General features: G+C 41.8%; 3 protein-coding genes across 16 annotated transcripts; all 3 read right to left on the reverse strand.

Annotated features, from left to right (window-relative positions):
- Window positions 1-440: 440 nt before the first annotated feature.
- Window positions 441-11,538, reverse strand: cd79a (CD79a molecule, immunoglobulin-associated alpha). Of its 2 annotated transcripts, none has more exons than XM_010894123.5 (5): window positions 11,359-11,538; window positions 6,436-6,774; window positions 5,266-5,381; window positions 1,252-1,308; window positions 441-1,109 (listed from the first exon to the last, which is right to left on the reverse strand). In XM_010894123.5, exons 1-5 carry the CDS (start codon window positions 11,396-11,398, stop codon window positions 975-977), a joined length of 687 nt encoding a protein of 228 aa, XP_010892425.1. In that variant the 5' UTR covers window positions 11,399-11,538; the 3' UTR covers window positions 441-974.
- Window positions 11,539-11,636: 98 nt separating this feature from the next.
- arhgef1b (Rho guanine nucleotide exchange factor (GEF) 1b) lies at window positions 11,637-55,017 on the reverse strand. 7 transcript variants are annotated; one of them, XM_029115703.2, is made up of 31 exons: window positions 54,727-55,017; window positions 33,182-33,268; window positions 32,975-33,088; window positions 32,371-32,469; window positions 28,877-28,919; window positions 28,649-28,754; window positions 28,330-28,470; window positions 26,897-26,926; window positions 24,743-24,851; window positions 24,416-24,509; window positions 24,113-24,145; window positions 23,424-23,615; window positions 23,176-23,317; window positions 22,161-22,172; window positions 20,993-21,148; window positions 20,319-20,515; window positions 20,009-20,155; window positions 19,800-19,879; window positions 19,416-19,656; window positions 19,174-19,274; window positions 18,987-19,061; window positions 18,815-18,890; window positions 18,544-18,711; window positions 18,219-18,306; window positions 17,997-18,098; window positions 17,831-17,889; window positions 17,555-17,701; window positions 17,071-17,190; window positions 16,049-16,218; window positions 15,646-15,752; window positions 11,637-15,399 (listed from the first exon to the last, which is right to left on the reverse strand). In XM_029115703.2, exons 2-30 carry the CDS (start codon window positions 33,230-33,232, stop codon window positions 15,678-15,680), a joined length of 3,168 nt encoding a protein of 1,055 aa, XP_028971536.2. In that variant the 5' UTR covers window positions 33,233-33,268; window positions 54,727-55,017; the 3' UTR covers window positions 11,637-15,399; window positions 15,646-15,677. The 7 variants fall into 7 exon arrangements, with proteins under 7 accessions (XP_028971536.2, XP_012994870.4, XP_028971534.2 ...); XM_013139416.4 differs by having other exon boundaries at window positions 17,982-18,098; XM_029115701.2 differs by lacking the exon at window positions 54,727-55,017 and adding an exon at window positions 54,494-54,594 and having other exon boundaries at window positions 17,982-18,098.
- Window positions 55,018-56,047: 1,030 nt separating this feature from the next.
- erfl1 (Ets2 repressor factor like 1) lies at window positions 56,048-120,640 on the reverse strand. 7 transcript variants are annotated; one of them, XM_029115905.1, is made up of 8 exons: window positions 110,801-111,092; window positions 106,922-107,067; window positions 95,598-95,661; window positions 76,762-76,880; window positions 75,776-76,010; window positions 71,595-71,778; window positions 68,719-68,848; window positions 56,048-58,427 (listed from the first exon to the last, which is right to left on the reverse strand). In XM_029115905.1, the coding sequence occupies exons 4-8, from the start codon at window positions 76,865-76,867 to the stop codon at window positions 57,607-57,609; spliced, it is 1,476 nt and encodes a 491-aa protein (XP_028971738.1). In that variant the 5' UTR covers window positions 76,868-76,880; window positions 95,598-95,661; window positions 106,922-107,067; window positions 110,801-111,092; the 3' UTR covers window positions 56,048-57,606. The 7 variants fall into 7 exon arrangements, with proteins under 7 accessions (XP_028971738.1, XP_019896576.1, XP_019896577.1 ...); XM_020041017.1 differs by lacking the exons at window positions 95,598-95,661; window positions 110,801-111,092 and adding an exon at window positions 120,424-120,640; XM_020041018.1 differs by lacking the exons at window positions 95,598-95,661; window positions 110,801-111,092 and adding an exon at window positions 111,245-111,282.
- Window positions 120,641-144,179: the final 23,539 nt, after the last annotated feature.

Below are 144,179 nucleotides of genomic sequence, written 5' to 3' on the forward strand. Positions count from 1 at the left end.
TTGTTTGTAGGTGTCCCTCTTCAGGATTTGACAGCTGAGCAACGTTCAACAACCGTCGGCTTCTGCAGGTCCGGACCCTGTGGTCCTCATGGTGGTGTTGTTTCAACTGATGTAGTAAAAGCTGCAGTCGCTTCACAGCTTGATGATTACATCCCTTAATGATGATGGATTTTAGGATGCACCAAAATGTATTGTGAATAAATGTTGAGAAACATGACCATTTCACTATTACAATAGATATGTTTTACTCCAGCTGGAATGGAACAGGATAGGTGGGTGGGAGGCTGGAAAATCAATGAATGAAGAAGAAAAGGAAGGGGGATGCAATGTCTGAATGCCCATTTAAGCATGTTGATTGATTGTTTGGTAGAAGAAGGGCTATGACAGATGATTAAGGTATGCTAAGCAGAAAATAAAGGAAATACTAAGGGAGAATGTTCGGTGAAGAGTGGAGCAGAACTGGCACCACACATTTAATACATTTTCAGAAATGGTAAAGCAACTTACAAGGCCATCAAAAGTGTCTCACTCATGCAGAGTAAAGGAACATGATGTAAAGGATTCACAACAAATCTGCAAGCGGAATTGCAGTTAAGCGATCATTAGGCACATTTTTTTTTTGCTTCATTAGGCAATTATTTTTGCAATTTGTTTTGCAAGTATGATTTACTGATTGATGGAGATTGGAGACAAAAAAAACCTCTATAAACATAAAAGCATAGATAATGCATTATTGCTGAAATAAACGTATGAATATAAATTGTTCAGGTATTGCCATAGGTAATGAAAGGTGAAGTTGAAAGCAAAAGGCCCTCTAATATTGAAAGTAACTTCCATTTTTGTCCAGAAATTAGATTATTTATGTAATATATCTAATACAGGCAATATTTGCAAGGAATATGCAGGTCACCTCTATGAATTCCAATGTGCACAATTCTTATCTTTCAAATAACTCTCCTTCCCTCCCTTCTCATTTAAGGATTCTCCAGTTGGATTTCCTCCTCCTCCTCCTCCTCCGGTATCATGTTTCCCACATCTTGATAGGGCTCATGCACCAGAGAACGCTGGACCTGATCATATGCAGAGCAGCATTCCTCCAGATTTAGACCCTGCATATGGATTCATTTTAGAAAGGTTATGATAGGTCAACTTCCTCTCCCTTTCTTTTGGGACTTTTGATTGTCTGACATTTAGAGGTGAAAAAAAGTGACAGAGATAGATCAAAGATCTTATCCCCTCACAGAGTCCTACCTCATAGATATTTTCCTCTTTGAGCTTTCTGTTCTTCTGTTCAATGGATTTATTTGACTATAAAAGGAGAGGATGCTGATGACATGTCATTATAAAACTCTTAGGAAATGGTGTGTAAACTCCTACTGTAATCAGCAAGATTAGTATGCAGTTAAGGCCAAAAGTATACCCATGCCAAAAGTCTGAGCCAAAGTGAATTATTATTTGACCAATAGGTTTCTTCTGGCTGGAAATTAAATAAACAAGTGACAAAACACGGTAAGACATTGTGCTGGGGATAAAAATGAATAACGTATTTATTTCGGTTTTTAGCCATGACTTGCAGTTGACTAGTAACTGACTAGAGAACTACTGCTGTTCAGCTGTTCGCAATTTATAGGTGATGAATAATGTTGGACATGGCATTTTTCTTGAAAATGTGAAAAAAAGTTACATTATTCATTTGTATCTCCGGCAATATTTGTCTTACCATGTTTTGTCACTTGTTTGTCATTTCCAGACAGAAGAAACCTATTGGTAAAAAAATATGCTTTTCAGAATTAGGCATGGGCATGAATACTTTTGGGTATAATGGTACATATACAGTGGGGAGAACAAGTATTTCATACACTGCCGATTTTGCAGGTTTTCCTACTTACAAAGCATGTAGAGGTCTGTAATTGTTATCATAGGTACACTTAAACTGTGAGAGATGGAATCTAAAACAAAAATCCAGAAAAATCACATTGTATGATTTTTAAATAATTAATTTGCATTTTATTGCATGACATAAGTATTTGATCATCTAACAACCAGTAAGAATTCAGGCTCTCGCAGACCTGTTAGTTTTTCTTTAAGAAGCCCTCCTGTTCTCCACTCATTACCTGTATTAACTGCACCTGTTTGAACTCGTTAACCTGTATAAAAGACACCTGTCCACACACTCAATCAAACAGACTCCAACCTCTCCACAATGGCCAAGACCGGACAGCTGTGTTAGGACATCAGGGATAGAATTGTAGACCTGCACAAGGCTGGAATGGGCTACAGGACAATAGGCAAGTAGCTTGGTGAGAAGGCAACAACTGTTGGCGCAATTATTAGAAAATAGAAGAAGTTCAAGATGACGGTCAATCTCCCTTGGTCTGGGGCTCCATGCAAGATCTCACCTCGTGGGGCATCAATGATCATGAGGAAGGTGAGGGATCAGCCCAGAACTACACGGCAGGACCTGGTCAATGACCTGAAGAGAGCTGGGACCACAGTCTCAAAGAAAACCATTAGTAACACACTACGCCGTCATGGATTCAAATCCTGCAGCGCACGCAAGATCCCCCTGCTCAAGCCAGCGCATGTCCAGGCCTCTCTGAAGTTTGCCAATGACCATCTAGATAATCCAGAGGAGGAATGGGAGATGGTAATGGGGTCTGATGAGACAAAAATAGAGCTTTTTGGTCTAAACTCCACTCGCCGTGTTTGGAGGAAGAAGAAGGATGAGTACAACCCCAAGAACACCATCCCAACCATGAAGCATGGAGGTGGAAACATCATTCTTTGGGGATGCTTTTCTGCAAAGGGGACAGGACGACTGCACCGTATTGAGGAGAGGATGGATGGGGCCATATATCGCAAGATCTTGGCCAACAACCTCCTTCCCTCAGTAAGAGCATTGAAAATGGGTCGTGGCTGGGTCTTCCAGCATGACAACGACCCGAAACACACAGCCAGGGCAACTAAGGAGTGGCTCCGTAAGAAGCATCTCAAGGTCCTGGAGTGGCCTAGCCAGTCTCCAGACCTGAACCCAATAGAAAATCTTTGGAGGGAGCTGAAAGTCTGTATTGCCCAGCGACAGCCCCGAAACCTGAAGAATCTGGAGGAGGTCTGTATGGAGGAGTGGGCCAGAATCCCTGCTGCAGAGAACTACAGGAAACATATGATCTCTGTAATTGCAAACAAAGGTTTCTGTACCAAATATTAAGTTCTGCTTTTCTGATGTATCAAATACTTATGTTGTGCAATAAAATGCTAATTAATTACTTGTGATTTTCTGGATTTTTGTTTTAGATTCCGTCACTCACAGTTGAAGAGTACATATGATACAATTCTTTTACATGCTTTGTAATAGGTAAAACTACCAAAATCAGCAGTGTATCAAATACTTGTTCTCCCCACTGTAAACTAGACTTTTTGGTTAAATATGTAGTCTAAGACATTTGCTATTAAAAAAAATATTTAATTAAAAACTATCCATTTTGGACTGGATGTATAATATGTTATTGTATTTGCATAATCTATAAGCAGAATCCCTATCAAACCTCAGTTAGCCATAATATTGTATAATATGTTGTTTGTATGTGCATAATTTATAAGCAGTTCTATCTTGTGAAGCTTTGCCCATAGGGGCTTTGCTCCTATTGGTTTACCCCTCTGCCAATAGGCAGTCACTGAAAATGTAATTATGTAAATCACACCTCTCATGGCTATAAAAGAGGTTGTCACACTCTGCTCAGTTTCCCTTTTTTGCAGTCTATGGTGATTTCTACTAAGCCAAGGATGGCTTCACCATCTTCGACCGCTGGAGTGGTCCCTGCTAGCCCGGCGCCCCGGCCACCGATTTCCCTGTTGGCATGCCGGTGTTGCGAGTTCAACATGGCAGGCGATGTGCGTGTTTGGGACCGCTGCGTGCTCGCAACGGTGCCAAAGAAGAGCCTGTGTGCACAGCCTGCGCTGTCCTCCCTTTACAGGTGCCTGCGCCGGAGGAGGGGGATGATTTCTTTGAGGCCGCCTGCTGGACACGGGTGCTCCGCTCGACGCCGACTGTGGCTGTCGGAGGTCTCTTCTATGCGCAAGTACGCCCTTCATGACCCAAGTCTCACCTCACCTTCACCAGGCTGGAGACGCTGGAAGGCTGGAGACACTGGAGGCCACCCTGGCTACTTCCCTGGTCCAGGGCCTGAGTACCTGGAGCGACAAGCACCTGGCCCTGCCATCCATGAAGGACCGCATCTCCGCCAGCCTGGTGGAAAAGCAGTACGTCCTATCGGTGCAGTCCCTGGCGGCCTGCAACAACGTGGGCTTCCTGGCGGCGGCCGTGGCCGGGATTACCAAGGGTTGCACCTCGTTATCCCCGGCTGAGGTGAGTGAGGTGGCTAGGGCTTCGGGGCCATCCTCAAGCTCACCCAGGCTTACTCCCTCTCGGCCGGCCGGGTGATGGCCACGTCAGTGGTTCAGGTGAGGCACCTGTTATGAGGTCAGCTGTACTTGGCTGCAACACCTGCTGCAGCGTCTATCTCCATGGTAACAGCTGTAACCAACAGGGAGATGGACAGCTCTGTGGATGCATCTTCCTTTCCCTTTTGGTTTGGCCCCGCCTTGGGCTGTTTGCAGACCCCCCCCCCCTCCCGAATGGGTTGGTGCCAAGTGCGCATTCGTTTGGGGCTGTTTATCAGTGCACAAACGTATGGGCCAATGGTTGAGCAGGATGGAAGCTGCTCGGTGGCGTGGTTTGTATTCCGTGCCTGAGCCGTCCTGTTGGGCACTTGTCTCGTTAGTGAGGTTGGTGACCGGCATGAAGTACATCTTGGGGTCACTCGCTTTGCCCTAAACCAATAGGAGCGAAGCCCCTATGGGCAAAGCTTCACGACATAGAGCGCTAGTTACTTTCATAACTCCAGTTTTATGAGTGGAGAGTCGCCCATTGGATTCATACCCTGACCGGTCTCTGACTCAGAGTGTGACAACCTCTTTTATAGCCATGGGACAGATGGCCATGAGAGGTGTGATTTGCATATTAAAATTGTTTGTGACTGCCTATTGGCAGAGGGGTAAACCAATAGGAGTGAAGCTTATAAAACAGGAGTTACGAAAATAACTATTGAATCACTATCAAACCTCAGTTAGCCATAAAATTCTAAATTTTTGTAAGTGGTAAGTGATATTGAGGACATGGGGAACACATTGACTCATACATGACATCACAAGTAGAAGATAAGAAGAAAAAGCAGGGGGAGAGGTACCGCTGCTTGTCTGTCTGACCTTACAGAGCATCATGCAACCAGGAAAAATCACCCCCAACATCAGGAACACACCCTCAGCGGTGAGGATGCTGTTCTTGGCACCCTCGCTGATGTCCAGAGTTTTTGCCACCTTCCCTGATCAGGTAGAGAACAGTCAAAGTTGAAACACAAGTCATGGACACAACCAACATCTGTCATGGGAGAGAAACAAAACAGATCACTAGAATTCCAGAGCAGTGTTTCCAGTGATTTGTTTGCAAAAACATTAAATACTTGTAAGCCACTTAATTTAAAGTATGTTTTAATTCAATCTAACAATGGCCTGTAGGTTTGGTTGAAGATAAAAAGTGTTTTACCTCTGCCTACTACATTTCTAAATACCCACTATAACTGCTCAGAAACATAAGAACGTTTGGAGATCTTACTTTGCATGAGGAAGGAAGAGGGGAACTGACCTCACGCAGGAACAAAGACTCACTTTTAGAAAGTATGTTTAAGGTACCATGCTCTATTAGATGTTTCTTTTACTCAAATGTACTTGCGCTGAAGGACTAACCCGACAGTCTTCAGTTGCTGTTGAATTGTATTCCGTTTTTGGCTTCCGGCAGACTATTTTGTTTTTGGTCAAGCTAATTAGTAAAAAACAATAGTGTTATACTAGCAGTGCTAAACGGAATTAGTTTAGATGCATTTGTAAATTAATTACAAGAGGAGGGGAGTAGAAAAATAATTTTGTCAAGTCATGAAGAGAGACTAGAATATGGTATTAAGCAGAATGGAGAAAGACGGAGGACAACAGTTATAGCTAAATTACACAGAGTATTATAGAACACAATGCCCCTGTTGTCACACAGTTTCCCTGAAAAACAATCAATAAAACAATTTTGTTAAACATTTGAACATTAGTACAGTAATTCAAAGTAAACTGTGGGATTACTGAACAACGTAACCATTCACTAACTCACTTGAATCTGGGGTGCTATAATAGGATTGCAATCTGCCCTGATCTGCTTGCATTACACAAACCCAACTTTCGGGTCAGCCGATTGTCACAAGACATTCGCATTACAAAAAACGACCTACTGTGAACCACAGGGAACTGACACTGTCAAACACATGCCCACGCACCCACCAGACCTAATGTAGAACCGTGTGCAGACTGAGGCATCTGAAGCAAGCGATCACTCACTGTAGACTTGCAGGTAGGTGCCGTGGGTCCACACAGCTTCCTTCAGGTAGCTGCCATTGAGGACACACTGGTAGAACCCAGTGTCAATCATATTGACATTCTGCAAAATTAATGAGTGACACATGACCCCATTGGCGGTGCTATTATTCACAGTCACATTCATTGTTTTGCTGTCCTTGCGGTTTTTATTTGGGGGTGTGACAACCCAGCTGACATCCAAGGAAACATCTGTTGCTTTGTAGCAGCATTTGAGGTAGGCATCAAGAGAGAGTGCCACCCTCAGAAACGGCCTGTCTCCCTCCAGTTCCACTTTGATTTTGCTGGACCCATTGGTGGCACCTACTAGAAGGCAGAGAAACAGTAGCATGAGGTTTACCCATCAACACCGATCGAAGGACAGCATTGAAAATATGGATATAAAGAAACTGTACAAAGGCAGCATATAAGTAGAAAGTGTTCACAATGAGAACCTTGGTTAAACCTTTGATAAAGTATAACATTGATTAATTATTTCAAGACATTATGAGGGTTAGGGTAGATTCCAGTGTGCTATAGATGATAACACAACCATCTGTTCTGAGAGGAAATGGGCTTCATTAGAGCAGAACCAACACATTAATGCACAGCATTCGTACATTGCATCTCAGAGTGGGTTCACTTCCAAAAATGCTTATTTGATCAATAAAACAAGGGGGTGTGGTAAATGACAAATACCACACACCCTTGTGTGGTGTGTGTGGTCCAGGACTAAACAGTATGTCCAGGCACTCTGTAATGTGTTGTGCCCAAGAATAGCTTGTAGCAGTATGCTGTCCATATACCACACCCTGTGGTGCCTTGCCACCAGAATTGGGGAGTAACTGATTACAAAAAACTGTAACTGTAATCTGTTACGTTACCAACAAAATTATTGTAATCGGTTTACAGATACTTTTGAAAAAATGTATTATTACTTCTTGGAATAATTCAAATGAAAAAGAACACCTGCGCAAAATAATTATGACACCTTGTATGTTTGATTTGTTTATTTAATGTTTAAAAAAACCCAAATAAAAATTATGCGCCTCAGTCATGTGTGATCATCCTGCGCGCTAAGGTGGGCGTGCCTAATCAGATTAATGAAAGCTAGTTTAATTTTCTCTGGGTTTTGGTTGGTTAAATAGAGTATATCTACGCCGATCAATATAACACTTGATTTAGTTATATACTCTCAATGCATCTTTCCCAGAACAATGATAGGCAATAGGCCTATGTTAAATCTTTTTCAGACAGCAACTATTTGTTAGATAGCTGTAACATGGTGATATTCATCACGATATTTGAGGAGAAAAGGTGTGTCGGGAAGCACTCTGCCTAAGCATGATGATTTGTATTTTATGCAGCCACCTCAACTTAATACAGGTAGGGCATGTGATTCTGCTTGCTTTGCATCTCAGAAAATTGCGTTCATTGGTTATGGCTACTGACAACATTGCATTTAAGCTAAGAGTGCAGGTGTATATAATCACAGTGTTTCTTTAATTAGCCTTTTGAAAATCCATCGCGGGTCGCCCTCATAATCGCAGGTTACGTTCGCACGGGTAAAACATATAGTGTGTGCGTGTTCATTCTTGATTGCGAACGTGCATTCGTGTGCCTGGGGTTTCGGCATCGTTTTGACAATGTTGGTGGTTGTGGAGCAAAACATCAGACTACTGTAATTTTGTGTATGCGCGAAAAAATATGAATAACTCGATTTTCTATTTAAAATATTGTCAATACCATTTGAGAATTTTTTTCAAAGATGTTTTGAAGCAATAAAAATCATGAATAAAACACAAATAACAGAACAGGTTAACACATCCTTAGAGTGTGGGTTAAATTCAGATAAAAAGTCAGATTATGGAAGGGTTATTGGAATAATTGGAATGACTGAATATCTGACAGACATTTAGCGTGTATTGTAGAGATGATCATATTGAAGGAAAAAGCAATGGTTTAGAAACCCTTTCCAACATAAACCATAAGGTAAAATGCTAATTCAGTTTTTTGCCAGCTATGTAAATGTAACAGAGTTAGAATTAAGTTCTATATATTACACAACATTTTTGTGAGGGTTACCCATGTTATAATATTTATTGCTTACTGTAATTGAATCGGTTAGTCAATATGCCCCGCCTCCTTGTCCTAACTGTATACATATATACAGTGGGGAGAACAAGTATTTGATACACTGCCAATTTTGCAGGTTTTCCCACTTAAAGCATGTAGAAGTCAAATTTTTAATCATAGGCACTCTTCAACTGAGTGACAGTATCTAAAACAAAAATCCAGAAAATCACATTGTATGATTTTTAAGTAATTAATTAGCATTTTATTGCACAACATAAGTATTTGATACATCAGAAAAGCAGAACTTAATATTTGGTACAGAAACCTTTGTTTGCAATTACAGAGATCATATGTTCCCTGTAGTTCTTGACCAGGTTTGCACACACTGCAACAGGGATTTTGGCCCACTCCTCAATACAGACCTTCTCCAGGTCCTTCAGGTTTCGGGGCTGTCGCTGGGCAATACGGACTTTCAGCTCCCTCCAAAGATTTTCTATTGGATTCAGGTCTGGAGACTGGCTAGGCCACTCCAGGACCTTGAGATGCTTCTTACGGAGCCACTCCTTAGTTGCCCTGGCTGTGTGTTTCGGGTTGTTGTCATGCTGGAAGACCCAGCCACGACCCATCTTCAATGCTCTTACTGAGGGAAGGAGGTTGTTGGCCAATCCATCCATCCTCCCCTCAATACGGTGCAGTCGTCCTGTCCCCTTTGCAGAAAAGCATCCCCAAAGAATGATGTTTCCACCTCCATGCTTCATGGTTGGGATGGTGTTCTTGGGGTTGTACTCATCCTTCTTCTTCCTCCAAACATGGCAAATGGAGTTTAGACCGAAAAGCTCTATTTTTGTCTCATCAGACCACATGACCTCCTCCTATTCCTCCTCTGGATCATCCAGATGGTCATTGGCAAACTTCAGAGAGGCCTGGACATGCGCTGGCTTGAGCAGGGGGATCTTGCGTGCGCTGCAGGATTTGAATCCATGACGGCGTAGTGTGTTACTAATGGTTTTCTTTGAGACTGTGGTCCCAGCTCTCTTCAGGTCATTGACCAGGTCCTGCCGTGTAGTTCCCTCACCTTCCTCATTATCATTGATGCCCCACAAGGTAAGATCTTGCATGGAGCCCCAGACCGAGGGAGATTGAACTTCTTCCATTTTCTAATAATTGCGTCAACAGTTGTTGCCTTCTCACCAAGCTGCTTTCCCATCCCAGCCTTGTGCTGGTCTACAATTTTATCCCTGATGTCTTTACACAGCTCTCTGGTCTTGGCCATTGTGGAGAGGTTGGAGTCTGTTTGATTTTGTGTGGGGACAGGTGTTTTTTATACAGGTAATGAGTTCAAACAGGTGCAGTTAATACAGGTAATGAGTGAAGAACAGGAGGGCTTCTTAAAGAAAAGCAGAAAAAAAAAGTGTGAGAGACGGAATTCTTACTGGTTGGTAGGTGATCAAATACTAATTATTTATTATTTTCTGGATTTTTTTAGATTCCGTCTCTCACAGTTGCAGAGTACCTATGATAAAAATTACAGACCTCTACATGCTTTGTAAGTAGGAAAACCTGCAAAATCGGCAGTGTATCAAATACATGTTCTCCCCACTGTATCTTCAGCTGTCATTTCCTCTTTCCTAGATCTGTGGAAGAGGTATGTCCTGTTCAGTGGTCTATATGAATATCCACATCCATCTAACATTGTAAACTACACATTTCTTTAATATGCATCATATTGTGATAAATGTATTGTACATATGTGCAGAGGTGTTTAAATTTCCTGATGACGATTACATTTGCAGACAATTGTTAGCATACAGTAGCTGGTTATGAGCGGGATCCGGTTAAACTAGCAAATTATGGCATATTACTCCCCAAGAAAAACGTGTTTGTTACTATCAGGTATGTAATATTTCTATTTTTCCTGTTTTTAATATCTGTGGAAGTGTGAGGTTGGGAGTGCAAATGTGGCATATAACTCAACATGAAAAACCTGTTTTCATTACCATTATAAATAAACCAACCGAGCCATCCTCTGAGTTATTTATGGATTTGGAAAGTAATCAGATTACGGAGTTTGAGTTATCAATACTGATTAATATTACTGATCAATCACTGATTACAGATGTGGACAGGTAACTTGTAACAGATTACATTTAAAAAGTAACCTACCCAGCCCTGAGTGTCACTTACTAATAAACCGTGACGCGTTGTGCCTAAGAACAGCTCTTAGGTGAGGTATATTTTGACCATTTGCAATGGCTTACATGTACCATGGCTATCAGCCAATTAGCATTCAGGATTCAAAACATTTGGTTCATAATGTCAGAATGTAATTTGAAGGCATACATGTTTACAACAGCCATACCTCTACAATTATAAATCTAATTAGATTATAGGCAGCCAAGTCATGGCAAAATGCATTGTTATAAGGGCTGAAATAAGCTGAAATTACAATACTCATACATTAAATTTAATGGTTATAAATTAAGAAAAGAAAAAGTAAATTAAGAAAATCAACTTCTAGCAGTGAGTGAACACATTTCCATACTAAATAAATAATATATATATATATATATATACACATACACACACACATATACACACACATACACATATATACATATACACACACATACATATACATATACATATACATATACATATACATATATATATATATATATATATATATATATATATATATATATATATATATATATATATATATTCATTCATCTTTATATTTTTTTAAATCCAGTCAACTAAACATGAATATACACTGAATGGCTGAACCACCCTGCAAGATCAATTTGTATAGTTTAGCAGCCCATTACTCACCAGCACAGAAACATAGAAACAAGATTGTTAATGCCTCCATCTTTACTGACAGAATATATTTTTCACCAATAGCAGAAAATGCGCTGATGTTTTGAGAGTTGTCTTTTGTCACAGCTTTAACTTCTACCCAGTTGTCTTGTGAACAATTGTACTTCCTCTTTTCTGTTTGTCTCCCTGAATCAGGATACACACTTGACTGAGTGCAGTTCTCGTATTCAAAATTTAAAACAAATCAACATGACGACGGTTTCAGTTTGTTGCCCATTTATTAAAAAAAGAAAAAATGAAGATAACATGATAGAAAAACGTACCTAATTTCTTTTGAAGTATACATAATTAAAAACCCTCTTAAACAATAAAACCAAAGCCAAAATACACAGTATAGATCTTGCATATAATTTTTATGTAGGTAGGAGCCAGATGCCTGTGTCACAGACCAGACCCTATTCTATACAAAGCCCTGGCTAACTGAAGCAAACATGGCCCTAGTAAAACCCCACAGTCCCTGATGTGAGCACATATCTTAAACCTGGGATTACCTAGAATTAAGGCCAGGGGGTTTTCTTGAACATACAACCTGACAAGGGAAAAACTCTTATCCCTACCAATAAAATATTGGATATTTGGCTAATTCTGTCAATTTCATTGTGTTACCTGAAAAGCTAAATGTCTAAAAAGCTAAGTGTTTACTTGAGAGCCTTTTGGGAAAGAAAAAGGCATGATTGTCAGAACAAGGCACTGTTCTATATAAATACATTTCAGACATAAACAAGACCTCTATTTCTATTGAGGATAAATGTGGGGAAACAATGGGGTGTGGTGGGGGAGTGACAGACACTGTATTATTTGTTCAGTAGTCTTGAGACTATGGTGGAGGTGGAGGTATTACGTTAAGCTGGTATAACAGGATTTAACCAGCTGATCACTGTGGTTCAATGGTGAAAAGCCCTAGTTACAGATAATCTCTTTAACCTAACCTGGTTGCCATGCAGTATTTGTACAAGTGATCTGCCTCACATATGGTATTTCTGCATGAATAAAAGTTATGCAAGTCTCTCCTCACTCTCCCTCCCACTACTGGCAAATGCATAGCACATCATTATATAAGTTTCTTTCAACAAAACAAGTTACAACAACAAAACATTCCAAACAGGTTTAAGCAAATAAAACAAAATACACAGCAACATACAGTAAATCGTGTGATAAGGTGAGGAGAGCAGTAAGAAAACCTACGTTTTAGAAGAGGCCTGGCACTAATAGAGACATCTATACTAATGACAAGTTTACTCAGAGTAACACCAACTTATTTATTGGGTCCCTGATATATACAGCGATTACCTTAGAGGAAAAGTAAAGGGGTGAAAAAAAAAAAAAGACTGATGTTTGTCCTCAGCATCTGAGTAACTATTAATAACATTTGCATAATTACATATTTTTGTGGAAGGTGTTAAGGTAGTAGTTGCTATGGCCACAAAGAAAATGCATAATTCAAAAGATCTTGAAAGTTATAACAGCACTGGGGAGGGACAACTAGCCTGCAAGTCCTGCATCACAACTCCACTGACCGGTTTTTCGTTCTCTAAATGAATAGAAATAGAAGGCTACATTGTAAGGATGTAGCTCATTACAATATCTCTAGGAATTTTTCACTATGGTCTTCCCATCCTCTCCCTAAACATGGTCCCCCCAGTCAGTTTATTTGCTAGGTGAGTCATGTCACCAGTCATGTATAAGTACAGCCTGCTGTTATGAATAGAGTATCTGAATGGCAGTGTGATAAGTGTTAAGCGTCCAGTTAATTCTTGTTTTTTCTGGGGCAGCAGAGATGGATGCATCACAGTACAGTCTTCCTAACAGATCCTCATCTCCCTCAGCAATGGATGCATCACAGTACAGTCTTCCTAACAGATCCTCACCTCCCTCAACAATGGATGCATCACAGTACAGTCTTCCTAACAGATCCTCATCTCCCTCAACAACGGTTCTCTACGCTCCCACCCAAAGTGTTCTCTCCCTCTTAAGGGACAATTGGCATGTTGCTGTATGGATTGATATGGACTGGATTGGTAGAGAAGCGGACACACAAGGCTACTTAGCGGAGGCATCACCCTTCAATCTGCATAAAGTGACAAGCTGTTATACACATAAGCAGAGTAATAATATAAACAACCAATCTGAAGATCAGGTGAATGGCAATATCTTTGGTCCTGTTTCTGAGTCCACAGTTCAATGCCACTACTCTTAAAACAAAACTGAAATAATTACAATCAACTCAAAACACAAAAACACAATCATACAAATATTCATACCAATCTAACTGCAACCTAAAAAAAACATGACTGGCAAAAACATCTAACAGCCTAATAGAATGTCGCCCTGCCAACCGCCCTCTTCCTGTTACTGTAAAGGCACTAGCCTTACTGATCAGAAACTCCAGTGACATCAAACCAACGGATCACCTCTGTGAACATGGTTAATGCACCGGGCTTCCAGGCAGTGACTGAGTACGTCTGAAATGAATTGTACAGTCAACTGAGGCGCACATACTCTCACCTCTGCATCTCCTTCCATTATTTAGCATTTTACTAATCAAGTAGGTATTCAAAGGCAAAGAACATTCCTGCCTCCCCATCTCCTTACTGTATTCCTCCAAATCTTTAAATAAAATAAACATATATCCCTAACATGATCAACTCTAGCACTACTAGAATAATTTTTTGGCCATACGTAAAAGTTCTAACAGAACTAAATTACAGTAAGATGACTCGCGAAGAAAGCCCTTTCACCTCTAACACACACACACACACACACACACACACACACACACACACACACACACACACACACACACACACCTCTTCTAAAAACAAATTGAGTTGGCTATGCCTGACAGGGTTGGCGAATTCAAAAGAAATTACATTACATTTAAAAAATAACAATAGTAATAAATATATGCAAAATCAAGCAATTATTTTGAGAATTCAGTGTGGGTGGTCACTCAAATTGTATTCTAATAACTGAAAAGTGCATCTCTGCTGTACTGTGGCATGAAGAGGCTTTAGGGGCCTACTAAACAAGCAATAGCATATCTACATGTGTAACAAGCACATACAAAGTTAATTGACTGTTAAAAAAAGGTTAGGTGAGACAGCAAATATTTGTGTTTTAAATAACTCCTAGCGCCTTTTATTTTGCAGGCTAATAAGTGCATATTGAGATGCAAAGTCACAAAATAACTTCAAATAAACTTGAATTAGCGCCATATTTTGTCAATCAAAGAAGGTGGCCATGGGGAACTGGTTTTAAACTGTTTCAGTTATAAAATATTTTGATTCACTTATTTTTTTTAAAGAATAATTACACAATATTCCACTGAATTTTTCCCCATTTTCTTTTTTTGAATTAAAGCCCAGTAAATCAACTTTGTATTGCCTAGCACCCAGACCTACCAGTACAAAGACTATTGATGTTTCTGCTTATACCTTCCAGATATTCATTGTCCATTTGTTTTCAAAAATGATTCATCTGGATTTTGGTTTTTAGACAGCATTAAATGCATAGAAATGGAATGACTAGAACAGCAGTGGCAATTCAAGTCAATGATAACTGTTTTAGCAATTCAATTTCTATAATCTACATACTGTATCCTATTTATTATATATTGAAAATGCATTAGTGGAAGTATCTGTGGTGTTTTTTTAAAGCAGCTCAAAATCAAGAAGCAGAGGCAACATTTCTCTCACAGCAAAAATCTGCTCCAGTCTTTAGAACCTGTTTGCAGAACCCCTCCCACTCAGTCACTCACTATCATACATTTGCACGTTCATACACGCACATACCTCCATATTGCATTACTGAACTACTATAGTTTGCGCAAAGCCCTCCACCGCTGCTTTTGCAAGGGCCTCACAGGTGGCTACAACCCTGTCGTTCTTCAATGAGGGCTCAGGCAAGGCAGATGAGTGTTTAGCAATCAGGAAATTCCAGACAGCATTCAACAACCCTCCAAAAGGAATTCTTGCACTCCAATCCAGCAGTGATCTGAGGAAGAGCGAGATCACGGGAAGAATATAAATTGGAAAGGTTTATGAGATCAAATACAACATAACCTTGAGTAAAACATTTAGAACTATCGCATTTCAAAGCGTGAGGTAGAAGTTGACCTTAACCAATGACCTAGGATCAAAGTAGTACTCAAGATGTTGAACTAGATAAAAGATGAGTCTGCATCACTGGTTAGGGGCAACTACTCCCAACAGATATAAAGGGTTTTAGATAAAGGTTTACCTGGCATCTAGAAATTGGTCGGTGTGTGGGTCTCATTGGAAGTGGCCTCCCTCCAGGGAGAACTTTGACAGGGCCACCTGCAGCCTGTGGTGGTTCTCCTCAACACTCTAATACAGCAAGAAAAACTGGTCATCAACTGTTATAGTTGAATCTCTCACAGAGCTAGATTGTCTCAAACTTCAATCTCACACAGCAATTTAAGTATCAGTAGCAGCAGAGCAGTACAAGCCATGGTTCAAGTGTTTTTACTCTATTCATTATCTGTACTGTTGTTGGTCCCTGCCTGCCCTCCCTGACTAGCACCTTTTATGTTGACCGTCATTCTTTGTGAAAGAACAACTCTCGTGCTCCAGCTCTCCTTTTTCCCCCCGTTTCTTCTCTTCCTTTAATTGCTGGTTCTTACCTGCAGTCTCTTCAGCTTCTCCTCCAGTCCGTGTAGTTTCACGCGCACCTCCTCCATCCTCTCCTGTGACAGAACCAGGGGAGCACTGATCCCTGCCTCCTCAATCTTCATCCCTCGGCCCTCTCCTCCCTCATGCCCTTCCACTACTCCATCCCTGCCGGCGCCTTGGTCTGTGGACAGACACAGGAGTCACGCCCACAGATGTAGAATTCAGGATGAAAAGAACGTTGGATCCTCAGTATCAAGCCAGACACCAAGCGTTCAGGACGGAGGGGCACCCGGGAAGGATGAAACCTGGGTTACGTAGATTCATTGTGCAATATGCACAGCCAAATGTCGCCCTGAGCCCAATAAATCACTTGGAACTTAAATACAGTGTGCGACTTCATTCTTATCCTACATCACATTCTGTTAGTTAGCACCTCTACCAGCCTTTAGGAAGAGCATACTTTTTAGAACATTGCTAAGATCCCCCTGGTACTGGCAAGCGGAGGACAAAATCGCCTCAGGCTCAAAATGTAAATGCTCTGGAAAATAAAAGTGTGTGTTTTCTATTGAATGTACCCTTCCAGCTGGCCCACTGCACATTTTATAGGATTTTATGAAAGTTCAATTATTGTTCTGAAAATGTCATATATGGAAATTGTTTTATACAATGTCCATTACAGAAACCTAATAAACACGTCAGGGAAGATAAAAAGGAAACAATGTAATTGAACATCGTTGTAAGGGCTCTGATGACTGGGGACGGTGGCCGATAATAGGGGGTTGGATTTTTAGCTACATCTCTAACAAACTTGCTGAAAATAATATTTACAAATGCAATTCGATAACACCCTAGTTAACCTTTTAAAGTCAACAATAATCACAGATATTGACACCTTGATCAAATGATTACAGTGTAAAAAGATAACAGGGGGCCCTGTGCTATGCAGATGGACCATGCTGGTCTGATACTTGAGCGTGGTTGCTAATCAGAAACAAAGCACTAATAGTTATGACTCAGAGTCTATTGCAGATACCGGTTGAGCCATCAGTGTCTTGGTCCCGCAAATCTGGCTCCCCCCCTCCATTCTCCTTATCATGGAGTGAGTCCTCCGATAGGCTGATGCTGCCAACCAATAGCCTCTTCAAGGACATGACTGTGGGTGGAGACAGGAAAAATTGGATTTAGGAATTTAGGTTTTGGAAGCGTGCCGGCTCCTAGCCACGGGCCCTGTTCAGACCCCAGGTATCCATGTATGTCAGTAGAACATTCAAGTAAGCATGTCAAGAAATAAGCAGGACTCTGTGTTCACATTACATTATTCACATTATTGTCTGTGCTTTAAGGAAAATGGTGCATTATCCTGTACAAGGCTGCTTAGTTGAAAACGTTTGACAACGCCAATGTCTCAATGGTTTTCACCCATTCACATTGGAAGACAGACTAGCACCCAGAAGCCTGGCATATTCCTCCCTGTTCGTGGAATAGGGAAAATGGACCAACTAAATAAACCAATTCACCTTCATCTAAAGCACAATTTGCCACCTTTTCCGCATCGCTGTTGCGGTGACCCCTCAGGTCAAAGCCTTTGTCCGAGAGATAATCTATTAAGGAATGACGAGAGTCTACAGACTTCATCTCATCGGTCAGGCTGTCCTTATCTGGATCTAAAAGGCAGAGGTACATGAACCGTCATTCCTGGTTGTAATGGTGACATCAGTGACACTTAACATTCTGAACACACGGTTAATACATTGTCACTGCCATATACAAATTGCTTTGTTGCTGGTTCTCACCAGTGCCATGTTTCAACGAATCTCCGCCGTTTTCAGTGGGGCTGAGAGGGGGTTGAAACCTGCAGGAGAGGCAGACCAAGAGAGACAGAAGTATAAAGGAGACATTAAGCTTGTGACAGAGCTCCAACAGCCCAGATCTGTGTTGACATACAGGGTGGGGCTGTACCCTCCTCCTCCAGGTATGATGCTGTTGCCTCTCTTCAGGTCCAGAGCAGGAGCGCCAGTCTTCTTCAGCTCATCCACCGCTGTCTTTATCACATCTGTCCAGCTACACACAACCAAGACACATCACAGCAACACTTACTGATAACCTTTACCTTCATAACTTCCGCCTCTCCTGAACTCACTTCTTCACGGCCAATGCCTCCCGCCTCTTCCCAAAACTCACGTCTTTCTCTCCCCGACAGACTGAGCCACCAGCTCATAGATCTGAGCCCCGCTGTCCCAGGTGAAGATCACGTAGAAGGCTTTACGGTCTGGCAGGCGGAACGAAAACAACCGGGGTTTAGGTGACATGCCCACGAGGTCAAACACGTAATGATGATTTCTGGTCATTTCGGCCTGGTACACATGCTGACAGCGGGTGTCCTAAGCAGCAAGGACCAGGCGGTCCAGGAAAAGCTGCTTTGTGTGCCTGTACGGTCGTATCTGTAGCCTTTGAATCCTTCTACACTGGACTGCAATGTAATTGGTAGATTCAAAATGTGCCTCACCTGTCGCTACCTCACGGAGGAAAGCAGAGTCCAGTTTGATGATGGGGCTAAGCATCTGCTTGCCTTCCTGCGCTGCGATGTTACTCTTACTTTGACACTTCAGCACCATCTTATCATCTTGCTTCTGTAAGAGCACCAACAGGTCCCTCAGCAACACACACTGGACGTCTGAGAGAGAAGAGACCAGTTGACATGGGAGAATAGAGGCCAGACCATTTTCCAGAAAATAGATATTGTACAAAATGTCAGACAGTGGTTGTTGATAATGTACCTAGAGTTTTCTCCTTGGTCACTCTCCAAGTCAGTGTCCCTTCATAGATCATCTTTTGCTGGGTCAGATCAAAGTTCTGACAGAAAAAAACAGACGGATGAAACACAGATGAAAACAAAATCAACGAGAGAACAATGTGCAAAGAAGACCAGAGAGAAACATAAGACAACACCTTATATTCCAAGTACAGCTCATTACTGGGCTTCAGGCCTGAGGTGTCCAGCTTGCGCTGATAGTCTTTCAAGGTCTGATAGAAGGGGGAGTGAAAGAGAACGAGGAGAACATTTTTAATGATTCTCCCTCTAGATCCAATGTGGATTTTTCTAAATGATTTCCACTACGGTGGTAGGCCGTCTCACCAGCAGGTTCTCCATCTGTTTGACCTCCTCGTTGACATGGTTGAGAATCTTCCTGCAGCACTCAGCACTCCGCTGGATTTTCTCCTTCTCCCAGCTGTCCTCTACAGGTACACACACACACACACACACACACACACACACACACACACACACACACACAATTCCCATTACAAAAGACACTCTCCTGCACACACACAGTTCTTCTCTCTAAATGAGAGCCGCGAAGGGGCAGGGAGACGGACCTGTGCACTTGGCGATGTTCTCCAGCAGGAGTGGGTATTTGGTAAGTCTCTGCATCTCAGTGGGGATGATGTCCTTTAACTGCAGCCTACGACACTGAGGCCTGCTCTCTGCCTCCTGTATGAAGGCGTGAAAGCGAGGATCCTTCTTTTGTCTACTCTTCAACAGTTCCAGGGCCCACGTTTGGTGACTACAGAACCTGGATGTCAGCTTCTGAAACCACTCACCCTCCGTTCCTTCAAACTAGAGACAGAAATCAAAAGCTTTTTTTCAGGGACCTGTCAAGCGGACCACTTCCCAGACCTCCTCAACTGGAGGAGCCCAGTGCATGGAGGTCAGAGGAGGTGTGGGGAGGTTCTCCAGAGGACGGTAGAGGCACTACTCACTCTGTTGAGTAGCGTGGTTCCAATGGTCTTGACGATGAAGGTGTCCTGCCGCAGCTTCTTCAGGTTCTCATAGAAGGCATCTGGTCGGACAAATACAAGGAGCTCAGCGGTTGGACTGGCAGGTTTTTGCGGCTCTGTAGTAATGGTCCATGTGTGGTTGTGGATGGTTGTGATGCACCGCGTGGTCACGTGACACTGAGCGTACTCACAGTGCAGTTCTATGATCTCATCCAGGCTGGGGAAGATTGTGGACAGCTCGGTGGTGTCCATGAGCTCTGCCTTCTCCAGAGGCTTCCAGAACACGGTCAGCAGAACACTCAGCATACGCACATGGGCATGCTCTGTCGCAAACAGCTCTGAGAAAGAGGAGACCAGGAGACAAGGAGGCAGGTGGGTACATGGAAGTGTTCTTCAATGTATTCCTAACACCTCTCCAGACTTGACTCACTAGTAGAACTGCCATTCCCGTGGTTTTTTTCTCCATAGTGTCATCATTTGTTCCCCAAACCCCTTCCTCACCATTGATGACCTCCTGTCTCTTCGTCTCCTTCTTGCTGAGGTCTTTGAGTGTCTCTGGGGGGGCGTGTTCTCTCCAGTTTGGGGGTTCCTGCTCCAGCTCCAGGAAACGAGGGTCCTGCTCCTCCTGCTGGATGGTAGGGCCAGAGGGGAAAGGGCCCAGGAGGGACGCCTCAGGGACCAACATCCCTCCGTCAACACTGAGGGAAGACCGGAGAGGAGAACAAGAGGAACGATGGAGGAACAGAGGAAGAAGACAGTTAAAAGAATGAAGAATAAAGGCTATGGGGAGACTATACGACACGTAATTAAAAATATATTTTACGGGAAGTTACCAAATCTGCTTGGGCGGGAGCTTTAGAATCATTTACCTTCTGGGACAGTAGGCTATCGGCTGGTTCAAAGCCTAAATACTGTACAGCATGGACATTAGTGACAGTGCTGCAGCAAGTATTCTAACAAACTACGTCTGTCTCTGACCCTCTTCCTCCAGCCGTCATTCTCCCCCTGTCTTATTGAGGCCGCTAAGGACAATGTGAGTACAGTCTGTTGTCAGGGTCCTTCGGTCAGTTGACGTGAGTCAGTCAGTAGGTCCGCCCGTCAGGGAGTCTGGTGGCCCCTGCAATGGCCCTCTCTCTGCCCCTGCAAAAGGGGAGGGTGGGGGGGGTCTGCCTTACGAGGGGTTAGGGGAGGTTGGGGAGGAGTCTGCTGCCGTGGCGGTGGCGGCTTGCAGGTCCACGTCGCTACGGGAACGTGACTGTTTGGCCCGGGAAGAGCCACGACGACGAGAAGAATGCCTGTCCACGCGAGCACTCTCACTGCGCCCCACACGCCTAGGGAGGGGAGGGAGGGAGGGAGGGGAGGCAGGAGCGGGGAGGAGAAGAGAGTGGGAGGAAGAAAAGACAAGGTAGTGTAGTGTAGCGATGAAGGAGAGGAGAATATTTAAGAAGAGACAGAAGGTTTGAGGAGGGGACAGGGAAGGGAGAAGGTTTGAGGAGGGGACAGGGAAGGGAGAAGGTTTGAGGAGGGGACAGGGAAGGGAGAAGGTTTGAGGAGGGGACAGGGAAGGGAGAAGGTTTGAGGAGGGGACAGGGAAGGGAGAAGGTTTGAGGAGGGGACAGGGAAGGGAGAAGGTTTGAGGAGGGGACAGGGAAGGGAGAAGGTTTGAGGAGGGGACAGGGAAGGGAGAAGGTTTGAGGAGGGGACAGGGAAGGGAGAAGGTTTGAGGAGGGGGCCGAGGGAGATTTGAAGGGAGGAAGGAGAGAAAATAGGGGGACAGAAGGATGAAGTACAAGGACCAAGAAAATAAAGGTCCAAAAGACCAAACCACAAAAAGAGGAGAAATGAGGAAACAGTCAATGAGTATGAAAGGAGTGTAAGAGATGTGACAGAGAATTGATGGTTAGACTCAGGAGCATCAAGAGAGACTCCAAAACAGAGCAGCCCCATTAGAAACACATTGGAAGCCAATCTACTTCAACACTACTGCCATGAGTTAAGAAATAAGTTATTATGCAATGTAGCGGTGCCAATTACTTGGGCTCATCAGCTCTCCAATCTCACACACAGTACACACACTCACAACAAGTATCTGTTCTCCAACATCACAACCCACTCACAGCAGTCAAGGTGCAAGGAGAAACAATACTTAGCCAATAACAGTGAGTGTATTGAGGAATGACAAATGACTGACACATTGTGTGTGTTGGTCTGACAGTGTGTGTGTGTGTGTGTGTGTGTGTGTGTGTCCATATAGGAGTGTGCACACACTAACGTAGAATGGAGTGTGTGTTATTAATGAGGCCCAGTGGGTGTCCGTATCACTGTCGTAGAGAAGAAACCCACCTTGGCTTGCGTCTGTAAAAACACGGGACAGCACAGTTACACAACCACCACAACCGTACCACTACACAACATTAACACCGCCTTTCCACATTGCTACACAACCTCCAGTAACCCCCCACCATCCACTGCTGAAGCACACAGACGGAGGCTTGCCACACACAGCGAAGCGCCGCCCTCGGAACGCGGGACTACGGCTGGCCCGCACAACGCTCCCACAGAGCCCTACCCACACTGGACAACAGAACACGGGGGTTCTTCATGCACCAGCACAACTCACCGCGGGACTCGGGAGTGGGACAAACGCCCCAAAACAGACACTCAGACCAGACAAGGTTGAAGCGGGACCAGACAACTGTAGCAACGTTAAAGCCAAGTTAGTGCACTTAAGACTGAGGAGACACAACGCTGGACAAAAAGACAGACAATACCACCAGAACACCAACGGCGCAACAGTAGACCTCATCCCCGTAGCTAGAGGAACACATACAGGAGGATATTTGCTCAGACACAATGGACAGCTTTATCGGAACAACAGACCCCAGAGGTCAGCATGGGCACAAACAGGAAGACCGCGGGGGGTTTGGAAGACTGGCAAACACACACAAAAAAATTAAAACATGATGGACACACACAGAAAGAGAGAGGAGAAATGGTAAGCAACAAAATGGGTTTGGGGTAGAGAGTAAAGGAGGAGGATGAGGAGAAGGAGGGTTGGGGGAGGAGGGCTGGAAGGGGAGACCAGGTCACTGTAGCAGCCCCGGTAGGGGGTCCATCTCCAAACGCCTGGTGGGTCTAAGCAAGGTTAGCCACATGTAGCTGGCGGCAGGGCGAAGGGACGGGGCAGTAGGTAGGTAGGCAGCACAATAATCAGCAAAAACAAAGGCTCCCTCAGTCTTAACATGAACGCCCGCCCCTAACCATGTCCCACTATCTCAGTGGTGAGTGTGGGTTGGTGCCTGTTCCCACCCCTGTCACTTCCCCTTCCTGGTTTCACTCCACTTTCTGGCGGACTCACCTGTCTTTCTCTACATTTTCCTCTAGAGGGGGCTCTGCGGGAGAGGAGGGCTCCCAGATGGATGGGCCCATAGCCTGTCCCACGGGGGAGACTTCGGCCCCCTCCGACACTGACTGAGGGTCTGAACGGCTGCTGAGCAAACCTGGGAAAGGAAAAAATTATACATTTCCATTTCAACCCCCTGAACGCAACCTGTAGTTGGGTAGTCGTTTACCACGCTACTATAGAGCCATCCAAAACAGCCTTACCTGTGTCACTGAGGGAGGAGTCTGGACTGGAGCTGATGTTGACTGAGGCATCACAGACCTCTGACCCCTGATGAGAGACAGAACCAGACTTCTTGTTTATTGCCGGAGGGGCGATGTCAGGGGCGATTGAGGATCGAGCGGGGGCGGGGATGCTGGAACCCTTCCGCTCCAGAGATAATTTCTCCTTCTCCACTGGTGGGGGGGGGGGGGGGGGGGGGGGGGTTGTGGAAACAAGATGAGAAAAAGGAATTAATATAAAGATGCAAGATCAAAGAAATGTTGACTGCAAGGAGCATGAGTGTGAGAGACAGAGTGATAAAGAACATAATGCAATCAGTGGATCTGGGGTAAGAGGAGGTTAGTCATTCTCAGGTTGGGGACAGTTTAGTGCCTTCATTCACAACATCATGACAGACCTACCGTGTGTGTGTGTGTGTGTGTCTGTTTGTCAGTACACTACCCAGGTCAACCTCAATCTCAATCATAACACCAGTGAAAAAAAGATCATGCCACAGACCGAATATACCCGCTAAAGGCAACCAACAAACCAACAACTTTGCATTTCCCACTGGAATCCCCTCCCAGGTTTGATTTGGTACATGCAAACATAAATTGGAGTTGATTAGTAAGGATTCTATTCTAGAGATAAAGGGTGGGCAAGAAGAGATGGAAGAGCCAGACGATGGTACCTTCAGCCTCCACTTTAGGCAGTTTGACCTCAGCTGAAAGAAGAACACAGGGCAACGGGTTCTTTAACATTCTACAGTTGGTAGAATTGGTTTACAGGTGCTACGGTCTGTCTGGCAGAGCCACTTGTGGTGATGGTTGATGATCACCATTCCATCCTGAAGAGGCTTACATCCTAACTGATAACCAATCCATGCTAACCACCGAGGCTAACGCAGCACAACATTCCAGACACTTAACAGTCAAATAGAGTTGAAAAACCAATAGGTTTTAAAGGCGTATTTGTAGAGAAGACCGGTACATACTGCTGCCAGCAATCCAGCCACCAGCGGCGGTGAGGATGTTGGGAAACCCCCCCCTCTGTTTGGGTGATTTAGTAGACTCCTCTGTCTTTCTATTCTGTTGGAGACATGGAGAGGGAGAAAGATGTTGAAGCACAGTTCGACACACCACAAACACTAGAGAGCTTTGACAGGCAAACAACCTTGATGGTTTGTTTGGCTTTAATATTAGAACTATTAACCTTACAAGCAGAAAAATGCAATAATGAAAAATTGGGTGATAAAGCAGACTTATATGGTAAGGACTGTGGACAGAAATGAACGGGCTGTAGGGAGCAGAAGGACAGTCACCTTCCCAAAGGGTCTCCTCAAGAATCCTCTGGACTTCTTGCTGTCAGCTACTCTGGACTTCACTCCCAGGTGCTTCATATAGAAGACCACTGCTGCAAAAATAGCCGAACTACAGGGAGTGCAGGAGAGAGAGAGAAAGACCTAAGACGTGATTTGTGACAATATATTGAGAGTAAGATGTGTGATTAAGAGGTTAAAGGGGTTTATAGAAGAGAAGGATGAGAGAAAAGATGAAACGGGCAAAACACAACAGAGTTGGAAGTAGGAGAAAGAGGAGGACATAAAAAGGGGGGAAAGCGGATAAAAAGGAGGGAAAATATCAGAAATGAGGAGCGTCCAGCAGGGGACCCAAACCCTGTTTCAAACCTACAGTGGGGAGAACAAGTATTTGATACACTGCTGATTTTCCCACTTACAAAGCATGTAAGAAGTCTGTAATTTTTTATCATAGGTACTCCTCAACTGTGAGTGACAGAATCTAAAACATCCAGAAAATCACATTGTATGATTTTTAAGTAATAAAATGTATATTTTATTGCATGACATAAGTATTTGATACATCAGAAAAGCTGAATATTTGGTACAGAAACCTTTGTTTGCAATTACAGAAATCATACGTTTCCTGTAGTTCTTGACCAGGTTTGCAAAGCTCTCTGGTCTTGGCCATTGTGGAGAGGTTGGAGTCTGTTTGATTGAGTGTGTGGACAGGTGTCTTTTATACAGGTTAATGAGTTCAAACAGGTGCAGTTAATACAGGTAATGAGTGGAGAACAGGAGGACTTCTTAAAGAAAAACTAACAGGTCTGTGAGAGCCGGAATTCTTACTGGTTGGTAGGTGATCAAATACTTATGTCATGCAATAAAATGCTAATTAATTATTTAAAAATCATACAATTTGATTTTCTGGTTTTTGTTTAAGATTCCGTCTCTCACACTTGAAGTGTACCTATGATAAAAATTACAGACTTCTACATGCTTTGTAAGTAGGAAAATCGGCAGTGTATCAAATACTTGTTCTCCACACTGTAAATGTAGTCTTCAAAAGATGACCCCTTTGTTTGACTCTAGTTAATTGGAGAGGTTGTATTAAATACAACACACTAAAGGCATGTTCACACTGCACCCTAGGCCAGGGCTAAGAGCCTCCTCAACAAGTGTACGCACTTGCATATTATGAAGTGGGCTAGCACCACCCTTAGCCTGCGGCTATCTGGCCCAGCTCTGGAGCACGGTTAGCACCGACTTTTCAGGGCTAACCCCAGAAACACAGTGTGTGAAACAGGGTCAAGAACAAAACCATAGAAAATGTATTGTCCAATCACTTAGCCTAGGGTTAAACTCTTGTGTGAACGCAGGCTAAGCTAACAGGGCCAGTCTTAACCTGGGGCTAAGCTAGCCTAGGGCTTAAGGCCTTAATTAGTTTAATTTGAGGGTCTTTTGAACAGTAGTGGGCGCACGCACGCCCGTTACAGGGAGCTGCAATGAGAAGTCACCGTCCATTTCCTAAGGGACCCCAACCTTTTGAACGGTAGTGTACATTCCTACAATCCTCAAGACAAACCAAATATATTTCCATGTCTATAATTTCATAGTTTGTTTCTAGCCTAGATTAATGTGGATGTGTGCGCAGTTATACATCGTTTTATTTTGAAATTTAACAACAAATACATCTAAAATCAAACTGGCAAACTCCTAGGTTGGGAACCCTTGGCTTATAGAATGCTATTGATGGGAATGTAATGAAACTATGGTACTGAAGTCTACAAAAGTAAAACATCACATGTCAAGTCTACATTTTTTAACAGAAATTCTTGTGGTTTAGTTGGTAGAGCATGTCACTGGCAATGTCAGGTTAGTGGATTCAATTCCAACAAGTACAGACATTTAAAACATTTCCCATTTCAGGAAGTGGCTCTACATAAGAGCGTCAGCTAAATGAAAGAAATGGACGGCATGCATGGGTTTAATGAATTTCAACAGGGGCCTGGACAACACACTAATAGAATGCATTCACTAACAGAGGCTCAAATAAAGCAGCAAACAAACACTCCTATACACAGAAAATGCTGGATATCTCGAGTACTTTTTGACAACTGCTAATGTAAAAAGGGATTCATAAAAATAATAATGAAAAAACAGATTGATAGAACTCACCATTTCTCCTCCTCTGCAACAACCGATGGACTGAAAGAAAGGATATGAATAGATATTAGAAAGAGACAGAGAGAGTGCAGTCATTGCCAGGTCTTCAGACTTACCGTCGGAGTGGATTACGTAGCATTTTCCAGTTTTTTCCCCCAGAAAATGTTTAACTCTGTTTTGGGATGGTGGAATTTGAAGTGACAAAGCTTTCCCTGATTCAACTCAAATCTGATTGTTGTGTGCTCAAAGTAGAGGCCTTTTAACATATTCTGATATTTACAACAAAAAAACATTTAATACAGTGAGAGAAATATAAGATGCTGCACCAAAACAACTCAAAATCAACTTCTGGAAAGAAAAATATAAAACTGCAGAAATATATCCAATGATGCTTTCCTCTATGAGACAATGTATAAGCTGTAAAAAAAAGTATTCAAGGCACAACCAATCTGCAGGGTGTAGTTGAAACCTAAGAATGCTTTGTGACAGCAGCAATGACTATTTAACTGTGTTTTAGTCTGATGCAACAAGTAGGCAAGAAAGGGGAAAAAAAGATCCCACTGTTATCATTAAGGGTGGGGTTTCCCCGGGATTCCCCAAGCCGAGCCAATCAGGACGCCCAATTCCTCCATTCCACAGAATGGGGGGGCGCGGGTGAACGAAAGCATGTGGGGGATGAAAGCAGAAGATAAGGAGACTATTTGGACAAAATAAATAAGTAACGGTTGTACTTGAGAGAGTGTTGGACTGTGAGTAAGTTGCACAGTCGGTGGTTAGCAGCTTTATGAAGTCAGAAACATTCCTCCACTGATACAGTGGAGGTACAGTACAGTGGTGACCAGAGAAATGTTATCTATGCATCAGGCATTGTTTTCCCCATTCTTTTTGTTGGTCTCTTTCTTCCTGCACCACTTCATTTCAAATCTCTCTCTCTTTTACTTGTTGAAGTGTTCATTCATTGTGTCTGGCCACTGGGTCAGAGGTAGATTAACTTCACTGGCCGCTCTTTCTGTGTCCAGCAGCCAGACCGGATCAGTAACAGTGCACTGCCCCGGGCTCCGTCCATTCTCCCTCCCTCCTTCACCCCCTCCCTCCTGTGGGCAGCGTGCCAGGGGAGAGCCTTCCTGCCAACGTGGCATGGCTGACTCTCTTTTACCCTCTCTTCCGATCACAGCCCTTTTCTCCCCAAATGACCCCATGTTTTGTACTGGCTGTTTCAGTGTTTATGTCTGCACCATATTCAGTCTGCTGAAGGACAGGGATTGTGATGTCCTGTTACTGGCCAGTGAGGTCATTTTTATTTGTGGTCAATAATAATTGGGAAAAAAGAAAACGTGACTTCAGGCTAGACTCCTACCTATAAAGTTACTTGAAAGACACACACCATACAGTAAAACTCTTAAAACTAATAAACCCCCCCCCCCCTCACCCAACTGTCCACTCACTGGATGTCAGACATCTTATCTAGCAGAGTCTCTGCCACAGCTTTCTCCTTCATCTCCATGGGGATGCGGTCAGTATGGTGGTGAGTCTCCACCTCCACCAGCTCTGCCTCATTAGGGGTCATACCCATCATCCTCTTCCTCCTAAAAGGGGGGAAACAGTAGGAGGGGACGGAGGCATTAGGCATTTACACAGCACTGACAGTTGGTCTCACATTTATGGCTCAGGGTAGAAACAAGCTGATCTGAGGGACCAACTCCAGCATGTCAGTTGTGTGCTATTGGGTGTAACGGACCCAGGGGCCGCCAGGAGCGGTCTCACCTGAAGTCCTCCAGCTGTCGCAGCACCTCTGGGAACTGAGCCTTTTGGATTTCATGGACAAACTTCCTCTGCTGCTCTTCAGTGAGCAGGTCCGGTCTGGAACGGTCTGATGGAGACAGAGGTAGAGATAAAGATACACATACTCCAAGCCATGTAGACCAGTGATGGAATCGTACAACAGCTGCATTACATACAATCACAACAGAACGGTCATCATTTGAGGCTTACCCAATTCATAGGATACAATCTGGGGGACTTGCACCCTGAGAATCTGTGGGTTGAAGACGAAAGAAATGTTTAAATCTGCCATAACATGTCCAAGCGCCAGACAAAAAGATTCAGTACATCGAAGTCGCCACCAGATGTCACTTGAATACCAATAAGACAGGAAAGAGGAAAACATCCTAAGCACAATTTTGATTTAAGTACTTTAGCAGACACGCTTATTCAGAGCAACTTACAGCAATAAGTGAAACTTTTTTCAGACTGTCCGACCACTGGAATTGGTCACAGAACTCTGATCTTGCAAGCACATTGCAATACCAACTGAGCTACACAGAACTATGTTCTAATCCACTGGTGTCTGAATCCATCGGTGCCTTTAAAGGGGCACTGTAGAATCCGGCCTCAAACGTTTACAGTAGTGAATTCAAACCAAACCACGACTGGTTCCCACCTCTTCTACCCTTACCAAACAAGACCGGAAACAGTATCAGCAAGTCCAGGGTGGTTTAGGGTGGGAAGAGACTCCTAGTGTCTACAACAAGTATGAGGAGACTACAAGTAAATACAATCTGATAGATGGACCGTAAAGAAAGTTTAAATGGGGAATCACTCAGGCACTCCAAAGAATTTTGTAGAAAATAAATACTTGAAACATTAACTTAAAACATTAACAGCAGATGTCTTCTGGTCATATATAGGAAGAATCCTACACATGGCCCCTTTAACTAAAATACATTTTTAGAAAATACTGCATTTTTTATAAAAAAGAACAACAGTGATAATTCAAAAGGTAATTGGTCGTGGCCAAAAGGGATACAGCAAATCACAAATTGACAACACTCTCACTCTGAACATCCCACAAAATATTTTTTGCAGCATTTCTTGTGTAATTTCAAATAAGTTCACAGAGAAGATCAGAAAAATATAAATCCTGCTAGCTTCACTAAGGACCTGATTATTTTGAGAGTCACGATCTGAATATGATCAAAACGTTTTTTAACATGACTATCCACTGATAAGAAACTGCCAGTGAAGTGCTGAGTCAGCTTTAGAATAAGGTTTAACCTTTTCATGCGTGAGTTTCAAATATTCCTCTAGCTTGATCACACTGGTGTGATCGTACGCGTCAAAAGGTTAAGGATAGACTGTCTATCTGTAGCTATTGTGTCTCCAAATGAGCATTACCATAAAGCCTCCCGGTAAGTTCCATAATAATAATGTAATTAATAATTGTGATCCCTCATGGATATATCAACAATCCATTAACACATGTTGGCACCCCCCACCATTACAGAGACTGCCAGCATCTTGAAGATCACTCAGACTGTCAAAGACTTCTTATGGATCCACATTTGGTCCACACAGATTTTTGAACCGAACCTGTTCATCATCCAGTTGTAAATGTGGAGCAATCCATCTTCTTTGAGGATCCAGTTTAACAGATTTGACCTCCAGGTCTAGTTTATTTTTAAGTAGGATCATAACTCTGTAGAATTCCTTTGCCCATGACAGAAATAGATTTTATCACCCACTCCTCTTCCCGAGCCACTTCATCTGGAGATATTGAAGGGGTTTCCTGTAAACCGTAAATATGGCGATCCTTCTCTTTTAGCCATGTAAACACTGCCATTCCTTTTCTATTATCAACCAGGTTCTAGATAACTACTGATGACGGGTTACATTTTAGGAAACTTACTAAGGTCCTTTGATGTTGTGATATACATTCATCAGTACCTTCAGGAACCTAATCTGATGTGTCACACGGCTGTGCTGTGACAGATGCAATGCCAAACAAGTTGTAGCTACTGACTCCACGTATACACAATCGGTTTGCATTCATTCACAAACATATCTGGCCGACAATACTGAGACCAGCTTGCTACTTGGTGGAAGCATGTGCATTCCTAACCAATTCAAAAGGAAGCCCAGACTGTGCATGGGGGGGGGGGGTGTAATTGCCCTAGTTCTAGAAGATGGAAGTCCCCTTCCTCCCAGCACACCTTGGAGTCCCAATGGACTCATTCCTCCCCGGCCCACTGTGGTGATTGTATGAGTAACACCCCTTCACTAAAAGGGCTTAACGCCAGGACTAACGGAACAGGAGTACATGGCGGATACCCCACTAGATTGGTACAGACTGTTCTGTTAGTCTTTAGAAGCATTAAGGCCCTCCTTGTCGCTCAGCCGGGGGCTTTACTGTTTTGGTACCCGGCTCACAGACGGACTGACTCACAATGGGCAAGCAATGCAGTGGTGGTTCATCTTTCTGTCATGGTAATGTAAATAGCTTGGTGTATCACAAGGGTATCAGCCAACTAGTTAGTTAGGCTGTTTAGCTGGCAACAGCAGAAAGGAACAAATTATAAAATGTAATTATTTGTAATTTGCTCCTTTGTGGCATTTTTATTTTATTTTTTACATAACTTGGAATATGGGTCATTATTGGGAAGTCAATGACATTGGGGGTTAATGCTCCGGGACAACGACATGCTGCGGAGAACGATCGGAGTACCCGTCTTCTGTCAAGGTTCTTGCTGACAGCTGACATTTTGGCAGCAAAATAGGTTTAAAGCAGCTTTATCAGCATGTTGTCCAGGGTCGCTAATCAAGTATTTGTCCTGTAAAAACATTTAATTTTGAGTAAGATAGCAGGCTGCACAATAATTAACTCATACTGCACTGGTGGTGGTTTAATAGTCTACACAAAGGGATGATGGGAGCACAGCAACACCCTTGCTGATCACTTCTGTCCACAGAAGGGAAGTAGCAAACATTAGCTAGTGTAGCTAACACCAAGGAGGCAGCTAATGTACAAGCCACAACTGTAGTTGTTTTCACTAAGACATTAACTAGTTAATTTTTGGGGGGGAAATCCAAACAATTACTTGGACCAAAACTGAATGATTTGATCCAAGTCTCCCAAGTCCCAACGATCATCCGCCCAAGTCCCAAAGATGCCAAACAAGTTAAAACATCAGAGGGTGTGACATTTTAACATCTGCTGCAACCCTTCTAGCCACAACCAAGGTCATTCCCACGACCTGAACAGGACGTAGTGGGTCAGATAGAAGAGACACGCTGAGTAGAGTAAGTAAAAGGAGATAAGAGAGTGTGGTCAGACAAGCTGAGCTGTCATGGGAGAGTGAGTGACAGAGAGGGTGAGAGGAAGAGAAAGCCCAATGAAAAGGACCACATGAAAAGACAAACAGAGGGTCAGAGGAACAGACAGCCCGATGGAAAGGACCAGAGGAAACACTGGGACAAACAGAAGGAGTCAGTAACTCCACAAACAGGACAAACATGCATTCAACACAAATACATTCCATTCATTCCAAAAGTGACCAGCTCACAGGAGGGTGAAGGTCACATCACAGCCAGTCAACAACAGTAGACAGGTACAATACAGTACTGTGGTGAATGTGGTACAGCACAGTGAGAGGCATTCTGGCTCCGGGATCTAAAGTGGCTTGTTAGCTCCCAGCATTGAATGCACTTACAGCGCCCTTGTCCAGGAAGCTATTGTAGAACTCCACAAACTGCTTCTTGGTCTCTTTGGTACTGAGATTCCTGAAGAGGTCAGCATGAAGAAAGCACAGCTACAAGAAAAGAGAGGAGGGAGATTTGAGAAATGTGAGTTTCATAAACCTTCCTCTGCCTCTAGATTAGGACGGCAACATCTATGCAACAGTATGGACCAACTCTCTACAGCTTATTGGAACACTGTCACACGACAGATGTGTCCAAGTGCGTCTTAAAACGGACGTGTCACTAGCTACAATGGCGGGCAGGAAGGGGAGGGGGGGGGTGGGTGTGGAGGAGGGGTAGGTATTCTAAGCTGCGAGGCGCGTAACAGTACCTGGAGTAGATCACGGTCTGCATGCAGAATAAAGAGAGACAGGCATGCTTTATATTTATATCACTGGAGATGCACACATGTAGAAACCGATACAGGGCAAACACACAAGTACACAGACAGACACGAAGGCCACAAAAACATGCAATGCGCACAAACAAATCACGGTACCACAAACGACGCGGCGGGAGAGGCAGACGGAGCACTGCCCCAGGGACTGTCCGGGAGCCCCACAGGGCGGTTCTCACCAGGGGGGAGCAGTCGAACTGCAGGATGACGTGGTTGAGGAAGACCAGGAGGTGGGTGGGTCTTCCCTTCACTAGGTCTATACTGGCGAAGTGGCTGGAGTTGTCATCCACCGTCTGGGACAGACAGAGGGGTGCAGGGGTACACATTATCATTATGCAATAGGTGACACTCTCTCTGTTGAAGTTTAATATCACTGAGTTACTCACAGGGTCCAGATCATTCTCGAATTCCTCATCCTCAGCCCCAATGATGCTCATGGCTGGGTTAGACCACTGAGCACAAAATGCCAACCACTGCAACAACAAAAGACACAGAGACACAATTAGGGAACATGCGGGACTGACTGATGTAAGGTTAATGTGTGTAGCCATCTTGAAAAAGGCTAGGGTTTGTTAGTACACATTCAATCCTCCAAACCAGTATTGGTACTTCGAAGACACAGATGAGGGGACACCACATCCTGTGTCTACTATGGCCTTTGAATTCCAATTCTGACCGGTCATTAGTGACAAGTGACTGCTATAAAAAAAAACACAAATTCTCTAATCAATTTCTGGAGAATGGCTAAAGATCCAACGCAATTACAATTCTAGAATGTTTCACTAATTAAGCAGAATCAAGGTGCTTTTTGCAATCATAAATTCATCTTCCTCCAGGCTACTCTAAAACATTTAGATTTGCGATCGTAGCTTGGAGCAAGTTAGAGGCATACATATTTGAACCCAAGGGGAAAAAAGTTCAACTTGCTTTCCCAAAACAGACTGTGCATCTGAACATTCAACAAAGGTCTATCAAGCCTGAGCCAATAAAGCCCTGAGGGAGATCAGTCCCCATGAAAACTCTGGAGAGTAAGTGATGTCTATGGCCTGTCCAGAAACAAGCACAGCCTGTTACTTACACATCTAACACCTTAAAAGCCCCCTCTTTTCCATGGAAGTAGTGAGGTAAGTCCCAGGACTGCAACCCGCCCTTCATTCATCCACTAAGCTTAAAGGCCAGTCAGTCAGGTTCGTAGAAGCCAACAGGGAGCACCCTGACAGGGACAACAGCACCATTATCCGGCCGAGGGCCTAAACACTACAGAGCTTAAATAAATGTGTAAGGATGTAGGGTGGGTGTAGGGCATAATACAGTCTTAAGTGATTACAGCTAAACAACTGATTCGATTTTTTTTGCCATCAACCTACACAAAATACCCCGTAATCAAAAACTTTTTAAATACACACCAAGTTATTGAACAGATATCTCATGTAAAACAGTATTCAGACCCTTTATTCAGTACTTTGTAGAATGCCTTTGGTAGAGATCACAGTTACGAGTCTTCTTGGGTTTGCCCCATTTTGCTGTGTCATGGGGTCTGAATACTGACGTATGTATGTATGTACGTACGTACGTGTGCACATGTGTATGCATGCATGAAATATTTACATTTTGACCATTTTCAAGAAATGGGCACATTTCATTATGTCATTATGGAGTATTCTGGGTAGATTGATGGAAAACATATTTAATCAAATAAAGTATATTACACAAAATGTTAAGAAAGTAAAGGTGTCTGAATACTTAAATACCTGAAGAAACTACAATTCAGAACTATTAAGTTAGTCACGCTGACTCCAATATGCAAAATGTCATGTATGTGTGTATTTCAACATTTGTAGTTATCCAAGAAGGCTACTTCTTTTGGTTAAAGCAGAGATTCTGATCTGGATTAAGATCTTTGTCGTCTAATATTTGTTGTGTGCATGCAGCATTCAGTTAACACAATGGGCTTTACAAGTACTCCTTAGCATCGCTAAACATTGGATTACAGAGGCTTTGTGGGTTTTGAAACATCCACCTTGTGGATGCAGCAATTAATACACAAATACAATGCCAACTCTTTTCATTATAAATAACTGTATTTCAATGAATATAAAACATCAAGGATAATATGACCTATTTATGATCACTTTCAAATGGTATTCCAAAGGTTTGGTATGACGGTTTAAGAATCAGGATACTGCCCAGCCAATGCATATTTTGGTACAAAGAGTTGTTTACCATTTCAAAAGGTTAGAGTGTATTTTAGATCAATGGAGACAGAATTGCGGGAAGGATGTGTTTACTCAGAGTTAGGTAAGTGACAGACCAAGGGAAACCAAAATAGAACATTGTGTTGCAATGTTGAAGTGGTGTCCGTAATACAACTACAAAGAGGAATGGAGTTCAATAGCGACACAGAGATCCCACGCGAGAGAGAATGTGGTCACTCATGGTCAGCTTCAATTAGTGTGGAGATTAATAAAAACAGAACTGGTTGAAAGGCACAAACACACAGATTGAGTGAGAGGAGACCTCCGCTTGGGTCAAGTCACAGACACAAATTAGCAGTGGCTGCTGAAAAAAGCCTCAAGTTCACTGGCCAAGAAGTCTTGTGTCCAGTAAATAATATTAGGCGGAGGTGACTTCATATTCCTGTTGTTCATCTTAAAGTTAGATAGCTAGTTTTGGTAGCTGAAAGTCATGAATCATGTTGACCAACCCATCATCAACCAAAATAGTTTCTAACTTAAGAGTAGAGTCACAAAATATTGTAATGAGGCCCTCTATTACAAAGAAAGCTGGAAAGTAGAACTACAGATGAGTGGTTGGTGGATGATTAAAGCGGCTGGGACTAGCATCTGTTTTGGGATAGGTCCTTTTTATGTCATGTTGTTTGATTGCACACTACACTGGAACAAGATGAGGAAATTGTTATGAATGTGGCTTTATTGTTAACTGGGTCATCTTTATAGCATGCAGGTGTTTTGGCTGCCACCCAATAAACTCCTAGAATGTCAGAATATTCAGCTGACTCCTAAAGAAGTTGTTTTGGAAGTATAAGAAGCATTACTTAATAAAGCTTAATTCCGGGTCCTATGCAATGAGAGACAAGAATATAGGAAATAACATATCAACTGATCATAACCCAAATGTTAGAACGTTTGTGTGTGTGTGTGTGTGTGTGTGTTGTCGCAAAAAAAATTGGGATTCGTAATTGGTGCATTGTGTATTATAAATTAAGTGATTTGAACCATAAAGGCTGACTGGCTTTTCAAATCATATTAGTAATCATCTTTTGATAGCAAAAAGGAAAACGGTGGCTAAGGTCTTTATACAGACGACATGCATTGTGTCCTGCCTAAGAGCCCAGGGCCATGCAATGCGTTCCACATACACGTACCACACACCCACCACGGCCTTACTGTAAGGACCCTGCAGCGTAGTTTGACACGTGGGCATTCATTCTCATTTTGCCCACCAATAGTTCCATACTGAAATCGAGACACGACTTGGGGAGCGGAGGGACGTTGTTTTAGGGCATTATTGGCATGTGGCCTGAAAGAGCAGGAGAGCTACTGAGGAGGCAGCTGTCCAACTCCTTCCACCCTCCCCTTCACTTCTCCTCCCTCCCATCTCACTCCAACACTAATTAGATGTCAGCTGGCGTCTAACCACTGACAACCATCGGTGTACGTGCCTTTCTGTTACAGTGTCTATGTATTCTAGTACCGCATTACCAGGACAGGGCCCTATGCAAACTTCACCCCCGAAGGAGGTACATGTGCTCCTAAAGGAAAAAATTGTAGGAGCACACAAGGACATTTAGGAGCACTGAAAAGTGTTCAAGTAAGAGAGTATACTAACAAAATGTATTACTTACATCCACACACACACACACTTCTTGTGTGTGTGTGAGAAAACATGTACTAAGGGACAGAATCCCACTTTGACCCACGCCTACTAGACCAAAAGGAAACCAGTCTATATCTGCATGTCCTCCCTCTGCTGCTACAGGGGATGTTAAAAAGTGACAGCAGTGGGGACGGGAGCGTCGCCAACATGGTCCCCAGCATCAACATTACCCACAGGTAAACCTTGTGAAGAGGCTTCATTGGTTTCATCTGGCAAATCCCTCTCGCTGGATTCCTTGTTCTTGTCTTGTCTCTTGGCTTCATTTTAGCGGTGTCTGCACGTTAACTTACAACCTATATCAAGACTTTTCTCCAGGTGTTGTTCACCTCTCACTCGGGCTGGACTGAGTCATCACAGAAAACCCCACTGTGGTTGGCACATGCTGCTTGTGAAATGTGGGACTTGCAGTTTTTAAACAATTAGAAGCGAGGGAAAAATTGATTATGGTAGGATGTAATCTTTACTCACACACAAAATAAATACTCGCCCTGCAGGAAGGACCAGAATCCCCCCCCAAAATCCTCAAAACTACTAAACATACTGAGAATTAAGGAATTAAAGTATTAGACTTTGTCCACTTCCCCACACCGGAGAAAAAGACTTCCAAAACAGAGCCGTTGTTACTCCCAAAATGTCCTCACCGAGTCACCACAACAGCAGATTTAATACCAAGACCCCAATCCACATTGCCTAACCACTTCAATAACCAACCACACAGCATTTCACCATTTACACAACCAATAAGAAAGTAGAATGCTCGAGGCACCAAACAATGACCATACAAGGGCTGGGTGATATTACGGCTGTCAATGGTGACAACATCATGATGCAGACAATAGCACCTAAGCCTACTTGAAATGACTGGAAGCGTGCATTAAGAAACAGTCATTGAGTGCACAGCAGGGGAGCACTCGAGTGACAGAGTGATTTGCTCAGCTCATTTGCTACGGCCCATTTCTTTAAATGTTAGAGAGCAAGGTAGCGGCACAGAAATGACGAGAAAACATTTGTTTCCCCTCTCTCTAATGTCAGAAGAAGCTCTATGGGTATTTAGCATGTAGTGTGCAAGCTCAACAATGCAATGCAAGATGGAATAAACAATATAGAATGAAGTGTCTGTATGGGCGTGTGGTGGGCGAGGGGGGGCGGTAGCTTCCCTATATGGCAACAGCATTTGGCTCTAACCAAACAGTTGCTAATGTGAGTCTCCGAGTTGACAAAGTGAACAACTGGCTGCTATGACCTTAAGCAAAGCTCCGTCACCATCATTATAGTCTGGTATCCGGCCCAGGACACCGCTTAAAATTCAACTTCACATGTGAAATATTTCATGCATTTGCACCCATTCACAGGCATCGTCTAAATCAGGCAATAATTCACCAGCAGTGTATTGACCAAAGCTGCGTTCATTATGTGAGCATAGGCCACTTTACCCCAAATATCCAGTGCTACACAATGGTCCATGCACAGCCATAAAATAGAGCAACTGGCTGTGTTTGTGCTGTTGTATCTGGTCCACATCATTACAGGCCATCATTACACTGAATGAGTCGGGGATTCTCAGGTGTCTTATTGCTCTAGCTAGGCGCATAGGGGCCAGAGTGCCCCCAAAAGTGCCTGAGTAGAAAAGAAGGAGCCAACGACAGGAAGATGGTGTAATTTCCTCAGGAAATGATCCAAGCCATTTCCTGTTCTGCAGTCATGTCAACCGAGAAAGAGTGAAAGAAATAGAGAATGACAGAAGGGCTAAAGAAAAGAGAGAGAAAGAAACAAGCGCAAAAGAGAAAGAAATGAGAAGGGATGAAAAGTGCGAAAATAAATGCAAGAAGACAGAAATAGAAAGAAAGACAGAAACATCTAAGGTCAAGGGTCATAACAATGACATTTCTGTTTATTTGAGCTGTGTTCATCACATTACCTCTGTCACTGAGAAGAGGAAGTGGGTGAGCATGGTGTGAATGAAAAGCACAGAAGGAAGAACTGACAAACAGAGAGAGGCTACAAATTACAAAAAGTGGATAAAAGCAAAATGGCACCAGACATGTCTTTTATACTAAGCCTAGAACCAATATGGTTGTGCTGTTAACTATCTGAAGACGTTTTTGATATGTGAAAGGGATACAAAAGGGGGGTTGACAGCAGAGCAGATGCATTTGTCAAGCAAAAAAAGATATGATTTGGCTTAAGTTCTACCATGTCAGAATGCTGAGGAAGCATTTTTGGCACTATGCTCTTAAAGCACCAGGATTGAGGTCCTGACCCACTTGGTAGAGCAAATAAAGTTCATAGTTTGTTTCTGGATGGGGGGTTAAATGAATATCATTGTACTCTCAAACACCCTTACCGTCACTTCACCTACGTAAGAATGAAATAAGAGCTTTTGGACAACGGACAAATATTAATTTGGCAGTGTTGGCATAAATATGCAACTTCCACCTCTCAGAACTTCAATCAACAGCAAATGCTAATGTGATTATTTTAAAAGTGTTGAAAAAGTTCATATGGAAAAATCTAATCTGATTACGGCCAAAATTGCAACAGCCAATATGTCCCACCAACAACAGCTGATTGAGCATAGCATTGACCCAAAGTGAGTACCAAACCAAGGTGTGTGAGTGTGTGCATGTTTTTGGCATGGCCAGAGGTATGAAACGCCAGGCTAATTCAGGTTAACTTGGTGATTTAGAGCTGCCACCTGTTTCAACACACTGGGCATACGGATGTTGGATGTTAATGCTAGGTCTGGCGATCGCTTGGATCTAAATGGACACCAGTTACCCCAATCAACTCTACGTTTTGCCGTGGCCAAGCCTGGTCTAAAGATTGATAGCCGCCAGGCAGCTTCTAGGGGGCTCCCAAACAGATCGGTGGCCCAAGTGACTATCAACATACAGAAGAGTCATTGTGGAGTTAATATCCTGGTTGCGGCATGACTACAGTGCCCAGGGGTCCCTACAGTGCCCAGGGGTCCCAGCACAGTCGGGGGGACGGATGAGTAATCATGTCGGACGTGGTGGCGCTCTAGTGACTAATTGTTGCTGGTTCAGCACCAGCAAGCTAAATCTTGGTTCTAGACACCTCTGAACACTCTGGTTGAGTGAGCATTGCAAGAAGCAATCTTGATCTTCAACTCTCTCAAACCAGTTGGGAATATCTGTGATTAGTCAAAAGAGAACAGTTTTGATAATACATTAAGCACCATTTCCGCTGGGATCATAAATAATTTGCAATAAATCAATAACAAATTTGATTTAGTTCCAAGGCTGGAAAATACAGCTGGGCGATGGGACGATAATCATCAATTGTTTGACAGCCATTGTCTATGGCGACGAGTTCCAAAACAATGCTTTACTATATATGTGAACAGGACTGACACCACCAAGGTCCACCTGACAAATGGCCTATTACACATTTAACCAACTATAAAGAATATCATTCATGTTCAGAAGCATGCCGGATGTGATGATTAAAGTATTATTAACCTAATGCAAAAGAAAAATACAGATTGTGGAAATAGTGAAAGCAGCACGAAATGTCTAATTGGGTTTCATGATCAACCATTGAATCCAACAACCTACGCAGTAACAGGCTTTTATCAGGTAGATTTTGTGACGCACGCACGCACACAACAAGTGACATTTTTCTTACTAACAAGTCAAACAATTTCTCTCAGACTATCATAATTTAGCATAATATGACATTGACGGGTCAAGTTCAAATAATGCAAAGACACAGCACTATTTATTAAAATGTACAATTATACAATGAATGTCCGATGACTTCAAAATCATTCCATAAGACTAGATTGTGATATATGAACCATGGACTCAAATCCTCTAGAACATGTAATGTAGATGCCATTTCCATGGTTGTCATGTTTAAAATAGTAACTGTTTAACAGCTTATCCCTCCTTCCCATTACATGTGTCATCTAGCGTGTCGAGGGCCTACACCCAGATGCTGTCTTGCCAGGCTGGCTCTCATCGCCACTGGGATGCCCTCCCTTCCAATGCCAATCAGGGCGGCGTCACTGGGTTGTTGTTGCCTCTCCGTTTCGCACTTGTGCAATTGGGCTGTACTCTGCGGGCAATACTCGACCCTCATTCAGGGTGGTTGCGGTTGGTGGGTGTCCCTTTGGTTGATGCTTGGCAATGTGGGTGGATTGATTTTCTGCCTGTTGGGCCCTGTCCTGGGCCTCCCCCAGATAGGGCCACAGTCACCAGACCACCCTGTCTCAGCCCCAAGGTCTTATGCTGCTATATTATTGTGCTGGGGGAGTAGGGTCAGTTCTCCTTCTCCACTATAAATCCTTGTAGATATAAGGAATGCATTTTTCCTGTTTACCTGCCATTTTAAAACATCGGAAGGCATGAGGCCCTGGCCCACACCTGAGGAGTACCTGACACCACCTCGTCCTCCTTGTTGTCCCTGTCCTTGTCCATCTGGTCATGCTTCCGACCTGGACTCAGTTTAAACAGACTCGGGACTCAGTTTAAACAGACTCGGGACTCAGTTTAAACAGACTCGGGACTCAGTTTAAACAGACTCGGGACTCAGTTTAAACAGACTCGGGACTCAGTTTAAACAGACTCGGGACTCAGTTTAAACAGACTCGGGACTCAGTTTAAACAGACTTTGTACTCTTAATATATTCACCCGGCACAGCCAGAAGAGGACTGGTCACCCCTCTGAGCCTGGGTCCTCTCTAGGTTTCTTCCTAAATTTCAGCCTTCTTAGGGAGTTTTTCCTAGCCACTAAAATTCAACACTACTGTTGTTTGCTCCTTGGGGTTTAAGGCAGTGTGCTTAGTAAAAGCACTTTGTGACAACTGCTGATGTAAAAAGGGCTTTATAAACACATTTGATTGATTGATTGGCATAATCAATTGATGAACCCACCTTAGAGTTCAACACATGACTACACTTACTACAGATATTTTAACATTACATCGGCATGAAAGACTGAGGACGAATTACACACAAAACAAAATTAGGATGTTCATTTCTCAATATCAGATTGGTGATTAACTAGATAACGCATGATGACTGACGACAACAACAGTTCACTGCTGGGTGATGGAACAACTTGTTATCAGTATGATTAACATAAGCATTAAAACGGCGTAAACAGAATTATTCACAGGTTATTATTCCATTTTAACCCAGTGGGTTAACATACTTCAGTCGACTCTGGACTTAAGCACCATGGTCAGGTCCCAAAAAGATAGAGACAAGACAGAAGAAACAACAGAAAAAGATGAAAAGGGAATGCAAGTGCAGCGTGCGTAGCGGGAGGTGTCAGGAGGATGTGAGGGAAGGAGGTGAGATTATGCCCTCACACCGCATCCTGTCACCTCTCAACCCATCCCTCTTTTAGTCGCTTTCTTTAGTGCTCAGTCTCTCCCTCTTCTCATTTTACCCCTCTTCTCTTTCAACTCAATAACATTGGTTGTTTGGTCACTACAATACAAAAAGGCCATTATAAACACAACACGGGACAAACATTTTATTCAACAGCCAATATCCACATTAGCCATTTGTCGAAAATAAGATCAGCAACTAAAACCAATAAAAGAGACAAAAAGAACAGTCAGCAGTGGAAGTAAATACATTCTCAGCCGTCCTCGGCTTCCTATAGGCATGGCACACAGACCTAGTATGGGAGTTACCCCTACTCCCTAAGTGTAGGCTAAGCGGTCTGTCTCCAGACAGCCTTCTCTCACCAACCCCCATGACCAAGTTTAACCTCCCCTCCGCTCTCATCTACAGCCAAAACACACAACTGTACATAACCACTAGAACAGCAGTGTGTTAAATCCCCTACATCTCTCTCTCGCTCTCTCTGTCCCTATTATGTAGCCATTAGAGGGAAAATATACTCCCATACCCCTCGCAACTCCTTGGCACTGCTTTCACCCACCCCCTCATTTTCCTCGCTCTCCCTCCCCCTCATCCACTTTCCCACTCTGTCCCCATGTAAGAGGTCAGTGTTTTATGCTTCATGGAAACATTGGATAGATGAGGTCTAATTGACTGGCATGGATTGGGTTCGGAGTGGGCCTCCCGACTATTTAACTGCTTCCAAATGTGTGTCGGTCTGTGTGTCTGGATGGTAGGGAGACTGCTCAAGCCAAACACAGAGGCCTTTGATTACAATTTGGGTCATGGAGAACTGTTCTCATTCATTCTGAAAGGTGTGTGTGTGTGTGTGTGTGTGTGTGTGCGCGCGCGTGCCTGCCGTGTGGGCCACTATGCATGTCCAGCAGTTTGATGACTGGAGGACTAGAGCAGCTATGATTGGCCAGTGTGTGCTGGAAAATCTGTCCTAATCCCAACATGACCAGTTTTTTAAAATGGGAGTTAAACCAACCACCATGCAATCCAGTATTGTAACTTTCACTTCCTCCATCTTTAAAGAGCTGTATTCATGAGCCAGCTACAGCTGGTCAAATTCTGCCCAATTTCTTTTCATTTGACACTAAATGTCACATCACTAGATTTTGTCATAAGGATCTCTGTACTTCTCTCTCTCTATACATCTAACAGAACTTAGAAATTAAGCCACTTTAATTTCACTTGGTGGCAAGCCCTGGACTTTAGGACTTAGGGCGGGGTTTGCGGATTGACACATTACGTGGTGTGAAAACGCAGCAGCATGTTCTTTTCGAATGGCGACGTGTATCGTTTGCATCTCGTAATGGTTTTCATCCGATCTAACAAACAGATCCCTGAAAAAAATAAAGAAAATGAAGCAACAGTACAGTGAAGCAAAACCTCAGAACGGAAAGAGTTGGAATGACCGAATGTGGTACAATACCATTGACTCAATAGAAAAACGGAGCGCTGAGGCTTAGATGTAGCCTGAAGAACCTATAACTACGCAAAACTACCTCAGAATTCTCCCAAATCATTCTATTAAAAGGTAGATAGTTTTGACTAAATACTTATCAAACTAAATAATGAATAAATGGGCTTACAGTTGCAGTGTTACGAGTGTAAATGTTGAATGTCATGTCCTACGGCCCTCATTTAAACTACAATCCTTATAAACACCAATACACTGTCAGGTCTTTAGCACAGCCATGGATGCTTGCTCTCGTGGCAACGGCAGGTTACCCCAGCTACGGTTAATTACCAGGGTTATAAGAGGAAGTGGAAGAAAATGTGCATGTAGTATAAAGGGTTTGTGAGACTAACCTCTTAGAGACACTAACTGAACAGTTTAGGTTCTCTTCTACATATATGGCACAAACTTTTTAAACTAAACAACAAAGAGAGAGAATACACTCAGGAACATTTGTGTTTTCTGTTTGGAACTGGTTAGGATAGAGTAAATCAGACAGCGAGAGAAAGAACATCAAGAGTTAAAAGTTGCAGAGGTAATAACAGTAACAATGTTCTTTTTGACACAGAAGATCATAAAACAAATATTGCCTAACCTACCATGATATTTCAAACCTAACTTCTTCAGATTTAGATAAAAATCTGGTCATAAGCCACAAAAGTTTGGGAACCTCATGTACCCATTATTGGTGTTAACCATTAAGGCTCAGACACATATAGGGCTTGTTTACATTACACTACATATTCTGAAACAAATGAAAGAAGACCAGACACTCGAGATTATTTTGTTGTGTAAACTTTTGATAGACCCCCCCAGAGTTTTGCAAGCATGAATACAATTCTGTCGGAACAGTATTACGTTTCTGTGCAAGAGCGTATGCCATTTCCAGGGATTGACGGCCACAATCCGGTGGTGGTACGGCACAAACATGCCGGTGTAAATTCAAACGCTACGGAAATGATCATGCAAACCAAGATATGTCTATCTAGTGATTTATTCTCTCTTGTAATGTAAACAAACCCATAGGTGATAGTTTTGCACTCAGACACGACAGCAGTTAGCCCCCAGTTCTGATTGCCGATTGTCATGTTCACACAGATTACCTCTCAACAGGTGAATGCTGTGTAGACGATCAGTGACATTCCCTAGTGATTTCTTCTCCCATTTGCTGCCGTGTCTAGTGGGTCATGGGTGGTCAACAAAACACAGCATGAGGTCAGTTCGCAAACGGAAGTGACGTGCACAAAATGCTCGCAAGGTCTAGAATCGCGAGTGTCCCATGGCCTTTTAATGTCAAAACAGTGAAATGCCTTAACAGTTGGTGGGTTGTTATTTAAAAAAAAGTTGTCCTAATTTACATGTACCAATCATAAAAAAACGAAATAACTAATGCAACAATGTTGTAACAGAAGGTGAAATGACAGCTTCTGCAGCTAAAACTACTTAATCAGCTAGAGACAACCCACGAAGCTAAGCAGTTGCTGCTGCAGGCAATGGGGGAGGGTCCATCTTTGATTTGAGGGGAGCAGGGGGAACAGAGGAGATGACAAACCAGTGGACTCACACCAGCCTGGTAAACTTAGGCCTCGTTTCCATTACAAGACACAAGACGCAAAATTATTTTGCTGTGTAAACTTGCAGATATTGATAAATCGAAATGTCACCTTCCAAGAGTGTGTGCCACATTTCTGATAGAGCACCCTGAGTTTTTCAAGTGTGAAGACAATTCTGTCGGAACTGTATTAAGTTACCATAGATGGCCACAATCCTGCGTGGAACGTCTCGAACATGCCAGTGAAAATTCAAATGCTACGGTAAGTATGCAAACTAAAATAAGTCTACCTAGAGTATTATTCTCTCTAGTGTAATGTAAACAAGCCCATATTGCTAATTATTTATAATCTCTTCTGATTAAATAGTAGTGGTCGTGATAGCGTCCAACCAAGATAAGATGTCATTACGTACCACTTTTCAAATGCAAAAAAGCATCACATGGCAACACTAATATTTTCCCATGTAGCTTTTAGGATACATGCATTCAAATCGGTTGCCAATTTGTTGGAAACCTAGTTTATCAGGTTTCCCCTCATCCTGAATCTGAAAAAGGAAAGACTCATTCAGACCTTCACTACAGCTCTCACTCCTGTTTCCTACCAGTCTAACACTAAGGGCCAGAGCTGGTTCAAAATACAAAAAGTATACACCCAAATGCCACTGTATACTAAATACACAATTTACACATGAATCTCCTCTTTAATAAAATACTGATTTAAGCTTGGGAAATGTCACCACATTGTACACATTTCCTTCACACATGCTCAGTTCCATTCATCTGCATGTACATAGGATGTTGAAGGCCAATGAGTTGAACAAGTCCTGTTACGCCCAATGGCGCCACAGAGCAGTAAGAGCTGACAGAAACAGCCTGCCAAATATGGCAGGGTTTGCAAACTACCACAGACTACAAAGGGAAACCCAGCCACAAGCTGCCCAGCAATGCAAGCTTAACAGCACATGAAATGCCTTCTACACTCACTTCAAGGCAAGTGAAAGTGAACCATGCATGACAGCACCTGCTGTTCTGGATGACTATCTGCTCTCACACTCTTTAGCCGATGGGAGTGTGACTTTTAAACAGGTTATATAAAACAATTGCACAGCAACAGCGACAAATGGAATACCAGGGCACATTATTCAGAGGATGCAGAGACGTTCTGGAAGATGTTCCCTAAGCCAGTTCTTAATACCACGGGGCTTGAAGCAGACCACAGTCCCCTGTTCACTAGCGCACATTTTAGCCATGAAGATTAAACATTGAGGGGTCCTCTTTAAGAATTTTTCTTCAGGCATTTTACATGGAAGGAGGCCCTCCGGCATCGGGATGGCACAGCGGAGTCATTTAAGCTGGTGGGTCCTGGGTGGTTACCTCAATTCTCCTGCAGCTGGTTCTCTCTAGGACTTCTGTGTGGGACAGATTCCTGCCAGGACAATATACAAATGTGGTGAAAGCATTTCATTTGAAAAGCCTGAATGTTTTAGGCAATCTGCTCACCACATTTGTAGGGAGTGTTGAAAACACTACCAGGCATAGTGCCACTTTGGTATACAGGGGAGGTAATTCATCAGAAGGCATACCTTTGGATTGCATAATTACAAGTAGGTGGAATAGTTACAAGGCCAGAAACCACTCCCAAGTACATACTTTTCTCTACCATATACAGTGACTTCGGGAAGTATTTAGACCCCCTCACTTTTTCCACATTTTGTTATGTTTATTACCAAATGTTTAATAGATTTTTAAAAATGCCATCAATCAACATTTTCATTCATTGCCATTAATCCAAACATATTGCCTCATAATGACAAAGAGAAACATGTTTGTCAACATTTGCCAATTTGGAGAATAATGTAAAAAAGGACATTCCTTACATACCTAATTATTCAGACCCTTCATCCAATCCTTTGAAGTGCCTTTGGCAGCGATCACAGCTTAGTCTTCTAATGAATGCCTTTACTAGCTTCAAACATGCAGTTCTTCCCTTTCTTACTTGTAGAACTTTTCAAGCTCTGTCAGATTGGATGGGGATGATCAGTGAACTATGATCTTCAGATGTACAATGGGGTTCAAGTCCAGGCTTTGGCTGGGCTACTCAAGGACATTGAACTGTACCGAATCCACTTCAGCAGTGTCTTGACTGTGTGCTTTGGGTCATTGTCATGCTGAAAGATTAATCTTCGGCCCAGTCGGAGGTTCTGTGCACCCAGGATCAGATTACCTCTAGGACCTCTCTATATTTTGCACTGTTCATCCGTCCCTCAATCCTGACCAGTCTCAAAGTCTCATCAAACCAGACAATTTTCCTCATGCTTGGAATCATTCCGTCAGCATGTCATATGCTTTTCACGCAGGAGCGACTTCCAGGTCTAGCCAGTCTTCCATGAAGGCCTGATGGAGTGGCTGAGAGGTGGCTGTGGTTCTGGAGGTTGCTGTGGCAGGATGGTCAGTTGTACAAATAGTCTGGCTGATTCTAGACTTCCATTTCACAATAATGCAGCCCACTCTGCTGCTGGGAACTTTCAAAGCTCCATACATATTCACCTAAAGGATTATTAGGAACACCTGTTCAATTTCTCATTAATGCAATTATCTAATCAACCAATCACATGGCAGTTGCTTCAATGCATTTAGGGGTGTGGTCCTGGTCAAGACAATCTCCTGAACTCCAAACTGAATGTCAGAATGGGAAAGAAAGTGATTTAAGCAATTTTGAGCGTGGCATGGTGGTTGGTGCCAGACGGGCCGGTCTGAGTATTTCACAATCTGCTCAGTTACTCGGATTTAAACGCACAACCATTTCTAGGGTTTACAAAGAATGGTGTGAAAAGGGAAAAACATCCAGTATGTGGCAGTCCTGGGGGCAAAAAATGCCTTGTTGATGCTAGAGGTCAGAGGAGAATGCGCCGACTGATTCAAGCTGATAGAAGAGCAACTTTGACTGAAATAACCACTCGTTACAACCGAGGTATGCAGCAAAGCATTTGTGAAGCCACAACACGCACAACCTTGAGGCGGATGGGCTACAACAGCAGAAGACCCCACCGGGTACCACTCATCTCCACGACAAATAGGAAAAAGAGGCTACAATTTGCACGAGCTCCTCCAAAATTGGACAGTTGAAGACTGGAAGAATGTGGCCTGGTCTGATGAGTCTCGATTTCTGTTGAGACATTCAGATAGTAGAGTCAGAATTTGGCGTAAACAGAATGAGAACATGGATCCATCGTGCCTTGTTACCACTGTGCAGGCTGGTGGTGGTGGTGTAATGGTGTGGGGGATGTTTTCTTGGCACACGTTAGGCCCCTTAGTGCCATTTGGGCATCGTTTAAATGCCACGGCCTACCTGAGCATTGTTTCTGACCATGTCCATCCCTTTATGACCACCATGTACCCATCCTAAGATGGCTACTTCCAGCAGGATAATGCACCATGTCACAAAGCTTGAATCATTTCAAATTGGTTTCTTGAACATGACAATGAGTTCACTGTACTGAAATGGCCCCCACAGTCACCAGATCTGAACCCAATAGAGCATCTTTGGGATGCGTTGGAACGGGAGCTTCGTGCCCTGGATGTGCATCCCACAAATCTCCATCAACTGCAAGATGCTATCCTATCAATATGGGCCAATGTTTCTAAAGAATGCTTTCAGCACCTTGTTGAATCAATGCCACGTAGAATTAAGGCAGTTCTGAAGGCGAAAGAGGGTCAAACACAGTATTAGTATGGTGTTCCTAATAATCCTTTAGGTGAGTGTATATATAATACAGTGGATATAAAAAGTCTACACACCCCTGTTAAAATGCCAGGTTCTTGTGATGTAAAAGAATGAGAAAGATAAATCATGTCAGAACTTTTTCCACCTTTATTGTGACCTATAACGTTAACAATTCAATTGAGAAACAAACAAATCTTTCAGGGGGAAAAAATTATGTAACTCTCAATAACCTGGTTACATAAGTGTGCACACCCTTAAACTAATACTTTGTTGAAGCACCTTTTGATTTTATTACAGCACTAAGTCTTTTTGGGTAGGAGTCTATTAGCATTGCAAATCTTGACATGCCAATATTTGCCCACTCTTCTTTGCAAAAGCACTCCAAATTTGTCAGCTTGCGAGGACATCTCCTGTGCACAGCCCTCTTCTGATCACCGCACAAATGTTCAATTGGATTCAGGTCTGGGCTCTTGCTGGGCCATTCCAAAATGTTAATCTTCTTCCGGTGAAGCCATGCTTTTGTGGATTTTGACGTGTGCTTTGGGTCGTTGTTGTGCTGAAAGGAACGCTCTCTTCATCTTCATCTTTCTAACGGATGCCTGAAAGTTTTGTGGCAAAATTGCCTGGTATTTGGAACTGTTCATAATTCCCTCTACCCTGACTAAGGCCCCAGTACCAGCTAAAGAAAAACAGCCCCAAAGCATGATGCTGCCACCACCATGCTTCACTGTGGGTATGGTGTTCTTTGGGTGATGTGCAGGGTTGTTTTTGCACCAAACATACCTTTTGGAATTATGGCCAAAAAGTTCAACCTTGGTTTCATCAGACTATAACACATTTTCCCACGTGCTTTTGGGAGACTTGATGTTTGTATTTGCAAAATTCAACTGGGCTTGGATGTTTTTCTTTGTATGAAAGGGCTTCCAACTTGCCACCCTACCCCATAGCCCATTCATATGAAGAATACAGGAGATTGTTGTCACATGTAGCACACAGCCAGTACTTAATAATTCCTGCAGTTCCTTTAATGTTGTTGTAGGCCTCTTGGAAACCTCCTTGACCATTTCTTCTCATCAATTTTGGAGGGATGTCCAGTTCTTAGTAATGTCTCTGTTGTGCTATATTTTCTCCACTTGATGATGACTGTCTTCACTGTGTTCCTTGGTATATATCTAATGCTTTGGAAATTCTTTTGTACCCTTCTCCTGACTGATATCTTTCAACAATGAGATCCCTCTGATGCTTTGGAAGCTCTCTGCGGACCATGGCCTTTGCTCTGAGATGCAACTAAGAAAATGTCAGGAAAATCCTAATACAGCAACTGAACTTTATTTGTGATTAATCAGAGTCACTTTAAATGATGTCAGGTGTGTAATGACTTCTATTTAACATGAGTTTGAACATGAGTTTTGAAAATTCTGAACACAGCCACATCCCCAGTTATAAGAGGGTGTGCACACTTACGCAACCAGATTATTGTAAGGTCTTTATTTTAAATGTTTCCCCCTCAAACAGTTTGTTTTTCAATTGAATTGTTCACATTATAGGTCACATTAAAAGTGGAAAATGTTCTGACATGATTTAGCTTTGTCTCATTCTTTTACATCACAGAAACCTGGCATTTTAACAGGGATCTGTAGACTTTTAATATCCATTATTATTTATCTCAAGATTTCGGTTTATTTTATATTTCAAAAAAGACATATACAAAATCATGTTGTTTTCACTTTGTCATTATGGTGCATATTGATGTCAAAAATAAATCTATTTTACATTAAAATTGTTTAGTTAAAGGAGTAATTCAGTCTTTTTTACCATAAACCAGAAGTGTTCCTATTAAGCTCTTTTGGTTTTATTTTCAGATTTAAAAAAATAATACAGTCTGGGCTTGTGATACAACAATTATTTGATCACATTTGTAATATCTTATTTCTAATAAAATAAATAGATTTCTTCAAACCAGAAAAGGAACCAGGCAAGCCTAGCTCAGCCAGCCCGCAATTAAAAGTGATAAATGTTGTTGCCCCCACTAGATTCGAACCAGGGTCTCCCACATGAGCAGTTGTCTTTAACCACTATATTACCCCAAAAAGCATGCATGGATTGGTACTTCAAAAATCCACCAGAAATAGTCGCAATATAGCCGTGAACACTTATTTTAGAGTTATTATAACGCCGCTACTGAAGTTTGTAGCCAGCAAAGATTTTGTCTACCAGTAACAAAACCTAATGCATAATTTGCTGTGACAGTGACGAGATTCGAACCGCGTTTTATAAACTACCAATACCACGGGAGCGTTCCTACATAACGCGCGAAAGAGGGTGTCATTACCGTACATTCACACTGCGAAATTTCAGATAGCTACCGCTAGCATCGCCCAGAGTGCCTTCCCTGTTGTTTATGTGGGTGAACAAGCGTCATAACAGCAGCTAAACTGTATATTAAGGTTTGAGCATAGCAAATTTATATGAAGCTTATTACAATGGCTAAAATTGTAATAGAAGCGTATTCTAATATATTTTGACATTTTTAAATTCTCTACTCAATATGCATCATTGGTGTAATTATTACAACATGCAATGCTAGCTAGTAAACCAGCTTAATAGAATTAAGTAGCCACCAGTCAGCTAACGTGGCTAGCTATCTATTGACACCAGAAACACCAACCATCTCGGCCACCTGTCTCCACGCTGCATTGTTTTTGTTTGCGCCTCTGTAAGAAAATAGCTTGCAATAATATAGCTCAGGGAATCCCATCACTGCTACTAAAATATATAATTTTTCCCCCATCCATCTTTTTAAAAAGCACCGACAATGAAATCTTGTGTAACTCGTTCTGTTCTTTTAATTGTAAGGATATCACTGAACAAGCACCTCCGAAGAATCCCGTGATTGGCCAGTCCCCACTGATAGGCGCGGTGACTTGCATGAAGTTGGAAAATCGGAACTTCTTCTTCGCCTCACACAGATTGCCACAAGAGCCACACGCTCGCCACGCTTCCCTTCATTTAAATGAATTGAGGCATCGTCTCCATCGCGAAGTGTGAATGTACCGTAACATCGGCTCAATGGTCGTTCGTGAGTATAGAGCGAGCGCGCTATGGAGGAAGCAGTGTGGTAGACACGCTAAAATCTGCTACAGAAGTAGAAGACTATTAATCAACACAACGTTGAGTTTATTGCCTGGACGAGTCTAGGGTACCTAGTGATCTAAGCTAGCCAGCAATATGCTATTTGCTTAGCTTACCGTTGTCTGCACCCACACTTGCCTTTAGATTCCACAGCCTAACGTTATGTAGCGTTTTATGGCCAACTATTTTTTTCTGGGTAACATTATTTCCTTAAATATATTCCATCTTCCCTTGAATAGTTCACTTTTATCCACTTGCACTAACAGTAAGCTATGCAGTATTTGCGTCATTTTGGCTGAGTGGGACACCGCACCACTACCGCTTAAAACGACGCGTCAAGGAGCGTGTGTCCTAAAATCGACTTAGAATTTGTTTTGTTTTTGTCATGGTATATTATCTTATGTAAAAAAATCGAGACTGGAATTTTAATACTAGTTAGAAAAATCATATTCAGGTCAATTTATTTCAGCGAAAAAATATATAATACATTGCAAAAATGAATACACACAAGCACTTGAATACTAACTTAATTTATAAATCGTAAAAACAAACAATATATCTATATAGCACATTTTGCGGATGACACACTGGAAATTGCTCTTTGCAACTACATTTAAATTCTTAAATGAAATTAAATCCATGAATGACTCAATGTTGAAAAATAACTGCACAAAGAAATTGTGGAAGGGTTATTCCACCATTACATGTTCACAAAAAATCTGAAAGAAAATGCCACACAAATTGCTTAAAGATAAATTAGCATATTTGTAGAAGCATACAGAAGAAGTGTAGATGCAAAATTTAAAAAATGTAAGTTTGTTAACAACACCAAAATGTGCATTATGGATGTGACAAATAGGCAGGCATTTTGGGGAGAACAGAAACGCTGAGTCTATGAATCACACATTCTTAGGATAAAAAACTAAAAAGAGGGGCAAAAAAAAGACTTGTGAATGTGACACTCTCAGTAATGGATGAGACATTGTGCAAAATTATGTGTTTCATATATGAAACATTTATTGGCCAAATTTCCTTACAATATTTCTCATCATCTGAAAATTCAGTTTACCTTCATGAACAAAGAAATTGGCACAAATTATTGGAAACCGTTTTTTGACCTTACTGCGGAATTGGGCAGAACAGGCAAATAAAACATTAGCAAGCCTGGAACAGCTTTCATGTTTATTTGACTGAAATGTTTTGTTTGTAAGATGGCTTGTTGATAGGTGTAAACAGGAATTCCTAATAGTTCCCGCCTCATGGAGAGGGACCGCCCCTCTTGGCGTTAAGGTGTCTGCAGTATGGTACACTGTCTGCTTACTGTACCTCAGCAGAAACTACACATGGCTTAATAAAGCACAGATTTTCCTCTATTAAAAAGACAAGTATTAGCCAAACTAGAAGTGAGAAAGAAGGAAACAAATAAAATACTCCACATTCCTTTAAAACGGAGAGAAGGTAGCTCTAGGGCTCAGGGCAAGACTGCACTTGCAGTGAGGTAGAGAAAGGAAGAAAAAAACTAACGGGGGGGGTTGTGACAAGGGGTGTTGTTCCTCAAAGACAGGAAGCGGCACAAGCTTATTCAAACACTTCAGTAACATCAAAAACCAAAAGTTTGACATTAGTATAGCTCAAGAACTAGGCCCATAACAGCAGATCATGACTTAACTATTGATAGTGTTTTAAAGGATATTTTGGCCTCGGATAGAAACAAAACCAAAATTGCATAACATCATCATTAACAATGATGTGGTGTTTACCCAATTCAGTAACACTGTTCTACAATTCAGCTGATTAACTCATTAACGCATGTATCCATACAATAACAGCTGATTAACTCATGGCATGGATACATGCCCAGCCCTGTAGGCCTGATAGAACATCCTTATATTTTTATGTTTGAACACAGTATTTCTACAGTAGAGGAAAATGTGGGTGAAGGGAGTGAGACAAAGGGGCAGGAGAGATAAAAGCGGCCAGGATGTGGGAGGATCTCAAGTGACAGCTGTGCGCGCACTTTTCATGTCGTAGAATAAAAAGGGATCGTATACAATGAGCGCATGTTAATCTGAAATGATTTATCTACTGATAAACTGCGATGAGTTCTAAATCGATCTTTGATGGGGTTAACAGGTAAAATAAACGTAGTATTTATTGTATAAGATAAACTAATAAAACGATTTAAAAAAAAGTTACATATTACATGACACAACACCAAGGCTTTCAAATACGATACCGTACATATGCAAGCAAATAAATTAACTACAAACCGTGAACACACGTACAGTAGGCCTTGACCACATTCCCACAGTTAGAGTTCAAGTTGGCTAGTAAGAAAGTAAAATGTCGCAAGGAATTGAAAGCCTGCACCTTCCACAAATGTTGTAAGATGACGGCTGCCGATACTTTGTTGCCAGTTTACAAATAATAAAAAATAACTTAATTGAATCACATATTAACTAGCTAGCGACATACGTTACAGGTACACTTCAGATACCACTGACCAACATGTTCGTGAATTCCTTTATAATAAAATAGTATTTCGCTTACTGATGAACAGCTGATGGGGCTTGAGAGGACGAGATGTTCTGCTAGACTGTAGCCAAACACAACATTCCTTTAGCTATATGCTAGCTGGCTAAGGGCTGGCTTGTGAGTTTGCGAGAGACAAGCCTTCACTCGTGGAATAACCAAAACAGACATTTTTATAAGTAACTAAACACACAGCGTATGTGCTACATGTAACATCGATTTGGAAAAGAACGTTTCAACGTGGTACTCACCTCAAAATACAGCAAAAAAGACAGAAAAACGTCTACTATGGTTTCCTGTCCCAAAGTTGTCGTATGTCGGCAGAAAAAAAAACATTGTACGCGGAAGTAGACTATTTCCCCTTGCCTGATTTTTATCAGGAGACACCATAGGCAAAGTAATGCCTGAATATTTCAAACATATATTTGTGTGATGTTAAATTATTATTGCTGAGATAACACTGTTTAAATATAATGTAGGTATTAATAATCTGATTTTAATCCAACTTTTTTCCGTCCCCTGTTTTTTCCTGTTGGGATTCAACGCAGGCTGTGTTACATGGTATTAGGTCCCCTCGATTGCCCTACAGTGATTTTATGCATCATATTCACAAACCCATTATTTCAAGATGTTTGTGTTGAAACACATTCGTTCATTGCTAATCGTTTCAATCATAGGGTTCTCTGTGTTACATAGCATATATTTTTTAATGGAACTACACACATTTGTCTATAGTGTGGTATGAAGCACGAAACTATATTCTACATTTATATTAATTTAAGTAATATTTAAATGTTGTCATTAGTAGATTAGTAGACTTTTATCCTGTGCTTCTTAGAGTGCATCAATACAAATAAATATAGATGGCTTAGCAGATGCAATGCTTTTATTTCCATCTAATTTCCAAATATTTAGTAATATATAATGTTTTAAAATTCACAAATACACTATCAAGTCATCCTTAGCTAGTGTGAATGGTTTCTGAAAGTATATAAAATGCACATATGTCTGTTTTATGAAACTTTGTACTGGCCTTCTCTGACTTTCTGCTTTTTAGCATTTTACTGCAATTTTGGCTTAACCCAAATTAGTTGGACGATGCAGGGAATAGGATATTATTTCAGAAGCACGCATACTTATTCATCAACACGTTTAATAAATGTAGTCAGTGTCTTGTCTTTTCTTCATGTCCTTCGGAGAGGAGGCCATAAGGCACATGTAATCCCATTAACTCTGACCATTACAACTCATTAAACTCAATCAGTCAATTACACATGCAGGGCAAATAAGTCTATGGGTAATCATGGCTGATGTTTACATATGCTTATAGCATTTTAAACTTCCCAGATAGAAAGCTAACTATTCTGGTGGACTAGACAAGGTAACACCATTTCAGTGTACTGTAGGTTCAGGTATACCAGCCTGTGGAGAAAGGCAGCTCTACCTCATGGGTCACAACCATGTCTAGAAGTCACTTACTTTAATTGCACACATTCACACAATAACTTCAGTGCCAACCGCAGTCTACTCTCCAGAATAATGTTTATTGCTTTAGAAGATATTCATCTTTTTTTTTCTTATTTTTGCTCTTTCCATTTTTCCTCTACAATAAAACAAAGAAATGTGTCTCATTATATTATGGCATGATCATGTTGGACGTGTACACATACACTCACAGAGAAAAGAGTATTTACAATAGTGTTAGTGAATACCACACGGAGATCATGAAACAGAGATTTACTGTAGAATCCATATAGAATTACATGACCTTTACAACAGTGCTTTCACACCTAATGTTACACCGGCAAACCATCCCACATGAATCTGTACAATGTGGGTTAGTTAGTATTGCACTCTGCGCTTCAAAATTGCCAACATGGAATGGAGAAGTTGGTTTGTGTCCCTAGTTATAATTTAGATACTTTGTACCTCTGCTTGTTGCAATGGATGGAGAGCATTGACTCAAAAACAACATATTTTTTGGTTGGTGCAGTTGAAAAAATGAGCAGAAACCAATATTATTCACATTTGACTAACCACAGAACAGTTACACTGGCTGATTGCTGACTATAAAAATAAGACTACCAGCATATTTTAAACCCAAAGGGTTCATACAGAGGGCATTTGGATAATGACCAAAGGGCACAATTAGCTGGGGTTGAGAAAATATGAGACAACTCCCAATATATGAGTCCTCATAGAAAAACACCTCCCCAGTGCAGGTACCCTGCTTTTGATTATTTAAAACTTCAATACGCCAATACTTATCAATTTCCCAACATTATTTAAATACATAATTAAATCACACCAATACAGTTAACTCTTATAATAGTGATAATAATTAAATGTAATGTACACCATAATAAAATATACACAATGAAATATTTATACAAATTCTAAATTTGTCCAGCTCTTTCTTTTGCTCTTTTTCTCTCCCTCTCATTAAAGAAAGTAAAGCCATTTATATTAGCATTAAACAATAAACAAACAAGTAATATCAGAAGATTACATGACCAGAGTACAATTAAAAACTGTTCGGATTTTAAGACTGATAATTTCTCCCAACAATGAAGTTAAACATCCCACACTGATGGCCACTAGATGGCAATGTGCGACTATGTTTTGAACAGCAAAAATAATACTGGTACCAAGGAAAACGCATGAAAATTTGAAATAAATATATCTGTCCAGTATAATTTATTGTGGCAGCTATTGCAATTAATCTAATGTCTATATTGTTGCACTTTTTATTATATTTATAACATTATACTGTATTTCAATATAACAATTAGTTGTGTTATATTACACCCACTGTGGTAACACTGTAACATACAAATAGCACAGAATGATGTGCAACTATTAAAGCCAAAAACAACAGTAGTAAACATAGCTGTAACATAGTATATTCTCAGCAATGTAAAAATTGGTAAACTCACTATCTCCGCTATGTTGGACAAGTCAACATGTAGAAGAAGACTCTAATAAAGAGAGAACTGAAAGGTTGCGAAAGGAAAGGAAAAAGACAGAGAAACAGGGTAAGATAACACAAAAAATGCCAAAGGAAGAGAAAAAGAGATGGAGAGAGAGGAGTTTGAGAGTTTCCATGTTGTAGAAGGACACAGAACAATCTATTAGCTGTGGATCAGTTTGAGAGTCTCTGTCCCCCTGTGCCGGTCAACCAAAGCAATAGAGGGAGAGAGGGATGGAGGGAGGGATTGTGGTGGAGGGGTGAGGGTCACCAGGCTCTTGAGGGAATGAGGGGACACAGGGGGAGGGAGGGAGGAGACAGGTGGCAGTACTCCCCCCTTTTTCCCTTCAATCAGGATCTGTGCTCTGCCACTGAGCCTGGTCTCCTTGGTGATGCTGAAGTCAGGCTCGTTGTCGTTGTCTGAGCTGCAATCACTCAGATCTGTGATCTCCAGGTCTGAGTCTGACTCTGGGTCCTGCTTCACTCTGCCTCGCCGCTCAGATGGGCTCTGTCGTCCCCCAGCACCACCACCAAGACCCACCCCTCCCAGCCCCAGCCCCAGCCCTAGCCCCGTGCCAGGTGTGTTGGCATCACCCCTCTCCCTCTCACAGATGGAGCCCCCATTGCCAATGTCAGTCCGGCCCAGTGTCAAAGCACCAGGGTAAGGAGGCAGGCAGAGTCTGGGTTGCCCACCTGCTGTGCCGTTAGTACCCCCGGTCTGACCCGCTACTCCCCTCTCTCCCCCTCCCGCCACCTCCCCCGGGGGAAGTAGAGAGGAGAAGGGGTGAGGTAGCTGGCCCAAGCTGGTCTGCAGCGGGTTGGGGTAGAAGTGGGAGGGGTAGAGGGAGCCGGGGGGCAGTTTGGGGCAGTTGTTGAGGGAGAAGGCCCCTGGGAGGTAGGGGTTGAAGCCCCAGGGGTAGTCGAAAGGAGGGTTGCGAGAGTAAGGGCCCAACAGGGACGGGGGCTTGGAGTAGCAGGGAGTGCCTGGAAGAGAACAGAGGCACAGAGACAAGAGGTTAACCCTGTGGAAGGGTAAAGGTCTCCTGACATACCACATCCAAGCATGTTCACTAATTATGCTCTATAATAATTAGCAATTCAAATCCATAGTCATCCACCGGGGCAAAATGTGAGCCCAGTGGATTCAAACAGAAACCTGGTCTTTGACAATGTGCCTGCCAGACCTGTTCACGTGCTCAACCGGTTCACAACTAAAACGAACACATGATGAGAGATATGCTCTCTGAAAAATAGAAACTATCACATTAATAACAGAATAGCTATGCTACTGTAATACAGTTATAATGTGTATTTTAAAAAAAAGGAAAATGGACACTAGTGAGAGCAATCCAATTATTTTGAAAAGCTGGCTTTTGTTGGTCATCTGTAAACTCCAGGGGCATGGTGAAGTCAGCTGAATAATAGAAAAATAACTCCCACATGCTGGCACTCGAGTTGGTCCAATCAAAATTGAAAAAATTAAATCTAAAAAAAGCTGATATAATAATGTGTATTACAGCAGCTTCCCTATGCAGTATTTAATAAGAACTGAAACAAAGGTGGCAAATCTGAATTGATACTGGAATTCAATTTTGAATGTTTGAACAAAAGAACTCCCTCCCACCTGACTGTACTTCCAACAACAACAACAGATTTACCCCACCTTTCTCTTTCTTTCTCTCTCTCTTTCTCCCTCTCACTCACTCTGTTATTTGCTATGCAGGGCTAATTTGACAGTGCTGGAGTCTGTGTGCTGGGCCAGGAGTAGCTGGCAGACACATGAATATTGAATCAGTCAGGCAGGCCTCACTTGCTTATGAAAACACAGTAATGGGCGCCCACAGGCCACAAACTGAAGCCTGCACCCTCAATTAGGGCCTTCCTGCCTGGGAAGGGATTAGGACAGAGGGGACACATGGGAGGGAATAGGGGGTGAGAAGGGAAGGAGGGGGGATAGGACCTGAGGACAAACAAAGCAGGGGGGCCAGGTAGTGTTTTGGTGGGGAGTGTGTGCACAGTAAACACTGCACAGTAAGGGCTCACATTCTGATGCAACAAGGTGGATGAGCACAGAGTATTCAGGCAGACAAAGACATTGTTAGTCACATTCACTAGACCTGACTAAAAATGATTAGTCTTTTGTTGTGTTTTGTTTACCTTTCCAATACTTAAGGTAGTTAAATACACAGAACATACTTATGGTAATTGGTTAATCAACAAACAAATTATATGTAAAAGTATACTCAGTGCCACTCAGAAATAAAAAAAAGATTTGATTGTCTTCGCATATAAGCAAAAACATGTATTCAACTGCGGAAATATACTGTATGATCATTAATACTGATGCATTTAACTAGATCTACACAACTTCATATGATATAGTGTATAATATATTGCTTTATAACTGCATATCAATGTTTAATATAGAACAGTCTCTTTTCCGCATAGTAGTTAAAAATAAACTCTGCTAATTGATATACAATTAAAATACAATTACAAAAGTAGTCCACTAAAACAACTATCTTCATCTTTCCACAAGCCATATATATATTAACATTTATATTAATATTCCAGACTTATACTGTTTACATTTGGCTTATTGTGGAAGCTTCTATATCCTAACATAAACAGTCACATCCAATATCTCTAGGATATTGAATGATTTGTCTGGTCAAAGGTGTTCTTAAGAATTAAATAAGTGTTTAAAAACATTTTGAGTCCATATTCTGCCTTTACTTGTGGGACATGATGTGGTGGCTTACAGTCTCGTTACTGAATGGTCTAGAATGGACTACAATGGCAGCCGACAGGGGGAAAATTGGAAACCCTAAATACAAAACGTACTTCAACGGTTATTTCACATGCCAGGACACATTCAACCAAACGAATCACAAGTATTGTTGCTAGAGTTATTCCATATGCCTTTGTTTATTGTAATAAAAAATGTTTTTTGTGAAACTGAATAATTTTGTCTTGGTTGATCAAGGATAAAAGGGTACAGAATCTTCAATGTAAAACAGAAAAAAACTAAAATGAAACAAAAATATTAATATAAATGGCTCATTGCAGAACAAAGCTATGTAAGAACATGCATATAAAACATCACTCGAAAACTAATAGTGTTATTACAGTTGAGCAGTTGCTAATCATGTAACCCCACTTGATCAGGTGTCTGTGCTAGGCTGCTAACCACTAGGTTCTCTGTTTCCCCAGTGCTTTGGGCATGCCCCGCCAACGGAAACGTGTGGACAATTATTTAAAAAAAATACTCTGTTGCAGCTGACTCAGCATTTTCCTCAAAAGCATTTCTGACGCAAAGAATACCATAGCTTATTTGCAGTGCCAGCTCTAGCCTTTTGGGGGCACTAAGCAATGTTTAGATTTGCTTATGTCACTTAGGCCAGAACCAGCCCTGCTGGTCTGCATGTGCAGATCCCAATCAACACGTGTTTATTTTCTGTACACTCTTTACATAGCTCAAGCTGACCCTCCCTGCTCTTCTTAGCTGTTACAACCTACCACTGCCCGCACGTTTCTCTGCCTTAACGTGACCTACGCCTCAGTCTTTAGAGTCTGAACGGCTGAACAATAAACGTGGATATCCAAACAAAGAAATAAAATATATTTGCATATATATTCTAATTTAAAAGGTATGCTACAACCTTATGTGTTGCATGTAAGGGTAGTGTGGTAGCAGAAGCCTTTGTGATGTAATCCTCATTGTTATAGTGTAAGACTGTGGACTGAGTTGTTTCAAAATAACACTACTTTGACAGCTTGTCAAAAAGACAATTCAATCGCTATTTATGTTGCCTGTCTGTGTCTTGTTTGTGTGTGATACACTGCCCAGATGGTTGCATGTCACTGTATAACCATAAGCGTAACATGAAATTAGGATTACTCAGTAGCTGGTAACCAGAACAATCAGGGTTTTGTTTCTGTTTGAAATGCTGCCTGAATAGCTTACCTAAATAGCCTAAATAGAAGTAACTGTACAAGATATGTGGAGTCCAATTTTGTACCCTAATAAAGAAGTCTGATCAACGTCGCTGTGTCCTGGGAACTAAAAAGAGAACTAAAAAGCTGGATCTGTAGCCAATATGAATGCTGATTGGCCAGCTGATCCCCTTGGATCCAGTTGGATGATTTCCTCATCTATGTAGGCTTGCCTCTGAAGCTAAGCAGGATCTTTCTGGACAGTCCCTTGATGGGAGACACGATGCTGCTGGATGCAGGCAGTAATGGGTGCCATTCTATCTGATCTAAACAACTAATTATAATGGCCCACAGCTGTGTGCAAGGCTCTTTATAGGGTGTATGGTTCTTACAGGGTGCATGGCTCTTTACAGGGTGCATGGCTCTTCACAGGGTGCATGGCCCTTCACAGGTGGTATGGTTCTTCACAGGGTGTATGGCTCTTTACAGGGTGCATGGCCCTTCACAGGGTGCATGGCTCTTCACAGGGTGCATGGCCCTTCACAGGGTGCATGGCTCTTCACAGGGTGCATGGCCCTTCACAGGTGGTATGGTTCTTCACAGGGTGTATGGCTCTTCACAGGTGGTATGGTTCTTCACAGGGTGTATGGCTCTTCACAGGGTGCATGGCCCTTCACAGGTGGTATGGTTCTTCACAGGGTGTATGGTTGATAGCCTAAGCCGATTAAGCAATGTCTATTATGCCATGAGTTTTTCACACATTTCTTATTGACTAAGGCCAAGTTTGACACAGTGACCCACCAGACCTTTCCTGCATTTGGGATTAAGTGACTAGGCCCATTATCAGCAACCATCACTCCTGTGTTCCAATGGCACGTTGTTTTTGCTAATTCAAGTTTATTATTTTAAAAGGCATATTGATTATTAGAAAAACCCTTTTGCAATTATGTTAGCACAGACGAAAACTGTTGTGCTGATTAAAGAAGCAATAAAACTGGCCTTCTTAAGACTAGTTGAGTATCTAGAGCAGCAGCTATTGTGGGTTCGATTACAGGCTGAAAATGGCCAGAAACAAATAACTTTTTTCTAAAACTCATCAGTCTATTCCAAGAAATATAGGCTATTCCATGAAATTGCCAAGAAAGTGAAGAGGTCGTACAATGCTGTGTACTAGTCCCTTCTCAGAACAGCGCAAACTGGCCCTAACCAGAATAGAAAGAGGAATGGGAGGCCCCAATTTTTCACAACTTTGTCCATCAATTTGTTCCCAATGACTTCATATCATTGTTTTTCCTCTGGGACCCCTGTCAAAAGCACCCAAATCCGTCTATGCAGTTTTAATAAATGGTACTATTTATTGAGTTCATATATCCCATGGGGGGGGGCACTCTGTCAGTCATTTTGATGGAGACAGACACGGATGCAGCAGACAGATTTCCTACCATCAGAAGGTGGTACAGGTCTTTGTTCCCTGACCAGCAGGCTCAGGAACAGTTTCTTTCCAGCTACTGTAACCCTGCTGAACCCCCCCCCCCCCCACCACCACCTTTTAAAGGCCTTTTTATAGCAGTTGTCACAAAGTGTTTTACAGAGATGTTTTCAGTTGTTACATGTACATGTCTACCTTGGGAACCTCACTGCTGCTATCCCTGTATTTCAGTTGCACATGTTACATTGCACCCTCAGTTTTCCTTCACTGCACATTTAGAAATGCCATTTGTACTTGCATTTGCCTTCATTGCACATTTATACATCTCACTTAGAACATACATTGGTCTAAACTGTTTCACTTGTAAATTATTTGCCCTCTTCTATTTGCACTTCTGGTTAGATGCTAACTGCATTTTGTTGTACTGCACTTGCACATGTTCACTGACAATAAATGTAATTTATATTATTTTATATTGGTTTCACCATATAAATATTATACAAATAATGTTAACTTGAAATTATTGAAAACTAAATGATACCAGAATCAAAGGACGGCAAAGAAGCTTTTAAGAACTAATGTGTCACGTCCTGGCTATGCCCCTAGCCATCTCTGCGCTGGGCTGGGGGCATAGTCAGGACAGGACAGGAGGTGGCACCTTTCCTAAAATAATAATCAAATGTTTTTCCGGATAACATTAAATGCATAACTAATAATGTTTTAAGAAGAAATAAGTTAACATTCGGCGCCTCAGGAGAGGGAAACAGTGCCCTACCAACGCTGTTTACAGTAGAGGTGGGCAGCTGTTGACCTCAACTGGGGATGTCGTCGGGCGGTGGAAGGAGTACTTCAAGGATCTCCTCAATCCCGCCGTCACGTCTTCCATTGAGGAAGCAGAGGATGAGGGCTCAGAGGTGGACTCGTCCATCACCCGGGCTGAAGTCACCGAGGTGGTTAAGAAACTCCTCGGTGGCAAGGCACCGGGGGTGGATGAGATCCGCCCTGAGTACCTCAAGTCTCTGGATGTTGTGGGGCTGTCTTGGCTGACACGCCTGTGCAACATCGCGTGGCAGTCGGGGACAGTGCCTCTGGGATGGCAGACCGGGGTGGTGGTCCCTCTTTTTAAGAAGGGGGACCGGAGGGTGTGTTCCAACTATAGGGGGATCACACTTCTCAGCCTCCCCGGGAAAGTCTATGCCAGGGTTCTGGAGAGGAGAATACGGCCGATAGTAGAACCTCGGATTCAGGAGGAACAGTGTGGTTTTCGTCCAGGCCGTGGAACACTGGACCAGCTCTATACCCTCTACAGGGTGATGGAGGGTTCATGGGAGTTTGCCCAACCAGTCCACATGTGTTTTGTGGATTTGGAGAAGGCATTCGACTGTGTCCCTCGCGGCATCCTGTGGAGAGTGCTTCGGGAATATGGGGTCCTGGGTCCTTTGCTAAGGGCTGTCAGGTCCCTGTACGACCGAAGCAGGAGCTTGGTCCGCATTGCCGGCAGTAAGTCAGACTTGTTCCCTGTGCATGTTGGACTCCGGCAGGGCTGCCCTTTGTCACCGGTTCTGTTCGTAATTTTTATGGACAGAATTTCTAGGCGCAGCCAGGGGCCGGAGGGTGTCAGGTTTGGGGACCACACGATTTCGTCTCTGCTCTTTGCGGATGATGTTGTCGTGTTGGCCCCTTCAGCCAAGACCTTCAGCATGCACTTGGACGGTTTACAGCCGAGTGTGAAGCGGTGGGGATGAAAATCAGTACCTCCAAATCCGAGGCCATGGTCCTCAGTCGGAAAAGGGTGGCTTGCCCACTTCAGGTTGGTGGAGAGTGCCTGCCTCAAGTGGAGGAGTTTAAGTATCTAGGGGTCCTGTTTACGAGTGAGGGAAGGATGGAACGGGAGATTGACAGACGGATCGGTGCAGCTTCTGCAGTAATGCGGTCGATGTATCGGTCTGTCGTGGTGAAGAAAGAGCTGAGCCGCAAGGCAAAGCTCTTGATTTACCGGTCAATCTACGTTCCTACTCTCACCTATGGTCATGAGCTTTGGGTCATGACCGAAAGGACAAGATCCCGGATACAGGCGGCCGAAATGAGCTTTCTCCGCAGGGTGGCTGGGCGATCCCTTAGAGATAGGGTGAGAAGCTCGGTCACCCGGGAGGAGCTCAGAGTAGAGCCGCTGCTCCTCCACATCGAGAGGGGTCAGCTGAGGTGGCTTGGGCATCTGTTTCGGATGCCTCCGGAACGCCTTCCTGGGAAGGTGTTCCGGTCCCGTCCCACCGGGAAGAGACCCCGGGGAAGACCTAGGACACGCTGGAGGGACTATGTCTCCCGGCTGGCCTTGGAACGCCTCGGTGTCCCCGCCGAAGGGCTGGAGGAAGTGTCTGGGGAGAGGGAAGTCTGGGCATGCCTGTTTAGACTGCTGCCCCCGCGACCCGGCCCCGGATAAGCGGAAGATGATGCTATGCTATGCTATGCTAAGTTAACATTTTGCTATGATGGTTGTTTATTACAGTAGTTTATTCTTGGGGTCCCCAGGGACCCAGTTGGTAGTTATTGTATGTTGGTAGGGTTAAATAGTACTTGCAAATCACCAGTCTCAACGTCAACAGTGAAGAGGCAAATCCAGAATGCTGGCCTTCTAGGCAGAGTTGCAAAGAAAAGCCATATCTCATACTGGCCAATAAAAAGAAATGATTAAGATGGGCAAAATATCACAGACATTGGACAGAGGAAAATTGGATAAATTGGACAGATGAATCTACGTTTGAGGCGTTCGCATCACAAAGAAGAACATTTGTGAGACGCAGACCAAATGAAAAAATGGAGGAGTGCTTGATGCCATCTGTCAAGCATGGTGGAGGCAATTTAATGATCTGGGGGTGCTTTGGTGGTTGTAAAGTGGGAGATTGGTACAGGGTAAAAGGGATCTTGAAGAAGGAATTACTCCAATTTGTTCTGCCATGCCACACCCTGTGGACGGCACTTGATGGAAGCCAATTGCATTCTACATCAGGACAATGACCCAAAGCACAGCTCTAATGAAATAACAATTTAGGGAAAAAGCAGTCAGCAAGTATTCTGTTTATAATGGAGTGGCCAGCACAGTCACCGGATCTCAACCCTTTTGAGCTGTTGAGGGAGCAGCTTGACCGTAAGAAGTGCCCATCAAGCCAATTCATTTAGCTATATTTCCAATTCAAACTCATTTAATGTATGTTTTCATGGAAAACAAGGACATTTCTAAGTGACCCCAAACCTTTTAACGGTAGTGTATATTTAATAATGAGTTATTATTGTTTTTCACCATCAGTCTAAACACAATACCTCATAATGACAAAACAAAAACACATTTTTAGAAATGTCTGCCAATTTATTGAAGGTAAAAAACTTAAATATCTAAGGTACATAAGTATTTAGACACTAGGCAAATTAAATTGTGGCAAAATAAATTGATTGGACATGATTCAGAAAGGCACACACCTCACAATGCATGTCAGAGCAAAACATTTAAAACCTGAAGTCCACTGTATGAACCCACTGTATGAACCCACTGTATGAACCCACTGTATGAACCCACTGTATGAACCCACTGTATGAACCCACTGTAGACCTCAGAGATAGAATTGTGTCGAAGCATGGGTCTTGGAAAGGTTTTTTAAAAAGCTAAATAATAGAAATTCCTCAGGGGCACAATGTGCTACATCATTGTTAAATGGAAGAGGTTTGGAAACACCAAGATTTTTCTTAGAGCTTGCCATCTGACCAAACTTAGTGACTGGGCCAGAAGGGCTTTGGTCAGGCGACTCTAACAGAGCTTCAGAGTTTCTATGCAGAAATGGGAGAACTTGTCAGAAGGAGAATCATCTCTGCATCCCTCCATCAATTAAGTCTTAGCCACTCCCATGTAAAAGGCATGACATTCCCCCTGAAGGACACTGAGAGCACGATAAAGGTTAGGAAAAATTATTCCTGGTCTGATAGGCCTAAAGTAGTAGGCCTGAACGCCAAGAACCTGGGGATGCTTTGTTGTAGCAGGACTTGGATACCGGTCAGGATTAAGGGAGGGTGGCTTCTCTCATGTTTGAGAGATTTGTTTCACATATATTCATGGGTGCTGGAAAATTTTCTTTTTGCTTTTTTACATATATGGAAGCATGGAAATCTAAACTAAATTCCAAACACATTTATTCCACCCAATAATGAAAACATTTATGCAAATAAAATAATCCCTTAATTCACCATCACATAAAATGCCTAAAATGTGAATCAAAACAGATGCAAAAGATTAGAAAATCATTAGTGATTATGGAGGGTCCAGCCTTCCATAATGATTAGAAACTGGTCGGGCCCACATATCATGCCAAGATGAAAAGCCTCATTCATGCCCATAAGTCTTGGAGGGGTTATAAAGCCACGCATTTCCAAACAATTAAAAGAACATAATTCCACTGTCTGACAGACATCTACAAATGGAGATATGTCCAGTCCACTGGCAATCTACATAGGACAGGCTGTCCCACCAAATCTAGCCCAAGAGTTGACCAATGCTCACAGAAGTCTCTAAGAACCCCAGGGTAACATCAAGGAATCTACAGGCCTCTCTTGCCAAAATCTATGTCAAAGTGCATGAGTCAACTGTCAGAAATGAACAAAACTTGGCCTGTTACATGGGACGTCAGGATGGAAAAAGTCTGCTATCAAAAATAGTTTCAAGACACAACTTTCGTTTTCAAGACCAAAACTATAGGAAAGATGTGCTCTGGTCAGGTTAGTTGAAGGTAGATTTATTTGGCTATAACACCCGACACCATGCTTGGCAAAAACAAAACTCTGCCTTTGAACAGAAGTACCTCATACCAATCATAAATCATGGAGGCGGTGGCATTATAGTTTGGGGCTGCTTTGCTGCCTCAGGGACTGACCAGCTTTCTATCATTAAGTCAATTCAAGATTGTTCCAAATAATTTTTGAGGAGAATGTGAGGCCATCTGTCATAAAGCTAAACTGAATATCTCGCAACAGGACAAGCCAAGCTATGGAGATGCCCAGATTTAAATCCTATCTAAATAATGTGGGGAACTTGAAGCGGATCGTGCATGGAAGAAAACCCATCCAACATGACACAGTTGTAGCAGTACTGCACATGGCTGCAGGAAAAGGATTTGATCAGGGGCTGCTGACAATGAGAGAGCATGAGTCGGTATGCAACAGATATGTATGAAGTGCGCCCACTAGCGGTATTGAGGCGTACCACGATAACAAATCAGTACCACGACTCCTGTTAACCTGACTAATGGACAGATGATGTGCGTTCATCGGCTCAAGTGATATGTGCATCATCGAGAAACAGACAAACTACACGCACAAATTGGTCACGGTCAAATTCTGAAAATGAATTTCGAAATCTCCCAAAAAGGTGCTGAGGCCATGACGGGGGGCTGCAGAACAATGGATCAATGGTACTGTACGTAGATAGACAGATAGATAGATAGACAGGTGGATAGATATATAGATAGATAGATAGATAGATAGAGAGAGAGAGAGAGAGAGAGAGAGAGAGAGAGAGAGATAGACAGACAGACAGACAGATAGATAAATAGATAGATAAATATATAGAGATGGATAGAGAGAGAGATAGACAGACAGGTAGATAGATAGACAGACAGACAGACAGACAGGTAGATAGAGAGATTGATAGATCCTTTGTAATTAACCGCAAGTAAACATGGAGTTCATTGGAGAACTTTTCTCGTTCCTCATATCCTTTCCATATTTCCTCACTCCCACTACTCAACAATCTCCACTTTCAATCATTTCTTTATCTTCTTTTTTATTTTCCAGTCTTTATTGACACTTCCTGTTTTTCTGCATTATTTTTGCCCTTGTTTTACTAGTCAGCCTGCTCCTCTCTCTCACCTGAGCTGAGGAAGGGGAAGGTGTCAAGTCTCAGTTTTTCTCCCTCTGGTCCGGGGGCCGTTGCCCCTCTGTCAAACAGTGAGGTCCCTCTCCCTGATTCTGGTAAACGAGGAAACAGTGACTGTATAGCCTGAGAGAGAGAGGGAGAGTTGCAGAGAAATAAAAAATTACAATTACAATCTGCTGTTAAAGTTATTGACAATAGAATTTCATTTGACCAGAAAATACAAATGTATTTGACTTGTAGATAGGATCTCCAACCTTCTCTTTAAATGCAAAATACAATTACAGTCACAGCAAGGACAGGATAAAAAAAGAAGAGCCAGGGGACTGAGTGAAGTGTAAAGGAGAATTAAGACAAAAGAGCAGACGAGAATGAGAGAAGGTAGGAGGACACAGAGGCTCAAGGACTTAAAGCCAAGAGAAGCACAGAGTCAAATGGAGGCCAGCGATTAAGAATGTGGGCACAAAGGATAAATGACGAGAGAGGGGGGGACTGCGAGCTCTTTGAGGAGGAAAGAGTGAAGTGACAGAAGAGACGGCACTGATGGAAGTGAGAGCGTAAACACAACAAAGATCTGTGAGGTGAGAGAGAGGAAGAGTGTAGCCGTGAGTGTGTGCATGTGTGTGTTCACCAATGCATAAATGTGTGTGTGTGTGCATGTGTGTAGGGGAGCTTTATAACAGGGAAGAGAGAGGCCAAACAAACGAAATGGTTAAGTCACAAAGAGTGGAGGAAGACAGATAGTGAGGGGGGAAGAACAGGGATCAATCATTCCTGTCACCCCTCAGCTCCAAGTTTGAAAGGCAAGACTGTACTTCCAAGCTGCATGATCAGGATTGCTTAGCCAAACCTGCATTAATGACTGTGCATTGATCTGAACTGACGTATCTACTTGTCTTTTGGTTCTTTCATTTTCCAATCGATGTCAGATGGATAGGCCGTCCCAGACGGGATGTGAGAAAGGGGATAACGTCTTCTTTTGTTTTAAGGACACGTTAAAACCACCTCTCCACGTTCCCCTTGTCACTCTCTTTCACTATCCTTCAGGACAGGCAAATACTACACTAGTTATTTAGAGTGAACTCTATTGCTTTTGAAAAACCGCTCATCCCAAAAAATAAATGATGATACATTTCCACTGGTACTGCAGTATCACTGTTTTGCATTTGTTAACAATCAAAAAATATATATTAATATAAGTTTTTATCTAAAAAGTAAATGAGGAAGTTAAACCCTAACAGTCCTTTGTGTGTTATCAAACACATTGATTAATTAGAAATGTTAAATATATACCCTGTACACAGATTATTACTTCTAGGCAATTGTTATTCTTTCTATTATGCCTCTGGTTGTGAAAAATTATGTATCTCTGTAGAAAGGTCAAGATGACTCTGGGCAAATAATATTTGCAATCCAACGCAAGTGTTGAAGTTGTTTAGCTCCCAGAAGTCAAGGTTCTCATCTGCGAGGCGATGTGATATCCTCTGTTCTGTTACAAATAAATGTGAGTGTATTTGATGTAAAGACTTCACTGTGTCAATCTGACTTGTGCAAATCTGTTAGTATAATGATTTCATGTATTTCTTTACAGAGGGCTTGTGGAATGCTGTGTTTGATCAGAGTAAAAGGTTCTGTAAAGGACAAAAGTCACAGAAACCCAACAGTTTGACAAGTAAATGAAATATTGTGAAAGAACATTGTCTAGGAAACATATTACAGTTTTGGCTCTGACTTCCACATTTTCATTTGTTCAGGGTCACTCTTGTCTTTTCTCCGACTTGTCTTAACACCAAAACAAAAACTGGGACCTAATGGTTGGAGCTACAAACCAATACATACATTATTCAGACTCTGTAGAGTCTCTGGATTGTGAGAATCTTGATTCACACACATGCTTCACTATCCATCAAAACGTAACCTACAGTAAGTAAATGTCCTGTAGAAATGGTGAAGTTTTTTTTTCTTCGTATTTCGCTATGTTACATATCTGTTCTACAACTGTTTTTTTACACCATACAGTTCAGACCAATTTCAGGGAAATTCAACATTGGTCCGAAAATTCAAAATAAATTGCTGAATGGTATGTGCATGTTTACAAAATCTGTATGCTAGCTTAGTTGAAACCCCAGATTGGGGGGATGACACAGATTGGGGGAAGAATACATGAGTAAAAAGAAAACCATACCTGTTGTAGAATATGGTGTTGGATCTCTGATGTTACAGGGCTATTTTTATTCCACTAGACCTAGGACCCTTGTTAAGGTCAACTGCATCATGAAAGGATATTTTAGCCCAAAACCTGTTTGCCTTCGACAGGAGACTGACACAGTTGCTTATGGATCTTCCAGCAAGACAATAACCCCAAGCACACTTCAAAATCCCCAAATAAATAGTTAGAAATGTGAATTGACCTGTGGTTCAAGGAGGCAGTCCATTGTGCTGACTAAGGATCTCAAGGATCTAGATATGTATAATTTCCCAATATTCTGAGAATATAATATACCTCAATATTTCAATTATTTGTTGTATATAATTTTGGTAAACCATTACCAACAGTGTACAACCCCCACCGTAAACAATCAAGATGTGGCAACCAGCATTTCCATCTCTCCCTTTCATTTCCTCTCATTTTTGTTCCTTTCCAAAGTCATTGTCGTGGAGAATAATAGTTCTCCTTTATTCAGAACCTGATGATTTTCAATCCAATGTTTCCCTTAATTTTGGTGAGTGAAAACACAACAATGTCCTTTAGACACTGAGATAACGGTTGTAAAAAATCGATACCATATACTTGTAATTTCTTGTCTTCCCTTTCTCATCTTCCATTCCTCTCTCCTCCCCTCCCTCCATCCCTCCATCCCTCCATCCGTACCTCAGGTGTGACAGGGCTGCAGTCAGGAGCAGCCGAGCCCCCATTGAAGTGGTTCTGGAGCAGGAAGGGGGAACTGGCCATGTCCAGCAGGGGATAGTTCACCAGCACCACCTTACTGAAGTTAAACTTGTAGGTGAAACGCTTCCCTTTGGTTTTGTGCAAAATGCGTTTGTTGTAGTAGTACCTAGGTGTGGGAAATTGGAGGGGAGGGAAGGAAAAGAGGTTTAATGGATATGTTTCAGGAAAAGTAGTTAGTACCAAATAACTATACTGAGCACAATCATTCGCCCCCTAAAACAGCATTAGAAAACAACTGCAGTCCTTCAGGACTTAACTCCTGCTGGGTTTGCTTCTATCTGTCATCTCACAATTCATGTTTTGATAGACTCTCAACATGCCTTGCCAGCCAGAGCTAAATAACTCCCTGACTAAAAGGCAAAAGCAAAACCAGAATATATACGACCTCCCTCCAGGACCTGATCCAACTTGTTGTACATCGCTATCATATTAATAACTGTATTATGGATGTAAATATTACATTTATAACAATATCTATACACACATCAGCTGTGCTGTCAGTGTTTGTGCTTCCGGCATCTTTCGCAACTGAAATGCCTTTTTGAGGGTGGGACTACTGTGTGAGTAGAGTCACTATGGAAACATCCTAAGGTGTCACTCACTCCCACTGGGAGATGCCAACCCTATAGAGCTCGTTTCCTGTGCCGCCTCCTGAGGTGTCACGAAGGCTTTGGAATCCTACACTGTCATTTACTACATGGTGCCATATGTTCCAGGTGAGAGAGTTGACATTCCACATAGAGACAGGGTGGGGTGGTTTTAAAAAATGAATAAAGAAAAGATAATGTTAATTTACAAGACTTAATGTAAAAAAAGTATTATTATTATACAACCTCATTCCACCTGCCAATCAACATTTTCTCTTTCACTGTGAAACATTGAAACGTATATCACTTTTAAAACTTAAAAGTGGCATTTAGATATGGGGTTCTAATTTTAAACTAGTGTTTTGAATTCAATACGGTTTATAGTGGCTTTAACTCACTATAAATGATTTGGGAGATACCTCTTTATAATAATACCAGAATGCTTTGTTGCAACTTAGATGCCCTACACTATTAACCCCGTGGGCCTAGGTTTCCAAAGCAGGAGGTATATGCTGTTTGCCACGTACAGCTTGTCGGCTATAGAAAAGAAAGTGCGCTTCATAGGTATCAAGAAAGTGAAGAATTTGTTGTTTGTTTGACACTACACTGAAAATGTTTAAATTCCAAAGATTTAGGTATAGATCCGTTCCTTTTATTTTAGGGTACATATTAGTTGGTCACCAACAAATGTAAATGGACACATTAATATAACATCCAAAATAAGCACTTGTATTAAGGATTTACACCACTGGCGATCCACTGACCCCACCAGATACTAGGTAGACTGTTAAGTATTTACTGTGGCCATCTTATATTGTTATATTGAGGTCTTTTTGCCTTTAGTCTAATCTTCAGAAAATCAAAAGCAAGTTCAACTAAATGTAAACCTTGTGATTGACTTGGTAAATAAATAACTTTCTTCTGGCCCTGATAAATGCCCTATTTGCTATGGCTGTATGTTTGGAGTCATTGTCTTGCAGTATGATGAAGTACCGTCCAATTGAATTTAGATACATTTGCACTTTTACTCTACACTTTTCTCTTAGTAAATGTTCATCTTTGTTTCATCTGTCCACAATACCCTTTTCAAGAACTTTGCACACACTTTTAGGTACTGTAACCTGGCCATACTGTTTTTGAAACTAACTAGTGGTTTTAAACTCACAGCGTAGCCATTGTAGTTCTACAAGTGAAGTCTTCAGCAGGTGGTAGTGGCTGACACATCCAACCTACATCCTGGAGATCCCCTGTGCTTTTCTTTATTTTTAATGATGTTCCAAACTTTAGTTTGTGGTAAGCCTATGTTTGGATAAATTTTTTCCTCCTTGTAATTATGTCTTTTAATTCCATTGACACCTCTTTTGGTCCTCATCTTGACAGAAATCAAGATAAGAGACTGACATGTCTGCCCAGATATTGTGATGAGACAGACCTTAGTAACATCAAAAAACTGTCAAACCAAATGTTACCCTGAAATTGTGCTTAATCGAAAATCATGCATTATATATGTAGAAAAAGATATGTACACAAATACCAAACAATAAAAGCAGAACATTTATAATTTAACCGGATAGTAATTGTTTGATTTTAAATCCAAAATCTGGGATAATAGAGTCAAAAACAGGCTTTCCACTAGCACAGAAGGCACTGTCACCAATACTAACATAGTTGGAGTAGGTGGTCATATGTTAATGCAAGACTACTCTCTGGTTAGAGCTGTCCACAGAAATGTCCATGGTTAGCCTCAGAAATTCTTAATTAATTAAAAGTAAAGTTGCATCTAATATGTCAATAATAAGATGCTGAGGTGTTTTTAGTATAGCCTGTACATTCTTTTATTTAAATTTAGTTCAATTTGAAATCTAAGTTAAATATTTTTTGATAACAATATGTTTAATGAAGATGGAAAAAGATCTGACATGACATGTCTTCATTTCAGTCTTTACACCAACAAAAGCTGCATTTTCAATCAGGGTGTGTAGCTTTTGATAGCCATTGTAGGTCATACGATGGAGTTACAGCCTCCTTATATGTTTGCCTCACATGTCTGACTCCTTAAAAGTGTCATGATTATATAATTAATTTGCATATGTGACAAATGATGATTGCTGGCAATTAACTGCAGTGTTAGATTGTTATCCCAAATCATGGAATACCTGAAAGTATTTCATTTGGGTGGATAGTTGACATAACATCAAGGTAGGTAATATTTTATTATCTTATAAGTGGGTGTTGTAGTAGATATGTTTCATGCACATCAATGCTATATGTATGTTGTCTGATTATTGTGACAATTGTCTTCTAATGTGTTTGTCCAACAATTATTTTAATATTTATCTATTGCGCTTGGTTTGCAGATACATGTAATTGAAGAGAGAAATGCTCGGTTTTCTCATTTATCTCATTTATAAAAGAAATTCATATGTACAATGATGGATTTTGCCAGGAAGTTCCACTCACTTCACAGTGGCTCTGAAAAGTTTTCACCCACAATGGACTTGTCCACATTTTATTATGATGAAAAGAGTTTTGCTAATGATCAACACAAAATTGTCCATAATGTCAAAGTGAAAAATGAAATCTGCAGATAGTTCTAAATTCATTTGAAATTTAAAACAGAAAATAAAAGTATTGACCTAATTAAATCAATTTTGATTGAATGTTCTAACACAAAATGTGGAAAGATCCAAGGTGGTGAATACTTTTGCGAGCCACTGTACATACATACTGTACTTTTCACTGGATTTTTGCTTCATGCAGACAGGTTGAATTAGAGGGTGTAAACAGAGGAGGGAGGAGTTGGGGATTGAGCTCTGATGTCTAGTGGTACATGTGTACATGTATGAGTCCCGTGCGCTACGCTAGACCACAGGCTCTACACAAAATCAAAGGATTCAGTGCTTTTCACCACTGGGAGAGGACTGCAGGAGGTTTACTTTACAGGTATGAGCAAAACATTTACACATCGAGTCAAAATGTTGGATTTTAAAAAAAGAACATGGTTGTTGTCAATCTTCTTTTAACAGTCTATGTATCCACCACAAACAATTAGGGTCCAAGCAGTCATTTGTACGCCTTTGCTTTGTGTGGCAATTGTGCCGTGGCCCTTAATTGAGCAATTAAGCAGGGCTAATCAAGAAGGCTAATTATGGCCCCAGCCAATTCATAACAATTAGACCCCAACGACAGCCCCCATTAACAAGAGGGCAGGGGAAACCATGGAGAGAGTTAACACAGGGTGTGTGTGCGTGTGCGTGTATTGTCATTTGCATAAGTAAACGACACATAGCGGTGGGGTGCAGGCTAAATTCAATAAAATGGAGTGTAGCAGTAGGACTTTAGCCAAAATCACATAAGTACACAGCGCACACTGTTTTGAGACTAGTATTTCCGAGAAGGAAGATGCAATTTGATATTCTTTTTCAGAAATTCACATTTAACTTTTTATATGAAGGCTTATTGTTTACATTTTTCATTTGGGAGTACATTTTCAACACATACACACACTGTTTCTACCTTAGTGCCCTGCTCAACTTGTCGTAATTCATGTGGGGTTTGCATTTCCGTATGCCCCACAGCCTGGCCACCTCGTCGGGGTCCTTGATGACAAACTCCCCGTAGTCCCCCTGCCAAGCTATCACACCCTGATACTCCTCCTTCTGCAGCAGCTCCAGAATGAAGTGCCATAGCTGGATCTGTCTGGAGCCGGGGCTTGACTCAGGTTTGTAGGCCCAGTCTGGGAAGGCAATGCCTGGGGAGGAGGAACAGGAGAGTTCGAGAATGAGATTGAGGCCTATTGGTTTGTGAATGGTCACTGCTGGCCAAAGGGGCTGAATGAATGATGGAGTGATTCTGTTAAGAGAGGCTATGTTTAATATCATAGTGCACCTAAAGCTATGTTGCTCTTTGGTACCAGCAGTGCCCTCAAGCTTGGACTGACAAGCAGATCACAGACTGTAGCACTCTGTCGTTGCTTACATTTTTACAATACTTACATTGTGCCTACTACTTGTATAGAACTAAATGACTCATCAGTTGTTAACAATGAATCTGGTTAAATATTATTCACAGAATATGTAAAGAAATATGAAACTTTGTTCACCAATTTGTGAGGTGCTGTAGGTTTTTGTCATTCAGATTTAACAAATTATATTTTAAATATTGGAGAGTGTATGTTGACTATTGGAAAACTAACTATCAAGGCCTTACGTACTAAGCAGTTGCATGAGTAAAGGTCTGCAAAGAACTACAGGTACTACCAAACGGTATGTAAAGGTTAACTGCATGAATAAAGCATTTATTTGTTTTAATACAGTTTTGCATATTTGGTTTATGATTTGTTGTTGCCTTTTTAATTCCAGTATGTGATAAGAGCTAACAGCAAACATTGCACAGCAACAATGACTTTGTACAACTCCCCTTAACGTTTAACAGCATTCCCAAAAGTCCATCAAATGTTCCTCCACAACACACATAAATCCCCATCTCCCCAAACCACGTACCCCGGCTTCCGCAAAAAAGTGCCCCCATCCTGCTTGCCTCACCTGGTGTCCAGAGGGCAGGGACAGGGGGGGTGAGCAACAGGTCACTGACACAGTTACAGTCCATGCCTCCACAACACCTGAGAGAGGGGGAGACAGGGGTAGAGAGGGAAACAGAAAGGGGAAAAAAGGGACGTTAGTTAAACAAGTCAGAAGTGAAAGAAGTCCTCCAAGAGAAAGGGACGGTTTTACACTATGGTTTAGAGGCCCTTGCATTACATTTTATCAACAGCTTTTGTAAATCATGTGTTTGATGGACCACAGGTTCTGAGAACAATAACTGACGCCATGTGGGGGATCATTCATCCATACAGTATGGTTGAAGTTCATGATATATTTAAAAATGTCTTAAATGTGGGAAAGGAGCCAGATGAGGTGACAGAAGCTTCTTTTGTTTATTAAGTGGGAGTAGGGAGTTGTGATTAATGTCAGATTGGTTAATTGTTTAGCGGTTATAACATTCATTTTGATAAAACATTTTACACAAAAGACTGCCATATAAAATGTACAAGTCTTTAAAAAATAATTGCTGCAATAACATGAGGATAAAAAGTACAAAAGGCTGAATGAAAGTAAGAGGCCAGATACAGAAAAACCAATAAAGCTGAATTGATCATCTGAGTTGGCCTGCTACTAAAAAGATCAACAGGTAAATGTACAAAATAAATTCACAAGCAATTCCTGACATATGTATTGCTCAACAAACAGTTGATCAGCAACGTATTTCTGTCAGAACGCTGTTTCCAATCCATTTGATTGGAAACAGTAACCTATGAGTACAAACATTAACTGTGAATGATTTAACTATACCACACTACTTGCATAAAATGAGTCAATATTGCTAGAAACCAAGAGTTGCAATTCTACAGTGCATGTAAGACGACTGTAGATTTGAAGAGCTTCTGTAAATAATAGAGATGGGCATCTGTCAATGCCTGGATGAAGAGGCAGTGAGCCGACACCAAGAGATTGGATATAGTTTGGATATTACAATTTCATCTTGGTTGTTTTACAAACCTCAAATGGAACAGAAACCCTGCCGCTACACTAGTATCTTTAATGCTGGTCTCTCCATCTCTCTCTATATATCTCCCTCCACGTCTCTCTCCACTCTCTGACTCTATTTAATTATGCTCTGTGAATTTTGGATTTTCCCTCCAGCATTGAAATGGTACGTGAATTATTGAGGTGTGTTTGTATAAATTATTATTACTAACTCCAGGCATTTTTCTCTCACACTCACTCACTCTCACACTCCCATTTCTCTCCATCTCTCTAATCCCCTCCTTGCTTTTTGTAGTCTTTGGACTGTGGCTCTTCATACTCTCTTCATCTTTCTGTTTTCAGGCCTCACTTTCTTTTTCAAAATCCATCGTGTGACTGTGTCCCTTCTTCTTTTTCCTCTCTACATTTTCTTGTTCACCCCACACTATTTTCCATCCTTCAGCACACAATATGTCCATCTCAAGTAATTCTCCTGACATGTCTCTAACAACCCTATACATTGTTCAATTATTTAATTAGATAACTACTGTGTGCATTCTGGGTACCCTCACACAAAATGAAAAAAGAAATTGGGGCCAATATTTCCAGATATAGGTGAAAGTCCTGATCAGTAAACATTACACCATAATACCATGAAACCTGACAGATTTACCACATCAAGTGTTCTCACCTTAAACATGATAATTTAAAGTGCAACATTAAATATAATCGAGATTGAGAAAAACTATATCTGCTAAGTTATCAGATTAAAAAATTCCTTTCCCATCCAAACCATTTTATTTGTTCTATTATTTACTTATTTGCTTAATTAAGCTAAGCACTGTGTTATACTGTCCAAATACCACACCCCCCCATGCCTCATTGCTTAAGTATATACTACGTTTTGTTTATTTAAACTTTCACTTAGGCAATTACTTGGTGAACACTTAGAGATTTAACGTCAGTGTGTCTGTTATTGACAAACACCATCATAACATTAATTTGAAAGGAATGCAGGAAATATGCAAATACTACTTTACACCTTTTGCGGAATAAACTTGTCCATTTGTTTAAAAAGTAATACAGCAAATAAACATGCTCTGGTGTGTTGATAGTCTTTATACTGTGACATGTTTCAATTTAATTAAATTATTTCAAAGCATCACAGAAGAGTTTACTTAGGTATCCAGATTCTACTCAAGTTAAGTTTTACAGAGTACTTCATCTAAATTTCTAAATGTCTATCTATTCAAAATATTCCGCCACAACAAAATGACACAGACAATCGTCTCTAAAATCTGGCTTTAGTAACTAAGTACTGTATGCGTCTTTAGAAGTGCAATACACCACGCAGTGGCTGTTGTAGCCATAGAAATCCTCTACTTCTGCGATTCTATATGCTTCATATGTTCGCAAAAATCAATGCCATTCACTCCCCCATGGGCATAGGTTCATCAATAGCACATCATCCGATCATTTACCATAGGCTCCTAAACCCCAGTCCATACCCTCAGAGGACATACAATATTGGGCGCTCTATCTGACCATGTCTACCTCTCTTTCCTCCTATACACGGCCTCAACATCTACCTGCACCCATCCATCTGGCAGCCATCTTCACAGGTGTACCCTCCCTTCCATTCCCCAGCCCCTTTCTATTCACACACACCTTCCCAACCCATCCAGTTTGGTCTTGGTCTCCCTCCCCTGTTCTGTGTGTTCTGCTTCGGCGCAGTAATTTTCCGTTTGATTTCGGAGGTAATGCATTTTTCACAAATCAAAGAGGAAGCCAGGCCGCCCCCCAATACCCCCCGCCACCTCACTCCCTCTCCGATCTCCCTCTCTCGTCCCCCTCAGCCCCCCAGGCCAGAGAGGAGATAAAGGAGCCCCCATCATTTCCTTGTTAGTTTTGATTTGGGCAGCACAGGGCTTTCAAGTTCCCCCCATCACCCCCAGAAACATTATAACTAGCAGCCCTGGGAATACAGCTCTTCACACACACACATACACACACACACAAACTGACACACAGATAGACTAATGGATTGCACACACACACACAGACACACAGAGTCACAAGAACATACTCCACATACAAACACCATAGCGCAAGTAGAGACCGATAGCGATTGCGACAGCACACACAATGAGGCCGTAGATACTAACTGAATCAATACACACACTTCTCACAGTGTTGAAAGAATGTTCATTGTTTACTGAAGATGAAGATGCAGACTAGATAGGACACACACCCACACAAGCGTGCACACACCCACAAACATACACTAAAAGATACTCACAAAGATTTCTGCACAAAGAAATGGGAAGTAGCCTGAAATAAGACCAGTCATCCAATAACTGCTAGCCACCCAATTCAACTTTGTTTAACTGATGGGTCACTTTATTCACAATTAACAAAAACTATAAAAGTAATTTGCATAAGTTCATGGTGTGTGCCTGCTGAATTGTTTGCCTTTAAAAGTTTAATTTTGAAGTTGTGATAGCCTAAACATGTGAAACAAAGACGGATTGGTCTTTCTAGCTAGAACAATTCAGAACAGTAGTTTGAACTGTTCAGGACATACTGTTATTAATTATTAATTAATTATGCAAATTAGTCATCAGAGAAAATAACTATTTACAATGGAATAGCCTAAACATGTGAACAAGAGTTGGTTTGGTGTCTTTCTGAAATTTTTCAGATACTGTTTTGGCATTTATTATGAGAAATTATGCAAATTAATATTGTCATAGTTAATACATGTTTAGGAATTTTAAGGATGTTTTGCTTAAACATGTGAAACAAAGTTGTTTTGGACTCTCAAGCATGAATGGTTCAGGAGATATTGTTAATGGGTCAATTAATGCTGGTTATGCACGTTATGTTATGTTAATTAACAATCATAGACGGTACACTTTTAAACGTTTTTAGTTGGGATAGTTGAAATGTGAAAAAAAAAAATAGGATTTGGTCTCTCAAGCTTGAACGGTTCAAGAGATACAGTTTTTGTGTTAATTAACACTTCAAAATACTCTAATTACTTTTAATTGTTAGAATAGTCTTAAAGCTTCTAAAGTAGTTATTATAGCTTGAATGGCCAGAAAGCATCACTATTTTCAATTGAAACTTATTTATCCCTGTGGCCCTCATTTGAATCCCTGTGGTTCTCATTGTAACCCATAAAGACGCAGTCTGTGATTTTTGGCCACTGGTTGTAAAAGTGACACTGTTTAACCCCAAAGGGCCCCCCAAAATTGTGTACTTTGTTTTATATGTGTCTATTTGTGCACTATGTCATCAAAACCAGTCATTTTCAAACTTAATTTTCAATTTCATGGCTACCTGAGGAATACTGGTGATTCTCCTATAGAAAATGCACAAATAAACAACATATTAAATATCAAGCCCAAAATGGCAGGTTTAAAAATTTCTCAGACTACATCTATAAATGTTAAACACTAATACGTATTCACTATCAAAACTCAGAATTGAAGGAACTAAGGTTGGGCCAGTATAAACATATCAACATTGGTTTGTATTCAACATTTGAACGTGTAGAAGATACATCAAGAATATTTAGTTTTGTCCATATTCAAATCAGTAGAACCTCAGGTAAATACGGTTATAATATTCACAACTTTTGTTCCACTGAAACAAAGCCGCATCACAGGAATCACATACATATGTAACTATTTTGGAAATGCGATTAAATTCCGTATGAACATATCGGCAAAGCTATTACGTTCAATATCAACATATCCCAGCACGTTTACGTTGTGTGAACATATGAGAAGTGACGTTTACCCTGGAACTGGTCGCTATAGGCAGTTATGAACATAGGGAAGTGACGTTTACCTGGGAACTGAAGGCTATGGGCAGTTATGAACATATTCATAGTTACATAGAGTGGCTATTGGCTAGGGCAATGGATGGTCGTTGTGGTGGGGGATGGTTGTTGAGCATTACCGAAACCGACTTTTAGTCCAATGGTTGAGAGTTTGTGAGAGGCGAGACAATTGTGTTGGGAATTGTGTTGTTTAAACAGGCGTTTTTCTGTTTTCAAGTGGAGTCCATGAAATCAGGTCTTAAAAATAAGTTTAAAGTGCAAAGAGAAAAGGGACAATATGATGTTAAACTGATACACATACTGCCATGTCTATTGTTAACGAGGTATAGAGCAATCATGGTAGAATGGGGACATGGTAGACTGGAGACATGGTAGAGAGAAGAAATGTTAGATTGGAGACAGGTTTGAGAAGGGACATGGTAGAGTGGAGACATGGCAGAGTGGGGACATGGTAGAGTGGAGTCATGGCAGAGTGGGGACATGGTAGAGTGGAGACATGGCAGAGTGGGGACATGATAGAGTGGAGACATGATAGAAAGGGAACATGGTAGAGAGAGGAAATGGTAGATAGGAGACATGGTAGATGGAGGAAATGGTACATAGGAGACATGGTAGAATAGGACATGGTAGAGAGGGGACATGATAGAGAGGGGATATGGTAGAGTGGAGACATGGCAGACAGAGGACATGGTAGAGAAGGGACATGGTAGAATGGGAACATGATAGAGAGGGGACATGGTAGATAGGAGACAGGGGACAGGGTAGAAAAGCGACATGGTAGAGTGGAGACAGGGTAGAGAGGGGACGTGGTAGAATGGAGACATGGTAAAGAGGGGACATGGTGGAGAGTGGACATGGTAGAGCGGAGATATGATAGAGCGGGACATGGTATAGAGGGAACATGGTAAAGTGGGGATAAATGGTAGAAAGGAGACATGGTTAGTTAGGATAAATGGTAGATAGGAGACAGGGTATAGTGGAGACATGGTAGATAGGGGAACTGGTAGAGAGGGGACATGGAACAGTAGGGACATGGTAGAGTGGGGACCTATTAGAGAGGGGACATGGTAGAGTGGAGACATGGTAGATAGGGGACATGGTAGTGAGGGAACATGGTAGATAGGGGACATGGTAGATAGGGGACATGGTACAGTGGGGACATGGTAGAGTGGGGACATGGTAGTGAGGGGACATGGTATAGTGGAAACATCGTAGAGAGGGGACATGGTAGATAGGAGACATGGTAGAGAGGGGACATGTTACAGTGGGGACATGGTAGTAAGGGGACACGGTAGAGTGGAGACATGGTAGAGAGGGGACATGGTAGTGAGGGGACATGGTACAGTGGGGACGTGGTAGTGAGGGGACATGGTAGAGTGGGGACATGGTAGTGAGGGGACATGGTAGAGAGGAGACATGGCAGATAGGGGACATGGTAGATAAGGGACATGGTAGATAGGGGACATGTTAGAGAGGGGATGTGGTACAGTGGGGACATGGTAGTGAGGGGACATGGTAGAGAGGAGACAGGGCAGATAGGGGACATGGTAAATAAGGGACATGGTAGATAGGGGACATGTTAGAGAGGGGATGTGGTACAGTGGGGACATGGTAGTGAGGGGACATGGTAGAGAGGAGACATGGCAGATAGGGGACATGGTAGATAAGGGACATGGTAGATAGGGGACATGTTAGAGAGGGGATGTGGTACAGTGGGGACATGGTAGATAGGGGACATGTTAGAGAGGGGATGTGGTACAGTGGGGACATGGTAGAGTGGGGACATATTAGAGAGGGAACAAACTAGCTGCAGTTGCAACCTCATTCATCCCAGTAACTCTCTAACGGACCAGGAAGGCCAAGCTGTAATGCATATTTTTTTACTGCTTGATAGGACATTTGCAGAATTAACTTGTGCTAGGAGCTCAAGGTTCCTGACCCATCTGAGGGACTTGCTAGAGCACGTTCAGCACAATGAATTAAGGAAATCCCTGATGACTAAAATAGACATTGCAGATTTAAAAGTCGCATGATATTGTAAAAGGTGAGCTGGTCCAACGCTTTCTAATTATTGCAATAATTAACCAGTCTAAACCTGTTTGTGAATTTTCATTCCATTGCCATTAACTGTTGCACACACTAGTCTACCATTCTCTCTGTCATATGGGGGATCAATACCTTATTTAATAACACTGTCCACGCTGTTACTTGGCAGTTAAGAGGCATTTATAGTTTTCTCACAAGTTGGGAAAGTTGTCTTTTAAGAAGTTGCTAATGTGTTCAGTGTTCAAATTATGCAAACCAATGGCTTATTTATATCCTATTATGCAAGAGAAAATATCCAGATAGATTTATCTAAGTTTACATAATAATTTGCATTTGAATTTATTAGAGACATACTATGCAGGATTGTACAAGTCAATCTAAGGAAAATCGAGGGATTTGCGAGCACACTACAAAGAAACTTGATACAGTGCCAAAACAATTGTTTTTACACTTGCAAACCTGGGTGGGGGCGAAAGCTACATCGGTATCACGCTATCGATATCTGCAAGTTTACATAGCAAAATAATCAAGCGTCAAGCATCTTCTTCTTTTACGTCTTGCATAATGTAAAGAAGCCCAGAAGACAGGTCTATCTAGCATTTTATTCTCTCTCTCATAATGTAAATAAGCCCTAAGTGTAGAACAACGTTAAGAGAGAGATAGTGGGGGACAGACTGGCATTCTGGCTACATTTTTTCCAGTGGTGTGTAAAGACGGAAAGAGTCCATGGTCTTAATAAAAAAGAGATATAAGTCTGGCCTCTTTGACTCTCTTCCCAACAGATGAAACAAACTCTGTACATCTGTACATCTGTCTCATATTTCTTTTTTGGTTGACCCTGAAAAGGCCCAACTGAACCCCCATCCTTCTACCCGCTCTTGCTGTTTCTCTGTTCCTCTCTCTGGTTAGCGCTGACACTCTGGCAAGCCTCAGGGTGGAAGAACAGAGGGACTGTGGTATGGGTTTGTTAGAGAAGGAGAGGGGGATAGGAGCGAGGGAGGAAGGAGGCAGAGGGGCAGGGGGAATATGTGGTCAGGAGGATGGAGGAGAGGACCTATCTGTCCAAATGTTAAACTGGAAGGTGGAGAGGTCTATAGTGCACACAAGGTAATACCAGGATGGATGTTGGAAGAAATACGTGAAGAAAGTTGTTGCGGAGAGGATGAGGTCAAGAAGAGGAAATGTTGGAGAACTTTAAATTAGCTTGTAAAAGTAAATATAAACCCAAAAATATAATCCAGTTTAAACACAAAACTTTCACTACATATCATCATGCAACTTAATGCCTGACCTATTGCGTCTAAATGATAAATACGTATAAAATGGCAGTGTATGAGGAAGAGGATGGTCCATTCGCTCAACTAGATGGTAATAGGAGAAGGTTGCTGCATGTGATGTGGTATCACTATCACACCCGTACAGAACACCGGCCTTAAGATATAAGAAAAAAGGGGGGAAAAGAGGAAGAAAAAGTATCAATCGATAGGGTTAAATTATTCATCGTCATTAATTATCGATCGTTCTACGCTGCCGGCTCGTCCGCCTCGCGCCAGAGTTGAAAGGAGGGAAAGCGCGCTTTATTAAAACCGGCTCGAGCCTCATTGTTTCATGTCCCGCGGCAAAGAAAAAGCTTGAGCTTGGCTCTACCCGCGCCAGTGAAAAATACACACTCACATACACAGACGCATACACACATTGCCCCCCTTTGCGTTCTCCCTCTATCCTTGCTCACTCTCCCGACGCGCGGGAGAGCTTTGGGGAGCCTCGTACCGTGTTCACGGGGCGGCTGTGTCTCGCGTGGATCGATGTGGGATCAATGGCTCGCGCTGACTAATAGCCAGAGAGCGCTTTTGATCTCGCGGCTGAGAGATCAAAACCTGCACGAGAGAGAAGAGGGGAAGAGAAAGAGGAAAGGAGACTGCTCCGGCGAGCGGACCCTAAACTTCGCACGCAGATACACGCATGTTGCTGGCCAGTGACACACTTACATTTTAAAGTGGGTGTCTTGTTATTTGCGTAAGCAAACGACAAGTAGTATTAGGCAAAAAATTGAGTGCGGGGCAAATCCATGATGTGTGAAGGCTATAATAAAATAGCAGACAGAGTAAGAATAGTTTTGATGTTGATGTTGACTCCTGCTGACAAGGCTAGACAGTAAGAACCATCGGTTGTTTCTGCAGAGCAGTCGAGCAGATGTGTATTCTGGATTCATAATTGGAAACTTGTAAAGTGATAGCATGAGACCAAAAGCTATCCTATCCTTTTAAACCACAATGCAGTCAATTTAAAGCATGTTGGTTTGTCAGATTAGGGGCTAAAAATTGCATCTATTTAGTTTACTGCACAACGTACAGGCGTGTAGTCAAAAGCGGTGCCCTTAGGATACCATTTCTAAAGAACAGTTACGCATGAGTTGACTGACAATGTCACTAATAGTATGCGTTGGCATTATATGACAGAAAGCTGTGAGATGTCATGCTTTAAACAGCCGAGAGGAAGACGCTGCGATATGTGGAATCGCAGGTGCCTTGCTTAAGGATGGTTAAATCCCGTTTTGTTCTTGATAGACTTACCATGTTTTAACATATAACCCATAAATCAGTCTCTCGGTATAAACCAAAATACGGGATCGCTTAGAGCCCCCGACCGCTAGATGGAACCCAAACAAAAAATATAATGGGCTCACAATCCGCCCGTATATGGTGAAAGGTTAGTCCAAAAACGACACCTTTTAACACCATACTGTGTAACCAACACTTTACCCCCTGCTTCCAACCACTGTCTATAGACGTGGTGTTAGAAGCTGCCTTCCTCAATGATTTCACCCCACGAAGAAGATGCACTTGTTACAGACCTTTCTCTCCTCCTTATCATTCCCTTTCCTGCTCCCTATCCCGCTCTCTTGTATCCTTCCTCCTAGCTCTGGTCATTGAGTTACTCTCTCTATCGCTCTCACTTCCCGAATTAACCACTCAAGAAGTCACCACCGACTAAATCAATAGCTCATACATAAACCCTGCTATAATCGCTCCCCCCGCCATCCTGTCTGCCCATCCCTCTCATCCCTCTCTTCTTTACCCCTTCACTCTCCTCTGACACTCATCTCTTCCTCTCCCTTCTCGCCTAGTCGCTCTCTTTATTTCCTCCTCTTACTCTCTGCCCCTTCCTCTCCCCATTGTTCCATCGATACTGTATTGTATTAGCCACTTAATCCCACTATTTTCAATGCCTTGTTTTGTTAGATTAATCTAAAGACCCCATACGCCTTCCTTACATCTACCATTATATTGCGATAGATGTGCGCCACACACATACAGTAACCACATGAGCATCAACTTACTAAAATAATTGGACTGGAATTGACTTTGAGAAAAGGCAACTTGACAATTTAGACGAAATATATACGATACTATAACTTTAAATTAAGCCACGCCTCTGAAAGATCAATGTAAGATGACAACTTCTCAGGTGCTTGTTAGCACAGAATTGTAAGGACGTGTAATACACACTAATGATCAACTGAGGCAGGCAGCGTTCCCTGTTAGTGTGTCGTTCACAAGGAATGGCTAACACTGTGTTAGCGAAGACAACGAGACATCAATATTATACTATAATCTCATGATAAACAATGAATACAAACAGTTGTTTGGGCTTAAATATATTGTATTACCAAAGGAGCTCTGTGCCGATATCCAAATGCACAAGGAGGGGGAAAAAAACACAGAATTTTTAAATCATACACCCCTCTCTTCCCTCTCCTCTCTCTTCCGTCTCTCCTCTTTCTCTATCTCCAAGTCTTTGATTCGGCTGTGCGGTTTGATCTGTGAGAGAGCGAGTTTTGTAAACACATTTTTCACGATCATATAGCCATGGGCAAGGGGAGAGCGAGGCGTGGAGGAAGGAGGGCGGGAGTGGGAGCATCAACACGCAGGGAAGGAAAGAGAGGGACGTTTAATGAGCGCGAAAGATGGACTGACAGACGTGCATGCACGACTGACTCAAATACAAAACCTACAAACAAAGACGCAATCGTGCTCACACGTTAACACATTTTAAATACGTTATTTCAGTCCATAAATCACGCGTACAATTCGAGTTGGATTCAAATATCACAACTGTCTTTATTTACTTACGAAACGTATCAATACAATTAGCACCTTGTCCATACCATGAGGCACACACATGGCAGCAGATAGCCTGGCTAACAGGGGTTGACGAAATGTTAGGCAACAGAGAAAAACATTTTACTTTGGTAATTCAATACACCAAGTGAGAGAGAACGTGAATGGCTGAGTGGGCGAGTGAGCGAAAGAGCGAACGAACGAGAGATTTCGTAGCAGGAGTCAATATAAAAAAACGCTAAAAGTTACAAACAGATTATGTGGAGAAATAAAGCGAAGCACAGACGGTAAACACATACCGGAGTGAGATGAACTAATAAAAGTGCGCTCTCTCATTCCCTTTTCGCTTTATTTAACATTTCTCTTAGAACGGCATCTTGGGTTCCTAATTCGTTTAGGTTCGATTTCTCTGGCAGTAATAACCCGTCGCCTCTTTCCACCAGGCCGCGGAGCAGTAGAGACTTGGGATCCGTACAGAATCAAGCCGACAAGCGTAGAGGTACAGAGCAGTCAAGCAGAGGAAAAACGAGACACATTCTGTAACGCATAGATGTATTTCAAATTAAAATTGTGCAAATTTGATGAATACTAAACACGTGCATCATCATAATAATTATATTAACAATAATAACTACAGCAATATTTATAAAACAGTTAAGTAAATTGATGAATACCCATAAGCCAATTATATTTGTAGGCCCATTCATGGCTAGAATTAGGCTACTATTAACCGGCAAGAATAGTATGAATGTCAATGGCCTCTGCTTAGCCTACTACTCTGGTGACCCACCCAATACCATTTACTTCAAAATATATATTTTTTTCGCGCTGCATTGAGCTATAGGCTGATTCATTTAAAGCGCTTTGAAATATATACCCCTTATCCTTTGTTTATTCTAAAAAAACTCCCCGCTCAAATCCAGCTCAAATCCCTCGCGCCAGTCGTTAAAACGATATTCTTTTCATTTCTCCTTTACTTGCTTTTTACTGCTTTTTATAAAGGAGTATAGCTGGAAGCAGTGAAGTTGCTTGACAGTAAAGTGAGGTGGTGTGTGTGAGTGTTTTCCTCTTCTTTCCTTTCTTTCCTCTCTCTCTCTTTCTCTCCCTCTGTCCGGGGGATTGTTCTCAACATCCACAAACACATCGCAAATACCCGCCGGCCCAACAGCATCGATTTCTAATTAGACAGCAAGATAATCGTTGGAGAGATAGATGGAAAAAAGGAAAGAGGGATAGCGAGATGGGCAAAATAAATATATAAGATAATTAGGCCCGGTATTAATTGAATGAATATGAACATTAAGAAATAAAGAATTTTGTGTTTATATATAAGTAGCTCGCCTGTTAGGTAACAAAATGCGTGATGAAAAGGAAATATCACGCATGGGGTGACAATCGATAAAACAATGGGAATAGTGGACGGATGACAACACTGTTATATGTTCATGGCTATTTTTCTACACGCAGAAAACAGGATATGGTAAAACACGTTAACCCTAAGAATGACTACTCCAATTGGTTAAAATAACGCGTATATATAGGCCTATCACCCAATGCACACGGGGGAAATTGCATGACATCATACACTAGGCTACTTGTTCCTATTTATATACAACTACCCCAATGTTATTTGATTTCTATTCAAGGGCAACTGGAAAATGAGTCCAGGAGTCACCTCAGCTGCATTTACTCTTCGCTACTTCACTTGAGTTTATCGTTTAATATAAATATAGGTGGGCATTCCTCCAAAATGACTGGCACCATTAATAGGCTAAATATAAGGGAAAAAGATAGGATAATATTAATAATGGTAACACTCGGATATATTTGTTTTACGAAGTTGGAAAATGTAATCATTTTATACAACGCAAGTGCTCTGAGAAATCTCGTTTTTTTTATCGAAATATATGTTTCATTCTAAAATAAAGGTGTCAAAATTATTAGCACCTGTTTTTAATAGGCTACCTTAGAGAGGTCAACCTCTCAGACGTTTTATAATGTATTTTATTAAGTTAAAGGGGATCTTTTCATACATCATATTTCTTAATTCAAGATATCCTTCGAGTTCAATTCAAACAATAGGTTTTTAAAGTAGCTCAAGTCTAGAAACTGAGATGACCATTGCAGAATGTTGATTTTCGGTTATAGCAACTATTGAAAGATGTTGATGTTTTGTATCTGTTTTTATTGGCTTCCTGGCGATCCACTTGTGGCCGAGTTCCAGCTTTGTGGCAGATCCAACCTCCTCCAGGTTTTTGGCTAAAACGACCGGTCCCCATGACAAGGTATTTCCCAGTAGGACTATATACTTATTTTTTTGCACATATTTGTGTTTTTCAATGCCAAACCCACCACAGAAGGGAAGGCCAATACACGCATAATAAGGATATGAAGAATAGGGAAATATTATGTTGTAGGAATCGTCATAATGTGTTCTCCATTGTCATGAAACGTTTTAGAAAAAGGCTCATTGTCGTAATCCTCTCAAGGTATGTTGGAATATTGGACTACTAAAAACAGGTGCCAATAATTTTAATCGTTTGGAAAGAAAAAATATATTATTTCTTAAGCAGCATTTCTTAACATAAACATTTTTTTTTGCATTTTCATTAATTCATTTTTATTTACTGTGGTCATCATTTTATTGTTTGACTCAATAATTATACCAAAAACCATAACCACACACCCCAACCTTGGAGCAATGGGGCACCGGGTCACCAATGGTGCTGTCATACTCATTCACATACTTTTTGGGATACTATAACTAACACTGACGAATGTCCAATTGTACCGAGTTATACAGAACGTGCATTATTTTGTTTACCTAGAAACAATGCCTTCACCATCTACTTCAAATATAGAAAAGACCAATAAACAGGAAGTATTGGGTAAACGTTATCGTTCAGATGAAATGGTTCATAAATAAAGGTGGCAATGGAAACTGAACATGCATATTCACAGAATCTCTGCCTTCACAAGCTCCCTCCCTTCCTCCCCTTCACTCTTCCACTCTTGACAGAGTGTGACAAGGGGTTAGTCCGAGGGCTCAGGTAGCTCGTTTACTTTAATTAGTGTTTCATCATCTACAGAGCGGCACCCAACTCTTCCACAAGCACTCTTTCATGCTGCTCCCTCTCTCGTCCTCGTTTTATATCCATTCATCATCAACCTCCAACAATTTCTCCCTCGCTTCAGGTTCACCCCCGTCTTCAACAACTTGCTGCCATCTCTTTCTCTTTCACCCTCTCCCCCCTCTCCCCCGTCTCCCCATCTTTCTTATCGTCCATCTCCTGCTCACTCAGTCATACAGTAATAATTCAAGTTCATATCCAGTCCCAACTCTCTCTTCCTTTATCTTGTGCCTGTCTCTCTTCTGAGTGTTTCTCTCTGTATTTTCCTTTTCCTTAGCTCACTTGATCACCTCGTTCTCCCTCTGGGTTTCTCCCCTACTCCTTTCTCCCCCTCCTTCCCTCTGCTCCGTCCGCTCCCTGTGTCATAATGATGGTGATTAAGTACAGAATTACAAAGAGGGCCAACGCAGTGAGTGCCCTGCCCGAAACTTTCAACACAGACCATTAATCTCTCTGCCACCACCTCCCAACTCTAACACACAGCGTCCTGCCCTGGTCCTCTCTCTGGCTTTATGTTCCTGATACATCCCTCTCTCTTCTTGATCTGGTCTACCTCGTCCTCCTCCCTCCGTTCTCCTAGGATGTCTCACCGGTTCCTATGCTTATATTCTACTACTTAAAAGTAAAATTTCCCCCCTAAATCATATTACTCATTCATTCAATGCACGGCCATGCCCTATCTTTCTGGTTTTCATTATTTGATTGTAAAACATTATTTGAAAAAGAGATTTTGCGCACTTTAGCCAAATCTCCTAAATCCGCTGCAATGGAAACACACGATTTAAATTCAAACAATTATTCTGAAATTTGTAAAATGTGGAGGTATGAGAAAAGGAAAATGTTTCTTTTTTGCAGAGCGAGGGGTAAAGAGTGCGCGTGAGACACTGAAAGATAAGTAGGCCTACGTCTCCAGTGGGAAAGAACCGCAGTTATTTGCTGCTTTCTCACTAACGGGATTGGCGGCCGCGGGTTTGGGCTCGGATATTTTGAATTTGTTTTGAAGTTCTTAGGGTTGTCTCATTACGATCACTACCGCAGCTTTTATAATAAAGGAAACGACGGGTTGAACGCCACCAGAACTGTGTAGACAGGTGCTTATCCCCATCGCCTCCAGTCTCTCAACATAAATGTTTACCAAATTATCAATTTACAGGTGGAGTTATGTGGAACCAACGCACGAATAGCCTGGGCCCTGAAAATAGTCTACTACTCACATCAGTTAGCTATAGGCTATCAATTATTGAAGGTATGAAAACAGTGGTAAAAGCATAATTTGAGTGTTTGATTTATACGCCAGTTTGATAAGTAGGCAATTGAAATATTATCAGTCGACGGATTTCAATCATTCTAAGTCTAACCGTAATTTGTTTCATTGCTCGTCTACCCAATGGGGATTACGCTACTCTGTTCCTTAACGGATTTTTTCATGATAATATAAGCATGTATGACTTGATTAGTGGTTATATTAGATAAGGTACAACAATGCACACAACAGCATGTCTAGACCTAACCCATTTTAAAAAGAGCAGTAAAGGGAATATTTGATTGCAATGTGTAGGCTATACTATAGAAAACACAATTATTTATAATCCTGGTAAATATTTTCTTAAGATTTTTGTCACCCAATATCCACTGTAGGTGTGGCTATTGAAGGTTATTGTGTGCTACAAAAACATTTGGTAAGAAAATAAAACAAAATTGAAAGGGTGTGGTGGTGTTCACATAAAATAAAGAATTTGTTATTTAATAGGATCACTGTGGGTACTCTACAAGGGTTCTAGACTCAGCATTAATCATTTTGATAGTTTAAACATTTTAAAAGTCTTACAGTGGTTACTGGATTTGCAGCAGTGTAGGATTGAAAACCTGATAAAACCCACCATACCCATGGGGAACCAGAGGGTGAGAGCTCCCATACAAATGGCTATTGACAAAAGGAAAGAAAGAAGAGATAAGGTGTCCTCACACAATTCACAATACACTTACTGAAGAACAATAACGTAAAAGCAAACATGTGACCCCGCCATGAATAATGCAGCGACCCCTTTGGGCCAATTTAGATATCATGTTTGACAAACACATTTCAGTAAATTAGTATGGCAAATCCGTTTAATTGGAAATAGCCAATATCAATGGCATGATGTATCATGCAACCAAGTTTTGTCAAAATCAGGCCAGTAGTTGAGAGCCTATCACATGTTTAGCTAGCCTCATATCCTTAGTATGTGTCAGAAGGTTCACCACTTGAATCAAACAGATGAAGAGATATGAAGAATGTTAAAGAACCACTGATTGGTTGATATGAACGTTCTTGTATATGTTGAGTCTTGATAATGTTTGCAACACGTTAACCAAATGTTGTTAGAATACAAATATGTTATTTTTGGTATTAACTGCTAAAATATTGCATTTATTAAATGTTTGTAGATAGATGGAGTATGTGAAATTCTTTACAAATTTTTCATTTGGGGACGCAGGAGTAGCATTTCAAGAGCGTTCACATAATATTTGAGACATCAGGAAAACAATCATGCAATGACAGTTATGTTCCTTTTGAGGAGAGGGTCCTATGCACCAGTTTACATTGCTTTAGGCCAAAGAGGGTGGTCTTGCAATGCTTGCCAGATCCCTAAGACAAGTTGTATTGTTCACCCAATTTTAGTCCAAGTTGGGGGAATTTTGTTTGAGATAGGACCTGCGCCAGACAGATACAAAGTTGTCATCATAATTTCATCAGGTGGACAAAACGCATTAAATGCGCAGTGAACATTTGCTCTACAGAAATATGAATTGACCGACTGGTTCTGCTTCTGGCTGTATGCTTGTGTAACAGGGTGTGTTTACGCCACAGTGTGTTGAATGTGTTTCTGTGACAGTGTATTTGTCTGAGAGTCCTTTTCTAACATTGTGTGTTTGTGTAAAATAGTGTGTTTGTGTGACATGCTGTGTTTGTCTAACTTTGTGTTAAAGCCTGTTTTTGTAACGGAGCATGTTTGTTAACAAAGGGGATTTTGTAATGGTGTGTTTAATGTAACTGAGTGTGTTTGCATAACAATGGGTTTGTGCAGGAGAGTGTGTTTTTGTAACTGAATGTATTTGTGTAGCAGATGGTGTCTAGGTAAGACAGCATGTTTATATAACACTGTGTTTGTGTAACAGCGTGTTTGTGACTGAGTCTGTTTGTGTAAAATATTATATTAATTTAATAGAAATTGTCTTGGAACTGAATGTGTTTGTGCAAGAGTTTTATTGTGCAGCGGACTGCGTTTATGTAACAGTGTGTTTGTGTAAGACTTTGTTTGTGTAACAGTGTGTGTTTGTGTAAGACTGTGTTTGTGTAACAGTGTGTGTTTGTGTAAGACTGTGTTTATGTAACAATGTGTGTTTGTGTAAGCTTGGTTGCTCTATACCACCTCTCTGTACAGAACATTAACAGACCTCTGCCTCCCTGGCCTCTGCCTCCCTGGCCTCTGTCTGCCTGGCCTCTGTCTGCCTGGCCTCTGTCTGCCTGGCCTCTGTCTGCCTGGCCTCTGCCTCCCTGGCCTCTGTCTGCCTGGCCTCTGTCTGCCTGGCCTCTGTCTGCCTGGCCTCTGTCTGCCTGGCCTCTGTCTGCCTGGCCTCTGTCTGCCTGGTCTCTGCCTGCCTGGTCTCTGTCTGCCTGGCCTTTGCTTGCCTGGTCTCTGTCTGTCTGGCTTCTGTCTGCCTGGGCTCTATCTGCTTGGTCTCTGCCTGCCTAGCCTCTGTGCGTGTCAAATGGAATCTCCACCTCAGTGCGTAGCGCACCTGCTGTGCTGGCATATAATACGCTGCATAGAGAGAACCATGATGACAGACTACTGAATTAGACCAATAATGACAACTGACACTTCTGTTACCGCTCCTTCAGCCACCACAGAGAGCTGGGGAAAGAGGTAAATAAAGGGGCAGAGGGAAAGAGAGGAAGGAGAGGGGAGACAGGGAAGGGTGAATAAAAGAAAAAATGAAACAGAGACAGAAGAAGTCATGGAGATGGATGTGGGATTCTATTTCGGTTTTATTCAGTAAAATGAATAAGTTCTGTCTTGTTCCAGAGTAACACTCTCCCCCTCACACTCACCCAAACTCCCTGCCAACAAGCATGACTGCAAGGCAATAGGCACCTCATATTGCAGGGCTGATATTAATTAAGTCAGTTCTAAGGAGATTAATTGAAATCCAATTCATGACATGAAAATGAAAAATGTATTTGCTATTAAATCAATTTCAATTCTTTTGAATTGACTGAATCCTGTATGAATTTACCTACAATTGGCTGGTCCTGTCTAAAAGGAAATGCCAACATAACTCAGAATAACACTTTGACAAAGTTCTATTTTTTATATAGATGCGCAGGAGATTCTGATAAGTTTCACTGACTTACTGAGTGGTCCAGATAGGCTTCCCCTCCAACCTCTGTGGCCAGGGTCCCAGGCTCCCTCCCTATGCCCTAGGCCTTAGCTGAACAAGATGAAGATTCACAATGACGATGAGGAGGTAAACCCCTATGGTTCAAATGAGTGAACGAGCTCACCGCCCGGCGCTATCACATGCAAAGGATAATGAGACTTACATATATCCACATATAGTGATTTCACACACACGCACACACGCACGCACACGCACAAACACACACACAGTCATGTCATGTACCTGTAAACACGCAGCGCCACACACAGTAGAACCCAGTGCAGGACCTCCGTTGCAGCATACTGGCCTGGAGGGTGTATAGAGGCAACTGAACTTTGCTCAAGAAAAAAGTGGACAGTGAGACTTTGCTTTGCCTATGCCCACCTGATTCATTCACACTGTTAGTGTGTGGTAGCCATGGGACCAAAACGGCAGAAAAGTGGGGCCTTGCGCTTCATCAGTCTAACCCATGATGCACTATACAGGATCACCGTGCTGGGAATAGCGTGTCCTATTAATGGCTAAGATATACAACACAAGTAGCACTTACTTGGCAATCCTGGGCCTCCCTAATGCAAATGCAAACAGGCTTGCTAGTAAGTAACTATTCGAAAATCATTGTAACATCCAGCCCCTACTGGATAAGCTAAAAAAGGCTCCTCATAAGTAGAATTGCCTAGCCTAGTTGCTAGCTGGTTTGCAATCACAGGACAGCCTTGATACATGATATTAGAGTGCAAACAAATTAGCAAGCAGGCAGGGTTGTATTAGTTCTGAACAGCCATTGTCAGGCAAACCAGCAGGGGTTAGAAGCAATACTGTGCTTTGACTGGTGACACTGCATTGCCTTGCATAATGAAGGTGTTGTGTTAAGAAAAAAGTTTTACTTGCTGCAGACATTGTCACAATGCACTTTCTGCATCTAGGTCCTATTGCTGTGTCTCCCTCTAGTAATTGTTCATGCAGAAATCCTCAAAAGTTCCTCAAAGCCTTTGAACGTGGTTGGGAACTTCAGAGAGATAAGGAAAGATATAAACAGGTACTCTGCTGAGAGAAACAACTGGACCTACAACTGGACCTGAAAGAGAGAGATAAAGACAGTGAAACAGATAGACAGAGGAAGCTGGAAAGACAGAGGAAAGAAGAGAATAGGAGAACTGGGAAAGAGATAGCGAGGGAGTGAAGGAGCAAAAGGGGAAGCACAGTAGAAGGAAGAGAGCAAGAAATATTGACAAAGCCTAGATATACACATAAGTCACCCTGCGTGGCCAGCCTGCTGCCTGTATTTTATAGGAGCGCTCTGTGCTGGCAGAACAAGATGACAGGCCAGTTCCTTCAACTGAAAATATGGTCCTCTCGTGCCGCTTCCCCCCTCCGCTATTACTCCTGTTTTCTGTCCATCTTCCTCAGTATCGTCCTGTCACCTCTCTCCCCCTGATCCTCCACTTTTCCCCCATGTTCCATTTTATAGGTGTTCTACTTCAACCCCTTTTGTCTCATTTCACTTCTTTTCTATTCATCTTTCTGTCTCTCTCTTCATTTCTCTGGTTTTCTCTCCCTGTTCTTCATCCTTCCATTTCTCTTGATCTCCTCTCTCCAATTTCCACTTGCTTCTTAGTTTCTCTAGATTCATTTCCTCTATCCGGATAATACACTATCCATCCCTCTATCAATGCTTTTTTATCCACCCCTCAACCTGCTCTATCCCTCTCTCTTTTTAAACCTCTGAACGTATTTGTCTGTTCACATTCTTACTGTAGTTCTACTATTTCCAACTCATTATTAACACTTATAGACATAACCTATTTTACTCACTTCATCCTTCTGCACAAATATACCCCCCCCCCCCCCCCCCCCCCCCAGATTTTAGACTATATCTTCCGTTAAGGAAGTTTCTTATTAATGTCATAGTTTGCCATTTGCTGTTTAATTTCATAGTTTGTCATTTGCTGTTTACACACGTTCATGACAAAGTTTCCTTCCCTCGTTTTCTCTTTCTCTGCAGTTTACACACCCCTCCCTTTCTCATCTACAGCCCGAACAGAGAGCCCCAAGTGTCGGAATCAATTAGGAGTGAACGCCGTCGTGGCCGTTCTTTCACGGAGGTAAATATTAAACTGCACGGAGCGCCGGGAAGGAAGAGAGGGAGAAAGGAGGAACGAGAGGAGGGGAGAGGGAGCCCTCAGTCCCTAATCCACCGCATCGATCAGCCGGGGATGAGGGTAATATATTATTTTGACAAGATACGATCCTCCGACGCGCACCGCTATCCCCGGCGATCGATTTCTTTTTCTCTCCTTTTTTCTTCTCTTTTTTCCCTTCAGCGAGAGGGACACTGTTTGTGTGGTTGTGTGTGTGCGTGTGTTATGTTGATATTCTAATCGTGTGCATGTGCACCCAAGTGTGGATGGGTGCCAATGGGAACAACATAAGGAAATGTGGAAAGTTTAGTGTCGATCATGTGTGTTTATCCTTATAAACCTTTATCAAGGTGTCAAATTTACAATTTAAACAACAGTAAACATGGCGTCCTCAACCATTGATGTTGCGCCAACTGAGATGTCCAGTGTGAGCAATACATTTCGATTGATTACTTCAGCGCTGCCCTTGTTGTAAATGCCAGATCTCTATGGCAAGACGCATCATTCCGCCGACCTTCCTCAAAATCCGGACAGCGCCGATGTTCTAAATATTGCGTCTGTGACTAACCCATTTCAACTGTTTGATTCACAGGTTTCTGAGATATTGTACGACTTACCATTTAAAATACCTCTCTATTTTATAGTGGGGGACAAAATGTATGTAGTAATAACAGGATCGTGAAGAAGCTAAGTGGAACAAAACCAGAGATCCTGACAACGTCTTCCAGTATTGCTTCGTTAAATTCTTTAAAACAAAATCATTCTGATATAAATTTACAGTCGTATGTACAGTACATACTATGGACCTAGCTACCCTCTGCCAGGTTACAGTTAGTCAATTGGGCCAAGCATGACCTATTGTAAAGTTAAGTGTCCTCCCCCTATGGTCCCCTCTGCTCCCGTGCCTCCCCTCTACATCGCTTTGTAAACTGTGTCTAAATGCTAAATTCCCGGATCAATTTTTTTCATTCAACCTCTTCTCATCCCCTTGCTCCCCCTACTCCTGTCCCCTGAAATGGTCTGAAGTCTCTGTGTCCTCATGTTGTCTTGCACTGTGTCCTGGGAGTGTGTCAACAGTGAGAAACTCAATGTTAAAACAAAAATATCCAGACAACAAACGAACAGCTACTTTTGGTCGACGTCCTGAGTCATGGAGGAAGTGGGTACATCAACTATCCACCTCTAACCAGCCATACAACTGGTCTCCACCAGAGCAGACAGAGAGAACGCTGTACCACACAATGATCCCACACACACTACTGAAACTCTCCCAAAAACAGCGAGTGCTTTAAAGTACTCCTGCATCTGGTTTCTAAGGCTAGTGTGGGTCCATAGTGCTTTGACTGACATAGTCTCATATTCCCGTTCAGTATGTAAATTCGTCACTCAAACATCTTAATTTAGCAGTCCCTTTTCTCCCAACACATGCAACAACACAGACCACTACTCCGAACCTCTTCCTCTTTCTGTGTTTCTTAGTTCTGTTCACTCTCCCTCTTTTTATTGTGCCATTTTCTGCCACTTTGTTCCAAGAAACGGAGGCCGTAATGCAATCTCTCCCCCTCGCCGCCTCCTGCTGTGAGTAGCTTGAGTAGCTTGGCCTGTGTGCTGGCCCAGGGAGAAGGGGGCCAGGGAGAAGGAGGAGAGACAGGGTCAAGGTGAGCTCTAATACACTATTGATCCGCCCCAATTGAAAACCTGATGGAAATTTTACCCCCCTCTCACTGTTTTTCTCCCCCTCCTCCCCCTCCTCTCCCGCTCTACCTCCCTCCCTCTCTCACCCGCTCTTTCTATTTCCTGTATGTCTTTTTTCTTCCTGTGCGTATCTTCCTCCTCTGTGTCCATGTCTCCCCTCTTTTTCTATGTCTCCATTCCTGTTTTCTTTTGTTTGAATGTCTTTTTCAGCCACTGACCACGCTCTCCCATTCTTTCTCTATCGCTTTCGGTTGCTCTCCATCTCCATCTCTTCTCTCTCTCTCCTCTCTTTGGCTCCATGCTTGTCCAACCATGTCTCTGATCATTTCCTCTCCTTTTGTCTCCTTTTTGTAACTCCCTGGCTCCCTCTGATGTTTCCCAGTATATCCTTTCCTGTTTTTCTCTCTGTCCCTCTCTTCCTCCATCATTCTCTCTCATCCTTACTCCCTCTTTCACTCTGTGTCAGATGCTCCATTTCAGTCTAGACTAGTGCATATTGATTCCTCCAGCTGCTGCATGCAGTGTACGGGTTGGGGAGACCTCTGCTACAGTGTATTAAACGCCACAAATGGTTTGGACACAGGGCTAGAGACGCCTACCCTGCAGGAGCCAGTCAATACAACCTCCCTCTGTCAACACGGGCCAAATGAAATGCTCTCACCACCAGGAACATCATACACGGACTGGTTGACCCATAGAATGGAAAGGAGAAGGTTGTATCCACAGAGATCTGGAACCGGTTAAAGCAGATGCAATGCTGGCTGTGCCTGTATTTCAATGGTTAAACAATCATAGATCTTCGTGTTGGAGACATCACGCAACCAAAGACAATTGGTCCTTTATTGGACGTTTCAGACAACTTCCTTATTAAGACTGAGTGTAAATGAGAGTTAGATAAAGAAGCAAAGAGAACAAGGAGCCAAATCTCAAACCCAAACCATTCACCTATTTAGTGCACCAGTTCCTAATCTCTTTCTTTCTATATGCAGAGTTGGCTCCTATCTGAGGTGTGCTGTGTGAGAGATAAAATGTGCGTCTGTGTGTCTCTCTGTGTGTGTGATTTATGTACCGTTGTGTACATGTCAGGCCGGAGGGCTATCAGGACCACCATCTCCCAGTAGACACAGCAATGCTACAGGGACGCCTGGGCCCTCTGTCCACCCCAAGACCCTGATACACATCTGGAACAACACAGCCCAAAGAGCAGAGCATGATGCCAGTGAGCAGGGCTAGGAGAGCCCAAGGGACAGGGAAAACAAACAGGATGATTACAGTGACTAGTTTCCGTCAACGCTACCATTCAAAAGTCTGGGGTCACTTAAAAATGTCTTTGTTTTCCATGAAAACATACAGGAAATTAGTTTGAATAGGAAATATTGCGAAGAGAATAAGAAATATGGTCACTGACATGGTTAGGAATAATTATTTTTTAATTGAAATTATTATTGAGTTCTTCAAACTTTGCTTTCGTCAAATAATTTGCCACAATTACAGCCTCGCGGACCTATGACATTCTAGTTGTCAATTTGTTGAAATGTGAGATTTCACCCCATGCTTCCTGAAGCACCTCCAACAAAAGATTGACTTGATGGGCACTTCGTACGTACCATATGGTCAAACTGCTCCTACAGCAGCTCAGTAGGGTTGAGATCCGATGACTATGCTGGCAACTCCATTATAGACAGAATACCAGCCTCTTACCGAAATAATTCTTGCATAGTTTGGAGCTGTGCTATGGGTCATTGACCTGTTGTAGGAGGAAATTGGCTCTAATCAAGGTATGGCATGGTGTTGCAAAATGGAGTGATAGCCTTCCTTCTTCAAGATCCCTTTTACTCTGTACAAATCTCCCACTTCACCACCACCAAAGCCCCCCATCACATTGCCTCCACCATGCTTGACAGATAGCGTCAAGCACTCCTCCTTTTAATTTGGTCTGCATCACACAAATGTTCTCCATTGTGACTCAAACACCTCAAACGAAATCTTTCTCTGTCCACTGTCTGTGTTCTTTTGCCCATCTTTATCTTTTCTTTTTGTTGGCCAGTCTGAGATATGACATTTTCTTTCCAGCTCTACCTAGAAGGCCAGCATCCTGGAGTCACATCTTCACTTTTGAGATTGAGACTGGTGTTTTTTTCTTAATACTATTTATGATGAACCTGCCAGTTGAGGACTTTTGAGGCATCTGTTTCTCAAACTAGACACTAATGTATTTGTCATCTTGCTCAGTTGTGCACCAGGGCCTCCCATTCCTCTTTCTATTCTGGCTAGAGACAGTTTGCGCTGTCCTGTGAAGGGCGGAGTACACAGCTTTGTACAAGATCTTCCGTTTTTTTGTGATTTCTTTCTAATTGCAAAAGGGTTTTCTAATGATCAATTAGTCTTTTAAAATTATAAACATGGATGAGCAAACATGCCATTGGAACCCAGAACTGATGGGCCTCTGTACGCTTGTCTAGATATTCCATAAAAAATCTGCTGTTCCCAGCTACAACAGTCATTTACAACATTTACAATGTCGACACTGTTTTTCTCATAAATTTTAAGTTATTTTAATGGATACAACATTTGCTTTTCTATCAAAAACAAGGACATTTCGAAGTGACCCCAACTTTTGAACGTTAGTGAATATACACTGTTTCTCTCTCACACCCATATCAGTATGTCCATTTCCAAAGGCTGGGATTGCGACTGACCTGACATAAAGTATGTAATGTTTATCATGAAGGTGGTCTTACTATGACCAACTGTCCTGAATGATGTGTTTGGCCTTAGGCTTGACATTTTATGAAAAATAAATTTGAAATACATTTTTTAAAGGGAAATTCTTTACTCTGGTTTTTTTTTTGTATCTTTATTTCTCATAATTTTACGAGAATTGACACTGAGCTATTCAGGAATCTCTCAGTGTTGTACGAGTTTCCGATTATAGTGAGATCCAATTTTTGATGAAGACTTTGCTTCATAGCAGTAACTCCCAGTGGAGTCAGGACATATGTGTTTCTGAAGGACACCCGATGCCTACCTGGTTTTTATCAGACTGTTCGCTCAACCAAGAACTCCATACCAGAAGTCTATAGCACAACACCCTCTCCCGGGCCTTTTACCTCAGTTGAGCTCACAGACACCTACAGGGGTAGCTAGAGCACGACATGCAAAGCAACCGAATTGCATTACTATCTCCTCCCAAACTGAAAGGTGCTGACCAATTGAATCGCCCACCTTGGGCCCCCTGGGTCAATCTGCAAGCAGGATTTGCTGAATCGATTAAAAGTTCTGATATTCCTTTCAATGCAAGAAAAGAGGATATAATATGACAATGTCAATATCTTGTCAGGCTCAGTTCTAGCCAAACCTGGCGAGCAAACAGTTGAAAAGGGTGCTTTTAACCTAGAGAAACACAAGTAAGTATGCAATATAGACCACAATTAATTGAGTCAAACTAGTGATTTAAATGTCAGTTTGAAAGTCTGAAATGCCTACTTTATGGACACTGGAAATACATATTTAATGGATGTTGGATGGTTGCCATCACATGCACATATGTTAGCTTTTTCAAAAGCTTAAACTTACAAAAAAATTATAATCTTGGGGTTATATATCTCCAGGATGTTGATATCAGACCTGATCCCCTGAATAAAAAATTAACTAAAAAGACCATAGTATTGGATAGCACTCACTGGGGAGGTTCTCCATACACACTGTTGCTCACAATAACATGTCAGTATAACATACAGGTGTTGGCTGCTTCCCGACTCCATCACATTCAGAGTTACCATTTCGCACTTTTCTATAATATACTGAGACCAACCAGGAATGTTTATTTGGCAAAAGTTCCCCAGACACTTTTGTTCTGCTTCATCCACACAAGAGGCAAAAATACCAAATCGGTGTAATTACTTAACAACAAGCTTGCGGCAACAGGAGTTTTGTACAATGTCAGTTGAATGTCCCGCATTTGGTCACCTTATGTGGTATAAACATCGTGGATAAACTGTGATTACACCAAATCCGATTTAAGTCCACTTGATTATAGCTGGTTTGAGAATTGAGCTCTATTATGTGGGGTGTGGTGGTTGCTTGGGTCAAGTGGCTATGGTAGGTCCAACTTTGGGGATTAGCCTGTGATACTCCCAGTAAAGCTGCTTCCCACCTATCACCTCTCATTCTGCTCTATCTATTCCGTTCACTCACTCCAATTCCCCCTCCTCTAAGAAGGAATCTGTCTCACCTTAATTGCTCTTAAATCGGATTAATGACTGACCCAGGACATGTTGACTTAATCTCTCTTCTAGTAAATCTCCCCCGTCTTCCCTCTTTCTATACAGGACTTTTACATGACTGGTCTTCGTCCTCTCTCTCTCTCTCTCTCTCTCTCTTTCTCCATACCCCCCCCCGCAGTCACTCTCTCTCACTGCCTCTCCCTGAGTCACTCTGTCTCTCCTCCCCCCTTCTCTCCACCTGAGTCCCTTACCCTGACTCTCTCCCCTTCTATTTCTCCCCTCCTTCGCTCCATCCCTTGCTATCTCGCGCTCTCTCTCTCTCTCACTTTGATTTAGCCATCTGACCGCACTCTCCTCATCTTTTCTCCCTCCTTCTCTTTCCTGTCTTCTGGTCAGACTCTTACAATTTATTTCGCAATCTCTCTTCTCTTCTACTTCTTGTCAGTTGCTAATGTTTTACCAGTTTTGAGCACTCTGTCTCATCCCCTCTCTGTGTGTCTTCCATTCTCTCACTGTCTCTGTCTCTGCCTGCAAGGCTTGCTGGAGTGTGTGTCTGTGTGCATGTGTATGTGCATGAGCGTGTGTCTGTGTGCATGTGTATGTATGTGCGTATGTTTGTGAAGCATCCGTCGATGTGGGCCTGTCATTGAATTCTAAGTGGTTTGGCAATACTCGGGATCTGCTGTCATGCCAGTGAAACTAATCTCAATCGAATTACACTGAGCTCATATTGAGACAGAGGGAAGGGACATGAACGTGTGTCCGTGAGCTTGGCCAAGCAGCTCCCTCTGTCACACGCAGTAACGCGATCTGGAAGTCTGGTAGATGATCTGACTCTATGTCCGTCTCTCTGTCTGGTAGATGATCTGACTCTATGTCCGTCTCTCTGTCTGGTAGATGATCTGACTCTATGTCTGTCTCTCTGTCTGGTAGATGATCTGACTCTATGTCTGTCTCTCTGTCTTGTAGATGATCTGACTCTATGTCTGTCTCTCTGTCTGGTAAATGATCTGACTCTTATTTCCATCTCTCTGTCTGGTAGATAATCTGACTGTTATTTCCGTCTCTCTGTCTGGTAGATGATCTGACTCTTATTTCCATCTCTCTGTCTGGTAGATAATCTGACTCTATTTCTATCCCTCTGTCTGGTAAATGATCTGACTCTTATTTCCATCTCTCTGTCTGGTAGATGATCTGACTCTTATTTCCATCTCTCTGTCTGGTAAATGATCTGACTCTTATTTCCATCTCTCTGTCTGGTAGATAATCTGACTGTTATTTCCATCTCTCTGTCTGGTAGATGATCTGACTCTTATTTCCATCTCTCTGTCTGGTAGATAATCTGACTCTATTTCTATCCCTCTGTCTGGTAAATGATCTGACTCTTATTTCCATCTCTCTGTCTGGTAAATGATCTGACTATGTCCATCTCTTGGTCTGGTAGATGATCTGACTCTTATTTCCATCTCTCTGTCTGGTAGATGATCTGACTCTTATTTCCATCTCTCTGTCTGGTAGATAATCTGACTCTTATTTCCATCTCTCTGTCTGGTAAATGATCTGACTCTTATTTCCATCTCTCTGTCTGGTAGATGATCTGACTCTTATTTCCATCTCTCTGTCTGGTAGATGATCTGACTCTTATTTCCATCTCTCTGTCTGGTAAATGATCTGACTCCATCCGTCTGCCTCTTTATACCCTCTGTCTGATTATTTTCTCTCCATAACTGTTCTTGTCTGTCTGTGTGTCAATGTCTGAATACATGGGGCAGTATGCCTTTCACATTAGGATCAAAATCCATAGTAGACTCAACATTTGACATTGCTGTCAAAGTGATAATTATCATTTAGACTAGGAAGTCCCAACATAAACATGTGGGTTTAATCTACAGTCCTTTCAAAGAGCAGAATGCCTATCAACTGATGTAGTTGAAAAATTCATCTCAAGGGCATGAGGACACCAAATGTGTGTCCGCTTCTAAAACCCTGCCACTTGACTCAGACCAGCTTTGTGGTCAAAAGCTAATTTTCCTCTTCGTTGCACTGTCCTATTGTTGGACGTACATGCTACAGCCTCACATGAGTGCTCCAGAAGCCTACCAATCATACAATGTTTGTTTCTCAACTTTCCAGGTTTGAGGATAACATTGTAAGGAATGATCCCCACACTATATGAAGTCTCTGTGTAGGTGACATTTACACAAGCAACCAGACAGAACATCATAACCATGACCGTGTATAGGCATAATCTTCCTGTCCAGGATATATCCAAGAAACACAAATCACAATTAATATAAAAAGAGTATGAATCTGCAAACTTTCTCTCTGTGAATATAATGGAGCAGGAGAGATGGCTGTGTTGCCATATCCATGTCTCAATGGCTTTCCATATATTCTAGCATATCCACCCCTTCTCATTTTACTTCAACACCCATATAACTGTAACCCATTTACTACCCTATTCTCAGTCCTCCTTTTCCCTCACAAATGGGACCTTCTCTTAACCCTCCCTCAGCCGCTCCCTCTCTGCATCCCACCTCCCGTCTACCTCGCTCCCTCTCTCTCTACCTCCCTTTCTTTCTCTCCTCCCATCTTCCGTGGTCTGCCACCCTTTCTGCCTCCTCTGTCTCTCCTCACCAGCCGGGATTAAACATTTATCTCTGCGGTCCTCCTCTCCTTCGTCCTTAAACGCCGTGTGGATGATAAGAGTTGCTGGGATTTGTCAAATTGTGCGCCATCGATTAACTGACCTTTTACGCCTGCGAGTCTCTCAGCCACTCCACTAACTGCAGACAGGCCAGATAGAGAGATAGATGGATACATCTTGCTGTTGTTATTGTGTACAAGTTTGTAGTTACCAGGTGTGCCGGGGAGAGGGGATAGAGGTAGGGGGGCTAGGAGAAAGAGATGAGGGAAAGGGAGGGGGTAGAGGAGGCAGAGGGAGAGGGAGAAGGTGAGAATGAAAAGATAGACACAGGGAGAGTGACTGAATAGTCCTTCAATTGTAATTTAGGGTTAGCTTTTATGGGGAGAACTGCCTACAGTGCGTTAAAGAGGGGCTCTAGGTATTTTCGGTCTGTGTGTAAGCACACAGTCAGTGCCGTGCTAACTGTAGCATTGTCAATCGCTTCAAGAGAGATAAGTTTGTCTTGTACTAAACAAAATGGCTTCTATGTCTTCACTGATACAATGTTGAGACAAAGTACAACAAATGTATAATGAAACACGTAGTCTGCACTACAGTATAAGATGCAGTCATCATACGGCACAGCGATACAATGATTTTACTCTACCTGTTTGCGATGCTTTATAGGTATTATGTTTATTGACGGGATCATTATTGTGAATGTCTATTTTAGATTAAGGCTGTATAATTCAATTACCAAAAAAACATTTAAAAATATGCTTTCTGTAAGAGAAATGTTGGCAGATATATTCCCTGAGTAAGAGACAGTATGCCTAACTGAAAATCTAGAAGGGGTATTGCTAGCGGGCTGTTACCCACCTGGACTCCCACGTCGCCCCGCTTCAGAGAAGCACCTGAGCCCGAAGCCCAAAATCCGAACTCCAACCACTGGGACTGGATTTCTTTGCACTGCGCTGGTTCCAGGTGGACAAACAAGGAAGGAGTCGTGCTACAGTGATGGTACACTAGAAAGCAAATAGTTTCAGTCAACGTTTTTGTTTTTTTAACTCATTAAAATAATATATTATTAATGTTTAGTTAATTAACAATATTATGCTACGCAGATTCTTGGTGTATTTTTGACCTTACAACCTGAGTGTCTCATATTAGCTAGGACTGCTTGTTAAAAAAAAAAGAGGAAAAAAGAAAGAAGAATAACAATCAAACACAACAAGTGGAGGAGATATGTGCTTTCTTCCAGCTGAACAAGACCGTCCCTGGGACTTGGGTGGCGCCCCGGAGGGCCACTTCAGCCTCTACATCACAGAGGAGCACAATGACAGGTGGAACCACTCCACCCCATCCGATCAATCACCTTATTTACTCTTGACTGTCATGGCGAAAGTAGAGGGGACACGCGTGGAGCAGTGCAAGGCGACAGGGGTGCTGGCAAGAGGAGACAGGGGTAGCCTACTGACCCAAGCACAAGCCAAGAGGATTCCTTTGAATTGAATTTTGTCATCCCTGAAGCTGGCTCAAAACTCTAGGCTATTGACCAAAGTACCTAGTTGCACTTGGATGATACCAACTCAGCATCCAGATGCAAGACCTAAGGGATAATATTTTCAAGGAAGTTAATTGTAGATGAGAAGGTAAAACTGATATCCAGCTATAACTACAAAAGAGCACGTGTGAGGCAGTGGCATGCATCCAATATACATTTTTTAAAATGTGCTTTAATTCCACAAATCCATTTCCTGAATTGAAATATAATATTATACATCCTCTGTGTTTAACCCAAGCCGTTCATAAAGGTCTTTGCAATAGTTTCTATATGACTACTGGTGGAAAGGTGCTTATGGAAACATCATTCGATTGTCCAGGAGGATGAGAAGAATATGCTACGTTTACAATTTAAGAAAGAGAGATTATGCATTTTCCTCAATAATAAGTCACTGGGTTGATAAACCCGACAATATTGTCAATAACTTGTCTTGCTAAATCCAGGCACACATTACAGAGACCGCGGTTCGTTATGAAATACTTGTTATAGTCCGTGAAACCTTTTGCAGGCAGTGTACTTTGAATTTGGTAGATTAAATATATAATACATTAATGTAACAGTTAATTTTATCATTGTTTGTCGAAATATTTAAATTGTAGTGTGATCTTGCATTTACATTTTATTTTTGTAGCAGAAAGTTTCATATTTAAAATGTTTTATGTCCTCAGGGATATAGCTTGGAAAGAGACAGTTATTATTATTTTTTTTTTTTAATGCATCTGTAATTTGTACAATACACTAACATTTAATGATCAAGATAATAATCATAAAACCTTGCCTAAAACATAGGATATGCGTTTGCCTAAACCGCGCAGAAATAGCTAACACAATGCTCCAACATTGTTTTACTATTAAACCTATTTAATTTGTATGCTATTATTATTATCATCACTAGTACTAATATTCGTTTATTATAAACGAAGCCTACTAAATCAATTAATATAAACCGTGGAACTACCAAAATGAAATGCACCGATCCACTTACATATCAGGCCTGTAACAAATCTAATGAGACATTTGAATGACTCCAAGCCCAGGATGAAGCTCGAAGTGAGTTTAAAGGGGGAAGGACTGGATAATGTGGGTAGATATTTCCTCAAATGCCATTTATTGTAGGAAATATTTCTAACCAATTTTGAACGGGAAAGACAGAGCAGGCAGCTCTGGAAAAGGCCGCACAAACCGCAGAAATATTAGACTACATTAGGCAAATGGCCTGAGTTTGGAGATGGGACTTTCAAATTGTAAAAATGTAATAAATACAAAACTATAAATTACAAAACAAAAAGAAGCAAATAGAACTTTAAAAGTGATCAGTGAATTGTGAGGCCTTGGATAATAGGCCTATGTTTTCTAAATGTGGAATAGGCTATAGGCCCTAAAGCAAGCTCGAGATATGTATTTTTCGTTTTCAGAATTAATGACCTTAAAATATTTCAACTTTCTGGCTTAGTTTTTTGGGGAAAATCGATATAATTTAACTCCTTCTGTTCCAGTGTGTTAGCCTAGGCCTAATTGACGCAGAATGACATTGTTGTTATTGTTCCTTGAAGTAGCAGTAGAAATAGTATACAATTAATATTACTATTATTATTATTTAATATCCACATTACTATTATAAGGTTAATATCATTGTATAGCGATGCCAATAATTAGAAGATCAGAATAGTGTACTACTATAATCCTGCAACGTAAAGTTTATAGAACGGCATCTCGTGTGAGCAGTGTCAAATTGGGCAAAGTTAGATGATAATCTGAATAATTAAACAGAAAGAAAAACCACTCGGTCAGGTTAGGTGGACCTATCGATCGATCTCTTAATCTGAAATAGTTACATGCATCTATTGATTTATAAACACTGTTTATCTAGAAATGTACTGTCACAAATAATTGATAAGGTACACCCACCGCGCACATAAATAGGGTATGCATAAAAGTTTCAAGGGGGTAAACAACTAGTAGAAAAAACGTACTTTGGGGTGCGACCAACTCAAGTCAAGAAGAGGCTAAATTATTCCAATAGACCGGAGGTTTTGCTTAGCGCCTATATGGAAACCTCCTGAAGAAAAAACACATACACACACAGTGCCCGCTTATTTTATAGCCTACCACTGCAACTGTTCTCGTAGGCTACAGGAGGACTTCATGTTTTTAGTGGATACATCATTAAAATAATAAAAATAATAACATTCTCATAAAATGTTTCCTATTTCCCAAATAAAGCATATGTCCGTCTACAATGTGTCAACTTTTCTGTTTCCAACTGACCCTAACACAAAAAAAATTGTAACAATGATGGAAATATTTTAAGCCCAAAACACATCTAAATAATTTGATTAAACTTTGTTTGCATTTAGACGCCCAGTTATGTTACAAACGCAAACTTCTGGCATAGCCTAGTGATGAATGAGGCTGCCAGTACCACCGTTTCCCTTGCATGTCACATGTATTTGCATCTTGGCCCACGGGACCCTGAAAAAGATGACACAAAGACAAATGCATCCGCAGCCAAACATTACATACACTTTGTGAAGGTAAATTAGGCGCGATCACTCATACAGACAGATAGAGCGAAGCACACACGCAGACCAGGCGGCGCAAAGTCGACATTAGACGCCGCTCTCTAGCCGTGTGAGTGGCTGTTTAATTGACTGATTGATACTGTGGTGTGGAGGTGAGGGTTAGAAGTATAGCGTTAACAAATAGAGACACTTAGGGGCTAATCAGGGGCAGCACCGACAGCTCTGCGCGGGAGACAACTTCCCCCTCTGCGAGAGAAGAGAGCAGCAGACGTCCAACATGCATGCACTCAAAAATTATACATAAAATAATTTAGAAAAGAGCCAAACATGGCCAGCAAAATTAAGTAGACTATAGACTTAAAGATTAAGGCCTAATAGGACAGTCAACATTGCAAAGTGTTTGCAAGGGTTAAAAGCTCAGAACGTTCCACTTAATGAGAGACGTATAACAATAGCAATAATAATAAGAAATAAAGCAGTTTATAAAATCATAAATATAGCTTATTGGTTTCAGCCACTTGAAAGCTACTATTCAGTCACTTAACAGCCAAGAAAACATACTCACATAAGAAAACACAAACTAAAAGTCAAACGTATACAAACAAGTATTCAATTTGATACAAACGCAACTTATCGGCTACCAAAGAAACTGCATAATAGTCCACGACATACCTCAAGTTTCTTTGCCCAGAAGATTAGTATTCTCTCAACCGGCAAAGTGTGAGCAGTCTAACCGCATATGCGTTAACTCTCCCGGCGTTTGTTCCAGTAGCGCACCGAGCCGGGGACCGTGGATGCAGCACTACACTAACCACCCCGACGAAGGGAACTGACAGAAAGAGAGAGAGGGAGCGAAGAAGGTGTGTGCATTTCTCTGTGTGTAAGTAGTTAATTAGTAAATCCCCATTCGCTGTGCCTCAGGTCGGTTTGTTTTCCCCGGTCGACAAGCCGAGAGGAAAGAGAATTTGAAGTAGGATTCGACCCGTTTCCGCTCCTGTGTCTCGTATATGAGGTGTGTGTGTGTGTGTGTGTGTGTGTGTGTGTGATAGAGAGAGAAAGAGCGAGAGAGAGACTGAGTGTTTGACTGTGTGTATGTGTTTTCCATTTCTCACTCACTTTTCATTCGCACAGCCACAAGAGGAGCCCCTCTCTCGCCTCCACACAGCCGTTAGTCACTTACATTATCACCCTTTTCCTCGAGAAAAAAAAATAAACATATTGTAAATTGATTTCTATCGTTCGGGTTATAAATGTTTCACTATGCAATGAAAAATGTAAAGCCATGTTTTGCATAGTTATCAAACACTGACCATTGTGTAGCCTGACTGCCTATAGACCTATTCTTGCAAAGCTCTCTCATTACGTATTTCTTGCACCTTGCCACTCATCCAATATCCATGCTGTCCTTTCTTACCGAGTACTCACTGCTGCCATAGTTTCCATGTCAGGCGATGCCACAGTAAAACACTACCTACTGTAAGTTGCACATTTTAAAAACATTACTGAATCCCACGGGTCTGATTAAAATGGACGTTTGCATCTGCCATTTTCCAGATTAGGTCAGAGAAAATGTGATGGTGACAATATATTTCTGTAGAAGAAATGTCCAGATTTATTTTCTCTTACGGACATATAACCCTCAATAAATGGCATAGATAAATGTGTCTACGGGACATAGTTCCCTAAATAGCCATCACTGCGTACTCCACAAAAACACTAACAAGAATGAACATGAGCTGCAAATAAAGACTCCTACTCAGGCCGTGCTACCACACACTCTTCAGTGCACTTCCTTAGTTCCATGCCAGCAATCGACTTTGCCCTAACAAACTTTAATTACTTAATTGATCCCCAATCAGCTACTTAATAATCAATTAGGTAAACCTATGGAACTTAGTGAAGCGCAGAGAAGCGGAGTATATGACAAGGGAGTCATTGAGACAGAGGGAAAGATTGAGAGAGGGATGGGGTAATGGGCTGAAATAAGCAGTGGTTCATCTAATGGGTATCAAGAGATTAAGATTTTGGGGAATCGTTGAAAAAAGAAAAAGGTGTGTTTATAGACAGGGATGAAGAAGAGTGAAGGAAGTACTCTCATTCAAAATCCTATTTCCGCTAACCCCTAACCCTAACTTCTGAACCCACTTGTGACTGTTACCCTAAACCTAAGCCTAAAATAGCCTCTTTTTTTCTTATGAGGAACAACAACATTTTCAGAAGATCAGATCTTCTTTGTTTTATTACATTTCCATGTTTTTTTGGTTCTCACAAGACTAATACTATGAGGACACTCACACCGCCCTCTAGTGTGTGCTGACCAGAGCAGACTGGCTGGACCTCTGAAAATGGTTCACCCTGTTCTGTTTGGGTGGTCCCAATACCTTCCCCTCTCAACCACTCCTGCCAGGGTTAGGATTAGTTCCCCATAGAACCTATCATTATACTATCCTGTAGTTGCCATTTCTACACAATGTACTTGATATTAAGCCTTTTCGTTTATATGTGTTTATACTAGTGTTAACACAAATGTGTGTGTGTGTTGGGTGGGGGGGAGCTAGGTGTGTGTGTGTCAGGAGGAGATAGTAGACACAGCCACATACTCAGCAGATGAAAGCTTTGCCAATATATTCATAGTCCCGAAGGATCATAGGAATATTGATGTGGACAATGGTGTGTTTGTTTGTGTGTGTGTGTGTGTGTGTGTGTGTGTGTGTGTGTACTGTACTATATGTGTGTCTTACACTCCATAGGATGGAAACAGCGGACAAGAGAGTACACCCTAAGCACTTATACCAGGCAAGTCCCAGGAGTCTTATAACACCAACAGGGTTTGAGCAGTGGTGTGCATTACTGAACCTAGATCATGTACAGAGCCTGGGAGGCATTCTGACAGAGACCTGCCTAGTGGTGGAGCGAGAAGATGGATAATTGACCTATAGCGTTCCCATTGATTGGGATAATTAATATAAGTAGAGCCTGGGATTTTTAGTTCACTTTTCACTGTATAGATTTGCTGTCTCCTCACATTCTGTGTGTTTATGTCTTTTTAATGCAAATCCAATGTTTTTTGTTCCCCAACAGATCATGACATCTGATTTTGATAGGGGAGGTTTTCATTTTAATTGTAGTACAACAAAGACATGAGTTGATTGATTGATATACAACCTCACAGAAGTGTAAGTGTCAGACTGTTGTGGTGTGAGTGGTTGAGATTACAATCCCCAACCTCATAAAAGTGTGAGTTTCAGACTGTTGTGGTGTGAGTGGTCGAGATTAGAATCTCCAACTCAAGTTCATAAATCTATACAGTACATTTCTCATACCTTCACACAGGGCACAATTACAGTTTCATTTTTTAATCAAAAGTGGTACTGGCAGATGTTTTTACATTGTTTCTAAAGTAAAGACAGAGCTAACAGATTGGCCTAATAGGTACAGACAGAGACTGGGGAAGAGAAAAGGATGGAGAAGAGGAGGAACAAGAGATGGAGGGGGAACAGGCTGACAGACACGGAAATCCTCAGACACTAAACCTGTGTGTGTCTCTCTGTGTGTATGTGTGTGTTTGAGACAGAGAGAGAGACCGAGTGAGATCCAGAGGAAGGGGGGGGGGGCTATAGAGGGAGATGACACAAGCAGGACAGACAGGAAGACAGAGAGAATAAGGTGGGAAATGGAGAGAAAAGGAGAGAAAAGAGAGCAAGAAAGAGCTCCACTGCCTAGTCTTAATCTGAGCTGTTCTAATCAATAGCCCATTTCCCATTGTTGCCAGAGCCCTTCGATCGCTACACCACGGAATTAACACACCCACTTTAATCTAGAGAGGGGAGACAGGTCTAGGGGAGCAGGGGGTGGGGGGTTAAGGGGGTGAAAGGGGAGCAGCTGTGGAGGCATTCTCAAATGAAATGAAATCTAATTGTTATCAGCGTAGGGTCTGCCATTATTACTACCACAGCTCCAATCATCCCGGCATATAGCTCCTCTTCTCCTCTCTTAGTCTTGTGTGTTAGAGTGCAAACTGGACATAAATAATCTGAATTAAGGTTTATTTGTTCAATTTTCCTGGTTTTAGATTGGGTGGATGGATGGGGTGGGGGCATTTGGAAAACCTGCTCTTTCTTAGATTGACAAGAATTTAGCAGTGTTGAGGAAGTGCATGGAATAATGTGGGTTCATCCAGTGTGATTATGAAGCAAGACACAATGAAGATTTGCTTGGATCTTCATCTGTTCTATCCAACCGTATAGCCTTGACTCTTTGTAACATCCATCGGTCAGTCCCAAAGCCATGAATTCTAGTAACATCTTTGGGTAAACTCTGCAGCCGGGATTCCTGGTAGCATCTGTAGATGAACCCTACAGCCATGACCCATGGTTACATCTGTAGGTAAACCCGACATTGTTGACTCATGGTAATATTTAACCCTACTGCCATGACTCATGTTAACATCTATAGATAAACCCTATAGCCATGACTCCTGCTAATGTATATAGCGCAACTCTATAGCCAAGACTTATGGTAACATATATAGCTAAACCTATAGCAGGCTACTGCTATTACCAAAGATATGTGTACTCTCTAACCTACTAGTCCAGTCAGTCTGCCTATGCTCTACTCAAGTTCTGGATATTCTGATATCTCACAAAATATAAAATAATGACATCCCTCTCCACTATGTTGTTTAATAACCTTCTGAGACATGGTCTTCCCCTATACTGAGATATAATACTGAGATCAAATTGGACCCAATATAAAATATGTGGACAAACTTCAAATGACACCATATTAATTTGGGACAATTGTAGTGTGTACAGCCCTGGGTGTGGCCTCTAGGGTCTTTACACACTCAAGAAAACATCCATGAGAAAAAGAAGCACTGCACAATAACTCTATTCTTCCCTTCCAGCTTCCCCAAAGGCCTACCTTCTCCTTGAATCTGATATACTACCAGTCTCCTTTTGAAGTAATTTCTTAAAAGAGCAATTTTCTCGTTAGCGTGGTCTTTAATTGTGTGTAATTAAGCGTAGTGGTTTGGCGGAGAGAGTGCTACTCGGCCAACTAGAGGGAAATTAGCCGCAGTTCAGCTGTGAAATATGAGGTTAAGTGAGAGAAGGAGAAGAGAGGGCCCAAGGAGGTCAGCTACTCCCAAACACGGGGAAGGCCAACTTGGGGGTATTGGGGATGCAAAGGGAAGTTGGAAGAGTGGAATGGGTGATGGAAGGTAGAAAGTGAGGTGTGAATACAGAGAGATAAGATATGTGGATAAGAAAAATGTTTAAGGAAAAATTAAGGAGGAAGAAAGAACACTTTACTAAACAAAAGAAAGACAACATTAAGAAGAGAGGAAAAGAATAAGGACAATTCTCAGTGGGACTGATTAGAGTGAACAAAGACTACAAGGTCTCTTTTAGATACAAATATCAGTGTTTTTATTTGGGAATGTTTATATGGTTTCCTTTTTTACAGACAAAATATTTTCCCCAATCAAATGTTTACTCAACATGCTCATTTTATATAGCTATTGTTATAGACTTAATTTTGACAGGTGGTAGACATTAACCACAGTCTATTCAGTGACATAACCCAGAACTGAGGCGCAGTCTTTAGGACCATTAAGACACGGTCAGTATCTTTGAGGTTTGATATAATCACAAAAAACGGTTAAATCTAATTCGTCTGACACTAACTATTAAAGTACCAATATCTTTCTCCAAAGCTAGCTAGCTACTTTTGCTAAGTTAGTAGCAGCTAGCTAATCATTTTATGAGTTTTTACATCATTCATCCACATTTTGTTTGAATGAAAAAACACTATAATAAGGTTATTGACATTACATTGTGAAAGTTATTGACACTCACTATTTTGTGCAGGTACATGGGTGACTCAGATCTAGTGAAAGCCTTTTAGTATTGCGTGTTGTACTAGTTAGCAACTTGTCAATCATTTAGCTTGCTAATGGAATCTATTTTTAAATTTAATGGTGTTGATTATTAACTTAACTAGCTAGCCAACTATGCATGAGGAACATTGAGTTGAGTTGTGCATTGAACAATCCTTTAACACAATGTTACAGCCTTGTTTGCTTGTAGGTTAGCTAACGTTTCAAGCTCAGACATATTGAACCCTTGAATTTCATCTATTCCAGGGCAAACTACCCTGATAACACTTGTCAGTTAATTAGAAGCTCTTGATTAGTGAAACAGTTGTGACTGTGCAGGGCTACAACAAAACTGTGGAATGTCCAGGGGTTGCTGAGGAGAGAGTTAAATACCTCTAGTAAGCTAGCTAGACAAATGTGCTTCTTCTCTATTAAACTTTGTAATTAGTTCACCAAAATATATCCCTTTTATCGGCCACCCTGGTGGACTAAACCATTTCAATCACAAAATGGAAATGTACTGAAAAACAACCATATGTTTTGCTATTAAATATGCCCTTTCACCTAGCCCACCACTGATTTTTATAAAAACGTATGCAGGTTAAATATATTTTTATTAGGTTTTAAAAATGTAGTTTATTAAAATTGTTTTAGACAAGTTGCAAATCGTGAAAATCAATGTGGCGACAGAGCAGACATCAAGTAATACCATATTGTTCAGTCTTTTTTTTCTGTATCTGTATATGGATTGGAGAGAAAGGTACTGTAGCTACAACTTTGTAGTAAACAGTTTATGCTGTCTTTTTTAAAATATATTTAAATATTGTCCATCAGAATAGAAAGGTTACATGTTACAAGAGGATAATGTTTGACAATCTCATCTCAGCATAATGCAGAAAATGTATCACCAGAACAATAGAAAAATCATCTGGATATATTTCACATAGAAAATGTCTGACAGTAAATAATGAAATGGCCGAACTGTCTGCTTTTAGACTTGGGATAAAATGCAGGAACAATATTTTTCTTCATATTTTACTATCATTAGATGAATAACCTTATAACACATCTATTATCAAGATTGCTTTCTAGATTACAGAGCTTTAAGGGACAGTTGTACTCTTTTATGATAAGGGACCATTTTACTCTTTTATGATACATTTTACAATTTCATGATAAATGACTCCTCACCCTGGAATTTGTGTTTTAGCCAAGACCAACTAATCGTAAAACAACTTCTGCTACTTCTTGCCACTGCTACCTACATTTCTATGGATTTAATGGCCATCTTTTTTAAATCAATGAAAGTGGGACCATGTATTTCTTGTTTTATTAAATCTCAAAATCTTTTGAAAATGTATGTTACATTCTTACATGCTCCCATTGCTTCCATAGATTTTTTGCAAACCGTGGCTAAAGTTAGGTGATATTTGTAATGACTGTTTAAAGAAAACTGAACCATGGATTAATGTTTCTCTTGACCCAAAGACTACTTTCAGGGTAAAGATCTAAAATGTAACTGTAAAATTGTGAAATTCTCCTTTAGTTATACACATATAGACCAGAGATGCCCAAATCTGTTCCTGTAGAGCTACTTTCCTAACCTGTGACTAACTGGATTTACTTTCTCCACATTTTGTTGTGTTATAAAGTTCTTTAATGATTGATTACATCATTATATGCTACATCTGTTTTCAGCAGACATAGCACTTGGCATTCAGGCTTAATATTTTGATTTGATTTTGGTCTCATCAGACCAAAGAATATTTCTCCTAATGCTCTCAAGTGGCGTGCCATATGCCCTTTACTCAGGAGTGGCTTTCATCTAGCCCCTCTTGTAAAGCCCTGGTTGATGGAGACTTTCAATGGCAAGTATATTATGAACTTCCCCAGATTTATGCCTGAACACAATTCTATTTACAGGGCTCTATGTAGAGCTCCTTGGACTTCATGGCTTGGTTGTTGCCCTGACATGCACGGTGTAGTGTGGGACCTTATACAGACAGGTATGTGGCTTCCTAAATCATGTACCAACAATTGAGTTTGCCCCAGATGGACTCATGTTCTACAGAGATCTCAAGGATCATTAAAGGACACAGGAGGCATCCAAGCTCAATAAGGAGTGTCATGGCAAAGGGCCTGAATACTTATGTACATGAGATATTTCAGGTTTTTGTTCTATAAATTGGCACAAATTTAACAAGAATATATTTTGACTTGGTGTAGATTAAAAAATATAATTAATCAGTTATAAAATAACTCTACACCACAACTAAATGTGGGAAAAGTGAAGGTTTCTGAAGACTTTCAAAAGGCACTGTAGTTTCTTATTATTCAAAAGGCACTGTAGCTATATATCTAATTATTAGAATGGGGTGTGATTAGAATTGTAGAGACACATGTAGTAGCTCTCCAGGAAAAGGGTTGCGCAGCCGTGATATAGACAAACATCGAAGCTATAGTCCTCTGCTGTGTCTCAGCCAAAGCCTGAAGCAGCTCAAACAGACATGGTGCAAATTACTGACTTTCCTGACTGTGAGTGACCCTTGATTAAATGTAGTACCCAGCTGAATAAAGCCCCTGTGCCCCTTGCATCCGTTAATGCTTTTACGTTAGCCCGTCTAACGGCTATAAACGTCAACGGAGCCATAAAGCAGATGAGGAATGATTAGAGCAATTGACTGTACTGTCATCGGCTCAGTGCTGAGGGACTGACTCTGGATCTGCCTTTATGACTGTTTTATCCCCCATGGAACCATCTAGGCTTACAATAATCAACCTGTTAAATCCTACATAAATATTGTCTCTGGTGCTTAGTGGGCACTTGAATACCTCTGTATGACCAACACACAAGACCAATAACTGAACAGGTCTTTGTCTAAGAGGTGGGGATGTTGATGTACTTAATCAGTGGATGTCAGATTGGATGGGTATACAAGCACACTGCTCAACACCTTCTCATATCCACCTTGAGAGCTAATATGATTGTGTGTGGCAATGTGGATCTAGCTCATTGCATGGCTACTTCTGTTTAAATCATATGATTTCTATATATTTGTTTAGTTACATTATTGTGGAGCATTTTCACTGTTTTCTGGCAATGCAATGCTGGTGTTTCAGTTTAACCCTTTAGAGGAGTTCAGAATGTTGTTATACATCATTTGAATGTTTTTTCCAGTCACCCACATTAAATAAGAAAATCAAACACATCACTGATACAACTGCTAAAAATCCAGCCCCTTTCTGTCCCTTTACCTCAGGCCCAGGAAGTGTCTCATGCCTCCTGCTTTAACTTGATCACACTGAGGTCCATCCAATATTTACGTTAACTAATCAAGCCCAGACAGATACAGCATTAACAGTGCTACAGAGGTACACTCTACAAGTGACTTATCCCATCAAAGAAAGGCAACCACACTTTACCAAACACATTTTGAATCCTGCTACCGTTAAAGGGATACTGTGATAGATTATGTTGCTTTTCTACTTAGGCCTACATAAATTCAGACATGCCATGGATACGCCTGCCATGTATGTCTCTGAGTGCAGCTTGGAGATAATTAAAGGTAGTATACTGTGTAGCCGACATAGTTAGAATATAGTACGTTTAGCGCAACAGCTGTAGTTTGGTACAAGAGCAAGGCCCTCTCTATGATAAACTACTCAAAAAATTGTAGTTTTTCTTGTGAACCTAGAATAATCAATATCAGATATGTGCAGAGGGCGCAAAGTTGATTCTGTGTCTATCGCTTCCCGTGACATAGATAACATAATGGGCCAAATTTAAAGACAAATACCCCCCCCCCCCCCCGGTTGCGCACACAGCCAGACTAAAATCGTTTAAACATACCGCCCCATTATTTGTCATGAGCTCCCAATATTAGCCATAAATGTATAATTGTTAGCCATTGGATAACAACCCCACCACCACCACCACCACCACACACACACATACATTCTGTAGGCCTACCTAACTACAACTTTTAAAGCGAATCCCCCGTGTCTGCGTGGTCCAATCCGTTTTTAACTATGCATTAAAGCCCACTGGCCTTAAAGAACCACTTTCTCTCTGACCACTATCTCTCTCGCCGTTTTCCTGCTAAAGCCATGTTATACATAACAGATGCAACGCAACACGTTATCCTCTCCCCCCAAAGAAGCATCGCAGTCCGGCTAAATCATGAAGGAACCCGTGTCGATCTACCGAGACGCATATCGCGAATAGCGCAATAAAACCCGGTGCACATTTTGTACAACAATCAATTTTTGAATGAGCCACGTGTTTTGCCGCGTACTAAAGTACTTTACCGTTCATCAATCTCTTGAGTTTCTTATTTCTTAAGAATCTCATTGTCTTATTTTAGTATTCCCCTCACACTGTATGTATCAGGAAGCAATGGGAAGAGAGGACGCTTACCTTTTCTGATGCGCTCTCATTGACTTGCTAGGTCCCACTTGAGTTTTCGAGGTCCGATCGACGAATCTGACTTAGACAGAGCTTATTGAGGGCGGGAATGAACTTATGAACAAGTTTTACTGGCCATCCTCCACGTGTGCACAATACAGGCGAAATACAAATAAAAAGCTACATCAAACAACATTTTGAAAGAATAAAGACAGTACGCTTTTGAAAAGTTATTGTTGAACAGAACATTATCTGAATGTTGAATATAAAAGAAAAAAAAGACAGATAATAATGAATAACTAACACCCATGCGTTAGAGAAAACAAAAGAAACAACTATGTGGAGCAACATTCCACGCCAAACGAACCGAAAAACGTCCGCACTGAACGTTTCCTATGTCACTTCCAACTGCGTCCGCGGTGCGTGGAAGATGAGACGAGAAGTAGCCGAGAGCCAAATGGAAACATGACAAGAAACTAGGCTCTAGGCTAAACGAGAGAGCGAGGCAGGTGGACTACGCTTGCTATGGGGAGGGAGCGAGCTTGACTGAGATGTCCAGGACGCTGGGAAAGAGGAAAGGAGAGAGAGGGATGGAAATAGAGATTGAGAAGCTCTTATGGGTCTACCTCTACAACCAAGCTGGCAGCACTTCTGTGTTTCTGTATGCTCTGTACAATTTGTTCTTCATTTGTTCCTGTGTGTCTGCGAGACTGAGAGTTGACTGAAAGGATAGTGGGAGAATGCGACGGAAAATAGCCTATATCTAGACTGTGGCCAGATAGCGCATCGATCAGGTTATAATTTTGCCCAAAGTCTGGGAAAATAAAGTTCATGGAGCAATGAAATTTGAAAACAGATGGCGAATCCCGTCGCCCTAAATAAGATTCGATCTCTTGGAATGGAGTGTAGATAATATTTGGTTGGACGTTTGATGAAAATGACGGATTTTTCATTTCGGACAGGTGGGGGTACAGGGGGGAGAAGGGTGAGGGAGGAACAGGGGAGGAGATTGGGGTCCTGCGAGCGGGTTACGGTGGGATTGGGACAACGTGCATGTGATAGAGGGGGGGATCCGATTTGTCTAGGGACAGAAACTAAACTTGGGAGAAGGCAACTGTGTATTTGTTCCCTTAGAGCTTATCCCCATCCCTCTGTCTACCGCCATAACGCGCGGTAACTGCCCCCCTCCTCCTGCCTGGTAGCCTACTCCCGCACACCCCCGGCGTTCCTTAAAAAAAGGTTGGGGGGGGGGGGAGAGAAAACAAGAATACCAAATAAATGAGAAATTTTCGTACAGGCCCCGCTTCCATGCGTTTCATGCTAGCAATAACAATTAAATATCGACCGCTTTCCCGGCCGGAGAGAACCTGAGATACCCAGAGACTGCCAAGTACCGAGACCACCGCGCGCACCCCTCCCCTCTATTTCTCCATCTCGCTCATATGCACTCACTCTCCTCCTTTTCTAGTCATCTCTCTCTCCTCTCCTTTACCTTCTAATCCAACTCCATCAACCCGATCTCTTCTAATTTTGTGTATCTCATTTCTCTTGATTCCTTCCATCCCTCCACCCTGCATTTCTCATCAGCTGCAGCACTCTCGTCATTGCTTTTTTGTGTTAGCCCTTGGCCCAACCTCTGCTTTTCTCTCAACACTTACTCAAAATATGCCTATCAAAATCCAATATATTGAACTGAGATTTATAAAATGTTGCTGACTAGTGGTTATATTTGGGCATATTAATATAGATCATTGACGACAGTATTCAGCTTCAATGTAGTATTTCACTTTCTAAATAAAACAATATTTCACATTGTACTACAGTTCATATATAGGAAGGAAAATAGATATATATGGGACAAGGGCCATAGGGACCAAAAAGCGAATGCAGGGGTCAGTCAAAGTTTGTCAAAAAGTTGACTAATCTCTTAATGTCCGTTTCAGCAGCCTTCTTATGTCGATTGACGTCTCTCCTAGATGTTTGGAACTCGTCACAATTTTAGAGCTGTAGATTGTATATAGGCTGTGGGTGGCATTGTGTTTCACAAAAGTCTAGAGCTCGTGCAATACTAACTTTACAAACGAATTGCACAACTATCAAAAGTTTCTCGATTAGTCTTCTTTCTTGCTGCTCTTTATTTTTTTCCGCCTCAGAACTTCCTTCTTTTCGCACCCAAACCATTCGATTTCTATTTATTTCACCCCCCCCCCCCCCACATACACACACACATACACACATACACAGCCTTACCTCTCAGCACTCATCTTCGCACTCTCCTCATCCGATCTCGCCGTTTTCACACCTCTACGCATCTTCGTCTGCTAATAAAACCCATTCCTACCCATTGTCGCCCCATTTCTCTCATTTACCATCCCACTGTCTTTCCATTCGTTCTTCCCTGCACCTTGTTATCTCACCGTTAGGATTTAATTAGTGTATGTAAGCCCCCAAAACCCGCACAATTAACATAACCTCCCCACAGCTCTCACCCCTCAGGCCGCCGGGCTAGCTGTGTCCTATAGGACTGCACGCAGATCCCTATTCTTTCGCTTTATTTTTCTTTTACCCCATGCCTATTTTTCACTCTATTTTTTGGTCTTCCACTCTTTGCCCCCTACCTATTTCCCCCAGTCATCCCTCCCACGTCTATACCCCCCCGCAACACACACACACACACACACATACACACACTCCCCTTTTCTCTCAGAGCCTAGCAGTCGCCTCCGCCGGCTAGTCTCTCTCCCCGGCGTTGGAATTATGAAAAATGCGCCCATCGACAGAGCGCCTCAGCTTCGATTAGCCGAGATGGGACATGACAGGCCGCGATCAATACTTATACCGTCCTATAACGTGTCAACTAATGAATCAATCTCGGCTAAATTTTCCATTTTTCAAAAGCCGACGCGAGAGACTGGAATATCCTCTTTTGTAAAGATATTATTATCGATTTCGTCGGCAATTTGACATCGGGGGTAGTTAATTCCACTCTAGAATAAAATTGAAAACACTTGAGATTGAAGTGAGAGAGGGGGAGAGAGTAGGAGGGAGGGAGGCAAGGGCAGGCAGGAGGGGAGGGGGAGACGGTTGTTGACTTGATAAAAGAGGATGGGAAGATGGAAGGAAGGGGGAAACGGGTAGGAAGAAGAGATACCACTAGTGGCCTATTATAGAGAAAACAGTGTTGCCTTCTACCTACCTACCTATCTACTCTTCATTGGGTCGCCTTTTCTTTGTTTCTTTTACAAAATAAAAATAGAAAAAAATTACACTGTTTTAAAAAGAGAGCTATGTTGTTAAATTAAGAAGGTTTGTAAATAAAGGAATGCTTGCATGTTTAAACAGTATAGACCCACATGGATTACAGTCATGTAGGAGTTAGTCTATACAGTATGTGTCAGACATCCCCTTGCACAGAGAAGGGTCTTCCTGTGACCAAGCATCTTTACATTAGACCTCCCAGTCAGTCAGTGCACTTATACCGGTGTGTTTTTATTATCATTTTTTTCATTGTTCTGAACCTCCCAAACAGAACTATGGTCGCAACTTGTTTCACAGTCTTTAGAGATGCGGTCTTCCTTTGACTGTGGAAAGCTACCTAGTTTAAAGAACAGATGCAGCGGCATACCATTTGATCAATACTTGATAACACTTGATTTAGCCTAAATCATCATCAGTATTTGGTTTGGTTGACAGATACGTGCCACAGACATAGAGAAAAGAGGCCGCATCAAAGACTTTCCAGGTCTCCACTCGATCCCTTCTTCAGCCGGGAGTTGTACATCAGGGCAGCCGCAGCACGGCTAGTTTACACTGTGGGAGTGCAAACTCATTTACATTTATTTGCAAAACAGTGTGTATTGGTACTGTATGCACATACTGTATTTGTATATTTTTGTCAGAGCACGCTACGGCTAATGGCAGAGTTATTGAGAGTGCCAAATTTGTGTTTGTTTCTATTTGTATGTGGATGTCTGTGCTTATGTCTGTGTTTGAGGCTTGGTGTGTACATAGGTGTGTTGTCACAGTGTTTGAGGTGGCACATGTACGTGTGTGTGTGTGTGTGTGTGTGTGTGCGTGTGTGTGTATGGTAGAGAGCGGGAGTCAGCATGCGTGTCAGAGTGAAATATAGATGGAGGCCAGTGTGTGTGAGGGTCAGCGAGGTGCAGTGTAACTGTCGACAATCACAGCCTTATTTACCTGTCAAAAACACTATCATCCCACACAGCCCCAGCCGAGCAATTTCTGCTGTCTCTCCCTCCTCTTTCTCTCTTTCTCTGCCTCCAATTACAACCTAGAGGGCTATTTCTCTCCAGGACAAAAACACTGCCCGCCAACCCTCCCTCTCCCTTCCGATCGCACTCTCTCCTGCTCTCCTTTTCTCTTTCCTTTTCTCTTTCCCACTCTCTCTCTCCCTCGCTCTTTCCTCTGCTGAGAGTTGCAGAGTGGAAATGAACAAGCTGTAAACACACACCACTTATCGGAGTGTGTGCTATTGTGTGTTTTCTGGGGGTTGGCTATAGGACTAGGTAGAGGGTTAGGGTGTAGGCAGACCAGACACACCAACTGACCTGACAGACAAACAGACCGTACATACACTGACCGACTACGATTCACAGGTGTTGGTGAAACCTTTTACCATTGGGATGCTGGGGCCTTATAAAACCCAACATTTTGAATCAGACCCTGTCCACTCTGTACATTTCAAAAGGTTTAAACCATCCATTCAGTTTACCATTCAGTCAACTGAGAATTGGATTGAAATTGTATTTATGAAAAGAACCACCCTTTGTGTCCGTACCTTACTTGTGTGCAGATTCATGGAAGATTCTGTTCACAAAACTAAATACTCCATCAAACAACATACATGTTGATCTGCTTCATAAAGAGTACTTCTTCTAGTGATGTAGACTCAGGATCAGAACCTTGGACAGTGGTGAAACACATTTTTGATTAGGATTCTTCTAGACAAATGTTGCTGTAGCTACACTAGACACAGAAGCTGTCCGCTCTAACAGGGCTATTTGCTTGTTTGTTTATGTTCTTCATGTGACAAAGATTTTTCTACTGAATTCACCCCTATCATTTGAACCATGGTACAAGAGACTTCTATGACAACTTCAACATTGTATGATGCCAGCTCTAGCCCCTCCAACTAACTGACTGACAGTGACAGATTGGGCTGCCCGCAGCAATGCCTGACTGAAAAGCCAGAGAGTCTTGGCTGATACATGACTCAGGCGGATATATTGGTGACCTTTTATTTCCCATTCTTTGACACTGATGACTGAGAAACAGACTCACACACACAGACTGATAGCAGTCCGCTGCCTAGACAGGCTTGTGACTGGCTCTCTGAAGGAGCTTTTGACAAACCTTTTACAGAGGCACCAGTGTAATACCTTTGTTTGTATGTCTGTAGTGACTGACACAGGAAGACTTAGAATTGCTATGCCGGACTGATGCAGAATGATTGACTGACTGTCTGGCTGACTGGCTGGCTGACACATCATACTGATACTGTCTGTGCTGATAACAGAGACTGAGGACCTGACACCTTGGATGCAGAGAGAGACAAAGACAGCAGGACACAAACAGTGATACAGGATGAGGGGCTGGCTGTGGACAGACAGACAGGCATGTAGGCAGGCAGACATGGCGGGAGAGAAGGGAAAATACAAAAAGGGGGATACAGTAAGGAGGACAGTGTGTGCACATTTACAGAGGCTTGTTCCTAGCTAGATCTAGTAGTTGCAATGTTATTGGGGTCACAGTTATAATGGTAGAAATGGGGTGCAAAATGAGAATGAAGAGTGCAAAAGAAGGAAACACACTAAGAACTGAAGACCACAAGGGAGAGTGAGAGACAGAAGAGACAAAGCGAAAGACCCATGGAGGGAGCAAAAAGTGATGGTGAACTGTGTGTGTGTGTGTGGATTAGTGTGTGCAGCGGGGCCGATGCAGGCAGGAGCAGCTGAGCAGAACCAGCCAGCCCTCACAAACCAATCAGGCCTTCATTAGGCCAGGCGGGAGGGATCGATGGGCAGCCCACATCAATTAAACAGGACCCACAGCACACCTACGCTGCACACATACATTCTACACAACCCTATACACACACTATGCATACCACACCTTCACTACACAAACCTACAGATACCTATACTACGCAAGAGTACCGGCCGTAACTACACAACTCAAGACAAACACTGTCCTTACACAATGACACACAGATAACATCACAGTGCAATTATTAACAATACACAACGCCACACACACATTGCCTACAAAAAGCTACATACAGACCTATAACTACACTACATAACACCACAGACATTTACACAACCACCTACACAACAGCATAGGCCCACCACGCACTAAACTATGATACAAAAAAGAATAATCCACTAGACCACCATACATGCTATACTAAGCTTACATATATTCTTCATGTACACAGTCCCAATTCTTGTACGATTTAGAACAACAGACAAAAACATATCAAGCTACTATTACCCTTTCAGAAAATCCATGCACTCTGCAGACAGTGAACCCCAAAAAGACTGGCCAGCTTTCAGGGGGAATTTCTGATTCCTGATAACAATGAGAACTTTCCAATGCATTACCTCACAACGAGGACTCCACTCAAACGGTGATCTGTCCAAACGCACTTTGAGACTCACACAAACACTCACAACATCGATAACACCCAATTACACACACGCTCGCACATGGTGGGTCCTGAACACACAATTACACGCGCTCCGGACAAACTTTTATTAACACTCAATTACACACGCGCATAAATCACCAACCAAGCGCGCCCCCAAGCGAGCGTGACAGCACACAGGCAGGTGCACGCGAGATAATTTCCCACCTCCTTCTTCGGCCACAAACCATAGGCTGAAATACATTCGACAAAAGAAACAACTCACCCTGAAATAAACGTGTCTGTTTTTGACGATTACCGGGCCACGCTTCCTGAGCCTTACGCGTCACCTGCGCGGCGCTGCATTGACACATCAGTCTCCCACGGCTAACGCAATGTGACAGTGTTTAGATTATAATATCTGGCCCGTATTACTGAGCATTAACGCTATTACTGGGCCCCGCCCTCGGCAGAAACGCTCAGGTGGGCTACTCTGTGGCTGAGAGAGAAAGATGAGGAAATTGGGAAAATGCATTGAGGAAAAAGGGAGGAGGAGATAAAAATAGAGAAGTGTGAATAGGAAAACAGAAATTGTACAATCAGTTTAGATTCCCATTAGAACAACATTTTTGGGTTCCTGGAAGAGAATGTCAAACATTTGACAATTAAATGGGAAAGAGCATTTTAGGCTGATGTTAGAGTTTTCAAAGGGAGTCAGGTCTGAAAATCTTGTAGTGGAGCCTGTACTCTAGGCCCTAGTAGACCACTGGGCATATAGACGATATACTAATCAGATCAATTTATTGTCCCCTAAACCTGGATGACATCAGACAACTCTATATTGTCAATGAAAAAGGTTCAAAATAAAAACTCATCATGTGTGGGTGTGATTGCAAGAGAGAGAGAGAGAGAGACAAAGCGATGAAGAAAGAAAGAATGCACATTATAGGACGATATGGTATATGGGGGTATGCTGTGTTTGCCATGGGGGTGAGTGGGGTTTTGGGGGGGGCAAAACCAACCCAACTCAATTGGATATTAAACCATTTTAATAATGAACAGCTGAACAAGCACCATCACTTCAAATGATGTAGTGTTTACACTGTGTCACGCTCCAACTGATATTGCTTTTCTCAGCCTTCATTTGTTTCATACAAAGAAAACACTTTTGTATATAAGCCTTGTTGTTTTAATTAGGGAAATTAATAAATAAGAATGAAATTAATATGGCCTGCACCCCCCAGACAGAAGTACCCACCCAGGCCTGGCCGCCTCCATGTCTCTCTGCCTGGGATGTGTTGGTGCGCTGTAATTAACGCTTAATAAGTAAGTGATTCATTATGATTAGCGTACAGATTCAGCGTAATGGCCTCTCTCTGTGCTAGCAATCAACCTCTCCCTGTTCACCCGTTTTAGGATATCTCTATCCATCTCTGTCTTCACAGGCGATCATCTCCTCCCCAATCTACATATCCGCCAGTGTTCTTCGTCCCCCTCCAGCCCCCTGTGAGTGACTGAGGGAGGGCTGCTGTTGGAGTCCTGTGTCTCGCTACATCCATCTGAGTAGCATTAGCCATGGCAGGGGAGGAGGGATCCCTCACTGTTAGGACAAGGTTTGAAGGGGGAAGGGGTGTTTTTTTGTTTTTTTTATGTGTGTGTGTATATATATATATATTTATATATATGTGTGTGTGTGTGTGTGTGTGTGTGGGGTGGGGGGTAATCAGAGTATTATGGAATTAGGACTCATTTTGTTTATCTAACTGACTTAACAAATACACATCTCAGCATGTGGTCCTGGTATGACATGATATAGCCTAAATACACTCACAGACGTTTTGCAACCTTTAATGTCATTAATATACTTTCTCCTTTACTGTACACTACTGCTCCAATGGCCATTACAGTACTTGTACTGATATAATCTTTCTACCGGAAAGGTATAACAAATCCCCCTGGTTTATCTTTAAGTGGTTGTTTTGAGGGAGGATCTTTTAAATGCTGAATCATCAAGTCATTCATCAAGTGGGTTATGTTTCCTGGGGTTGCGTACGGATGTCATGTGGGGTGAGGAATCATTATTTTTGGGTAATTAAAGGAAACACCATGTTGAGGGGCTCATTCTCAACCTCCTACCGGCAGAAAGGATGAACCCAGTCCTCAACGGTCAAGGGAGTGGGCCAGGGTGGGGGTGGTTGGTGGCATCAACAATCGAAGAAGGGTACAGCTGTGCTGCCATCAACCAGTGAAAGAGACAGAGTCCAGGGAAGTGACAGGGGCATGGACCTATTCAGCAGTTTGCAAAAAAGTGCCTTGTCTTTTTCTTCCCTTCCTCGCTCAATCCCTCCTACCCTATCCATAGAATGGTCATTGCCCAGAAAATAATTTATTGGTCATTTCAGCCCCTTTGTGTGCGTGCGGCAATCAATTCTCTTCTCTTCATGATAGTCTTAGCAAGTGGGCACAGGATTTTGACCTCTGAAAAGATCTATCCATTTATCTGTCCGTAATGTTTTCATCTCACTTCTGTGTTTTGGCACCTATTGACGATAAAGACTCATGTGTTCATCAAGCCATCATCACTGTCTATTCTTGCAATTATATGTCCAGGTCTTAAAGCGGGGCCAAAATCAGCCGGGAAAGAAAATGACGGGTCATTGTTGAGAAAATGCTCTTGAGACAGAGAGAAAGACATGGGCAGTGTTCTGACGCTGGATACAGAAAGCGTGGGGTCAGGCTGGGGGTAAATGGCATATCACATTACCTCGTAAGGGGTCACACAATTCCTCACAATCTATCACCATCCTCCTCACAGAAACCACTCTCTCTGTCCATGCCTCCATCTGTCTGGTACGACTGTTGTTAACAGTATTAAACATTCCCAATTCAATTACTTGAGTCACTCATGAAATGTAGTATTTGCTTTAAATAACATTATGATTTTTACACACTTTATGGGAATGGAATTTACATGCAATTCGACGGATTTTTTGTTGGAAATGAAAAGCACTCTGTGTGCACATTTTAAGGATTATTTGTTTTTAATCATTTCAACCAGAGTTCTGAAGTTTCCAATGAGCTAAGCTGTCTGAACGGTGAAATAACTAGCCTGAAGACCTGGGAGAACATCAATCTTATTGTCATCTTCTTAGAAATGACTTTACATTTGAATTCAGAAAAATGAAAATCCTGGAATTTGAATTCAGTTAAGTGGACCCTGATTATCAAGAAGACATAGACTGATGTTTGGAGTGGTTGGACCAGTAATTGAAAGGTCACTGGTTCAAAATCCCAGAGTCAATAAGGTGAAAAAATGTGTGGCTGTGCCCTTGAGCAATATATTTAATCCTAATTGTTCCAAGAAGCTCTGGATGAGAGCATTGGTTAAAGTTTCTTTATATACCAAAGACTTTGAGCAGCAACAATTTCAGGACCCTGGACAGCAATCCAGAATGGGTCAACAGACTGGAAAGTTAAACGGTTGTTGCTCTGTGGTCCCTAAAGATCCCATGACATGTAAGACTAGCAGTGTTAAGCCCAGTGTCCTGTCTATATTTGCTAACTGGCCCAATCTGGAAAAAAAATCTATAAACAATACACCTTTTTTGTTTTTATGTCCATATATTCACCTTATATACATGTTTCATGGTTAGAATTAATCAACTGTACATAATAAGGGGAGCACTAAAACCCACACCTTGTACTACATTCTACTAGTGCTTTTTTCTCTCTCCGGTAATTTATTGATTGAGTAATGTCATTGATTACTGTCCTTTTTCCTCTTTCTCACCACTGTGATGCTTAGTTTCTTCTTATTTACATTCACTTACATGGATAACCCTTCTGAACTTTCACCTCAATGCCTTGCTTTAGACCCCTTCTACAACATCCTCTCCCCCACAGATCCAGTCACTCTCCTCTCTTTTTAACTCTGACACTCTCTAACCCTTTCCTTCTCCCCCTCTACCCACCCATAGCCTTTCCATTCTCATCTCTCTTCCTCTCCCACCCGTCCATTCTTTCTTCTCCTTCACACCTCTTTTCTGTCTCTTCCAATCTCCCTCTTCCTTTCTCTGCCCCTTCTTTGGCTCACAGGACAGTATTATATATTCCAGTCCTATGCTTTGCATGATTTGGGCAATAGATGAAGCCATATCCCTCTCTCCTCCTCGGCCTCTCCCCTCCCTCTCTCCCTCGCCTTGTTGTTTAATGTTTCAATTTGGAGGAAGCAAACATTCAATCAGACAGATTAACTGTTTAATGCATGTCATCAGTCAAACTGTCTAGAAGAGGGGGCCCCCTCGGCCTAGCGCTCTCTGCTGTCTCTCCCCCCTCCACTGGCGCTATGTCCTTCTCACTCCCCTGCTCTCCACGCGCCCACTGTCTACTCTCATATAGGGAGGCCCATCCAGCTTCAAGCCTACACACACACACACACACACACACACACACAGAAACAACACACAAACACACACAGACATACAAACACACACACAAACAACACACAAACACACACAGACAACACAACAAACACACACACAGACACACACCACACACCACACACACACAACACACAGACATAAAAACACACACACACACACACAAACAACACACACACACACAGACATACAAACACACCACACACACACACAGACATACAAACACACCACACACACACACACAAACACACACACACACAGACATACAAACACACCACACACACAGACACACACAGACACACACCACACACCACACACACACACAGGTCTCACTCTGATATACATATGAATTTAAAATTTAAACAAAGCATCAAATGCGTGAAGACACACCTGTACACCAATGGAATAGAGGTTTGTGTGTGTGTTTTCCAGGAGGACATGGATAACATGAGACATTCAGTGGTATTCCAAAGCTACATATTCTGTGGTGCTTAAAGGACACATGCAGTGATTTACTCACAATGGTGAAACTGCTATAAAGAATTAAGTCACGCTGTCTTACAGACGAGAGTCATAAACAAACACACACGCCCAGGCCAGTGGATAGGGAAATCAAAGTGACACAGAGGCAGAGGAAGAGGGGGAGTAAAAGATTAGAGGAAATGAAAAGAGTAAAGAGGAAAGAGGGAAAGAGGGAAAGGGAAGCAGAGCATTGTGAATGTGGAGTAGACTGTAAAATAGGGCCGCCAGAGATGGAATACACTCCAAATGAAACAGTGCAACAAAACATACAAACACTTCTAATGTACATATGTTTTTAACCTGTGTGTTTGTAAACAAGACTCTTTCAACTGTTTATTTTTGTTAATTGTGTGTGTGTGCACATATTTTGTTTATATTATTCATAAAAGAATATGAATGTCTGCATCCATGTACTGTGTATCTGCCTACAGCCAAATGCATGCTAGGGTCAAGTTTTTGAGTATTTATCAATATGGAAGAAATGACATGTAAGCCTAATGCCTGGCTTCAGCAACAATGTGGTCTGGTACATGGCCAATGTACCGCAGCAAAAAGCTATAAAATATAAAGACCTTTTAATACAATCCAAATAACAACAACAATACACTATGGTTCAAAAGTTTTGGTTCACTTTGAAATGTCCTTGTTTTCGAAAGACGACTTCCAATAGATCATAAATACAATGTGTAGACATTGTTCATTTTGTCATTGACTATTGTAGCTGGAAATGGCAGATTTTTTAAAAGAATATTTACATAGGCCCATTATCAACAACCAATCAGTCCTGTGTTCCAGTGGCACGCTGTGTTTGCTAATCCAGGTTTATCATTTTAAAAGTCTAATTGATAATTAGAAAACTCTTTTGCAATTATGTTAGCACAGCTGAAAACTGTTGTGCTAATTAGGAAAGCAATAAAATTGGTCTTCTTTAGACTAGTTGAGTATATGGAGCATCAGCAATTGTGGGTTCAATTAAAGGCCAAAAATTGCCAGAAACAAATAACTTTCTTCTGGAACTCATTAGCCTATTTGTCTTCTGAAAAATGAAGGCTATTCTGTGAGAATTGCCAAGAAACTGAAGATCTTGTACAATGCTGTGTATTATTTTCTTCACAGAACAGCGCAAACTGTCTCTATGCAGAATAGAAAGAGGAATGGAAGGCCCCGGTGCACAACTGAGCAAGAGGACAAATACATTAGAGTGTCTAGTTTGAGAAACAAACGACTCACAGGTCCTCAACTAGCAGCTTCATTAAATAGTACCCGCAAAAGACCAGTTTCAACATCAGTGAAGATGTGACTCCAGGATTCTTGTCTTCTAGGCAGAGTTGCAAAGAAAGAGACATATTTCAGGCTGGCCAATACATAGAAAATATTTAGATTAGCAAAAGAACACAGAAACTGGAAAGAGGAAGATTGGATAAAAGTGTTATGGACAGACAAATCTGAGTTTGAGGTGATCACAAAGGAGAACAGTCGTGAGACGCAGACCAAATGAAAAGATGCTGGAGGATGATGAAGGCAATGTAACTATTTGGGGGTGCTTTGGTGGTCGCAAAGTAGGAGATTTGTACGGGGTAAAAGGGATCTTGAAGAAGGAAGGTTATCACTCCATTTTGCAACGCCATGTCATACCCTGTGTATGGCACTTGATTGGAGCCAGTTTCCTCTGACAACAGGACAATGACCCAAAGCACAGCTCCAAACTATGCAAGAACTATTTAGGGAAGAAGCAGTCAGCTATCTGTAATCTAGTGGCCAGCACAGTCACTGGATCTCAACCCTATTGAGCTGTTGTGGGAGCCGCTTGACCGTATGGTACTTAAGAAGTGCCAATCACGCTAATCCAACTTGTGGGAGGTTCTTCAAGAAGAATGGAGTGAAATCTCTGCAGATTACCTCAACAAATTGACAACTAGAATGCCAAATGTCAACATTGATGTAATTGCTAAAAATTGAGGATTCTTTGACGAAAAGTTTGAAGGATACAATTATTTTTGACCTTGTCAATTACTATATTTCTTATTCATTTTGCTATATTTCCTATTCACACTCATTTCATGTATGTTGTCATGGAAAACAAGGACATTTCTAAGTAAACACAGACTTTTGAACAGTAGTGTATGTTATGATAGAGTGTATTTTTGCAATCAAGACATCACAAAGTTTGGTCTATTTTTAACTTAGTGGAAACAATAATGAAGGGATAAATAAAGAAATTAGATTTTCTAAATTAAGTACATTTTTGTGTTCAGAAATTCGATTACCCAAAAGGGCAATGCATTCTAAGACTTCCATAAGCATTCCAAACTTTTGCTAATATTTCTGTCTCCCCAAAAGCTAGTTCATTTCATAAACTCAAGGGGTAGCATGAACACACACATCAAAAGCTGAATATATACACTGCTCAAAGAAATGAAGGGAACACGTAATCATCACAGTATAACACCAAGTCAATTAAACTTCAGGGATATCAATCTGTCCAGTTAGGAAGCATAAGCAGTTGTGAATCAATGTCACCTGTTTTGGTGCAAATGAAAGAGAACAACAGGTGCATAGGAGAGGCAACAGCAAGACAACCCCCAAAAAGGGAATGGTTTTTCAGGTGGTGGCCACAGATTATTGCTCTTTCCTTGTTCTTCCTGACTGATTTTTCTAGTGTCCTTGTCACTACTGGTAGCACCTGCAGCCCATTCAGGTTGCACATCCATACTTGCCGTCCCAAGAAGGTTTGCTGTGTCAGCCAGTAAAGTCTCAAGAATATGGAGGAGATACCAGGAGACAGGCCGTTACACAAGGAGAGCTGGACAGGGCTGTAGAAGGGCATCATCCCAGCAGCTGGACCGGTATCTGCTCCTTTGTGCAAGGGGGAACAGGAGGAGCGCTGCCAGAGCCCTACAAAATGACCTCCAGTGGGCTACTGGTGTGCATGTTACTGACCAAACTGTCAGAAATCCATTAAGGAGGCATGAGGGCCCAACATCCTCTAGTGGGATCTGTGCTCACAACCCAGCACCGTGCAGCTCGATTGGCATTTGCCAGAGAACACCAGAATGGTCCGGTCCACCATTTGCTCCCTGTTCTCTTCACAAATGACTGCAGGTTCACAGTGAGTACATTATCTAGCATGACCGGTTTGGCGGTGGGTCAGTGATGGTCTGGGCAGACATATCCTTGGAGGGTCACACAGACCTCCACGTGCTAGCCAGTGATTCCCTGACTGCTGTTAGGTATAGGGTTGAAATCCTCCAACCCATCATCAGACCTTATGCTGGTGCAGTGGGCCCTGGGTTCCTCCTGGTGCAGGACAATGCCTGGCCTCATGTAGCCAGAGTGTGTAGGCAGTTCCTGGATGACAAAGGCATTGAGGCCATGTTCCCCAGACCTGAATCCAGTTGAGAACCTCTGGGACATTATGTTTTGGTGCATTCGACAGCCACCAAGTAGCATTACAGACTGTCCAGGAGCTCACTGATGCCCTGATCCAGGTCTGGGAGGAGATCCCCCAGGACACCATCCGCCGTCTCATCAGGAGCATGACCAGACATTGTCGGAAGTGCATACAGGCACGTGGGGGCCACACACACTACTGAGTCACATTATGAGTTGCTGTGATGAAATTCACGCAAGTTGGAACAGCCTGTGATTTCAATTGTTTACTTAGATTTTCGGTGTGAGTTTGAATCTAACCCTCAATCGGTTGGTGATTTTGGTTTCCATTGACCGTTGTTACGTCAATTTGTTCTCAACAAATTGCACAATGTACGATAAAGATTTCAATCTTTAATATTTTTCGTTCAGCAAGACCCGATGTGCGATTTAAGTGTTCCCTTAATTTAACTGAGCTGTGTAGTTCACCAAATCTGCGAGACAGATGTACATTTCGCATTAACATGCAATGTTTATAAAGCTTTGTCCGATGCATTTGCAACAATTATATTTACAACCCTTTAATTTGCCCTTTATTTCAATATGCTTGAGCTTGATCAGTCTGACCTTTCTGTCTCTCTTGCTCTTTTTCTCTCTCTCTCTAGTGTGTTTGGTCTCCCCCACTCTCTGACCACAGTGCTGAAGGAGGGTGTCCAAACCAGGTAAGTATTGACAGGGAGCTCCGGTGACACATGGAGAAGAGAGTCAGTCAATGCCCGGACACAGAGGCAAAGGGTCAATGACAAAGGTGGGCTGCCTGGCTTGGAGCGAGGGAGGGGAAAGGATACAGAAGGGGGAGTAAACTGCAAGGAATAAAAAGAGGGAAAGAGAGAGTTTGTACGGATGAAAAGCAACAGATAAAACAAACATTTGGGTATGACAGACAAACATATTTAAATCTTTCAGAGAATCCCAAGTGTGTTTTTAATTTGATTTGAGCTGCTAAGTGCATATAGTTGTATTAGATAATCCCAACATTTGCAGGATTGTAATCACCGCTGTTTCAATCTGGATAGCTCAGACAAATCAAAACACAGTCTGGTTGAAGTTTAGGTTCAGCTGTATTGCTACAGACACACAGAGACTCAGAGAATAAGAGAGAGACACACAAGTATGTATTGACACAGAGGGAGAGTGTCAGTGTGTATTGAACGGCGGTGGTAAGCGAGCCCTCCCCTCCCGCCCATCTCCTCCCTCTCTCTCCCTCTCTCTATCGGATATCAGTCCCTTCTCCTCTAATCATTTCCTTCCTTCTGGCCCTCTCTTCTTTCTAATGCAATTATCCCTCATTCATCTCTTCCTATATCCTTCTCTCTACCTTTCTTTTTTTTGTTGTTTCTTCATTCCTCTCTCTCAGTTTTACTCTTTGCTTGCATGTCTGTGCTTTTGTCGCAACTGACTCCTCTCCATCCTTTATATTTGGGGGACTTTCATCAGCATTTTAACTTTCTATTGGGTGTAAGAACAGTAGAATACACCAGGTGCAATTTCAAAACTGTGTTAGTCTAGACAGCTATCTACATTTAGTAGTGTTAGTAGTAATAGTAATCAGGGTCAAATAAGACCAGGCAGACAGATTCCCTGACCTCCAGAAAGCCACTACAGATTTTGTTATTCAGGGGAACTATTATTTATATTATGGGAAATTAGCCCATATTATGGGTAAAACTGCATTTATTTTCCTTCCTCTTCTGCCCAATGTGAAATGAGCAGAAATTAATGAAATATAATATACAGTGGATATAAAAAGTCTACACACCCCTGTTAAAATGCCAGGTTTTTGTGATAAAATCGTGAGACAAAGATAAATCATGTTAGACCTTTTTCCACTTTTAATGTGACCTATAATGTGAACAATTCAATTGAAAAACAAACTGAAATCTTTGAGGGGGAAAATGAAAAATAAAAACCTTACAATAACCTGGTTGCATAAGTGTGCATACCTTCTTATAACTGGGGTATGTGGCTGTGTTCATTAACCAAACACATTCAAATTCATGTTAAATAGAAGTCATTACACACCTGACATCATTTAAAGTGACTCTGATTAATCACAAATAAAGTTCAGTTGCTCTATTAGGATTTTCCTGACATTTTCTTAGTTGCATCTCAGAGCAAAGGCCATGGTCCGCAGAGAGCTTCCAAAGCATCAGAGGGATCTCATTGTTGAAAGATATCAGTCAGGAGAAGGATACAAAATAATTTCCAAAGCATTAGATATACCATGGAACACAGTGAAGACAGTCATCATCAAGTGGAGAAAATATGGCCCAACAGAGACATTACTAAGAACTGGCCGTCCCTCCAAAATTGATGAAAAGATGAGAAGAAAACTGGTCAGGAAGGCTTCCAAGAGGCCTACAGCAACATTAAAGGAACTGCAGGAATTCCTGGCAAGTACTGGCTGTGTGCTACATGACAACAATCTCCTGTATTCTTCATATGAATGAGCTATGAGGTAGTGTGGCAAGATGGAAGCCTTTTTCTTACGAAGAAAAACATTCCGGCTGAAGTTTGCAAAAACAAACATCAAGTCCCCCAAAACACGTGAGAAAATATGTTATGGTCTGATGAAACCAAGGTTGAACTTTTTGGCCAAAATTCCATAAGGTATGTTTGGCCCAAAAACAACACTGCACATGACCCAAAGAACACCACACACACAGTGAATAATGGTGGTGGCAGCATCATGCTTTAGTTTTTCTCAGCTGGAACCCGGGGCCTTAGTCAGGGTGGAGGGAATTATGAACAGTTCCAAATACCAGGCAATTTTGGCAGAAAACCTTCAGGCGTCCGTTAGAAAGCTGAAGATGAAGAGGAAGTTAACCTTTCAGCACGACAATGACCCAAAGCACACATCCAAATCCACAAAAGCATGGCTTCACCAGAAGAAGATTAACGTTTTGGAATGGTCCAGCTAGAGCCCAGACCTGAATCCAATTAAACATCTGTGGGGTGATCTGAAGAGGGCTGTGCACAGCAGACGTCCTCGCAATCTGACAGATTTTGAGTGCTTTTGCAAAGAAGAATGGGCAAATATTGCCACGTCAAGATGTGCCATGCTAATAGACTCCTACCCAAAAAGACTGAGTGCTGTAATAAAATCAAAAGGTGCTTCAACAAAGTATTAGTTAAAGTTTTATGCAAGCAGGTTATTGTGAGTTTTTTGTTTTTTATTTTTCCCCCTCAAAGTTTTCAGTTTGTTTTTCAATTGAATTGTTCACATTATAAATCAGATTAAAGGTGGAAAGAGTTCTGATATGATTTATCTTTGTTTCATTCTTTTACATCACAACAACTTGGCATTTTAACAGGTGTTTGTAGACTTTTTATATCCAATGTACATACAATGGTAAAACATCACAAATTGCTGAATAAGCAGTTAACTTTAAAGCTTAAATGTTTCTCTCTGACCATTTTGATCAGTGCCACTGGGTTTGTGCCTTAGGAAGGCCTGCATTTAACCTTAATGCATTCAAGATTTCACAAATATTATTTATCAAAATCCACCTTTTTTATTATTATCACCATATTTTTTTGTTAAGCTATTATTGTTCATTGTTTGGAATAATATATTATTCTAACATGAAATTTTTAGAATGTGCTCTCTACTTTTGATAAGACCCATGTTATCAAACATTGTAAGTCATTCACCAACCACAGCCATACGTTAGGATTGTATATTTAGCCAATCACCAGCAGAGGGAGTTCCATTTGAATACATTTTCTTGTTCAATGTGTCTTATTGCTCATAAAATGAATCAAACATCATATTAACAGAGAGCTCACTTTCAGAGTACATTATTCCATTCAATATGTCAAATAATTGGCACAAATTATCTGACGCTGTTAAAGTAAACCACAACCACAACAGCAATCTTTATACCTTTAATTGTAATCATGACCAGAACCAGATGATAAGCCAGGGACCAGCTTTTCAGCTGACCAAGAGACGTAACAAGGCATTTTTCTTACTTATAATGCAAACAGAATCAGTGCCAGTAGAACCCAGAAGGAGTCTACAGTATGTGTCCCACAAGTCTGTGCCCACACTCCACTCCTGTAATATATGCACTGTCTGTATACAATATAATCACATGTATTCCTCTCCACTGACTGCCGTGGGCACTTCCCTTTGAAGGGGGGGAGATTACTTTGTCTCCCTGCCAGTTCACCTTGATAACAACCCCCCCCATACACACACACAATCATACGCACACACAATCATACGCACATGGCATGGCCTCTTAATGAACATCATAGGAACAGTGTTAATTTATTGACAACCGTCAATTGGCTTGTCTCTTTTTAACTTGCATGTCGCCCAATCACATTTTTCTCAAATTAGTTTTGATCAAAATCTTTGAGAACCACCCTGTGGCAACTTGCAAAAAATTACAAAACTTTATGATTTGCCAAAGAAATTGGTCTGTGTTAAGAGAATGATATGAAGCAGGTATGCAGTCACTTTTATATTAACCACAATCATAATACACAGGCTACTTCTCCATGTGATTTTGCAATTAAAATGTTCTGACTAAAAAGACCCTGAATTCATGGCAAGAGGTCAGTGTTTACACATAGGCCCTATTGTGTGGCAGTTTGGGAGTTGTTCTGCCAAGTCAAAAAAAAAGGAAAAAGAAGATAACATGTTTTTTTTAACCTCCTGTTAGGTCTTTAGAAAAGTTAGATGGAGAGAGAAAATCAAACGGGGCATTTTCACAGTAACAGGCGTATTGGCAGACAACCACCTTTCCTCGCAAATTTGTGAACTCCGCTTCCTCCCCTGCTCTCACAGACTTCTTCCGGAAACAGATGGTTGCCGGAATGTCCTGGAGCAAAGTTCTATACAACCACAACTGCTAGCTAAGAGGCGCATGAGGAAGGGTGTGCGCATCTCTGGCAACTATTTTCATTTGTCTCATCTGTAACATTAGTCGGGAAAATATGTGCTGTCTATTTAGGCAGTTTAACAGCAAAATAGACCAATGAGATGGTTGTAAAATGGAATAGACTATCTTTACAGACGGGATGTGGCTCGCATTGTTCATATTAGGCCTATAGGAAAATATTTGATTAATAAACACTGCCTTGAAGTTTGAATTGTGATGCAGTCTTGATGATATAATGATTTAACACATGAACTCGCTGACCAAAAGTGAAGTGCTGACTTTACATTAATGGTGCAGAAATAAGGCCAGACCAAATAATAGCTAATGCGTTCAATTAAACTAAAATATATAAAATAGGATATATTTCTTGCCTAACTGATCCGTGTCTACGACTACTGGAGAACATTTTCTAGCAGTTCAGCGTTGGACTATTTGGAAATAGGGAAGGTGTGGGACAACATATGACTAAAAGATAATGTAGGCCTAAACATTATTGAGTCCAAAGCAGTCTTCAAAATATGAAATAAACCCTCATATCCTAATATTTGAACAACCGCATTTAATTGACTTCCAGCCTAATTTCCAATTAGCTAATTGTAATCCTAAACTCATCCCTGTTTGACGCTTCGGTTGTCCAACACTCGATAGTTTGATCTGGACTCAGCAGCCCACACGCTATACCGCCCTTTGTTAAAGACATCGCATGGACTAATCTCAATGACCCGGTGTAACCTTGACCACCCACTCCCCGGCCTTGGGTTTTGTTCATCGCCGCCCCGGACACACAACGCTTCCCGGGAGAAAGCCCTTGATCGTTCCATCAAACGTGTACCCGCTGCGAGTCCGGTGCGCGCCGCCGTCTTCCAAACCATCCAAATGTCGGGGGTTGTGGTGTGGAAGCAATAGACATATGGGTAATGATTTGGCTTAGTTTACTTAAACTTCATATTGGCATGGGCTAAAAAACAAAATTAACAAAATTAAAAAACAAAATTGTATAGGGCTATAGGCTATGGTTGATTAATGAAGTGGATGATGGATAGATGTATTTCTTTCTCAGCAGATAGATGTGATGAGAGGGTATGGTGTCTGAGCAGCCAACAATGATTTTAATGTGAGTCTACGTTTGTCGTCATTGTATCATTAAAAACGGCACGCCAATTTAACAACACCCCTACCACAAAGAATTACGAGTATAGAGAGAGTATACGGAGGCTTATGGCCAGTTTGTTTTACTTGAAGGAAGACGAGGCCTACAGAAAATGATATTCACTAATGATAAAACAAAACCGGATAAAGACAAAGACGGGTTCACATGCAGGCTGTTATTGCAAAGCAATTTCGGCCTACAACACAAGACACAGTCACAAGCACTCAAACTCCAACAGAGAGAAGAGGGAGAGAGAGAGAGACCCACACAGCGGCACCTCTCACCCCCTACCCTTCCCCCCCTATCTCTCGTTCTCTTTCCTCCCCCTTCTCTCTCCCTGGAAAAAACGGCAAGGAGCCGCGACTCGCAGGGCCGCACATAGCTGATCAATATTCGATTTAGTTGCTAATTTAGGGCCTTTCTATAGCTGTCATCCCGTGATGTATGAGTCCTAACCCGAGGTCGCCACGGAAAAGAAGAAGAAAAAAAAATAAGAAAAAAATCAAACACCAGTCAACTTTTCACTTAACAATAGAACGACTTGAATATTATTTATGGGCGAAAGGCCCACTTTATGGGTGAATTGCTCCTATCGCAAGCGCCTAGCGGATTGATGAAGCGACTTGTAAGTACATGCCACAAAGGCAATGACACAGGCGTAAACAGACAGACAGGGGACAACACATGCAAACATGTGAAAACCTTCTGTTTTCTATAGGAAAACGCATGCAGAGAGAGGAAGCATTAGTATGCGGTCATCAGTTGAATGTTTTACTTATACACTTAGCTTATATAGCTTAACTAACAACGACCTCACAGCCGTTGCTTCTTAGAAAAGAAAATCTAGGCTGAAGGGGATTTATGTTTGTTATGACATTTCGACATTGTATGTAAATATGTTATAAGAAACGATACGATATTGATTGAATACAAGCCTTAAGCAGTTTAACTGTTAAAGAGTTACATGGAGAGACAGAGGGATACACACAAATTACAATGCCTTCTTTATTTCACCACTTAATGTCTTCCCGATCGATCACTGTTCAAAGGATGTTATCAATAATTTGAAAGCTTGATTAACTTCAACGTTTCCATAACAATTCTACGCGTTTATACTCTCTCGAATGTTTAATTAACGCTTGCTTAATTAGTTCGAGATCGTTTGGGAGTAAGATGCTTTATTTTAGGGGGAGGGTTAGAAATTAACATAAAAATCTCGGCTGATAAATTGACATATTATCAGGAAAGAAATGTTGTAGGAATTTCTTGGCGGAACGAATCATAAACAGACATCCATCAAAATAAGGCAGCTTGAGACAAAATATAATTATTTTGCAATATTATTTAATTATTTGATGCCCTTACAATCGTTTTCATTTCTTAGACTGGAATAATGAGGATGCAGTCCTAATGCCTTCTTTACATAAAGTAAAAAAGGACTACCTTCTTTACAAAAAGTAAATGAAATGACAAGCCAACAAAGCTCTCTCTTTCTCCCAGAGCCAAACAAATACTTAGAAACATCTGAGGTAAGTCACTGTGCCAGAATAAAACACCTTTGAGCACCTTTAATCTGTGATATAGTAAGGTCCCAGATCTCCCATTCATTGGCTCTGTAATGATAATCAAACGAGATGCATTGACAATTTTAAATACAATTGCCATACCCGCTGTTTCCAGGGTCAATGGAATGAGTCAAAGGTCACAGATGTCAAGGTCTGAGTCATCTGGTGAAGGTAACCTATATCCCAGTCACAGAGGGGAAATCTAACTGTGTGAATGCGTGACAATAGACCTAAAAGTTAATGGTGAATAAACTAAGGCATGTACTAATGCAATGCTAGTGCATAAAGGGCGTCTAATTAGTGTAATCAGCTGAAGGATCAATGAACTGGCATTAGCAACACTACTGTTGGCCAGGCATCTCCTGAGGTCTGTGGCGCAGAATACTTAATTTTAACATTTCAGAACCATGGACAGCTGAGTTCAGCGTTTCCCAACTCCAGCACCACGTGACAAAGGACAGCAATCATCAGTCATACAGTATAAACAATTTGGTTTTAGAACTGTAAATCATTTACACCACCTAAGAGTTCGATGAGACTTCCAAACCAATTAGATATAGCCCACATTGTTCAAACATAGGGAGTATAAAGTATACACTCTCAGTTGTTCTGGAGGTGGCAGAAAGATAAGTAGTTAGAACATCTGACCAGTAACCAAAAGGTTGCTAGATGGAATCCCCGACCCAGCAGGGCAAAAAATCTGTCATTCTGTCTTAGAGCAAAACAGTTAACTTTAATTTCTTCTGTATGTTGCTCTGGGTGGGACTGTCTATTAAATGGCTCAAATGTAGGGCCCTTATGTAAAAGCCTAGTAAGCACAGTCTGTTAGTCATTTTAGATTCGCTCTAGTTTCACATATTCAATCATAAAACGTGTGATTCTTTTTACAGTTTACAAACACCATGATAATGGATGGAAAATGAATCTGCTTTAGCTTAGTCGCTAAGCTTAGTTCTATTGGCTTTGATTGAAGTGTGAGTGTGATTTCCCCAGACCCGGCTCCCCAGAGACAACCAACTCCTCTGCCATCTCTCTGAGCCTGGCTGGTTAAACAGACAGGTCATTCATTCCTTGCTGCCTTTCAATCTTACCATCTTAGATGGGCCCTTGCCACTTTAAAGGCCA

This window comes from Esox lucius, chromosome 20 (assembly GCF_011004845.1).
Source record: "Esox lucius isolate fEsoLuc1 chromosome 20, fEsoLuc1.pri, whole genome shotgun sequence".
Classification (NCBI taxonomy): domain Eukaryota; kingdom Metazoa; phylum Chordata; class Actinopteri; order Esociformes; family Esocidae; genus Esox; species Esox lucius.

Coding starts and splice junctions, on each gene's coding strand:
- arhgef1b (XM_013139416.4), bottom strand. CDS start 33,232: ATGAGCATCATTGGGGCTGAGGATGAGGAATTCGAGAATGATCTGGAC. Junction 19,657..19,799: donor GAACCACGCTACTCAACAGA/GTGAGTAGTGCC, acceptor TTCTGTCTCTAG/TTTGAAGGAACGGAGGGTGA. Junction 18,099..18,218: donor TCTGTCGGGGAGAGAAAGAC/GTGAGTTTTGGG, acceptor GGTTGTGTGTAG/CTGGACAGATGTGATAAAGA.
- cd79a (XM_010894123.5), bottom strand. CDS start 11,398: ATGGAGGCATTAACAATCTTGTTTCTATGTTTCTGTGCTG. Junction 5,382..6,435: donor CACCTACCTGCAAGTCTACA/GTGAGTGATCGC, acceptor CTACCTGATCAG/GGAAGGTGGCAAAAACTCTG. Junction 1,110..1,251: donor AAGAGGAAAATATCTATGAG/GTAGGACTCTGT, acceptor ATCCATATGCAG/GGTCTAAATCTGGAGGAATG.
- erfl1 (XM_020041016.1), bottom strand. CDS start 120,443: ATGAGAGCGCATCAGAAAAG. Junction 76,881..120,423: donor ATGAGAGCGCATCAGAAAAG/GTAAGCGTCCTC, acceptor CCCCTCTCTCAG/GTGTTGTGGAGGCATGGACT. Junction 68,849..71,594: donor GCAGCCCTGTCACACCTGAG/GTACGGATGGAG, acceptor TCTCTCTCTCAG/GCTATACAGTCACTGTTTCC.